General features: G+C 46.9%; 3 protein-coding genes and 1 pseudogene across 4 annotated transcripts in view; all 4 read left to right on the top strand.

Annotated features, from left to right (window-relative positions):
• Nucleotides 1–29,535: 29,535 nt before the first annotated feature.
• Nucleotides 29,536–98,295, top strand: LOC144603085 (zinc-binding protein A33-like). Its single transcript, XM_078416218.1, has 6 exons — nt 29,536–30,097; nt 33,581–33,676; nt 33,766–33,999; nt 38,724–38,746; nt 38,830–38,948; nt 97,541–98,295. The coding sequence occupies exons 1-6, from the start codon at nt 29,687–29,689 to the stop codon at nt 98,113–98,115; spliced, it is 1,458 nt and encodes a 485-aa protein (XP_078272344.1). The 5' UTR covers nt 29,536–29,686; the 3' UTR covers nt 98,116–98,295.
• LOC144603081 (nuclear factor 7, brain-like) lies at nt 74,015–81,618 on the top strand. Its single transcript, XM_078416215.1, has 4 exons — nt 74,015–74,425; nt 79,283–79,378; nt 79,469–79,702; nt 81,560–81,618. The coding sequence occupies exons 1-4, from the start codon at nt 74,015–74,017 to the stop codon at nt 81,584–81,586; spliced, it is 768 nt and encodes a 255-aa protein (XP_078272341.1). The 3' UTR covers nt 81,587–81,618.
• A 9,230-nt stretch (nt 98,296–107,525) lies between the features above and the next one.
• On the top strand, nt 107,526–119,961 carry LOC144602529 (nuclear factor 7, ovary-like; annotated as a pseudogene). Its single transcript, XR_013548463.1, has 6 exons — nt 107,526–107,936; nt 110,667–110,762; nt 110,852–111,085; nt 113,301–113,323; nt 113,407–113,525; nt 119,245–119,961. The product of XR_013548463.1 is annotated as a nuclear factor 7, ovary-like (transcript).
• A 21,263-nt stretch (nt 119,962–141,224) lies between these two features.
• LOC144602528 (zinc-binding protein A33-like) overlaps nt 141,225–144,179 on the top strand; it is a 37,908-nt gene continuing 34,953 nt past the window's right edge. Inside the window, exon 1 of the mRNA XM_078415655.1 lies at nt 141,225–141,243. The gene's annotated coding sequence lies outside the window, so the exon portion shown is untranslated. The remainder of the gene's footprint in view (nt 141,244–144,179) is intronic.

Here is a 144,179-nt window from a genome sequence, read left to right as displayed (position 1 = left end):
GGACAGAGTTGACGTGGGTAGGCTTTTCCCTTTGAGAGTGGGGAAGGTTCCAACAAGGGGACATAGCTTCAGAATTTAGGGACAAAAGTTTAGGGGTAACATGAGGGGTAACTTCTTTACTCAGAGGGTGGTGGCTGTATGGAATGGGCTTCCGGTGGAAGTGGTGGAGGCAGGCTCGATTTTATTATTTAAGAGTAAATTGGATAGGTATATGGATAAGAGGGGATTAGAGGGTTATAGTCTGAGAGCAGGTAGATGAGACTAGGTCAGAGAGAGTCGTCGGCGTGGACTGGTAGGGCCGAACGGGCCTGTTTCCGTGCTGTAGTTGTTATTATGGTTATATGGTTATAAGTCGACGTTCATACCACTGGGCTGCAAACTGCCCAGGCGAAATATGAGGTGCTGTTCGTCCAATTTCCGGTGGGCCCCACTATGGCACTGGAGGAGGCCCATGACAGAAAGGTCAGACTGGGAATGGGAGGGGGAGTTGAAGTGCTCGGCCACCGGGAGATCAGTTTTGTTAATGCGGACCAAGCGCAGGTGTTCAGCGAAGCGATCGCCGAGCCTGCGCTTGGTTTCGCCGATGTAAATAAGTTGACATCTAGAGCAGCGGATGCAATAGATGAGGTTGGAGGAGGTGCAGGTGAACCTTTGTCTCACCTGGAAAGACTGTTTGGGTCCTAGGATGGAGTTGAGGGGGGAGGTAAAGGGACAGGTGTTGCATCTCGTGCGGTTGCAGGGGAAAGTGCCTGGGGTTGGGGTGGTTTGGGTAGGAAGGAACGAGTGGACCAGGGAGTTACGGAGGGAACGGTCTCTGCGGAACGCAGAGAGGGGAGGGGATGGGAAGATATGGCCAGTGGTGGGGTCCCATTGTAGGTGACGGAAATGTTGGTGGATGATATGTTGGATCCGCTGGCTGGTGGGGTGGAAGGTGAGAACGAGGGGGATTCTGTCCTTGTTGCGAGTGGGGGGAGGGGGAGCAAGAGCGGAGCTGCGGGATGTAGAAGAGACCCTAGTGAAAGCCTCATCGATAGTGGAGGAGGGGAAGCCCCGTTTCCTGAAGAACGAGGACATCTCTGATGCCCTAGTGTGAAACACCTCATCCCGGGCGTAGATGCAGCGTAGACGGAGGAATTGGGAGTAGGGGATAGACTTTTTGCAGGGGACCGGGTGGGAAGAAATGTAGTCCAGATAGCTGTGCGAGTCGGTGGGTATATAGTAAATGTCAGTCACTAGTCTGTCTCCTGTGATGGAGATGGTGAGGTCCAGAAACAGGAAGGAGATTTCGGAGATAGTCCAGGTATATTTAAGTGAAGGAGAGATATCGGAGGTCCTTCCTTCCCGCTGCTGTGAGACTGCACAAACAGCACTGCTCCCAACAGACCAGTCAACAGTAACAGTTAAGGAATACACAGTAAACTGATCACAATTTATACGTCTTTATTTTTATTTATAATGAATGTCTCCTGTTATCCACTTTGCTGCTGCAACACTGTAAATTTCCACGGTGTGGGACAATTAAATGAATTTATTTATTATTATTATTATTATTATCATCACAGGCGGCAGTCTAGGAGTTTTATGGTCATTGATTCCCAGAACAGACTTGTTTAACATCTAAAAGAACCGAGGTGATTTAACTATATTCCCGGTGCTGGTGAAGGATTGATAGAATTTCTTAATTACTGACACGGAGCGGAACCGGAGCAGATTCTCAGCCACTGGTTTTCATCCCAGAGCCCGAAGAAAGGATAAAGTTTCTCCGTGAATTTATTCCCGGTGAAGGTGTGGAGATGGGACTTGGTGTCCGCGTCGTAAAATGAAACTGTCCCGGACTCGTAACTGAGATAAACTCCCACCCTCCCGGGGATGGGACGGGCGGGGAGAGGGAATAGAGGGGAGGTGACTGCAACAAACACGTCATCCCCCCGCCAGATGCTCCAGACTCCAGTCTCCGGGGTCAGTGTGACCGGTCCCTTCCTCTCCACAGACTCTGCGGCGACTCCCAGACTCCAGCCCCGACTCCCCACCACCTCCACCTCCCAGTAATGTCTCCCCGATGTAAATCCCTCCGATCCCAGCACACACAGACTGCCTGTAAACCTCTTCCCGGTGTCAGGGAGACTCCTCGGTGTCCCGGTCCGTCTCACCCTCTTCCGATCCTCAGACACCTCGAGCTGCGCATGCGCCGTTTCCACATCCAGGGTGACGGAGACTGGGGGGAGAAGCAGAGAATCAGAGAGTCCCCGGGGGTCGGGGGGAGACTCGGGCAGCGCGGCCCCGGGACCGGGGGAGAGGCCGCTCGGCCTCAGGCACAGGCGGGCGGACAACTGAAACCTTGCCCGGAGTTTTCTTCCCCCTCCCCCTACCACGTAAGATGGACAACAGAAATCCTTCCCGGGTATTTCTCCCGAGGTTGAGGCGAGAGTTGTGGTATGTCGTGGGCAAGCAGATGCAATTGGGAGAGAGGAGGGAGGAGAAATGGTGGGCGGATGGGTGTGCGGACGTGATATTGAGTGAAAATGGAGGCTTGATTGGCGGGACAGTTGAGGAGTTAAATGTCTACTGGAGGTAATTAAAAATGAGGTCGTTATATTTTGGTAATACAGGGGGAAAGATGTGACTGTGCTGGAGAGATTGCAAAGGAGATGCACCGGGAAGTTGCCTCCATTGGTTGCCTCCATGCTGGAATGTCGTGGGCAAGCAGATGGAATTGGGAGAGAGGAGATAGGAGAAATGGTGGGCGGATGGGTGTGCGGGCAAGATATTGAGTGCTTTTGCTTATGGTGGTGAAAATGGGGGCTAGATTGGCGGGGCAGTTGAGGAGTTAAATGTTTACTGGAGGTAATTAAAAATGAGGAAAGATGTGACTGTGCTGGAGAGAGTGCAAAGGAGATTCACCGGGAAGTTGCCTCCATTGAAGGACTTGAATAATGCTGATTTGGAGACCTAGGAGAAGTTTACAAGTTTACGAGACACAGAGAGGGGGTAGTTAGTCAGATTCAGTTCCCCATCTTAATGGTACCAAAAACAAGGTTATTGGTTTAAAGTGAGAGGATGGAGTTTTAAAGAAGACTAGACCAAGTGGGCCCAAACCTCTACTGCATTGGTGCAGCACCCTCTCCTTCCACCCTCCCCGCTCCCCTCCTCTAATCCTCCACCCCCCACCCCACTCCTTCCTCACAACCTCCCCTTCCAGCTTCCCCTCAATCCTACTCCATCCCCTTGAACCCCCCTTATCCTCCCTCCTCCACCCTCCCTCCCTCCCTAGGAGATAGATTTAAACTTTAAAATGTGAATAACTTAAAAAAGATAACACTGATTTCAATGAAACTCCTTCCATTAGCACCAAAGGGACGACGGTGAGTAAGCTGGGCCTAAAATTGTTGTGCTATCGTGAACCGTTTTGGCTGTAGTTCAGGAACAAACAAACAAACAAACATGCGAGAGTTTTAGTATATAGATGTGAGGGATAAATCTCTTGCACAGAGAGTAGTTGATACCTGGAACATGCTCCCATTGGAGGAGGTGGAATCACTAACTTCAAGAGTCATTTAGACAGACACTTGTACATGCGAGGTATATAAGGGCGTTGACGTGTTGTGAACCAATGGGATTGATGTAGATGTGCAAAATGATCGGAATAGAGATAGTGGGTCGAAGGGTCCATTTCCCTGCAGTAGACTGGGACTGAATGAAGTGAATCACTGAGCCTTCACTGCCATCCGATACAGAGAATCCCAAAGGTCTACCATCCTCTGAGTGCAGAACTATCTCCTTATCTCTGTCCTATATAACCTACTGCCTATTCTGAGACGATAACCTCTGTTCTGGACACCTCAGGAAAGGGAAAGATCCTCCCATCATGCTGCCTGTTAAGTCGAGTAGAACTTTGTGTTTCACTGAGATCTCCTCACTTTCTCTTTAATATAGAACATAGACAATAGACACACGAGTAGGCCATTCGGCCCTTCGAGCCACCACCACCATTCAATATGATCATGGCTGATCATTCTCAATCAGTACCCCGTTCCCGCCTTCTCCCCATACCCCCTGACTCCGCTATCCTTAAGAGCTCTATCTAGCTCTCTCTTGAATGCACTCAGAGAATTGGCCTCCACTGACTTCTGAGGCAGAAAACTCCACAGATTTACAACTCTCCAAATGAAAATGTTTTTCCTCATCTCCATTCTAAATGGCCTACCCCTTATTCTTAAACTGTGGCCCCTTGTTCTGGACTCCCCCAAAATTGGGAACATGTTTCCTGCCTCTAACGTGTCCAACCCTTTAATAATCTTATATGTTTCGATAAGATCCCCTCTCATCCTTCTAAATTCCAGTGGAAACAAGCCTAGACACTCCAGTCTTTCAACATACGACAGTCCTGCCATTCCGGGAATTAACCTAGTAAACCTACGCTGCACGCCCTAAATAGCATGTATATTCTTCCCCCAATAGAAACATACAGTACAGGTACACGCCCTTTGGCCCAGCATATCAGCGCCATCCATGATCCCTATGAACATAAACTAATCCCATTTGGTTGCACATGGCCCGTTTTCCTCTTTTCCTTGCCCGTGCCTATCCCACGTACCCTGTATTGGCTGTGTAAATACCTCCCAAACATCGGTGTGATCGCTGCTACTGCAGTGCCCCCTGGAAGCATATTCTTAGAAGTTAGGTGTACTTTTAAAAAGCCTTACAATCCCCGGTTAAATTTTCATTCTGTTTCCTTGAACATATGCCCTCTACGATTTACACCTTCTCATAATTTAAAATAATTCTATCAGTTTCCCTTCAACCTTTGACAGTCCACATAAAACAAGCAAATGTATCCGACCTCTCCTAATAGCTAATGCCCTCTAATCCAGGCAGCATTCTGCTAAACCTCTTCTGCACATTTCCCAAGGCATCCACATTCTTCCTGCAAAGGGACGACCAGAACTGCACAAAATACTCCAAATTATGCCTAAGTCCTGCAAAGCTGAAACATAATTTCCTGACTCTTAGCGTATGTTACTACAGAGTCTGTGGGTTACTCAGTTAAATATATTCACGGTGTCTAATGATTATCAATTCCAGTTTACAGTGGGAACGTATATTGAGGAGGTTGTGCCCACGAACAGGAGTTTTTCCTTGTGAATGTGTTTAAGGGTATCTATGTCAGGCCGATCAAACTGTGCGTGCTTCTCCGAGACTAGATCTTGGGCCGAGATCTATCCGGTCTCGTTCTTACAATGCATCAGTATGGGGTTTGAGAAAGTCTGTGCGGCTCAAGGGTCCAACAGGGGGCAGACCTGAGTCAACCAGAGTCAACGATAGTCACTTACAGGTTAGGCAGGGCCCATGGCACAGATTTCCACAGGACGCCCTCGTATCCCCATGACAATACTGCTCATTCGTTGTTCATTATAATTTAATTCCGTTACTTCCAATTTCCTGACTACCGAGGTACGGGCAGTAGATTCTTTGGCGGATGGCGGGACTCGAGGATGGTCTGTTGCCTCCCTGGTGCCAGGGTTCAAGACATCACGGAGCGGCTTCAGAACATCCTAGCGAGGGAAGGTGATCAACCGGACATAGTTGTGCACGTGGGCACGAACGACGTCAGGAGGAAGAGGAAGGAGATACTGCAACGTGAGTTTAGAGAGTTAGGAAGAAGACTGAGAAGTAGGACGTCAAAGGTGGTTGTCTCTGGACTGCTACCTGTACCTCGTGCTGGTGAGGGCAGGAACAGAGAGATGGGGGATATGAATGTATGGCTGAGGGGCTGGTGCAGGGAGCAGGGATTTAGATTTCTAGACCACTGGGATCTCTTCTGGGGTAGGGGTGACCTGTACAAAAGGGACGGGTTACCCCTTAACAACAGGGGACCAACATTCTGGCAGGTAGGTTTGCTAGTGCTACAAGGCAATACGGGGAGAAAAGATGAGGTACGAGGGTAAACTAACCAATAATATAAAGGAGGATAGCAAAAGTTTTTTTAGGTACGTGAAGAGGAAAAAAATAGTCAAGACAAATGTGGGTCCCTTGAAGACAGAAGCAGGGGAATTTATTATGGGGAACAAAGAAATGGCAGACGAGTTAAACCGTTACTTTGGATCTGTCTTCACTGAGGAAGATACACACAATCTCCCAAATGTTCTAGGGGCCGGAGAACCTAGGGTGATGGAGGAACTGAAGGAAATCCACATTAGGCAGGAAATGGTTTTGGGTAGACTGATGGGACTGAAGGCTGATAAATCCCCAGGGCCTGATGGTCTGCATCCCAGGGTACTTAAGGAGGTGGCTCTAGAAATAGTGGAAGCATTGGAGATCATTTTTCAATGTTCTATAGATTCAGGATCAGTTCCTGTGGATTGGAGGATAGCAAATGTTATCCCACTTTTTAAGAAAGGAGGGAGAGAGAAAACGGGTAATTATAGACCAGTTAGTCTGACATCAGTGGTGGGAAGATACTGGAGTCAATTATAAAAGACGAAATTGCTGAGCATTTGGATAGCAGTAACAGGATCATTCCGAGTCAGCATGGATTTACGAAGGGGAAATCATGCTTGACAAATCTACTGGAATTTTTTGAGGATGTAACTAGGAAAATTGACAGGGGAGAGTCAGTGGATGTGGTGTACCTCGACTTTCAGAAAGCCTTCGACAAGGTCCCACATAGGAGATTAGTGGGCAAAATTAGGGCACATGGTATTGGGGGTAGGGTACTGACATGGATAGAAAATTGGTTGACAGACAGAAAGCAAAGAGTGGGGATAAATGGGTCCCTTTCGGAATGGCAGGCAGTGACCAGTGGGGTACCGCAAGGTTCGGTGCTGGGACCCCAGCTATTTACGATATACATTAATGACTTAGACGAAGGGATTAAAAGTAACATTAGCAAATTTGCAGATGATACTAAGCTGGGGGGTAGTGTGAATTGTGAGGAAGATGCAATAAGGCTGCAGGGTGACTTGGACAGGTTGTGTGAGTGGGCGGATACATGGCAGATGCAGTTTAATGTAGATAAGTGTGAGGTTATTCACTTTGGAAGTAAGAATAGAAAGGCAGATTATTATCTGAATGGTGTCAAGTTAGGAGGAGGGGGAGTTCAACGAGATCTGGGTGTCCTAGTGCATCAGTCAATGAAAGGAAGCATGCAGGTACAGCAGGCAGTGAAGAAAGCCAATGGAATGTTGGCCTTCATAACAAGAGGAGTTGAGTATAGGAGCAAAGAGGTCCTTCTACAGTTGTACCGGGCCCTGGTGAGACCGCACCTGGAGTACTGTGTGCAGTTTTGGTCTCCAAATTTGAGGAAGGATATTCTTGCTATGGAGGGCGTGCAGCGGAGGTTCACTAGGTTAATTCCCGGAATGGCGGGACTGTCGTATGTTGAAAGACTGGAGCGATTGGGCATGTATACACTGGAATTTAGAAGGATGAGGGGGGATCTTATTGAAACGTATAAGATAATTAGGGCATTGGACACATTAGAGGCAGGAAACATGTTCCCAATCTTGGGGGAGTCCAGAACAAGGGGCCACAGTTTAAGAATAAGGGGTAGGCTATTTAGAACGGAGATGAGGAAGAACTTTTTCAGTCAGAGAGTGGTGAAGGTGTGGAATTCTCTGCCTCAGAAGGCAGTGGAGGCCAGTTCGTTGGATGCTTTCAAGAGAGAGTTGGATAGAGCTCTTAAGGATAGCGGAGTGAGGGGGAATGGGGAGAAGGCAGGAACGGGGTACTGATTGAGAGTGATCAGCCATGATCGCATTGAATGGCGGTGCTGGCTCGAAGGGCTGCATGGCCTACTCCTGCACCTATTGTCTATTGTCTGAGTGTGGCTTTAAACTAAGTAGTGGGGGGGAGGGGTTGACAAACTGGGAATATGAAGATGGAGATAACGGGGAAGCGAATAGAGGAGAAATTGCAAAGGAATCTCGAATGAATGGGAAGGAAAGTTCGAGAAGGGGTAAGAGAGTAAGGTCAGGGCCAATTGTGACCGGTGTGAGAGGGGAGGTGAAAACCGAAATTAAAGTGTTGTATTTAAATGCGCGAAGTACAAAAAATGAAGTGGATGAGCCCGAGGCTTATTTAGACATTGGCAAGTATGATGTTGCTTATTTAGACATTGGCAAGTATCAGAGGCCTAGAAGCGGTTGGAGGCGGTTGGAGATAAAAACGTTCCCATACACTTTAAAAGAAGTGTTCTGGAGGAAGCCGCTGATTGGTGGAAGCGGACTAGAGGAAGCAGCTGATTGGGCGTAACCCCGGGGTTGTAATTCTGCTTTTTGTTCGTACTTTTCGTTCAGGGTTCGGTGAGTTCAGGGTTCAATGAGTTAAGGGTTCAGTGAGTTAAGGGTTCAGTGAGTTAAGGGTTCAGTGAGTTAAGGGTTCAGTGAGTTAAGGGTTCAGTGCTTTTTAGTAAAGGTAGAGTTTAAAGGATTAAGAGGGATTTGATTTAATTTGGGGGTAAGACATGTCAGATGAGATCGGCCCCATGGAATGCTCATCCTGCAACATGTGGGAGATCAGGGATATTGTCGGTGTCCCTGATGACTACGTGTGCAGAAAGTGTGTCCAGCTGCAGCTCCTGGCAAACCGCATTGAACGGTTGGAGCTGCGGTTGGACTCATTCTGGAGCATCCACGATGCTGAGAAGGTCGTGAATAGCACGTATAGTGAGTTGGCCACACCACAAGTAAAAGATAAGCGGACAGAAAGGAAACGGGTGGCCACTAGCCAGCGTAGCAGTAGGCAGGTAGTGCAGGAGTCCCCTGCGGTCATCTCCCTCCTAAACAGATATGCCATTTTGGATACTGTTGGGGGAGATGCCTCATCAGGGGAAGGCAGCAGCAGCCAAGTTCATGGCACCGTGGGTGGCTCTGCGGCAAAAGAGGGGAGGAAAAAGAGTGGAAGGGCTATAGTGATAGGGGATTCAATTGTAAGGGGAATAGATAGGCGTTTCTGCGGCCGCAAACGAGACTCCAGGATGGTATGTTGCCTCCCTGGTGCAAGGGTCAGGGATGTCTCTGAGCGGCTGCAGGACATTCTGGAGGGGGAGGGTGAGCAGCCAGTTGTCGTGGTGCACGTTGGCACCAACGATTTAGGTAAAAAACGGGATGAGGTCCTACAAGGTGAATTTAGAGAGCTAGGAGATAAACTAACAAGTAGGACCTCAAAGGTAATAATCTCTGGATTACTACCAGTGCCACGTGCTAGCCAGAGTAGGAATAGGAGGATATTTCAGATGAATACGTGGCTTGAAAAATGGTGCAAGGGGGAGGGATTCAATTTTTTAGGACATTGGAACCAGTTCTGGGAGAGGTGGGAACAGTACAAACAGGACGGTCTGCACCTGAGCCGGAATGGAACCAATGTCCTTCGGGGAATGTTTGCTAGTGCTGTCGGGGAGGATTTAAACTAATGTGGCAGGGGGATGGGAGCATGACCAGAGAGACAGAGGGGTGTAAAATGAGGGTAGAAGCAACAGGTAGCAAGGTGAAATGTAAAAGTGGCAGGCAGACAAATCCAGGGCAAAAATCAAAAAGGGCCACTTTTCAACATAATCGTACAAGGGGTAACAGAGTTGTAAAAACAAGCCTGAAGGCTTTGTGTCTCAATGCAAGGAGTATACGTGATAAGGTGGATGAATTAAATGTGGAGATAGTTATTAATGATTATGATATAGTTGGGATTACGGAGACATGGCTCCAGGATGACCAAGGCTGGGAGCTCAACATCCAGGGATATTCTATATTCAGGCGGGATAGACAGAAAGGAAAAGGAGGTGGGGTAGTGTTACTGGTTAGAGAGGAGATTAAAGCAGTGGAAAGAAAGGACATTAGCTTGGAGGAAGTGCAATCGATATGGGTAGAGCTACGAAACACTAAGGGGCAGAAAACGCTAGTGGGAGTTGTGTACAGGCCATCTAACAGCAATAGGGAGGTTGGGGATGGCATCAAGCAGGAAATTAGAAATGCATGCACTAAAGGCGCAGCAGTTATAATGGGTGACTTCAATCTACATATAGATTGGGTGAACCAAACTGGCAGGGGTGCTGAGGAAGAGGATTTCTTGGAATGTTTGAGAGATGGTTTTCTAAACCAACATGTCAAGGAACCAACGAGAGAACAGGCCATTCTAGACTGGGTATTGAGTAATGAGGAAGGGTTAGTTAGCAGTCTTGTTGTGCGAGGCCCCTTGGGCAAGAGTGATCATAATATGGTAGAGTTCTTCATTTGGATGGAGAGTGACAAAGTCGATACAGAAACAAGTGTTCTGAACTTAAAGAAAGGTAACTTTGAGGGTATGAGGCGTGAATTGTCCAAGATAGACTGGCGATTGATGCTGAAAGGGTTGACGGTGGACATGCAATGGAAGGCATTTAAAGGTCGCATGGATGAACTACAACAAGTATTCATCCCAGTTTGGCAAAAGAACAAACCAGATGAGGTATGTAGGTTAATTGGCTGGGTAAAATGTAAAAATTGTCCCTAGTGTGTGTAGGATAGTGTTAATGTACGGGGATCACTGGGCGGCACGGACTTGGAGTGCCGAAAAAGGCCTGTTTCCGGCTGTATATATATGATATGATATGAAAGGTAGTGCATCCGTGGCTAACAAGGGAAATCAAGGATAGTATTAAAACAAAAGATGAAGCATACAGATTAGCCAGAAAAAGTAGCATACCAGAGGACTGGGAGAAATTCAGAGTCCAGCAGAGGAGGACAAAGGGCTTAATTAGGAAAGGGAAAATAGATTATGAGGGAAAACTGGCAAGGAACATAAAAACAGACTGCAGGTGAATTGATCATAGGGAACAAGGAGATGGCAGACCAATTGAACAAATACTTTGGTTCTGTCTTCACTAAGGAAGACATAAACCGCCTGCCGGAAATAGCAGGGGACCGGAGGTCTAATGAGATGGAGGAACTGAGGGGAAATCCAGGTTAGTCGCGAAGTGGTGTTAGGTAAATTAAATGGATTAAAGGCAGATAAATCCCCAGGGCCAGATAGGCTGCATCCCAGAGTGCTTAAGGAAGTAACCTCAGAAATAGTGGATGCATTAATGATAATTTTTCAAAACTCTTTAGATTCTGGAGTAGTTCCTGAGGACTGGAGGGTAGCTAATGTAACCCCACTTTTTAAAAAGGGAGGGAGAGAGAAAACGGGGAATTATAGACCAGTTAGCCTAACATCGGTAGTGGGGAAAATGCTAGAGTCAGTTATTAAAGATGTGATAGCATTTCATTTGGAAAGTGGTGAAATCATCGGACAAAGTTAGCATGGATTTACCAAAGGCAAATCATGTCTGACAAATCTTATAGAATTTTTGGAGGATGTAACTAGTAGAGTGGATAAGGGAGAACCAGTCGATGTGTTATATCTGGACTTTCAGAAGGCCTTCGACAAGGTCCCACATAGGAGATTGGTGTACAAACTTAAAGCACACGGTATTGAGGGTTCAGTGTTGAGGTGGATAGAAAATTGGTTGGCTGACAGGAAGCAAAGAGTAGGAATAAACGGGTCCTTTTCGGAATGGCAGGCAGTGACTAGTGGGGTACCGCAAGGCTCAGTGCTGGGACCCCAGTTATTTACAGTGTATATTAATGATTTGGACGAGGGAATTGAATGCAGTACCTGCATGCTGTATCTGTAAGTTTGCGGATGACACGAAGCTGGGTGGCAGTGTTAGCTGCGAGGAGGATGCTAGGAGGCTGCAGAGTGACTTGGATAGATTAGGCGAGTGGGCAAATGCATGGCAGATGCAATATAATGTGGATAAATGTGAGGTTATCCACTTTGGCGGCAAGAACAGGAAAGCAGAGTATTACCTGAATGGTGACCGATTGGGAGAAGGGGAGATGCAATGTGACCTGGGTGTCATGGTGCACCAGTCATTGAAAGCAAGCATGCAGGTGCAGCAGGCAGTGAAGAAAGCGAATGGTATGTTGGCATTCATAGCTAGAGGATTTGAGTTTAGGAGCAGGGAGGTTCTGCTGCAGTTGTACAGGGCCTTGGTGAGACCGCACCTGGAGTATTGTGTGCAGTTTTGGTCTCCTAACCTGAGGAAAGACATTCTTGCCTTAGAGGGAGTACAGAGAAGGTTCACCAGATTGATCCCTGGGATGGCGGGACTTACATATGAGGAAAGACTGGATAGACTGGGCTTATACTCACTGGAATTTAGAAGACTGAGGGGGGGATCTTATAGAAACATATAAAATTCTTAAGGGGTTGTAGAGGCTAGATGCGGGAAGATTGTTCCCGATGTTGGGGGAGTCCAGAACCAGGGGTCACAGCTTAAGGATAAGGGGGAAGTCTTTTAGGACCGAGATGAGAAAACATTTCTTCACGCAGAGAGTGGTGAGTCTGTGGAATTCTCTGCCACAGAAGGTAGTTGAGGCCAGTTCATTGGCTATATTTAAGAGGGAGTTAGATGTGGCCCTTTTTGCTAAACGGATCAGGGGGTATGGAGAGAAGGCAGGTACAGGCTACTGAGCTGGATGATCAGCCATGATCATATTGAATGGCGGTGCAGGCTCGAAGGGCCGAAAGGCCTACTCCTGCACCTATTTTCTATGTTTCTATGTTTCGATGTGGGAATCACTGAGACATGGCTACAAGAGGGCCAGGGCTAGGAACTGAATATTCAGGGGTACGCAACATATAGAAAAGACAGACAGGTGGGCAGAGGGGGTGGGGTCGCTCTGTTGGTGAGGAATGATATTCACTCCCTTGCAAGGTGTGACATAGAATCAGGAGATGTAGAATCACTATGGATAGAAATGAGGAATTGTAAGGGTAAAAAGACCCTAATGGGAGTTATCTACAGGCCCCCAAACAGTAGCCTTGACATAGGGTGCAAGTTGAATCAGTAGCTAAAATTGGCATGTCGCAAATGTAATGCTACGGTGGTTATGGGAGATTTCAACATGCAGGTAGACTGGGAAAATCAGGTTGGTAATGGACCCCAGGAAAGAGAGTTTGTGGAGTGTCTCCAAGATGGATTCTTAGAACAGCTTGTACTGGAGCCTACTCGGGAGAAGGCAATTCTGGATTTAGTGTTGTGTAATGAACCTGATCTGATAAGGGGACTCGAGGTAAAAGAGCCATTAGGAGGCAGTGATCACAATATGATAGGTTTTACTCTACAAATTGAGAGGGAGAAGGGAAAATCGGAAGTGTGAGTATTACAGTATAGCATGCAGGTACAGCAGGCAGTGAAGAACGCCAATGGAATGTTGGCCTTCTTAACAAGGGGAGTTGAGTACAAGAGCAAAGAGGTCCTTCTGCAGTTGTACCGCACCTGGAGTACTGTGTGCAGTTTTGTTCTCCAAATTTGAGGAAGGTTATTCTTGCTATTGAGGGCGTGCAGCATAGGTTTACTAGGTTAATTCCCGGAATGGCGGGACTGTCATATGTTGAAAGACTGGAGCGACTAGGCTTGTATACACTGGAATTTAGAAGGATGAGAGGGGTTCTTATCGAAACGTATAAGATTATTAAGGGGTTGGACACGTTAGAGGCAGGAAACATGTTCCCAATGTTGGGGGAGTCCAGAACAAGGGGCCACAGTTTAAGAATAAGGGATAGCCCATTTAGAACTGAGATGAGGAAAAACCTTTTCGGTCAGAGAGTTGTGAATCTGTGGAATTCTCTGCCTCTGAAGGCAGTGGAGGCCAATTGTCTGAATGCATTCAAGAGAGAGCTAGTTAGAACTCTTTAGGATAGCGGAGTCAGGGGAGAAGGCAGGAATGAAGTACTTATTGAGAATGATCAGCCATGATCACATTGAATGGCGGTGCTCGCTCAAAGGGCCGAATGGCCTCCTCCTGCACCTATTGTCTATTGTCTATCGTGCTCCTGTGTTGCATGTGTTCCAGGATCTAACATCTCCAGCTGACCATGTGTGCGTGAGGCTTCTCAGTCAGTGGGTTGGTGCAGGAATTAAACTCCAATTACCATTCAGTGCTTTATCCTGGCCAATCTTTGCACCACATAAAAACATCAATGTGTCCCACAAACCAAGTGAAATAAGTCCATATGTTTTACCTTGTTTAAAGGAGTCAAACGTTTCTATCAACTCCGCCATCAACAAAAAGAGGTGGTTGAATTTTTCAGCCGTTATGGCACCATCTGTCACTGACAATGAATAAATCTCATCACTAATCCTGCAAATATTAAATAGCTGATTACAAATCGTGCATTGAAGTTTATGAGGAAATATGTTACATGTAGAGTTTCAGTGAAGAACATGCCCTACCTTCGCTTGCGAACAGCTTCCTCCTGAAATAAATAAAACGCAAGACTGAATTGACCGAGATGGAACTACTGAGAGCACGAATTTCACCCAGATTATTACGAGGTGTTAAAAATTCCCATTTGTCCACTCTCACACCCAATGACACACAGAGAAGAATAATGATATTGCAGACATAGAACCGATGAAGGAAGTATAAAAATTATTCTAAAAATTACACGATGCTGACAGGATAGTCTGGACCTGGTGTGCGTTTCAGCCGAATAAGAGGTAGACCATTTAGAACGGAGATGAGGAGAAACTTTTTCAGCCAGAGAGTTGTGAATCTGTGGAATTCTCTGCCTCAGAAGGCAGTGGAGGCCATTTCTCTGGATGCTTTCAAGAGAGAGCTAGATAGAGCTCTTAAGGATAGCGGAGTCAGGGGGTATGGGGAGAAGGCAGGAACAGGGTACTGATTGAGAATGATCAGCCATGATCACATTGAATGGAGTTGCTGGCTCGAAGGCCTGAATGGTCTACTCCTGCACCTGTTGTCTATTGTCTATTGAATATGATGTCAGTGATGTGTGGGAAGGAACTGCAGATGCATAGACAATAGACAACATAGTTAAATTTGTTTCAAATATATCAGATGCCATTTTGTGACGGTGCACATTTATAGAAGCAAATTTAAATAGACTTCCTTACCTTTAGAAATTTCATGCTGTCTTTTTGTTCCATCCGTTCCTGTAAACGCAGGAGTTCCTCCTGGATAGAATTTAAATTCTCTTGAATCTCACGAAGATTTTTCTCCATTAGATTTAGAATCCGCTCCTCGTCTTCGCGGATATCTTTGAGGAAGTACTTTTCTTTCTCCGTGATAATCTGGTGCAGTTCAGCAAACTGGGATGTGACATGGGACTGAAGGCTGTGTGACTCTTCCTGTCAAATGAATGCTGAAGATTAACATAATATATTTCTGTATTGTGTTTGCTAACAGAATAAGTGACCATATAGCCCATCAGCGTCCGGTTCTCAGAATTATCTAATCAATCAAATTCTCTCACATTTTCCTGAAACAAAGTTTAATTCTCCTTTAATTCTCCTTCCCATTCCCACACTGACCTTTCTGTCCTAGGTCTCCTCCATTGTCAGAGGGAGGCTAATTGCAAAATTAGAGGAACAGCATCTCATATTTCGCTTGGGCAGCTTTCAGCCCAGTAATATTGACTTCTCTCACTTCAGGTAGCCCCGGCATTCCCTCTCTCTCTATCCGTCCCCCACCCAAGTCGCACTAACTTCTCGCTTTCACCCCATAAACAGCTAACAATGGCCTGTTTCCTTTATCGTCGTTACTTGTTTGCATATCTTTTATTCATTGTTCTTTATTTCTCTGCGTTATCCTCTACTCTATGTCCCTCGTTTCCGTTATCTCTAACCTGTCTAACCAGTTCTGGGAGAGGTGAACAGTAAAAGTGGCAGGCAGACAAATCCAGGGCAAAAATCAAAAAGGACCACTCTGCAACATAATTATGTAAGGGGCAAGAGTGTTATAAAAGCAAGCCTGAAGGCTTTGTGTCTCAATGCAAGGAGTATACGTAATAAGGTGGATGAATTATATGTGGAGATAGTTGTTAATGATTATGATGTAGTTGGGATTACGGAGACATGGCTCCAGGTTGACCAAGACTGGAAGCTCAACATCCAGGGATATTCTATATTCAGGCGGGATAGACAGAAAGGAAAAGGAGGTGGGGTAGCGTTGCTGGTTAGAGAGGAGATTAACGCAGTGGAAAGGAAGGACATTAGATCGGAGGATGTGGAATCGATATGGGTAGAGCTGCGAAACACTAAGGGGCAGAAAACGCTAGTGGGAGTTGTGTACAGGCCACCTAACAGCAGTAGTGAGGTTGGGGATGGCATCAAACAGGAAATTAGAAATGCGTGCACTAAAGGTGCAGCAGTTAGAATGGGTGACTTCAATCTACATATAGATTGGGTGAACCAAATTGGCTGGGGTGCTGAGGAAGAGGATTTCTTGGAATGTTTGCGAGATGGTTTTCTAAACCAACATGTCGAGGAACCAACGAGAGAGCAGGCCATTCTAGACTGGGTATTGAGTAATGAGGAAGGGTTAGTTAGCAGTCTTGTTGTGCGAGGCACCTTGGGCAAAAGTGACCATAATATGGTGGAGTTCTTCATTAGGATGGAGAGTGACAAAGTCAATTCAGAAACAAGTGTTCTGAACTTAAAGAAAGGTAACTTTGAGGGGATGAGGCGTGAATTGTCCAAGATAGACTGGCAATTTATACTTAAAGGGTTGACGGTGGACATGCAATGGAAGTCATTTAAAGATTGCATGGATGAACTACAACAATTGTTCATCCCAGTTTGGCAAAAGAACAAACCAAGAAAGGTAGTGCATCCGTGGCTAACAAGGGAAATCAAGGATAGTATTAAAACAAAAGATGAAGCATATAAATTAGCCAGAGAAAGTATCATACCAGAGGACTGGGAGAAATTCAGAGTCCAGCAGAGGAGGACTTAATTAGGAAAGGGAAAATATATCATGAGAGAAAACTGGCAGGGAACATAAAAACTGACTGCAAAAGCTTTTATAGATATGTGAAGAGAAAAAGACTAGTTAAGACAATTGTAGGTCCCTTGCAGTCGGAAACAGTTGAATTGATCATAGGGAACAAGGAAATGGCAGACCAATTGAACAACTACTTTGGTTCTGTCTTCACTAGGGAAGACATAAACAATCTGCCGGAAATAGCAGGGGACCGGGGGTCTAACGAGATGGAGGAACTGAGGGTAATCCAGGTTAGTCGGGAAGTGGTGTTAGGTAAATTAAATGGATTAAAGGCCGATAAATCCCCAGGGCCAGATAGGCTGCATCCCAGAGTGCTTAAGGAATTAGCCTCAGAAATAGTGGATGCATTAGTGATAATTTTTCAAAACTCTTTAGATTCTGTAGTAGTTCCAGAGGATTGGAGGGTAGCTAATGTAACCCCACTTTTTAAAAAGGGAGGGAGAGAGAAAACGGGGAATTATAGACCAGTTAGCCTAACATCGGTAGTGGGGAAAATGCTAGAGTCAGTTATTAAAGATGTGATAGCATCGCATTTGGAAAGTGGTGAAATCATCGGACAAATTCAGCATGGCTTTATGAAAGGCAAATCATGCCTGACGAATCTTATAGAATTTTTCGAGGATGTAACTAGTAGAGTGGATAAGGGAGAACCAGTCGATGTGTTATATCTGGACTTTCAGAAGGCCTTCGACAAGGTCCCACATAGGAGATTGGGGTACAAACTTGAAGCACACGGTATTGGGGGTTCAGTGTTGAGGTGGATAGAGAATTGGTTGGCGGACAGGAAGCAAAGAGTAGTAATAAACGGGTCCTTTTCAGAATGGCAGGCAGTGACTAGTGGGGTACCGCAAGGCTCAGTGCTGGGACCCCAGTTATTTACAATATATATTAATGATTTGGACGAGGGAATTGAATGCAACATCTCTAAGTTTGCGGATGACATGAAGCTGGGTGGAAGTGTTAGCTGCGAGGAGGATGCTAGGAGGCTGCAGAGTGACTTGGATAGATTAGGAGAGTGGGCAAATGCATGGCAGATGCAACATAATGTGGATAAATGTGAGGTTATCCACTTTGGTGGCAAGAACAGGAAAGCAGAGTATTACCTGAATGGTGGCCAATTAGGAAAAGGGGAGATGCAACGTGTCCTGGGTGTCATGGTGCACCAGTCATTGAAAGCAAGCGTGCAGGTGCAGCAGGCAGTGAAGAAAGCGAATGGTATGTTAGCATTCATAGCAAGAGGATTTGAGTATAGGAGCAGGGAGGTTCTGCTGCAGTTGTACAGGGCCTTGGTGAGACCGCACCTGGAGTATTGTGTACAGTTTTGGTCTCCTAATCTGAGGAAAGACATTCTAGCCTTAGAGGGAATACAGAGAAGGTTCACCAGATTGATCCCTGGGATGGCAGGACTTTCATATGAAGAAAGACTGGATAGACTAGGCTTATACTCGCTGGAATTTAGAAGACTGAGGGGGGATCTTATTGAAACATACAAAATTCTTAAGGGGTTGGAGAGGCTAGATGCGGGAAGATTGTTCCCGATGTTGGGGAAGTCCAGAACCAGGGGTCACAGCTTAAGGATAAGGGGGAAGTCTTTTAGGACCGAGATGAGAAAACATTTCTTCACACAGAGAGTGGTGAGTCTGTGGAATTCTCTGCCACAGAAGGTAGTTGAGGCTATTTCATTGGCTATATTTAAGAGGGAGTTAGATGTGGCCTTGATGGCTAAAGGGATCAGGGGTTATGGAGAGAAGGCAGGTACAGGTTACTGAGCTGGATGATCAGCCATGATCATATTGAATGGCGGTGCAGGCTCAAAGGGCCGAATGGCCTATTCCTGCACCTATTTTCTATGTTTCTATGTTTCTAAGGGTCTCGTCCCGAAACATCACCCATTCATTCTCTCCAGAGATGCTGCCAGTCCCGCTGAGTTACTCCAGCTTTTTGTGTCTATCTTCGGTTTAAACCAGCATCTGCAGTTCCTTCCAACGCACCTAATTTCAGCAGTCAATTGATCCAGAATGTCCACTACACATTAAAATGAGCAACGCTGCATACAAATTCCAGATAGAAAGGCCTCACCCGAACTTTGGAAATCTTTCGTAATTGTTGTTGTTCTATTTCTTCGATATCAGATTTATTTTTTGTGACAGATTCTATGGCCGATTTTACCCGAGCCTGGGATCAAAGAATAAAGGCGTTAGACAACAAATAATCAACAAGGTAAATAAAGATACAAATCTGTTTGCATTGACCTTGTAGATGTCTACAGCTTCTATAATCGGAAGGAAGCTGTGGTTTCTGTGTTCCAGCGCATCTCGACAAACCAGACAGATCAGTTTCTTGTCATTTTCACAAAACAGCTTCTTTTCTTCCTGATGTTCCTCGCAGAAAAGTTTACTTCCCTTCTCTGTCCGATTCAGGCTCAGTGCTCGAGCTTTCTCAGACAGTCTCGCCAAGGCCCGATTGACTTTGAGGGTGCGGTCTGCAATCTCCTCTCTACATTCCGGGCAGGAGTTTCTCTCCTCCCTGCCCCAACTCTGTGTGATACAGGAGCGGCAGAAGTTGTGCCCGCACTCCAGTATAACCGGGTCGGTGAAGAAATCCAGGCAGATGGGACAAACTACCTCTTCGGACCAACTCTCGACCTGGTCTTTCGAAGCCATTTTAATTCCGAGCATTTCCGGGTTCGAAGTTTGTTTGCTTTAGGGAGCGGCTTAATTCTTGAAGTATCGCGTTATCCACTCCGCACCCTCCCACTTCGTATAATGAATCTTAATTGACTGCAATAGACAATAGGCAATAGACGCAGGAGGAGGCCATTCAGCCCTTCGAGCCAGTGCCACCACTCAATGTGATCATGGCTGATCATTCTCAATCAGTACCCCGTCGCTGCCTTCTCCCCATACCCCCCTGACTCCGATATCCTAAAGATCTCTATCTAGCTCTCTCTTGAAATCATTCAGAGATTTGGCCTCCACTGCCTTCTGAGCCAGAGAATTCCACAGATTTACAACTCTCTGAGTGAAAAAGTTTTTCCTCAACTCCGTTCTATATAGCCTCCCCTGTATTCTTAACTGTGGCCCCTGGTTCTGGACTCCCACTACATTGGGAACATGTTTCCTGCCTCTAACGTGACCAATCCCTTAATAAGATCCCCTCTCGTCCTTCTAAATTCCAGTGTATACAAGCCTAATCGCTCCAGTCTTTTAACATACGACAGTCTCGCCATTCCGGGAATTAACCTGGTGAACCTATGCTGCACGCCCTCAATAGCAAGAATATATTTCCTCAAATTTGGAGACCAAAATTGCACATAGTACTCCAGGTGCGGTCTCACTAGGGCCCCGTACGACTGCAGAAAGACCTCTTTGCTCCTATACTCAACTCCTCTTGTTATGAAGGCCAACATTCCATTGGCTTTCTTCACTGCCTGTTGTACCTGCATGCTTCCTTTCAGTGACTGATGCACTAGGACACCCAGATCTCGTTGTACGTCCCCTTTTCCAAACTTGACACCATTCAGATAATACTCTGCCTTCCTATTCTTACCACCAAAGTGGATAAGCTCACATTTATCCACATTAAACTGCAAGGGTTCATTGTGAAGTTGTCCGTGCAAACCTGCAACTAATCTCACAGGAGGGAGGGGCCGTTCGTTCTTGAAAGTGAATATACCAGAGATATGGACCTGGGACAGTGTAAAGCAGAACATAGGCGTCAAGGCCATAATGGTGCCATACGTGGATGGGAAACGATGGTGAAATATATATTTAGAGCGACTGTTAAATGGTAACGTGCGAACACCGGTGAAATGTGGCGTTCCACAGTCTCTCTGTGTAATCTACATGTGTAGGAAGGAACTGCAGATACTGGTTTAAACCGAAGATAGACACTAAAAGCTGGAGTAACTCAACGGGTCTGACAGCACCTCTGGAGAAAAGGAATGGGCGACGTTTCGGGTCGAGACCCTTCTTCAGAGTGAGCGTTAGGGGAAAGAGAAACGATAGATATAGACGAGGATGCAGAGAGATATAGAACACATGAATGAAAAATATGCAAAAAAAAGTTAGGGTGTTAACGGAAATAGGCCATTGTTAGCTGGGTATTTATTCACAAAATTCTGGAGTAACTCAGCAGGTCAGGCAGCATCACCGGGGTGATTGTGACATTCCCGTTGTCTGCCCTTTAGTTTTCCATCGCATGCGGGCACTATTGTGGTACAGCTAAAATGACCTGCCGTCGCACAGTTCCAACTGGTGCTCGCTGTGTGGAGTTTGGACGTTATCGCTCTAACCTCGCGGACCTCTCCTCGATACTCCGGTTTTGTCGCACTAAAAAATAGAGTTGTTTCTGTTCTTTGGTAACGATTGAAGGGATTTAGCGGAACGCGGGGCGAGCTAAATTGGGATTAGTTTAAACGGGTGTTTGAGAGCTTGACGAGAAGCCACACAGATTCACAGAATTACACAACGTGCTGGAGTAACTCGGCGGGTCAGGCACCATCTCTGGAAAACGTATCGGTGATGTTTCGGGCTGGGACCCATCTTCGGTCTGGAGATGGACCCGCACCCGAAACGTCATCTACCCATGTTTTATCCCAAGAAACATCCCGTCCGGAAACCTCGAAAATCCATGTTCTTCAGGGATGCTACCTGGCCGCCGAGTTCTCCAGCATGTTGCGGTTCCTTGTTTCTACTTCGTGAAGTTAAACTCCGAGAACTCTCCGAATCCCACGGACAATGATCGTTTCCATGCGTTCTCGAGGAACAGCACTCCGCCTCAAGAGTATAGGAGCAAAAAGGTCCTTCTGCAGTTGTACAGAACCCTAGTGAGACCGCACCTGGAGTATTGTGTGCAGTTTTGGTCTCCAAAATTGAGGAAGGATATTCTTGTTGTTGAGGGGGTGCAGCGTAGATTTACTAGGTTAATTCCCGGAATGTTGGGACTGTCGTATGTTGAAAGACTGGAGCGACTAGGCTTGCAAACACTGGAATTTAGAAGAATGGTAGGGGATCTTATTGAAACATATAAGATTATTAAGTGGTTGGACACGTTAGAGGCAGGAAACTTGTTCCCAATGTTGGGAGAGTCTAGAACTAAGGGCTACAATTTAAGAATAAGGGGTAGGCCATTTAGAACGGCGATGAGGGAAAACTTTTTCAGTGTGAGAGTTGTACATCTGTGGAATTCTCTGCCTCAGAAGGCAGTGGAGGCCAATTCCCTAAATGCATTCAAGAGAGAGCGAAATAGAGCTCTTACGGATAGCGGAGTCAGGGGGTATGGGGAGAAGGCAAGAACGGGGAACTGGTTTAGAAATGATCAGCCATGATCACATTGAATGGCGGTGCTGGGTCGAAGGGCCGAATGGCCTACTCCTGCACCTATTGTCTATTGTCCATTCTCTATTGAGTCGACGCGTTCGAAACCTGAGCCTCGGCGGCGGAGGGAAGGGGGAACGCGATCGACCCGCGATCAGCGGTCGGAGCGTGAGAGGGGAAGGGGAAGACGATGGTGGGCCCAGCGTGGGGGGAGCGGCATGAGGGACGGTGGGAGACCCGGTATTGGGAAGGGGAGCGGGGTACCGCGGGACTCTAGTTTTAGAATCCTCAGCCCAGGGGAATAGTCTACTTTTTCCCCTCAATTTTAGACAATAGACAATAGGTGCATGAGGAGATCATTCGGTCCTTCGAGCCAGCACCACCATTCAATGTGATCTTGGCTGATCGTTCTCAATCAGTATCCTGTTCCTGCCTTCTCCCCATACCCCCTGACTCCGATATCCTTAACAACTCTATCTAGCTCTCTCTTGAAAGAATTCAGAGAATTTGCCTCCACTGCCTTCTGAGGCAGAGAATTCCACAGATGTACAACTCTCTGACTGAAAAAGTTTTTCCTCATCTCCGTTCTAAATGGCCTACCCTTTATTCGTAAACTGTGGCCTCTGGATCTGGACTCCCCCAACATTGGGAACATGTTTCCTGCCTCTAACGTGTCCACCCCGTAAATAATCTTATGTGTTTCAATAAGATCCCCTCTCAACTTTCTAAATTCCAGTGTATACAAGTCTAGTCGCTCCAGTCATTCAACATACGACAGTCCGACCATTCCGGGAATTAACCTAGTAAACCTACGCTGCACGTCCTCAATAGCAAGAGTATCCTTCCTCAAATTTGGAGACCAAAACTGCACCGAGTACTCCAGGTGTGGTCTCACTTGTGCCCTGTACAACTGCAGACGGACTTCTTTGCTCCTATACCCAACTCCTCGTGCTATGAAGTCCAACATTCCATTGGCTTTCTTCACTGCCTGCTGTACCTGCATGCTTCCTTTCAGTGACTGATGCACTAGGACACCCAGATCTCGTTGTATGTCCCCTTTTCCCCTTTTGCGTGTACGTTGTTGTTTGTCGTGACCAATTGGCAAATACAGATTTATCGTATCGTATCGCTATTGGTAATTGTGCAGTTACCATCTCCTTCTTAAATTGTTCCGAGGCTCACCATTGCCACCTTCTTCCTGCCCACATAAAAACCCCATTCATGTTATTCACACTCCCGTGGGTTGCACCCGTGGCCTGTCTGGTGATCTGAACCTTACCGATAAGTGAAAAAGGCTTGGATAGAATGGATGTGGAGAGGATGTTTCCACTCGTGGGAATCTAGGACCAGAGGTCACAGCCTCAGATTCAATGGATGTTCCTTTCGGCAATTGAGGAGGAATATCTTGAGTCAGAGGGTCGTGAATCTGCGGATTTCTTTACCACAGAGTGCTGTGGAGGCCAAATCAATGGATACTTTTATGGCAGAGATAGACAGATTCTTGATTCGTACGGGTGTCGGGGGTTATGGAGAGAAGGCAGGAGAATGGGGTTCGGTGGGAGAGATAGATAAGCCATGATTGAATGGTGGAGTAGACTTGAAGGGCCGAATGGCTTAATCCTGCTCCTATCACCCATCATTCTGTCCACTTCTAATAAGTTCAACTGCAATGTCAAATTTGTTCAATGCCCAACTTTTCCGTGTCCCGATGAAGATTTCCGACCATTTATGATCCTGATGAGTTCGGGATGCCATGGGTCAAGTATGAGCGGGGAGGCCGAGTGTATCAATCCTTAGATTTTTATAAAAGTTCAGATGACGGGATCCGATAACACGTTTAAAAAAGAGGCGGATCAACACTTCTAAACGCAGTTGCTGTTTATTTCTCTCTTCCCACATTGACATTCCCCCTGGTTTTATTTCGGGACGGGCGGGGAGACGGGATGGAGGGGAAGTGACTGCATTAAGCTCATTACCATCCCGCTCGATGCTCCAGACTCCAGTCTCCGGGTTCAGTTCGGCCTGTCTCTTCCTCTCCACAGACTCTGTGGCAACTCCCAGACTCCAGTACGCACTCGCCGCCACCTCCACCTCCCAGTAATGTCTCCCCGATGTGAATCCCTCCGATCCCAGCGCACACAGAATGTTTGTGAACCTCTTCCGGGATTTCGGGAGACTCCTCCGGGACACGGTCTGTCCCACCCTCTTCCGATCCTCAGACACCTCGAGAAGATGCTGCGCTGTTTCCGCATCCAGGGTGACGGAGACTGGGGGGAGAAGCAGAGAGTCAGAGTCCCTGGGGGATCGGGGGGAGACTCGGGCAGCGCGGCCCCGGGACCGGGGGAGAGGCCGTTCGGCCTCGGGCACAGGCGGGCGGACAACTGAAAGTTTCCCGTGGGGGATTTTCCACAATTGCGCGAGATGGAAAAGAGAAAAGCATTTCCGCTACTTTTCTTCCGGGAAGTGGAAGTGAAATGATTTGGTTGTCGCGGATGGGGAGAGGGAAATGGGAGACGAGGATGGCGAAGTTGCGGCTGGGTACATGTGTGCGTCAGACTGAGTTAATGTAATGGCCGTATTAAATATCAGTGGGTGCATGTATCCTGCGTTGGTGAGTGTGTTCATGGATGGTTGTGTAAGTCATGGCGTGTCCCCACACGTAAGGTGTGTGTTGGTGAGAGTGTGTGCTGTATGTCTGTGGACTCGTCGAATGAATAAATTCACTGGTCGATACAAACTGCTGGAGTAACTCAGCGGGCCAGGCAGCGTCTCTGGAGAGAAGGAATGGGTGACGTTTCGATTCGAGACCCTTCTTCACCCTTCTTCAGACTGATGGCAGGGGAGTGGGTGGGACAGAGATGGAATGTAGTCGGAGACAGAAAGACTGGTGGGAGAACTGGGGAGGAGGAGGGGATAGGGAGGGAAAGCAAGGGCTATTTGAAGTTAGAGAAGTCAATGTTCATACCGCTGGGGTGTAAACTACCCACGCTAAATATGAGGTGCTCTTCCTCCAATTTGCTGTTCCCTCACTCTGACAATGGAGGAGGCCCAGGACAGAAAGGACAGATTGGGAATGGGAGGGGGAGTTGAAGTGCTGAGTCACCGGGAGATGGGTGGCAGTGTGAACTGTGAGGAAGATGCTATGAGGTTGCAGGTTGCCTTGGACAGGTTGTGTGAGTGGGCGGATGCATGGCAGATGCATTTTAATGTGGATAAGTGTGAGGTTATCCACTTTGGTGGTAAGAATAAGAAGGCAGAGTATTATCTGAATGGTGTCAAGGTAGGAACAGGGGATAATATTATTAAGGGGTTGGACACGTTAGAGGCAGGAAACATGTTCCCAATGTTGGGGGAGTCCAGAACAAGGGGCCACAGTTTAAGAATAAGGTGTAGGCCATTTAGAACAGAGATGAGGAAAAACTTTTTCAGTCAGAGAGTTGTGAATCTGTGGAATTCTCAGCCTCAGAAGACAGTGGAGGCCAATTCTCTGAATGCATTCAAGAGAGAGCTAGATAGAGCTCTTAAGGATAGCGGAGTCAGGGAGTATGTGGAGAAGGCAGGAACTGGGTACTGATAAGAGAATGATCAGCCATGATCACATTGAATGGCGGTGCTCGCTCGAAGGGCACCTTCGAAACTAGAAATTTCACACTGTCTTTTTGTTCCATCCGTTCCTGTAAGCGTAGGAGTTCCTCCTGATTAGAATTTAAATTCTCTTCAATCTCCCGAAGATTTTTCTCCATTAGATTTAGAATCCGCTCCTCATCTTCTCGGATATCTTTGAGGAAGTACTTTTCTTTCTCAGTGATAATCTGGTGCAGTTTAGCAAACTGGGATGTGACATGGGACTGAAGGCTGTGTGACTCTTCCTGTCAAATGAATATTGAAGATTAACATAATATATTTCTGTATTGTGTTTGCTTACAGCACATGTGTCAAACACAAGGCCCGCGGGCCGAATGCGGCCCGCCACGTAATTTTATGTGGCCCGCGAGAGCTTAATTGGCATTGGTCGAATATCTTTTAAGTTACAGACATTTTTAACTTTCAAACTCTCATTTCTAAACACATTTTTCAAAGTGCTGTGTGTCTGACGGCACGGCCTCTCCTCACTCTACCTCATCCGGGGGACACTCCCGAGCAGGAGGGAGATGGTCGCACTGATGGTCCTCATCCTTCCCTTCCGTCCCTTCAATCCACGGGCACGGCGTCCTGGAGTCCCCACTCCCGCCCGGACCCAGCGGGACCGGGCAGCTTCTTCTCCTCCTCCTTCAGCGGTCGCTGCCACCGACGGCCCCGTCGCGACCTCAGAAAGATGGCGGCCTCCTCATGCTCTGCCATCTTGTGCGCATCCCCCGCGGCGCCTCTCTCCTCTCACTTCTCTCCCCTCCCCACTCTCCCAGACCCGCGGCCGTCTGCCCCGAGTAGTCCCACCTCCGACGCCCGACTCGAGTAGTCCCACTTGCGCCGCCCAACTCGAGTAGTCCGGGGCTCCCTGCACGTTCGGTAAGTGCCTTTCGCAGCCAACGGCTCCACGGAGGGGAGGGGACGTGGGGGGCGGGTGGGGGTGGAGGAGAGAATGGGGGGGTCGGGGGGAGGAGAGAATGGGGGAAAGGGGTGGTGGGGAAAGGGGGGGAGAGTGGGTGAGGAGAGAGTAGGGGGAGAGTGGGACTGGGGAGGGGGACGGCTGGGGTGGTTGGGGAAAAGAGAGCGGGGGTGGGGGAAGGGGAACAGTGGGGGTCAGGGAAGAGGGGAGAGTTGGGGGGAGGGGGAGGGTGGGAGGAGCAGAGAGTGGGGGTGGGTGGGAGAATGGGACTGGGGAGGGGGGTGGTGGTGGGGGGAAGAGAGAGTGGGGGTGGGGGGAAGGGGAATAGTGGGGGTCAGGGAAGAGTGGGGGGGAAGCAAAGAGGGAGAAGGTGGGTGGGGAAGGGGACAGTGAGAGTGAAAGGGGGAGCAGGGGGTGGAGGAGGTGGGAGGAGAGGGGGTGTGGGGAGGGGGGGTGGTGGTGGGGGGAGGGGGGGTGGTGGTGGGGGGAGGGGGGTGGTGATGGGGGGAAGAGAGAGTGGGGGTGGGAGGGAAGGGGGACTGTCATGGAAGAGGGGAAAGTGGGGGGAGGGAGTGGGGGAGGGAGGGAAAGGTGGATGATGGGGAAGGGGACAATGAGAGTGACAGGAGGGGGAGGGTGGGGGGAGGAGAGCGGGAGTGCGGGGGGAAGGGGGTGGTGGTGGGGGAAGAGAATGGGGGGTAGGGGAAGAGGGACAGTGGGGGTGGGGGAGAGGGGGACGGTGAGAATGCAGGTGGGGCGAGTGGGTGGAGGGGAGGGGTGGGAGGGCGGGTGAGGGGAGGAGAGAGTGGGGGAGGCGGGGGTGGGTGAGGAGGTGGAGGTGATAGTGGGACTGGGGAGAGTGGGGCTGAGGGAGGAGAGAATGTGGGGCGGGGGAGGAGAGAGTGGGGGGGTGGGGGAGGAGAGAGTGGTGGAAAGGGATGTGGTGGGGAATGGGGGGGTGGAGGAGAGTGCGAGTGGGGGTTGGAGGGAGAGTGCTACTGAGGAGGAGGGTGGGGTGGGGAGGAGAGAAGAGTGGGGGTGGGGAGGAGGGGTGGGGGAAGGGGACAGCAGGGGTGGGGGGGAGGAAGGGGTGTTGGTGGGGGGTTGAGAGAGTGGGGTGGGGGAGAAGGGGGACAGTGGGGGTCAGGGAAAATGGGAGAGTGCGGGGCAGGGAGATTGAGAGGGATTGAGTAGGGGGTTGAGGATGCTACACCAATACAGGAGAGGCTTTGGGTCCAAGGCTCCTCGGTCACACCCTCTCCCCTTCCCTGTACCGCCTTTAATTGCGCTCCCCCTCCCCTGGAGGAGCACGGCACCACAGTGAAGGAGAAAGAAGATGGCCGCTGGCAGGACGGTGTCAGAGGATCCCTCTCCCCTTTCCCCATCTCACCCACCCCTCCCCTCTCCACCTCCCCACCCCCCCTTTGAGATTCATTTTATTTTTTTTAAGAGACAATTTATTTTAAAGAAAAAACGCGATTTCCCCGGGTCGAAATGGAAACCCTACGAAGAACGGGCCCAATTTGTCAATGTGCTGACATATATTTTTACATTTATGTTAATGCATGTACAATATTTGTTAATTTCAATAAATAATAATCAAATGCAGACAGTTATTTAACAATATGTTAAGGATTAGTTACATTTATACAGTCTTACAGTTACAACCGGCCCTTTGAGGGCAACTATAATGCTGATGTGGCCCGGGGTGAAAATGAGTTTGACACCCTTGCTTTAAACTGTACCTTTACTAAAAAGCACTGAACCCTGAACTGATTAAACCCCGAACTCACTGAACCCTGAACTCACTGAACCCTGAACTCACTGAACCCTGAACTCACTGAACCCTGAACTCACTGAACCCTGAACTATAAGTACGAACAAAAAGCAGAAATACAACCCTGGGGTTACGTGCAATCAGCTGCTTCATCTAGTCCGCTTCCACCATTCACCTGCTTCCTCAAGTCCGCTTCCTCCAATCAGCGGCTTCCTCCAGACCACTTCTTTTGAAGTGTGAGGGAACGTTTTTAAACCAACGCTGCACCAACCGCTCCTGGGCCCCGCCCACACGCTGCTCCAACCTCTCCTGGGCCCCGCCCACACGCTGCACCAACCGCTCCAACCTCTCGTGGGCCCCGCCCACACGCTGCACCAACCGCCCCTGGGCCCCGCCCACACGCTGCACCAACCGCTTCAGGGCCCCGCCCACACGCTGCACCAACCGCTCTTGGGCCCCGCCCACACGCTGCTCCAACCTCTCCTGGGCCCCGCCCACACGCTGCACCAACCGCCCCTGGGCCCCGCCCACACGCTGCTCCAACCGCTTCTGGGCCCCGCCCATACGCTGCACCAACCGCTCCTGGGCCCGCCCACACGCTGCACCAACCAAGAGATAAAGAACAATGAATGAAAGATATGCAAAAACGTAACGATTATAAAGGAAACAGGCCATTATTAGCTGTTTGTTCAGTGAAAACGAGAAGCTAGTGCAACTTGAGTGGGGGAGATAGAGAGAGAGGGAATGCTGGAGTTACTGGAAATTACAGAAATCAATATTCATACGACTGGGCTGCAAGCTGCCCAATCGAAATATGAGATGCTAGTGGACACAAAATGCTGGAGTAACTCAACGGGTCAGGCAGGGTCTCTGGAGAGAAGGAATGGGTGACGTTTCGGGTCGAGACCCTTCTTCAGGCTTCTTCAGATGCGATGGAGTTTCTTCCCACAGGCCATCGGGACTGTTAACTATTATATCTCCAAAGAATTAAAAAAAATCTGTATTAATTTTAATTTTTATGCTGTAATTGTAATTTTTTTGTACAATCCGCAGGCGTTGCCACTTTCATGTCACTGCACATCTTGTATGTGTATGTGACAAATAAACTTGACTTGACTTGGTGTTGTTTATTAGTATTGTTCAGCCTTTGCTGCCAGCGCACATTTGAACACTCGCGATACTCCAGGGCTCGGCGTGAACCAGGACGTTGTGTGAATTGAAAATGGCTTCGATGGCTCAGTCCGAGTGTTGGACCGAGGACGTGGTTTGTCCCATCTGCCTGGATTTGTTCACCCATCCGGTGTCACTGGAGTGCGGGCACAACTTCTGCCGCTCCTGCATCACGCAGAGTTGGGACAGGGAGGGGAGAAACTCCTGCCCGGAGTGTAGAGAGGAGTTTGCAGACCGCAGCCTCAGGGTGAATCGGGCCCTGGTGAGTATCACCGAGAAAGCTCGAACACTCAGCCCGAAAACGGAAAGCAAGAAAAGTAAACTTCACTGCGAGGAACACCAGGAAGAACTGAAGCTGTTTTGCGAAACAGACAAACAACTAATCTGCCTGATCTGCCGAGACGCGCGGGAACACAGAGAGCACCTCTTCATGCCGATTAAAGAAGCAGTGGAAATCTTCAAGGTAAAAAAAACAAAGAGCATCTGGTGATTTTCCATTTTCGCCTTTTGCAGAGACTGCTGTTTTGCACTCAGTTTCCCACACGAACCACCCCTTCCCCAAGTACCCGCCCCACCTACAGTTAGACATGAGACACCTGTGGCTATACCTTCTCCCTTACAATAGACAATAGCTGCAGGAAGAGGCCATTCGGCCCTTCGAGCCAGCACCGCCATTCAATGTGATCATTCTCAATCAGTACCCCGTTCCTGCCTTCTCCCCATCCCCCCTGACTCCGCTATCCTTAAGAGCTCTATCCAGCTCTCTCTTGAATGCATTCAGAGAATTGGCCTCCACTGCCTTCTGAGGCAGAGAATTCCACAGATTCACAATTCCCTGACTGAAAAAGTTTTTCCTCATTTCAGTTCTAAATGGCCTACCCCTTATTCTTAAACTGTGGCCCCTTGTTCTGGACTCCCCCAACATTGGGAACATGTTTCCTGCCTCTAATGTGTCTAACCCCTTAATAATCTTATACGTTTCGATAAGATCTCCTCTCATCCTTCTAAATTCCAGTGTATACAAGCCTAGTCGCTCCAGTCTTTCAACATATGATAGTCCCGCTATTCCGGGAATTAACCTAGTAAACCTACGCTGCACGCCCTCAATAGCAAGAATATCCTTCCTCAAATTTGGAGACCAAAACTGCACACAGTACTCCAGGTGCGGTCTCACTAGGGCCCTGTACAACTGCAGAAGGACCTCTTTGCTCCTATACGCAACTCCTCTTTTTATGAAGGCCAACATTCCATTGGCTTTCTTCACTGCCTGCTGTACCTGCTTGCTTCCTTTCAGTGACTGACGCACTAGGACACCCAGATCTCGTTGTACGTCCCCTGTTCCTAACTTGACACCATTCAGATCATACTCTGCCTTCCTATTCTTACCACCAAAGTGGATAACCTCACACTTATTGACATTAAACTGCACCTGCCATGCATCCGCCCACTCACACAACCTGTCCAAGTCACCCTGCAACCTCATAGCATCTTCCTCACAGTTCACACTGCCACCCAGCGTTGTATCATCTGCAAATTTGCTAATGGTACTTTTAATCCCTTCATCCAAGTCATTAATGTATATTGTAAATAGCTGCGGTCCCAGCACCGAGCCTTGCGGTTCCCCACTAGTTACTGCCTGCCATTCTGAAAGGGACCCATTTATCCCCACTCTTTGCTTTCTGTCTGTCTTACACTCATCTAGTCAATAGTCGTTTATTTGTTACATACACATAAATGTGTAGTAAAATGAAACATTACCCGCAGTTGAACAATAAGACCAATAAGATTAATCAATAAAAATGCAATAACACATACAATCACAACTAACACCAAACAAAAAGAAACATCCATCACAGTGAGTCTCCTCCAGTCCCTCCTCACTGTGATGGAAGGCCAGAATGTCTTTTTCTCTTCCCTGCCGTCTTGTCCCGCGGTCAGGCTGTTGGAGTTGCCACGTCGGGGCAGTCGGGGCTCCCGATATTGAAGCCCCCGCTGGGCGGTGAAAAAAAATCCCGTGGCCTATTTCAGGCCGCGCCGGATGGTGATTGGTCCGTGGCGGGCCGACCCAAGCCCCGCGATCCGGGGCGGGCGAACACGTTGCCTCTGCCGCTGCCGGAGCTCCCGATGTCGGCCCCCATCCAGGGGCCTGCGGGCTTCCGACGTCCACGCGGCCCTCGCCGGAGCCTCCGGAGACGAGTCGCAGCCGTTCCCGCAGCATTCGCAGGCAGCCAGCGCCACAGGTGGTGAGTCCGGACCGCGGGCTCTGCGAACCAGAGACCCAGGTGGTCCCGGGTGCATGGCCGGTGGTAGGCCGCAACGGGAACGGAGACACGACACAGAACAAAGGTCGCGTCTCCGTTCTGGAGAGAGAATGTTAGTTACAGTTCCCGTTCCCTCCCACCCCCCCCCAAAACATAACATACAACACTACATCATATTAACACTACAATTGAGACAAAAACAACAAAAAACACAAAAGACAGACGGACTGCAGGCAGCGAGAGAGAGAGAGGGGGGGTTTCGTGCACCACCTGTGACCCTCACCCACTGCATCCCGCGTTCCCGGCGAGGCCTCCATTACACCAGCGAGGCGAGAGGGTAGATTGAGCCACCGTTTCCGCGAGTACCCCTGCCAAGCCCCGATGGATCTACCGGTTGCTAACCAGTTCAACTCTCCTTTGCATTCCTAAGCTGACTTTTCTGCCCTGGGCTTGTGGTTTGCTTGATTGCAAACTGAAGGAATAGCGCCTCAAATTCCGCTTGTGAAGCTCGGAATTTCTCGTGTAATTCCTTCAGCATAAACATTAACATTTACAGTTTGTAGGTAACCAAACTACATGCATACATAATACTCCCACACCACCCACAACACTTTAATTCCCAACTATTACTCTATTAATCATTCCTCTATTAATCTTACTTATAACTTTTTTATTTCTCTTATTACTCTTATTATTTGTATTTTCCTACCTTTTCTTGTTCTGTATTTTTATGCTCACTTTGAATTGCCATTGCTGTATGAAATGTGCGATATAAATAAACTTGCCTTGTCTTGCCTGTCTAGACCAAGTTACTGGGCCCAAACCTCTCCTGCATTGGTGCAGCACCCTCTCCTCCATCCCTCGCCCCCTTCCCCCTCTCCTCTCCCCCATCCCTCCCTCCTCCCCTCCCCCTCCCTCCCCCACCTCGCATCCCCCCTACCCTACACACCCCGTCCCCCTCCCCCTTTCCCTCCCCTTCCCTCCCCCTTCCCCTCCCCCACTGCACCCCCCTTATCCTCCATCCTTCTCCCTCCCTCCCTCCACCCGCCCTCCCTCCCTCGAAGATAGATTTAAACTTTAAAATGTGAACAACTTTAAACATATAACGCCGATTTCAATGAAACTTCTTCCATTAGCACCAAAGGGATGTCGTTGAGTAAGATGGGCCTAAAATTGTCGCGCTATCGTGTTCCGCTTTGGCTGTAGTTCAGGAACAAACAAACAAACAAACAAACGAGGGTTTTAGTATAGAGATGCCACACCTGGCAGTGCAACCATTTCCTCCTTCCCATCCCCAACCCCTCCCCATCTATATTCTTTCCTCTGGCTTTACAATTCGCACCTCTTGTTTCCTTACTCCTTACTTCCCTTATTTTTGTCTTTTCATGTATGGCCTTTGACCAACCTGCTGCCAAACACCTACCCCTCCCCCCCCCTTCACTTGTATCCACCTATCACCTGGCAGATGTATTCCTGGCCCATCTTTCCCACCTACTCCAATCAGTCCAAAGAAAGATTCCGACCCAAAATGTCGCCTACGGCTCTCCACCGATACGCTTCCTGACCCGCCAAGTTCCTCAGCAGTCTGTCTTTTTGTAAACGTTCATGTACAGTTCCGTGTCTGCAGTCCATTGGTTCTGTCTGGTCTAATTGTTTTACTCACTGAATTTGAACCTCAATCCCAGGAGAAGATTAAAACATCTTTGGAAACTCTCACAAAAAATAAATCAGCGATGGAGGAAATGGAGCAGCAACAGAAAGAGAAGATTTCTGGAGTCCAGGTAAGGTTTCCAGTTTCCCTTCTCTGATCTTGTGCTATTGTCTTAGATTCCAGGCTCGATAATATTGACCTTCACCTTTCATTTGACAGGAACAGTATCAGAACCTGGTGACCGACATCACTTCGGTATTTGCTGAACTGCGCCAGATTCTCAATGAGAAAGAGCTCCTCTTTCTCAAGGATCTTCTGGAAGAAGAGAACAGCGTTCTAAATCCAATGGAAAAGAATCTCCGAGCGATTCAAGAGGAGATAAACTCTATGCCAGAGAAATGCTTGAAGCTACAGGATCAGCTGAACCTAACGGACAGTTTGATGTTTCTGAAGGTATGGGGTTACATTTTCAGTTTGGTTTAGAGTAAGTTTCGGGTCGAGACCCTTCTTCAGACCTGCTAAGTTGCTCCAGCATTTTGTGATACCTTCGATTTGTACCGGCATCTGCAGTTATTTTCCAACATCAAAAAAGAGTGGGCGACTTTTGAAATAAATTCAGCAACAAATTTAAACAAATCACATACAATACAATACAATACAATATATCTTTATTGTCATTGTACAGGGGTACAACGAGATTGGGAATGCACCTCCCCTACGATGGAATAAATTAATTAGCTAGTCAGTATTAATTTAAACAACCCAATGAAACAAATTAGAATAGTTGTAGGGAAGTAAAATACCTCATATTCTAAATAGCAAACACGCCAAAAGCCTGTACCCTGAAGAGACACAAAATGCTGGAGTAACTCAGCGGGACAGGCAGCATCTCTGGATAGAAGGAAGTGATGACGTTTCGGGTCGCGATCCTTCTTCAGACTCGTGTACACTGAATTGTCCTATTATAGGTCAATCTAATCCCCTTCAAGTCTTCCCTGTTCCCCACAACCCTCCATATTTCTTTTCACCCCTAGGCCCCGCCATGACGTTTATACCCCCTGCTCCATCCGATGATCTCCTAAACCTTTCTGTTTAGCTCCCAGCACGTTCTCTCCTGTTGACATCGAACCCTCCCCTTCCATTAAATTCACCATCTTTCCTTTTTTTAACTCAATTTTAACATTTATTCAACACCATAGTACAGAATACATACAACATGAAGGAGAAACATATTCGGTTACACCTGTTTTCACGTATATTCTCTTCTGTTCATATCTGTTATGAACATGGTTAATAACTACTTCCTCATTGGTAATAATAATTCACAAATACCTAAACAAGGGTATCACTCATCATATACCTTATCTCGCATTCCACCTATGAATTGACTACTGTAACTGTGGTATAAGAAAATAACTGCAGATGCTGGTGCAAATCGAAGGTATTTATTCACAAAATGCTGGAGTAACTCAGCAGGTCAGGCAGCATCTCGGGAGAGAAGGAATGGGTGACGTTTCGGGTCGAGACCCTTCTTCAGACTGTGGTATTAACCCAACGATGAACAGGTGTAATATAAGTAAAAATAAATACGAATAAGTTTTTTTAAAAAAATTATTAAATAAAATTAAAATAAATGTGAAAGGTGACTAGAGTTCTGGCATCGCCTGTATTAATGGTGGCCATCTTTTAACAAACTTGTCTGTTTTCAACTGTATTTTTGCTGTGATTTTCTCCATGACAAAGACATTTTTTACCCTATCTCTCCATTGCGTTATGCTGGGGGGTTGTGGCTTCTACCAGAAAACTGTCATCATTTTTTTTGCTCTCAAAAGTAGAATTCTCAGTAGATAAATTAACTCTCCATCTTTCATATTGTCAGGGAGTATAGCCAGTACACAGAGTGCTGGATCTAAAGTGAAATTAATGGCCAACATCTGTTCAATCTCCTTTTGAACACTCTTCCAGAACTCCAAGAGCTTTGGGCAATCCCAAAATATATGTGTGAAGACCCCCACCATCCCACAGTCCCTCCAACATAGCTCAGATGTGTTACTATATTTTGATGTTATAGATGGAGTGTTAAAATACCGCATTTTCACCTTCCAATCAAATTCCCTCCATGTTGGACTGTTGGTTAATTTATGTCCTCCTTTGAATGATTCCTCCCATTTTTCATCTGTTATTATAATATTTGTTTCCAGCTCCCATTTTTCTTTGACATCCATATTGTTATCATTTGATTCATGTTGTATTATTTTATACATTTTTGATATAACTCCTTTTTTTTGTCTCTTCCTCTGAAAATGACATTAACAGTTCCTCTTCCCACCCGGTCCCCTGCATAAAGTCTATCCCCTACTCCCAATTCCTCCGTCTACGCCGCATCTGCGCCCGGGATGAGGTGTTTCACAATAGGGTATCAGAGATGTCCTCATTCTTCAGGAAACGGGGCTTCCCCTCTTCCATTATAGATGAGGCTCTCACTAGGGTCTCTTCTACATCCCGCAGCTCCGCACTTGCTCCCCCTCCCCCAACTCACAACAAGGACAGAATCCCCCTCGTCCTCACCTTCCACCCCACCAGCCAGCGGATCTAACAAATCATCCGCCAACATTTCCGTCACTTACAACGGGACCCCACCACTGGCCATATCTTCCCATCCCCTCCCCTTTCTGCGTTCCGCAGAGACCGTTCCCTCCGTAACTCCCTGGTCCACTCGTCCCTTCCTAACCAAACCACCTCGTCCCCGGGCACTTTCCCCTGCAACTGCAGGAGATGCAACACTTGTCCCTTTACCTCCCCCCATAACTCCATCCAAGGCCCCAAACAGTCTTTCCAGGTGAGACAAAGGTTCACCTGCACCTCCTCCAACCTCATCTATTGCTTCCGCTGCTCAAGATGTCAACTTATTCACATCGGCGAAACCAAGCGCAGGCTCGGCGATCGCTTCGCTCAACACCTGTGCTCGGTCCGCATTGACCAAATTGATCTCCCGGTGGCCAAGCATTTCAACTCCCCGTCCCATTCCCAGTCTGACCTTTCTGTCATGTGCCTCCTCCAGTGCCATAGTAAGGCCCACCGGAAATTGGAGGAACAGCACCTCATATTTCACCTGGGCAGCTTGCAGCCCAGTTGTATGAACATCGACTTCTCCAACTTTAGATAGTTCCTCTGTCCCTCCCTTCCCCTCCTCCTTCCCAGATCTCCCTCTATCTTCCTGTCTCCACCTATATCCTTCCTTTGTCCCGCCCCCCTGACATCAGTCTCGTTGTACGCCTGGGTACAATGACAATAAAGATATATTGTATTGTATTGTATTGTAAGAAAGGTCTCGACCCGAAACGTCACCCATTCCTTCTCTCCTGAGATGCTGCCTGACCTGCTGAGTTACTGCAACATTTTGTGAATAAATACCTTCGATTTGTACCGGCATCTGCAGTTATTTTCTTATACTTAACAGTTCCTCTAATTTGGATGTTTTTTTACAAATATTCTCCCATTCCTTATGTTTCTGAAGGTAATGTCGTAGTTGTAGGAATTTATAAAAAGTCATGAGCTGGTAGATTAAATTCCTGTGCAAGTTGTTCGAATGACTTCGTGATCTGTCCATTAAACACTTGTGCGATATATATTAACCCCTTGTTTGACCAATTGTTATACCCTGAGTCCATAGTAGAAGGTAAAAAATCTGGGTTTATCACTATTTTAGTGGCCGTACGAATGGAATTCGACAGTTTTAATTTCTTTTGTACTTCTGACCATATTTTCAATGTTCCTTTGACACAGTCATTACCTACCCTAAGCCTCTGTGCCATTTCAGTCAAGAATGGGAGTGATTCCAACGGTACATTTTGACAAGCATTTTGTTCCATTCACCATCTTTCATCCTGAACATATTCCAATCCTGAGGCCATCTTTGTCCCTATCTCCATCGGCGGTGGATATCTCCGCCCATCTCATCAACGTCCTTCCTCAGCCGAATCCACCTGTCAATTGCCAATACTTGCCCTGAGTCCTTCTCCTTGCCCCTCTTTACCAGCTCTACCCCCTCTACTCCACAAGACACAAGAAGGCTCCGGTACCGAAGCATCATCGGTACATGCCTGCTCCCGAATCCGCCATGTCTTGTGTCTCTGAATAAATGGTGCATTTGTTCCAGGGCCATAGTTAGTGCTTTCCTTACACAAGCACAGCTGCACTCTACTCTGGATCAGCAGTTATGACACTGAGCTAGTAATATCTTTCCATGTTAACTGGGCCTAATTCTCACGCAGACTCACGTAATATCTCCTCACAAGCTGGCGAAATAACTTTTGCAAGCATAGAAACATGGAAAATAGGTGCAGGAGGAGGCCATTCAGCCTTTCGAGCCAGCACCGCCATTCATTGTGATCATGGCTGATCGTCCACAATCAATAACCCGTGCCTACCTTCTCCCCATATCCCTTGATTCCACTAGCTCCCAGAGCTCTATCAAACTCTCTCTTAAATGCATCCAGTGATTTGGCTTCCACTGCCCTCGATCAAGTCAAGTCAAGTCAATTCAATTTTATTTGTATAGCACATTTAAAAACAACCCACATTGACCAAAGTGCCGCACATCAGTTGAGGTACTAAGAAACGAACATACAATGGCACACAAACATAGCAGCACATACATAAACAGTTCACAGCGCCCCCTCAGAGGGCCTCAAACGCTAGGGAGTAGAAATAGGTTTTGAGCCTGGACTTAAAGGAGTCGATGGAGGGGGCAGTTCTGATGGGGAGAGGGATGCTGTTCCATAGTCTAGGAGCTGCAACCGCAAAAACAGAGAATTCCACAAATTCACAACTCTCTGGGTGAAAAAGTTTCTTCTCACCTCAGTATTAAATGGCCTCCCCTTTATTCTGAGACTGTGGCCCCTGGTTCTGGACTCGCCCAACATTGGGAACATTTTTCCTGCATCTAGCTTGTCCAGTCCTTTTATAATTTTACATGTTTCTATAAGATCCCCTCTCATTCTTCTAAACTCCAGTGAATACAAAGAGGTGGGGGTAAAGGTTGGTAGATGTTCTGGGTCGAGAAGCTACACCAGCAGTGGAAGCCAGGATCTGTTGGCAAATTGTAACAATTTGGCTGAACTTCCTGCTGTCACGATGTGGAAATTAACTGGTCTTTCTGTTGTTATGTATTTCAGGAGGAAACTCTTCGGAAGAGGAGGTGAGGCTCGCTGTGTTGTTTTTGGAATATAACTCAGGAAACGTTGGACGTTGGTCTTCTAACTAGTTGTTTAATTAATGCAGGGTGAGTGATGAAGCCCTGACGCTGTCAGTAGCAGAGGGTGCCCTGGCCGTTGAAAAGTTCGATCACCCATTTTTGTTGAACACGGTGTTCACGGAAGTGCCCGATGGCATTACAAGAGGTAATACCTAAAAAAAAAACCCCATTGGAGATATTGAAGTATCAGTTATATGTAAAGGGTCTATTTACTACCGGAATCGAAGGTATTTATTCACAAAATGCAGGAGTAACTCAGCGTGTCAGGCAGCATCTCAGGAGAGAAGGAATGGGTGACGTTTCGGGTCAAGACCCATCTTCAGACATGATGTCAGGGGGGGCGGGACAAAGGAAGGATAAAGTTGGAGACAGGAAGATAGAGGGAGAACTGGGAAGGGGGAGGGGAAGAGAGGGACAGAGGAACTGTCTAAAGTTGGAGAAGTCAATGTTCATACCGCTGGGCTGCAAGCTGCCCATGCGAAATATGAGGTGCTGTTCCTCCAATTTCCGGTGGGCCTCACTATGGCACTGGAGGAGGCCCATGACAGAAAGGTCAGACTGGGAGTGGAAGGGGGTGTTGATGTGCTCAGCCACCAGGAGATCAGGTTGGTTATGGCGGACTGAGCGAAGGTGTTGAGCGAAACGATTGCCGAGCTTGCGTTTGGTTTCGCCGATGTAAAGAAGTTGACATCTAGAGCAGCGGATACAATAGATGAGATTGGAGGAGGTGCAGGTGAACCTCTGTCTCACCTGGAAAAACTGTTTGTGTCCTTGGATGGAGTTGAGGGGGGAGGTAAAGAGACAGGTGTTGCATCTCCTGTGGTTGCAGGGGAAAGGAATCATTAGTCTGAAGAAGGGTTTCGACCCGAAACGTCACCCATTCCTTCTCTCCAGAGATGCTGCCTGACCCGGTGAGTTACTCCAGCATTTTGTGATACCTTTAATACCGGACTGGTGAGGCACTTCAGACACGAATTACTTCCTTTGTCCAACAGCTGTTACCCTCTCTCCATTGATACCCTCTTGATTCAACGTATGTATAACACACTTTCGAATTGTCTTCAGCCCTACTCGCCAAGGAACCTTGTAGGTCAGCAAGGGGGAGATTGAGGACAATGTGGAGAGTGGATCAAATGCATTTGAAAGTACGGACACGCAAGGCCGGTTTCATGAATGGGGTTGATGTGCTAAAAGCTACTGATTTCAATGCAGTGAAGCGGGTGAATGTATGGTCACGATTACTAAAGGGATCTCTGATGTTGAAGGCATTGCAAAGACATTGTTGATAAGAGGCGAAGGACAGATAGCTCAACGAATCAGGATCCAGGTGTTTCCGATGTGATAGGGAAGGATGTTAAAGAACTGTGCCACTGATGATAGAAAATGTCGCAACTGCACTGAGAGAGATTATCCTAGACTGACGAGGCAATAGAGTACGGATAGAGTACGGTGGTAACAAAGGTTCAATATCTGAACTGATGTGGAGGAAGGAACTACAGATGCTGCTTTAAACCGAAGATATACACACAATGCTGGAGTAACTCAGCGGGACAGGCAGCGTCACTGGACAGAAGGAATGTCTGACATTTCGGGTCGAGACCCTTCTTCAGTCCGCCTCTGCCTACCTGATCTCCCAGTTGCTAAACACTTTAGCTCCCCCTCCCATTCCTACTCTGACCTTTCTGTCCTGGGCCTCCTCCACTGTCAGAGTGAGGGTTTGGAGGAACAGCACTTCCTATTTCGCTTGGGCAGCTTTCACCCCAGCGGTATGAATATTGACTTCGCTAAATTCAAGTAACCCTTGCTTTCCCTCTCTCTCGAACCCTCCCCCTTCCCAGTTCTCCAACCAGTCTGACTGTCTCCGATTACATTTTGTCTCTGTTTGCTTTGATTCCACATATTCCTTGATCTCCAACCCCTTTGTCTCGTTTTCACACCTTACACAACCTTATATCTATCTCCCTCTCCCCTGACTTCAGTCTGAAGAAGGGTCTAGACCCGAATCCTCACCCATTTCTTCTATCCAGAGAGGCCGCCTGTCCCGCTGAGCTAATCCAATATTTTCTGTCTATCTTCGGTTTAAACCAGCATCTGCAGTTCCTTCCTACGCAAGGGTTACTTGAAGTTATTGAGATTAATATTCATACCGCTGAGTTGTAAGATGCCCAAGTGGTATTTCGCCATGTCTGTTGCAACATATTCCAGGATATTGGGCGTGGCAAGCGAAGAGATTGCGGCAGCGTTGACTGCATTTTTGAAACCTGTTTAACAACAGTGAGTGAATCGGTGACCAGAGGACATAGGGTTAAGATGATGGGGGAAGGACAATAGGAATCTGAGTTAGAAAAAGGGGTCTTCCAACGATATCTGTGTGTCCTAGTGCATCAGTCACTGAAAGGAAGCATGCAGGTACAGCAGGCAGTGAAGAAAGCCAATGGAATGTTGGCCTTCATAACAAGAGGAGTTGAGTATAGGAGCAAAGAGGTCCTTCTGCAGTTGTACAGGGCCCTAGTGAGACCGCACCTGGAGTACTGTGCAGTTTTGGTCTCCAAATTTGAGGAAGGATATTCTTGCTATGGAGGGCGTGCAGCGTAGGTTTACTACGTTAATTCCCGGAATGGCGAGACAGTCATATATTGAAAGACTGGAGCGACTAGGCTTGTATACACTGGAATTTAGAAGGATGAGAGGAGATCTTATCGAAACGTATAAGATTATTAAGGGGTTGGACACGTTAGAGGCAGGAAACATGTTCCCAATGTTGGGGGAGTCCAGAACAAGGGGCCACAGTTTAAGAATAAGGGGTAAGCCATTTAGAACTGAGAGGAGGAAAAACTTTTTCAGTCAGAGAGTTGTGAATCTGTGGAATTCTCTGCCTCAGAAGGCAGTGGAGGCCAATTCTCTGAATGCATTCAAGAGAGAGCTAGAGAGAGCTCTTGAGGATAGCGGAGTCAGGCGGTATGGGGAGAAGGCAGGAACGGGGTACTGATTGAGAATGATCAGCCATGATCACATTGAATGGCGATGCTGGCTCGAAGGGCCGAATGTACTCCTCCGGGACCTATTGTCTATTGTCTATTAGCAGCTCATTGAATTAGGAGACGTCACAAGTGAGTCATTGCTCCATCAGGAAGGGCCATTTGCTTCTTGGCGGATGGTAAGAAGAAGATAAACACAGAAGTAAGTACATCATGGTTTATTGTGGGGTTTTTTACAGGGTAATATATCAACATATCTGTTGGCCTGCTGCAAGTATTTATTCCGTCGCTAGACACATGACAATAAAACTCTTGAAACTTTGCGACAATGAAGAAATAATTGCTCGATTATAGAAACATAGAAAATAGGTGCAGGAGTAGGTCATTCGGCCCTTCGAGCCAGCACCACCATTCAATATGATCATGGCTGATCATCCAAAATCAGTACTCTGGATTTTTCCCCATATCCCTTATTTCCCTTAACCCTAAGAGCTAAATCTAACTCTCTCTTGAAAACATCTAGTGAACTGGCCTCCACTGCCTTCTGTGGCAGAGAATTCCACAGATTCACAACTCTCTGGGTGAAAAGGTTTTTCCTCATCTCAGTACTAAATGGCCGACCCCTTATTCTCAAACTTTGACCCCTGGTTCTGGACTCCTCCAACATCGGGAACATTTTTCCTGCATCTACCCTGTCCAATCCTCTAAGAATTTTATATGTTTCTACAAGATCCCCTCTCATTCTTCTAAATTCCAGCGAATACAAGCCCAGCCGACCCAGTCTTTCTTTTTTTTATAATTCTATTTTGATTTTGATTTTCCAGTTCCATACATTCCACAATGATACACATTTTCATTCACCTTAAACCCTCCGTAGTTAACAAATACTGCATATCCCAAAATAAATCATACCACAGGTATTGGAAGTACTACAAGGATGGGTAATGACTTACTGGACATTTGATCATATCCAAAACTTAACTACATACACAAACAAAAACAAAAACAACTAAAACCAACATTTGGGGTATACCTCTATAATATTTCATCACTACTTCTGGAGCGGTATGAAATCAAGGAAAATGAGATAGGACACGGAAGTAGGATACAAAGATCCGCTTTAAACAAATGATGGCCGTACGGGCATAATGTACAACATCCATTTTTCCCACCTTTTCAAAAATATTCCCTGTTGCAATCTTAAAGCAAAGGTTATCCTTTCCATTATAAAAATATCATATACAATGTTAATCCAGTCATCCACATTAGGTTTTCCAGGTTTCAACCACTTCCTAGTAATAGCTTTCCTGCTGGCAGCACTTAAGATCTGGAAAAGATACTTATCTTTAATAGAAGCTTTTTGTACTGGTAAAGCACCAAAATATAAAAACTCAAATTTAAATGGAATATCCATATAAAAAACATTTTGTAAAACTTTACGAATCTCCTGCCAAAATGGGATCACTGATACACAAGACCAAAATATGTGAAAATGGTTTGCCTCAAGGCACCCACATTGTCGCCAGCATGAAGAAGAATTTGTGTAATGCCTTTTTTGAACTGGTGTAATAAAAAACCTAATAAGGGTTTTCCAGCAAAACACCCGCCAAACATTTGAACTTGAAGTTTTCCATTGTATCTCACATAAGCTCTCCCAGGTTTCTTCCGTTAGAACCAGATTACCTTCCCTTTCCCATTTCTGTTTTACATACAGTGAGTTGCCTTTTCTCTGCCGTAAACCCTTGTATAATTTTGAGATGGTTTTCTGTTTTGAGCCTCCATGGTAAGCATCAATAAATACATTTAACAAAATATTATCCCATTTTACTTCTGCACATTCCTTTTGTATTTGATCTATATAATGGCGAATTTGAAGGTATCTATAGAAATCATCATTATTCAAACCAAATTGCCTCTTCAGATTCTCAAAGCTGTTCATAGACCCCTTATGTAAAAATGTGCAATATGATGTCAAACCTTAAGAACTCCATCTTTTAAAACTAGTGTCCTGTCTTTTTGGTACAAAATTTGGATCAAACGTGCACCATCTCAAAACCTTCACAGCATCCCTCAGATGATTTTGGGTAACGACCTTATTCCATACCTTAAGTGATAATCGAATCCATGAGTTTCCCAAATTAATTAACTTATTTGTTAACTCCTTATCTCCGATTGCAGCCTGAATCGGAAATTCCTCTGTTATAGCAATCTCAATCTCCTTCCATCTAGCACAATAGTCGGGGTTGCACCAATAAATTAATGTTCTCAGCTGAGCAGCTGCATAATAGTCTTTCAAGCACGGGAGTGCAACCCCACCTTTATTTTTGGTCAGTTGTAAACCCTGGTATCTGATTCTTGGTCTTTGTCCCTGCCAAATATACCTCGAGATTTGTTTATCCCATTCTTGAAATTGTTGGTCTGATATATCTAATGGAAGTGATTGAAAGCGATACAACAGCCTCGGAACATAACCATTTTGACCGATTCAATACGAGATCCAAAATTAAGATAAGGTATTAGGTCCCACCTCCTAATGTCTTCCCTGATCTTATTGTTCAATGGGAGGTAGTTAAGCAAGTGCAGTTTAGTCAGATCTATTGGAATGTTTATTCCCAGATATCTCATGGATTCAGCATCCCACATCGTTCCAAAACATAAAATAACTGTAACAAAGACTGTTCAGGGTCTGACAAATACACCAATACGTCATCGGCAAATAAAGAAATCTTTTGTTCCCCTCCTTTCATTACTATTCCTTTGATATTATTATTCTGGATAATCCACTGACTCAAAGGTTCGATAAAAACCGCAAATAAAAGGGGGCTGATTGGACATCCCTGTCTTGTTCCTCTTTCTAGCAAAAATGGTTTTGAAACTACTCCGTTAATTTTAATTCTTGCACTTGGGCTATCATAAAGAGCCTGTATTGTTTTAATAAAAGTATTGTGAAATCCAAATCTATCTAAAGCTCTAAGCAAAAAAGACCAATTTACACAATCAAAAGCTTTTTCAGCATCTAACCCCACTGGGACTGCTTCTAAGTTAAATTTTGTTATGTGGTCAATTATGTGCAATGTCCTTCTAATGTTGTCTTGGGTTTGTCTCCCTCGAACAAACCCTGTCTGATCCAGGCTAATAATTTGTGGTAGCAAACACTCTAATCGTTTGGCTAGTATGTGAGTAAAGATTTTGTAATCCTGATTGAGTACGCTCACTGGCCTAAAATTACTGCATACAGATTTATCTTTTCCCTCTTTTGGAATCAATGAGATTACTGCCTCCTTCCAGGAGGGGGGTATTACGTTCTCTTTGAGAACCCAATTGAAAGTGCGTTGTAACGTAGGGACCAATGAGTCCACCATTACCCGGTACCATTCTGAAGGGAACCCGTCTGGGCCCGGGGCCTTATTTGGTTTAAGATGTACTATAGCAGACCTAACTTATTTCTCTGTTATTTCAGCTACAAGGGACTTACTCTGTTCACTGGTCAATTTTGGCAAATGAATCTCATTAAAGAAATCCTCCATTTTCTCCCCACTGATTTGAGGTTGTAAATATAATCTTTTGAAATATATATCAAAACAATTTTGTATTTCCTTCAATTTATAGTGTGTAAAATTAGTTACAGGGTGTTTTATTTTATGAATTGTGTTCTCTGCCTGTTGTTTTTTTAGTTTATTGGCTAATAATTTACTGGCTTTTCCTCCCCCATCATAATATTTCTGTTTTACAAAAATCAACTTTTTTTCTATATCTTTTGTATAAATATCATTTATTTCATTCTTCTTCTTCACAAGTAGTTCTCGGATTTTTTGATCATTTGTATCCTTATGGTTTTGTTCCAGTTGTTTCAGTTCCACTTGCAGCCGATCTAACTTTTCATGTCTAGCTTTCTTTATGTGAGCACTGTATCCTATTATCTTGCCCCGAAGCACCGCTTTACATGCATCCCACAGTATCAGAGATGAAACTTCGTCATTGTCATTTAGTTCCAGATACTCTGTAATATCATTCTTAATCTGTTCTTTCATATGAGTCAGTACATATGTATTTAATCTCCATAAAATGTCTCTTTGATACCGATCAAGAAGTAGTTTTAAATACACAGGACTATGATCTGAAAGGTCCATGCTCCCCACCTCGCAGCTTACAACCCTATGAAGGTCTTTTCCAAAGGTAAGAAAATAACCAATCCGAGAATATGCCAAATGTGGATTAGAAAAATATGTGTAGTCTCGTTTTGACAAATTTAGTTCTCTCCATACATCAATTAATCCAATATCCTTCATTGCCAAATTAATTATTTTATTTATCAATTTCGGCTGAGCTATATGAACATTTGAAGAGTCCAGTTTAGGATTTAATCTAACATTAAGATCCCCCCCACAGATTAATACACCCTGGGTTTCAGATATTATCAAATCAAACACTTGTTTAAAAAATTTCCAATCCGAGTTGGGAGGAGCGTAAATATTTAACAGAGTAACCAATGAGCTGCCTAAATTACCCCTCATGAAGATATATCTCCCCTCTGGATCTCTGTTTTCAAAGGTGGGATCAAAACTTATATTGCTAGAGATTAATATTGCCACCCCCCTCCTATGACCAGCACTATATGATGAGGAGTACTGATGTTTAAAGCCCAGTCGTTTTAGTTTAGCATGCTCTGTTTCAGACAGGTGTGTTTCTTGTAGAAAGGCCACCTCGACTCTATCTCTCTTTATTTTGGTTAATATCTTGCTTCTCTTAATAGGATTGATAAGGCCATTCACATTATAAGTTACTAATTTAACCACTTGCATTTAGTGTCCAATAAGTAGAAAAAATAAAAGTATATAAACCATACCAGCTCCAGTATCCATGCACGAAACAGCTCCCAAAAAACAACTACAGAACAAAAACACAATAATAACACTAAAGTAAATAAACGGACTTCCAACTGTGGGGTCCTGATTTTGACCCTATTAAAGCCCTGATGGTGAGAGGGCTTTGAGATGTTGCCTCTCCCCCTGACAGGTGGGAGAGGGCCGTCTTCTAACGGTGGCTCTTCCGTTCCAAAGCTGTCCATCTATCCGGCTATCCGGTTAGAAGAGTCCACCCGACATATACGTAATATCCGTGTTCATAGCCTATACCATGCTCGTTTAATGTAACGAGTAAAAACAAGGCCTTAAAGTCTGTCCTCCGATGGGAGACGGGTCCTGAAACTCCCCAACATCAAAACTCGACTCACCCGCTTCCTTTGGTCACCTCTGCCGTTCGAACCTTTCGGTTCAGTCATTATCCCGAGTCCTGGCGTCTAAAAGCCTGTAACTTTTCCTTGAAATCCACTTTCCTGACCGTTCTCTCCCGGTTCCCCGGTCTCCCGGCACTACGCCACGTGAGATGCTGGATCCGCTCCAAAAGGGACTCCGGGTGTTTGATGACCGACACTGAGAGTCCCCTCTTCGCCATATCCTCCGTCGCCTCCTCCGCCGATCCATATACCACTGTTCCCTCCTGGTAGAAAACTCTTAACTTGGCCGGAAATGGAGTTTGAAATCTGATTTTCTTCTCTTTCAGGACTCTTTTCGCTTCGGTGTATTCCCTCCGTTTTTTTAACACATCTGGCGCATAATCGTGATCCAGGTTAACTCTCTTCTCGAGGTATTGAAATCCTCTATTCTGCCAGGCCGAGGTCCATGGTGGCCAAGTTGTCAAGTTACAGGATGAAAGAGGAGCTGCTTAGACTGGCCTGGCAGAATAGAGGATTTCAATACCTCGAGAAGAGAGTTAACCTGGATCACGATTATGCGCCAGATGTGTTGATCCAGGTTAACTCTCTTCTCGAGGTATTGAAATCCTCTATTCTGCCAGGCCAGTCTAAGCAGCTCCTCTTTCATCCTGTAACTTGACAACTTGGCCACCATGGACCTCGGTCGGGCATCCCCGGGCGGCTTCGACATCAGAGCTCGGTGCGCTCTCTCTACCCGTAGTTTAAAGGCGGCCGGAAGCCCCAGTCCTTTCCTCAACAAACTTTCCACAAAATCCACCATTGACGGGGAGTTCTCCTCTGCTCCCTCTTTACCTCCATGAATTCGGATATTTTCACGTCTGGAGCGGCTCTCTATATCCGTCAATATGGCATCTAGGTATATTTGGAGTTGCAGCAACTCCGTCACCACGTCCTCTGCCACCTGTAGCCTGTTTTCAGCCGCGTCAATCCTCTCTTCCGCCTCCCCGATTCTGGTGTTCGTCTTAGTAATTTCTTCCCGAATTCCGTTCAGCTGCTCACTATTGTCCTTTCTAAACTCTCTCAACTCTTTCAATATGAGGCTGATGTCCGCTCTCTCTCGTTCCTTATCTGGGTGCATTTGCTTATCATCGTCCTCCCTTGCACTGCTAGCTGAGGAGGCTCGGCTAGGGCCCCCTCCCCCTCACCGTCGAAAAACTCCATTTGCGTCGACTTTTTACTCTTTCCTCTAGACATAATCCTGACCCACAATATTTACGAAACTGCCACAAAAGTTTTGGAAATATTCGAGTTGTAGTGGGTAAATATTAACTCAAAATGTCGGGAGCTCTTACCCTAATCTGCCATCTCGTGGCTCGTTCAACCGGAAGTCCCAGTCTTTCATCATAAGTCCCAGTCTTTCATCATACGTCTGTCCCGCCATCCCGGAAATTAACCTGGTGAACCTACGCAGCACTCTGGCAATAGCAATAATGTCCTTCCTCAAATTAGGAGACCAAACTTGCACACAATACTCCTCCAGGTGTGGTCTCGCCAGGGCCCTGTACAACTGCAGCAGGACCTCCTTGCTCAACTCAAATCCTCTCGTAATGAAGGCAACATCCCATTGCCTTTCTTATTGGTTGTTGGACAGTTACCGGGGCGTAGCGGGGTGAGGGGGAGGGGTCGTGGTCGGGGGCTTAGGTCGAGAGAACGAGCAGATTTGGACACCGTCCAGAGAGCAGCGCCGGTGACAATAACGCAATCTAGGAGGACGAGGAAAAGGCGGAGAACAAGGGGGCGGACAAGCTGAAGAAGGGTCCCAATCTGAAACCTCGTCTCTCCAGTTCCCTCTACAGACGCTGTCTGACTCACTGAGTTACTCCAGCACTTTGTCTTTTGTTGAAGATTCCAGCATCTGCAGTCTCTTGTGACTACAAAGACACCGAGCTCCGATTTCCTCTTTAACTTGGGATAATAAATGCTTTTGATATTAGCGTTAATTATCCTTTCAGATCGAAAGCCGCGCTGAACTACTGCCCTATCTCATTGGTGACGCTCGGACGATCCTTGATCGGACTTGATCCAATCTGAAGAAGGGTCTCGACCCGAAACGTCACCCATTCCTTCTCTCCCGAGATGCTGCCTGACCCGCTGAGTTACTCTAGCATTTTGTGTTTACATTCGATTTAAAACAGCATCTGCAGTTTTTATTTTCTACACTTGATCGGACTTTGTTGGCTTTAACTTGGACTAAATGGTTATTCCATTATCATGTTCATCTGCAACTGAACCAGCCTCTCACCAACTGGAAAGCGGCCCTGAATGACCATTTGCCTCTTTGGAGACCCTCGGACTATCTTTAATCGGACTTTACTGGACTTTATCTTCCCCTAAACGTTATTCCGTTTATCGTTTACGTGTGCACTGTGAATTGCTCGATTGTAATCATGTGCAGTCTTTACCTAAGAACACTGAGGACGTCTGGTCTACCCCAACAGCTGCTGACGACATTCTACCGCTGCACCATAGAGAGCATCCTAACACATGGCATCCCTGTGTGGTACCTCAGCTGCACGGAGGCAGAAAGGAAAGCTCTTCAGCGAGTAGTCCATAGTGCTCAGAGGACCATCGGAACACAGCTACCAGCCTTGGAGGGCATCTACAACATACGATGCCTCAGAAAAGCCACCAGCATCCACAAAGACTCTTCACACCCCTGCAAAAGTCTGTTCGAACTTCTACCATCGGGCAGACGATACAAGGCCTTCTACGCCCGCACCTCCAGACTCAGGAACAGCTTCATCCCCAGGGCCAGAGCTGCTATGAACCGGCCCTGCTGAGCCGGATGGTCACATCGCACAGTGAACCGGCACAGATCTACTTGCACTTTATTCTGTTTTAAAACTGTTACAATTTGTCTCGTTGGGCGGTTGTTGTTTAAATTAATTAAATTATTTCATCGTATGAGAGGCGCATTCCCAATCTCGTTGTACCCCTGTACAATGACTGCAAAGATATATTGTATTGTATTGCAAGATAATATAAGAAAATAACTGCAGATGCTGGTACAAATCGATTTTTTCACAATATACTGGAGTAACTCAGCAGGTCAGGCAGCATCTCGGGAGAGAAGGAATGGGTGACGTTTCAGGTCGAGACCCTTCTTCAGACTGATGTCAGGGGGGCGGGACAAATGAAGGATATAGGTGGAGACAGGAAGATAGAGGGAGATCTGGGAAGGGGGAGGGGAAGTGAGGGACAGAGGGACTATCTAAAGTTGGAGATGTAATGTTAAAATTGTACAGGGCATTGGTGATGCCGAATCTGGAGTATGGTGCGCAGTTCTGGTGTCCAAATTATAGGAAGGATGTCGACAAAATGGAGAGGGTACAGAGGAGATTTACTAGAATGTTGCCTGGGTTTCAGCACTTAAGCTACAGAGAGAGGTTGAACAGGTTGGGCCTTTATTCTTTGGAGCGTAGGTTGAGGGGGGGACTTGATAGAGGTTTTTAAAATTTTAAGAGGGACGGACAGAGTTGACGTGGGTAGGCTTTTCCCTTTGAGAGTGGGGAAGATTCCAACAAGGGGACATAGCTTCAGAATTGAGGGACAAAAGTTTAGGGGTAACATGAGGGGTAACTTCTTTACTCAGAGGGTGGTGGCTGTATGGAATGGGCTTCCGGTGGAAGTGGTGGAGGCAGGCTCGATTTTATTATTTAAGAGTAAATTGGATAGGTATGTGGATAAGAGGGGATTAGAGGGTTATAGTCTGAGAGCAGGTAGATGAGACTAGGTCAGAGAGAGTGGTCGGCGTGGACTGGTAGGGCCGAACGGGCCTGTTTCCGTGCTGTAGTTGTTATTATGGTGATATGGTTATAAGTCGACGTTCATACCACTGGGCTGCAAACTGCCCAGGCGAAATATGAGGTGCTGTTCGTCCAATTTCCGGTGGGCCCCACTATGGCACTGGAGGAGGCCCATGACAGAAAGGTCAGACTGGGAATGGGAGTGGGAGTTGAAGTGCTCGGCCACCGGGAGATCAGTTTTGTTAATGCGGACCAAGCGCAGGTGTTCAGCGAAGCGATCGCCGAGCCTGCGCTTGATTTCGCCGATGTAAATAAGTTGACATCTAGAGCAGCGGATGAAATAGATGAGGTTGGAGGAGGTGCAGGTGAACCTTTGTCTCACCTGGAAAGACTGTTTGGGTCCTAGGATGGAGTTGAGGGGGGAGGTAAAGGGACAGGTGTTGCATCTCGTGCAGTTGCAGGGGAAAGTGCCCGGGGTTGGGGTGGTTTGGGTAGGAAGGGACGAGTGGACCAGGGAGTTACGGAGGGAACGGTCTCTGCGGAACGCAGAGAGGGGAGGGGATGGGAAGATATGGCCAGTGGTGGGGTCCCATTGTAGGTGACGGAAATGTTGGTGGATGATATGTTGGATCCGCTGGCTGTGGGGTGGAAGGTGAGAACGAGGGGGATTCTGTCCTTGTTGTGAGTGGGGGGAGGGGGAGCAAGAGCGGAGCTGCGGGATGTAGAAGAGACCCTAGTGAAAGCCTCATCGATAGTGGAGGAGGGGAAGCCCCGTTTCCTGAAGAACGAGGACATCTCTGATGCCCTAGTGTGAAACACCTCATCCCGGGCGTAGATGCGGCGTAGACGGAGGAATTGGGAGTAGGGGATAGACTTTTTGCAGGGGACCGGGTGGGAAGAAATGTAGTCCAGATAGCTGTGCGAGTCGGTGGGTATATAGTAAATGTCAGTCACTAGTCTGTCTCCTGTGATGGAGATGGTGAGGTCCAGAAACAGGAGGGAGATGTCGGAGATAGTCCAGGTATATTTAAGTGAAGGAGAGATATCGGAGGTCCTTCCTTCCCGCTGCTGTGAGACTGCACAAACAGCACTGCTCCCAACAGACCAGTCAACAATAACAGTTAAGGAATACACAGTAAACTGATCACAATTTATACGTCTTTATTTTTATTTATAATGAATGTCTCCTGTTATCCACTTTGCTGCTGCAACACTGTAAATTTCCACGGTGTGGGGCAATTAAATGAATTTATTTATTATCATTATTATTATTATTATTATTATCATCACAGGCGGCAGTCTAGGAGTTTTATGGTCATCGATTCCCAGAACAGACTTGTTTAACATCTAAAAGAACCGAGGTGATTTAACTATATTCCCGGTGCTGGTGAAGGATTGATAGAATTTGTTAATTACTGACACGGAGCGGAACCGGAGCAGATTCTCAGCCACTGATCTGCAACCCAGAGCGCGAAGAAAGGATAAAGTTTCTCCGTGAATTTATGCCCAGTGAAGGTGTGGAGATGGGACTTGGTGTCCGCGTCGTAAAATGAAACTGTCCCGGACTCGTAACTGAGATAAACTCCCACCCTCCCGGGGATGGGACGGGCGGGGAGACGGGATCGAGGGGAGGTGAGTGCAACAAACGCGTCACCCAACCGCCAGATGCTCCAGACTCCAGTCTCCGGGGTCAGTGTGAGCGTTCTCTTCCTCTCCACAGACTCTGCGGCAACTCCCAGTCCCCAGCTCTCACTCCCCGCCACCTCCACCTCCCAGTAATGTCTCCCCGATGTGAATCCCTGCGATCCCAGCACACACAGACTGCCTGTAAACCTCTTCCCGGTGTCAGGGAGACTCCTCCGGGTCCCGGTCCGTCTCACACTCTTCCGATCCTCAGACACCTCGAGCTGCGCATGCGCTGTTTCCACATCCAGGGTGACGGAGACTGGGGGGAGAAGCAGAGAATCAGAGAGTCCCCGGGGGTCGGGGGGAGACTCGGGCAGCGCGGCCCCGGGACCGGGGGAGAGGCCGCTCGGCCTCAGGCACAGACGGGCGGACAACTGAAACCTTGCCCGGAGTTTTCTTTCCCCCTCCCCCTACCACGTAAGATGGACAACAGAAATCCTTCCCGGATCATTTCTCCCGAGGTAGAGGCGAGAGTTGTGGTATGTCGTGGGCAAGCAGATGCAATTGGGAGAGAGGAGGTAGGAGAAATGGTGGGCGGATGGGTGTGCCGGCGTGATATTGAGTGAAAATGGGGGCTTGATTGGCGGGACAGTTGAGGAGTTAAATGTCTACTGGAGGTAATTAAAAATGAGGTCGTTATATTTTGGTAATACAGGGGGAAAGATGTGACTGTGCTGGAGAGATTGCAAAGGAGATTCACCGGGAAGTTGCCTCCATTGGTTGCCTCCATGCTGATATGTCGTGGGCAAGCAGATGGAATTGGGAGAGAGGAGATAGGAGAAATGGTGGGCGGATGGGTGTGCGGGCGTGATATTGAGTGATTTTGCTTATGGTGGTGAAAATGGGGGCTAGATTGGCGGGGCAGTTGAGGAGTTAAATGTTTACTGGAGGTTATTAAAAATGAGGAAAGATGTGACTGTGCTGGAGAGAGTCCAAAGGAGATTCACCGGGAAGTTGCCTCCATTGAAGGACTTGAATAATGCTGATTTGGAGACCTAGGAGAAGTTTACAAGTTTACGAGACACAGAGAGGGGGTAGTTAGTCAGATTCAGTTCCCCATCTTAATGGTACCAAAAACAAGGTTATTGGTTTAAAGTGAGAGGATGGAGTTTTAAAGAAGACAAGACCAAGTGGGCCCAAACCTCTACTGCATTGGTGCAGCACCCTCTCCTTCCACCCTCCCCCCTCCCCCTCACCCTACCCGCTCCCCTCCTCCATCCCCCCACCCCACTCCTTCCACACAACCTCCCCTTCCAGCTTCCCCTCAACCCTACTCCATCCCCTTGAACCCCCCTTATCCTCCCTCCTCCACCCTCCCTCCCTCCCTAGGAGATAGATTTAAACTTTAAAATGTGAATAACTTTAACAATATAACACTGATTTCAATGAAACTCCTTCCATTAGCACCAAAGGGACGACGGTGAGTAAGCTGGGCCTAAAATTGTTGTGCTATCGTGAACCATTTTAGCTGTAGTTCAGGAACAAACAAACAAACAAACAAACAGGCGAGAGTTTTAGTATATAGATGTGAGGGATAAATCTCTTGCACAGAGAGTGGTTGATACCTGGAACATGCTCCCATTGGAGGAGGTGGAATCACTAACTTCAAGAGTCATTTAGACAGACAGTTGTACACGCGAGGTATATAAGGGCGTTGACGTGTTGTGAACCAATGGGATTGATGTAGATGTGCAAAATGATCGGAATAGAGATAGTGGGTCGAAGGGTCCATTTCCCTGCAGTAGATTGGGACTGAATGAAGTGAATCACTGAGCCTTCACTGCCATCCGATGCGGAGAATCCCAAAGGTCTACCATCCTCTGAGTGCAGAAATATCTCCTTATCTCTGTCCTATAAAACATACTCCCTATTCTGAGATGATAACCTCTGTTCTGGACACCTCAGGAAAGGGAAAGGTCCTCCCATCATGCTGCCTGTTAAGTCGAGTAGAACTTTGTGTTTCACTGAGATCTCCTCACTTTCTCTTTAATATAGAACATAGACAATAGACACACGAGTAGGCCATTCGGCCCTTCGAGCCACCACCACCATTCAATATGATCATGGCTGATCATTCTCAATCAGTACCCCGTTCCTGCCTTCTCCCCATACCCCCTGACTCCGCTATCCTTAAGAGCTCTATCTAGCTCTCTCTTGAATGCACTCAGAGAATTGGCCTCCACTGACTTCTGAGGCAGAAAACTCCACAGATTTCCAACTCTCCGACTGAAAATGTTTTTCCTTATCTCCATTCTAAATGGCCTACCCCTTATTCTTAAACTGTGGCCCCTCGTTCTGGACTCCCCCAAAATTGGGAACATGTTTCGTGCCTCTAACGTGTCCAACCCTTTAATAATCTTATATGTTTCGATAAGATCCCCTCTCATCCTTCTAAATTCCAGTGTATACAAGCCTAGACACTCCAGTCTTTCAACATACGACAGTCCTGCCATTCCGGGAATTAACCTAGTAAACCTACGCTGCATGCCCTCAATAGCATGAATATCCTTCCCCCAATAGAAACATACAGAACAGGTACACGCCCTTTGGCCCAGCATATCAGCGCCATCCATGATGCCCATGAACATAAATTAATCCCATTTGGTTGCACATGGCCCGTTTTCCTCTTTTCCTTGCCCGTGCCTATCCCACATACCCTGTATTGGCTGTGTAAATACCTCTTAAACATTGGTGTGATCGCTGCTACTGCAGTGCCCCCTGGAAGCATATTCTTAGAAGTTAGGTGTACTTTTAAAAAGCCTTACAATCCTCCGTTAAATTTTCATTCTGTTTCCTTGAACATATGCCCTCTACGATTTACACCTTCTCATAATTTAAAATAATTCTATCAGTTTCCCTTCAGCCTTTGACAGTCCACATAAAACAAGCAAATGTATCCGACCTCTCCTAATAGCTAATTCCCTCTAATCCAGGCAGCATTCTGGTAAACCTCTTCTGCAAATTTCCCAAGGCATCCACATTCTTCCTGCAAAGGGACGACCAGAACTGCACAAAATACTCCAAATTATGCCTAAGTCCTGCAAAGCTGAAATATAATTTCCTGACTCAGCGTATGTTACTACAGAGTCTGTGGGTTACTCAGGTAAATATATTCACGGTGTCTAAAGATTATCAATTCCAGTTTACAGTGGGAACGTATATTGAGGAGGTTGTGCCCACGAACAGGAGTTTTTCTTTGTGAATGTGTTTAAGGGTATCTATGTCAGGACGATGAAACTGTGCGTGCTTTTCCGAGACTAGATCTTGGGCCGAGATCTATCCGGTCTCGTTCTTACAATGCATCAGTATGGGGTTTGAGAAAGTCTGTGCGGCTCAAGGGTCCATCAGGGGGCTGACCTGAGTCAACCAGAGTCAACGATAGTCACTTACAGGTTAGGCAGGGCCCATGGCACAGATCTCCACAGGACGCCCTCGTATCCCCATGACAATACTGCTAATTCGTTGTTCATTATAATTTAATTCCGTTACTTCCAATTTCCTGACTACCGAGGTACGGGCAGTAGATTCTTTGGCGGATGGCGGGACTCGAGGATGGTCTGTTGCCTCCCTGGTGCCAGGGTTCAAGACATCACGGAGCGGCTTCAGAACATCCTAGCGAGGGAAGGTGATCAACCGGACATAGTTGTGCACGTGGGCACGAACGACGTCAGGAGGAAGAGGAAGGAGATACTGCAACGTGAGTTTAGAGAGTTAGGAAGAAGACTGAGAAGTAGGAAGTCAAAGGTGGTTGTCTCTGGACTGCTACCTGTACCTCGTGCTGGTGAGGGCAGGAACAGAGAGATCGGGGATATGAATGTATAGCTGAGGGGCTGGCGCAGGGAGCAGGGATTTAGATTTCTAGACCACTGGGATCTCTTCTGGGGTAGGGGTGACCTGTACAAAAGGGACGGGTTACCCCTTAACAACAGGGGACCAACATTCTGGCAGGCAGGTTTGCTAGTGCTACAAGTGTGGCTTTAAACTAAGTAGTGGGGGGGGAGGGGTTGACAAACTGGGAATATGAAAGTGGAGTTAACGGGGAAGCGAATACAGGAGAAATTGCAAAGGAATCTCGAATGAATGGGAAGGGAAGTTCGAGAAGGGATAAGATAGTATGGTCAGGGCCAATTGTGACCGGTGTGAGAGGGGAGGTGAATACCGAAATTAAAGTGTTGTATTTAAATGCGCGAAGTACAAAAAATGAAGTGGATGAGCCCGAGGCTTATTTAGACATTGGCAAGTATGATGTTGTGGGAATCACTGAGACATGTCTACAAGAGGGCCAGGGCTAGGAACTGAATATTCAGGGGTACGCAACAAATAGAAAAGACAGACAGGTGGGCAGAGGGGGTGGGGTCGCTCTGTTGGTGAGGAATGATATTCACTCCCTTGCAAGGGGTGACATAGAATCAGGAGATGTAGAATCAGTATGGATAGAAATGAGGAATTGTAAGGGTAAAAAGACCCTAATGGGAGTTATCTACAGGCCCCCAAACAGTAGCCTCGACATAGGGTGCAAGTTGAATCAGTAGCTAAAATTGGCATGTCGCAAATGTAATGCTACGGTGGTTATGGGCGATTTCAACATGCAGGGAGACTGGGAAAATCAGGTTGGTAATGGACCCCAGGAAAGAGAGTTTGTGGAGTGTCTCCAAGATGGATTCTTAGAACAGCTTGTACTGGAGCCTACTCGGGAGAAGGCAATTCTGGATTTAGTGTTGTGTAATGAACCTGATCTGATAAGGGGACTCAAGGTAAAAGAGCCATTAGGAGGCAGTGATCACAATATGATAGGTTTTACTCTACAAATTGAGAGGGAGAAGGGAAAATCGGAAGTGTGAGTATTACAGTATAGCAAAGGGGATTACAGAGGCATGAGGCAGGAGCTGGCCAGAAGTGACTGGAAGGAGGCCAAAGCAGGGAAGACGGTGGAACAGCAATGGCAGGTATTCCTGGGAATAATTCAGAAGTTGCAGGATCAATTTATCCCAAAGAGGAGGTAAGATTCTAAGGGGAGTAAGAGGCACCCGTGGCTGTCAAGGGAAGTCAAGGACAGCATAAAAATAAAAGAGAAGTAGTACAACCATGCAAAGAAGAGTGGGAAGCCAGAGGATTGGGACTCTTTTAAAGAGCAACAGAAGATGACTAAGAAGGCAATACGGGGAGAAAAGATGAGGTACGAGGGTAAAGTAGCCAATAATATAAAGGAGGATAGTAAAAGCTTTTTTAGGTATGTAAAGAGGAAGAAAATAGTCAAGGCAAATGTGGGTCCCTTGAAGACAGAAGCGGGGAAATTTATTATGGGGAACAAGGAAATGGCAGACGAGTTGAACCGGTACTTTGGATCTGTCTTCACTAAGGAAGATACAAGCAATCTCCCAGATGTTCTAGTGGCCAGAGATCCTAGGGTGATGGAGGAACTGAAGGAAATCCACATTAGGCAGGAAATGGTGTTGGGTAGACTGATGGGACTGAAGGCTGATAAATCCCCAGGGCCTGATGGTCTGCATCCCAGAGTACTTAAGAAGGTGGCGCTAGAAATTGTAGATGCATTGGTGAACATTTACCAATGTTCTATAGATTCAGTATCAGTTCCTGTGCATTGAAGGGTAGCTAATATTGTCCCACTTATTAAGAAAGGAGGGAGAGAGAAAACGGGAAATTATAGACCAGTTCGTCTTACATCAGTGGTGGGGAAGATGCTGGAGTAAATTATAAAAGACAAAATTGCAGAGCATTTGGATGGCAGTAACAGGATCGTTCCGAGTCACCATGGATTTACGAAGGGGAAATCATGTTTGACTAATCTGCTGGAATTCTTTGAGGATGTAACTAGGAAAATAGACAGGAGAGAGCCGGTGGATGTAGTGTACCTTGACTTTCAGAAAGCCTTCGACAAGGTTCCACATAGGAGATTAGTGGGCAAGATTAGAGCACAAGGTATTGGAGGTAGGGTACTGACATGGATAGAAAATTGGTTGACTGGAAGAAAGCAAAGAGTGGGGATAAATGGGTCCCTTTCAGAATGGCAGGCAGTGACTAGTGTGGTACCGCAAGGCTCGGTGCTGGGACCGCAGCTATTTACAATATACATTAATGACTTGGATGAAGGGATTAAAAGCACTATTAGCAAATTTGCAGATGATACAAAGCTGGGTGGTAGAGTGAACTGTGCGGAAGATGCTATGATGTTGCAGGGTGAATTGGACAGGTTGTGTGAGTGGGCGCATGCATGGCAGATGCAGTTTAATGTGGATACGTGTGAGGTTATCCACTTTGGTGGTAAGAATAGGAAGGCAGAGTATTATCTGAATGGTGTCATGTTATAAAAAGGGGACGTACAACGAGATCTGGGTGTCCTAGTGCATCATTCACTGAAAGGAAACATGCAGGTACAGCAGGCAGTGAAGAAGGCCAATGGAATGTTGGCCTTAATAAGGATGAGAGGGGATCTTATTGAAACTTTTAAGATTATTAAGGGGTTGGACACGTTAGAGGCAGGAAACAATAGACAATAGACAATAGGTGCAGGAGTAGGCCATTCAGCCCTTCGAGCCAGCACCGCCATTCAATGTGATCATGGCTGATCACTCTCAATCAGTACCCCGTTCCTGCCTTCTCCCCATACCCCCTCACTCCGCTATCCTTAAGAGCTCTATCCAGCTCTCTCTTGAAAGCATCCAACGAACTGGCCTCCACTGCCTTCTGAGGCAGAGAATTCCACACCTTCACCACCCTCTGACTGAAAAAGTTCTTCCTCATCTCCGTTCTAAATGGCCTACCCCTTATTCTTAAACTGTGGCCCCTTGTTCTGGACTCCCCCAACATTGGGAACATGTTATCTGCCTCTAATGTGTCCAATCCCCTAATTATCTTATATGTTTCAATAAGATCCCCCTCATCCTTCTAAATTCCAGTGTATACAAGCCCAATCGCTCCAGCCTTTCAACATACGACAGTCCCGCCATTCCGGGAATTAACCTAGTGAACCTACGCTGCACGCCCTCCATAGCAAGAATATCCTTCCTCAAATTTGGAGACCAAAACTGCACACAGTACTCCAGGTGCGGTCTCACCAGGGCCCGGTACAACTGTAGAAGGAGCTCTTTGCTCCTATACTCAACTCCTCTTGTTACGAAGGCCAACATTCCATTGGCTTTCTTCACTGCCTGCTGTACCTGCATGCTTCCTTTCATTGACTGATGCACGAGGACACCCAGATCTCGTTGAACTCCCCCTCCTCCTAACTTGACACCATTCAGATAATAATCTGCCTTTCTATTCTTACTTCCAATGTGAATAACCTCACACTTATCTACATTAAACTGCATCTGCCATGTATCCGCCCACTCACACAACCTGTCCAAGTCACCCTGCAGCCTTATTGCATCTTCCTCACAATTCACACTACCCCCCAACTTAGTATCATCTGCAAATTTGCTAATGGTACTTTTAATCCCTTCGTCTAAGTCATTAATGTATATCGTATATAGCTGGGGTCCCAGCACCGAACCTTGCGGTACCCCACTGGTCACTGCCTGCCATTCCGAAAGGGACCCATTTATCCCCACTCTTTGCTTTCTGTCTGTCAACCAATTTTCTATCCATGTCAGTACCCTACCCCCAATACCATGTGCCCTAATTTTGCCCACTAATCTCCTATGTGGGACCTTGTCGAAGGCTTTCTGAAAGTCGAGGTACACCACATCCACTGACTCTCCCTTGTCAATTTTCCTAGTTACATCCTGAAAAAATTCCAGTAGATTTGTCAAGCATGATTTCCCCTTCGTAAATCCATGCTGACTCGGAATGATCCCGTTACTGCTATCCAAATGCTCAGCAATTTCGTCTTTTATAATTGACTCCAGCATCTTCCCCACCACTGATGTCAGACTAACTGGTCTATAATTACCCGTTTTCCGAAACATGTTCCCAATGTTGGGGGAGTCCAGAACAAGGGGCCACAGTTTAAGAATAAGGGGTAGGCCATTTCGAACTGAGATGAGGAAAAACTTTTTCAGTCAGAGAGTTGTGAATCTGTGGAATTCTCTGCCTCAGAATACAGTGGAGGCCAATTCTCTGAATGCATTCAAGAGAGAGCTAGATAGAGCTCTTAAGAATAGCGGAGTCAGGGGGTATGGGGAGAGGGCAGGAACAGGGTATTGATTGAGAATGATCAGCCATGATCACATTGAATGGCGGTACTGGCTTGAAGGGCCAAATGGCCTCCTCCTGCACCTATTGTCTATCGTGCTCCTGTGTTACCTGTGTTTCAGGACCTAACATCTCCAGCTGACCATGTGTGCGTGAGGCTTCTCAGTCAGTGGGTTGGTGCATGAATGAAACTCCAATTACCATTCAGTGCTTTATCCTGGCCAATCTTTGCATCACATAAAAACATCAATGTGTCCCACAAACCAAGTGAAATAAGTCCATATGTTTTACCTTGTTTAATGGAGTCAAACGTTTCTATCAGCGCTGCCTTCAACAAGAAGAGGTGGTTGAATTTTTCAGCCGTTATGGCACCATCTGTCACTGACAATGAATGGATCTCATCACTAATCCTGCAAATATTAAATAGCTGATTACAAATTGTGCATTGATGTTTATGAGGAAATATGTTACATGCAGAGTTTCAGTGAAGAACATGCCCTACCTTCGCTTGCGAACAGCTTCCTCCTGAAATAAATAAAACACAAGACTGAATTGATCGAGGCAGAACTACTGAGAGCACGAATTTCACCCAGATTATTACGAGGTGTTAAAAATTCCCATTTGTCCACTCTCACCCCCAATGACACACAGAGAAGAATAATGATATTGCAGACATAGAACCGATGGAGGAAGTATAAAAATTATTCTGAAAATTACACGATGCTGACAGGATAGTCTGGACAGGTTGTGTGTTTCAGCCGAATAAGGGGTAGACCATTTAGAGCGGAGATGAGGAAAAACTTTTTCAGCCAGAGAGTTGTGAATCTGTGGAATTCTGTGCCTCAGAAGGCAGTGGAGGCCAATTCTCTGGATGCTTTCAAGAGAGAGTTAGATAGAGCTCTTAATGAAAGTGGAGTCATGGGGTATGGGGAGAAGGCAGGAACGGGGTACTGATTGTGAATGATCAGCCATGATCACATTGAATGGAGTTGCTGGCTCGAAGGGCTGAATGGTCTACTTCTGCACTTGTTGTCTCTTGTCTATTGAATATGATGTTAGTGATGTGTAGGAAGGAACTGCAGATGCATAGACAATAGACAACATGGTTGAATTTGTTTCAAATATATCAGGCGCCATTTTGTGATGGTGCCCATTTATAGAAGCAAATTTAAATAGACTTCCTTACCTCTAGAAATTTCACGCTGTCTTTTTGTTCCATCCGTTCCTGTAAACGCAGGAGTTCCTCCTGGGTAGAATTTAAATTCTCTTGAATCTCCCGAAGATTTTTCTCCATTAGATTTAGAATCCGCTCCTCGTCTTCGCGGATATCTTTGAGGAAGTACTTTTCTTTCTCCGTGATAATCTGGTGCAGTTCAGCAAACTGGGATGTAACATGGGACTGAAGGCTGTGTGACTCTTCCTGTCAAATGAATGCTGAAGATTAACATAATATATTTCTGTATTGTGTTTGCTAACAGAATAAGTGACTATATAGCCCATCAGCATCCGGTTCTCAGAATTATCTATCCAATCAAATTCTCTCACACTTTCCTGAAACAAAGAAGTGTAATTCTCCTTCCCATTCCCACACTGACCTTTCCGTCCTAGGTCTCCTCCATTGTCAGAGGGAGGCTAATTGCAAAATTGGAGGAACAGCATCTCATATTTCGCTTAGGCAGCTTTCAGCCCAGTAATATTGACTTCTCTCACTTCCGATAACCCCGGCATTCCCTCTCTGTTTCTCTCCCTCCCCCACGCAAGTCGCACTAACTTCTCGCTTTCACCCCATCAACAGCTAACAATGGCCTGTTTCCTTTATCGTCATTACTTGTTTGCCTATCTTTTATTCATTGTTCTTTATTTCTCTGCATCAACGTCTACTCTATGGCCCTCGTTTCCCTTATCTCTAACCAGTCTGAAGAAGGGTCTCGTCCCGAAACATCACCCATTCATTCTCTCCAGAGATGCTGCCAGCCCCGCGGAGTTACTCCAGCTTTTTGTGTCTATCTTCCGTTTAAACCAGCATCTGCAGTTCCTTCCTACGCGCCTCATTTCAGCAGTCAATTGATCCAACATGTCCACTACACATTAAAATGAGCAACGCTGCATAACAATTCCAGACATAAAGGCCTCACCCGAACTTTGGAAATCTTTCGTAGTTGTTGCTGTTCTCTTTCTTCGATATCAGATTTATTTTTCGTGACAGATTCTATGGCTGATTTTACCCGAGCCTGGGATCAAAGAATAAAGGCGTTAGACAACAAAGACTCAACAAGGTAAATAAAGATACAAATCTGTTTGCATTGACCTTGTAGATGTCAACAGCTTCTTTAATCGGCTGGAAGCTGTGGTTTCTGTGTTCCAGCGCATCTCGACAAACCAGACAGATCAGCTTCTTGTCATTTTCGCAAAACAGCTTCATTTCTTCTTGATGTTCCTCGCAGAAAAGTTTACTTCCCTTCTCTGTCCGTTTCAGGCTCAGTGCTCGAGTTTTCTCAGACAGTCTCGCCAAGGCCCGATTTACTTTGAGGGTGCGGTCTATAAACTCCTCTCTACATTCCGGGCAGGAGTTTCTCTCATCGCTGTCCCAACTCTGTGTGATACAGGAGCGGCAGAAGTTGTGCCCGCACTCCAGTATAACGGGGTCGGTGAAGAAATCCAGGCAGATGGGACAAACTACCTCCTCGGACCAACTCTCGACCTTGTCTTTCGAAGCCATTTTAATTTCCGGTTTGAAGCCTATTTGCTTTTGGGTGCGGCTGAATTCCTGCGGTATCGCGTTATCCACTCCGCACCCTCCCACTTCGTATAATGAATGGTAATTGACTGCAATAGACGCAGCATGAGTCCATTCAGCCCTTCGAGCCAGCACCAACATTCAATGTGATCATGGCTGATCATTCTCAAACCGTACCCCGTTCCTGCCTTTTCCCCGTACCCCCTGACTCCGCTATCCTTATGAGCTCTATCTAGCTCTCTCTTGAATGCATCCAGAGAATTGGCCTCCACTGCCTTCTGAGACATAGAATTCCACAGATTTACAACTCTCTGACTGAAAAACGTTTTCCTGATCTCCGTTCTAAATGGCCTACCCTTTAGTCTTAAACTGTGGCCCCTGGTTCTGGACTCCCCCAACATTGGGAACATGTTTCCTGCCTCCAACGTGTCCAATCCCTTAATAATCTTATATATTTCAATAAGATCCCCTCTCATCCTTCTAAATTCCAGTGTATACAAGTCAATTCGCTCCTGTCCTTCAACATACAACAGTCCCAGAATTCCGGGAATTAACCTAGTGAACCTAAGCTGCACGCCCTCAATAGCAAGAATATCCCTCCTCAAATTTGGAGACCAAAACTGCACACAGCACTCCAGGTGCGTTCTCACTAGGGCAATGAACAACTGCAGAAGGACCTCTTTGCTCCTATACTCAACTCCCCTTGTTACGATGGCCAACATGCCATTGGCTTTCTTCACTGCCTGCTGTACACGCATGCTTCCTTTCAGTGACTGATGCACTCGGACACCCAGATCTCATTGTACGTCCCCTTTTCCTAACTTGACACCATTCAGATAACAATCTGCCTTCCTGTTCTTATCACCAAAGTGGATACGCTCACATTTCTCTACATTAAACTGCAAGGGTTCATTGTGTAGTTGTCCGAGCAAACCTGCAACTAATCTCACAGGAGGGAGCTGCCGTTAGTTCTTGAAAGTGAATATACCAGAGATATGGACCTGGGACAGTGTAAAGCAGAACATAGGCGGCAAGGCCAAAATGGTGCCATACGTGGATGGGAAACGATGGTGAAATATAAATTTAGACCAACTGTTAAATGGTAACGTGCGAACACCGGTGAAATGTGGCGTTCCACAGTCTCTCGGTGTAATCTACACGTGTAGGAAGGAACTGCAGATACTGGTTTAAACCGAAGATAGACACTAAAAGCTGGAGTAACTGAACGGGTCTGACAGCACCTCTGGAGAAAAGGAATGGGCGACGTTTCTGGTCGAGACCCTTCTTCAGAGTGAGCGTTAGGGGAAAGAGAAACGATAGATATAGACGAGGATGCAGAGAGATGTAGAACACATGAATGAAAAATATGCAAAAAAAAGTTAGGGTGATAACGGAAACAGGCCATTGTTAGCTGGGTATTTATTCACAAAATGCTGGAGTAACTCAGCAGGTCAGGCAGCATCACCGGGGGTGACTGTGACATTCCCGTTGACTGCCCTTTAGTTTTCCATCGCATGCGGGCACTATTGTGGTACAGCTAAAATGACCTGCTGTCGCACAGATACAACTGGTGCTCACTGTGTGGAGTTTGGACGTTCTCGCTCTAACCTCGCGGACCTCTCCTCGATACTCCTGTTTAGCCGCACTAAAAAATAGAGTTGCTTCTGTTCTTTGGTAACGATTGAAGGGATTTAGCGGAACGCGGGGCGAGCTAAACTGGGATTAGTTTAAACGGGTGTTTGAGAGCTTGACGAGAAGCCACACAGATTCACAGAATTACGCAACGTGCTGGAGTAACCTGGCGGGTCAGGCACCATCTCTGGAAAACGTATCGGTGATGTTTCGGGCTGGGACCCATCTTCGGTCTGGAGATGGACCCGCACCCGAAACGTCATCTACCCTTGTTTTATCCCAAGAAACATCCCGTCCGGAAACCTCGAAAATCCATGTTTTTCAGGGATGCTACCTGGCCGACGAGTTCTCCAGCATGTTGCGGTTCCTTGTTTCTACTTCGTGAAGTTAAACTCCGAGAACTCTCCGAATCCCACGGACAGTGATCGTTTCCATGCGTTCTCGAGGAACAGCACTTCGCCTCAAGAGTATAGGAGCAAAAAGGTCCTTCTGCAGTTGTACAGAACCCTAGTGAGACCGCACCTGGAGTATTGTGTGCAGTTTTGGTCTCCAAAATTGAGGAAGGATATTCTTGTTGTTGAGGGGGTGCAGCGTAGATTTACTAGGTTAATTCCCGGAATGGCGGGACTGTCGTATGTTGAAAGACTGGAGCGACTAGGCTTGCATACACTGGAATTTAGAAGAATGGTAGGGGATCTTATTGAAACATATAAGATTATTAAGTGGTTGGACACGTTAGAGGCGGGAAACTTGTTCCCAATGTTGGGAGTGTCCAGAACTAGGGGCTACAATTTAATAATAAGGGGTAGGCCATTTAGAACGGCGATGAGGGAAAACTTTTTCAGTCAGAGAGTTGTAAATCTGTGGAATTCTCTGCCTCAGAAGGCAGTGGAGGCCAATTCTCTGAATGCATTCAAGAGAGAGCGAGATAGTGCTCGTTATAATAGCGGATTCAGAGTGGATGGGGAGAAGGCAGGAACGGGGTAATGATTGAGAATGATCAGCCATGATCACACTGAATGGTGGTGCTGGGTCGAAAGACCGAATGGCCTCCTCCTGCACCTATTGTCTATTGTCCATTGTCTATAGAGTAGGCGCGTTAGAAACCTGAGCCTCCGCGGCGGAGGGAAGGGGGATCCCGATCGACCCGCGATCGGCGGTCGGAGCGTGAGACGGGAAGGGGAAGACTATGGTGGACTCAGCGTGGGGGGAGCGGCGTGAGGGACGGTGGGAGACCCGGTGTTGGGAAGGGGTGCGGGGTACCGCGGGACTCTAGTTCTAGAATCCTCAGCTGAGGGGAATAGTCTACTTTTCCCCCTCAATTTTAGACAATAGACAATAGGTGCAGGAGAAGGCTATTCGACCCTTCGAGCCAGCACCACCATTCAATGTGATCATGGCTGATCATTCTCAATCAGTATCCCGTTCCTGCCTTCTCCCCATACCCCCTGACTCCGCTATCCTTAAGAGCTATATCTAGCTCTGTCTTGAATGCATCCACAGAATTGGCCACCACTGCCTTCTGATGCAGAGAATTCCACAGATTTACAACTCTCTGACTGAAAAGGTTCTTCCTCATCTCCGTTCTAAATGGCCTACCCCTTATTCTTAAACTGTGGCCTCTGGTTCTGGACTCCCCCAACATTGGGAACATGTTTCCTGCCTCTAACGTGTCCAACCCCTTAATAATCTTATATGTTTCGATAAGATCCCCTCTCATCCTTCTAAATTCCAGTGTGTACAAGCCTAGTCGCTCCAGTCTTTCAACATACGAGAGTCCCGCCATTCCGCGAATTAACCTAGTAAACCTACGCTGCACGCCCTCAATAGCAAGAGTATCTATCCTCAAATTGGGAGACCAAAACTGCACACAGTATTCCAGGTGTGGTCTCATTAGGGCCCTGTACAACTGCAGAAGGACCGCTTTGCTCCTATACTCAACTCCTCTTGCTATGAAGTCCAACATTCCATTGGCTTTCTTCACTGCCTGCTTGTACCTGCATGCTTCCTTTCAGTGACTGATGCACTAGGACACCCAGATCTCGTTGTCCGTCCCCTTTTCCCCTTTAAAATTTTTAATTTTAACTTCATGTTTTTCGTGTACCTTGTTTTTTGTCGTGACCAATTGGCAGACCAATTTCCCCCCGGGGATAAATACAGATTTATCGTATCGTATCGCTATTGATAATTATGCCGTTCCCATCTCCTTCTTAAATTGTGCCCAGGCTCACCATTGCCACCTTCTTCCTGCCCACATAAAACCCCATTCGTGTTATTCACATTCCCGTGGGTTGCACCCGTGACCTGCCCGGCGATCTGAAACTTACCGATAAGTGAAAAAGGCTTGGATAGAGTGGATGTGGAGAGGATGTTTCTACTCGTGGGAATCTAGGACCAGAGGTCACAGCCTCAGATTTAAAGGATGTTCCTTTAGGCAATTGAGGAGGAATATCTTTAGTCAGAGGGTGGTGAATCTGTGGATTTCTTTCCCACAGAGTGCTGTGGAGGCCAAGTCAATGGATACTTTTATGGCAGAGATAGACATTCTTGATTCGTACGGGTTTAGGGGTTATGGGGAGAAGGCAGGAGCATGGGGTGAGGAGGGGGAGATAGATCAGCCATGATTGAATGTCGGAGTAGACTTGAAGGGCCAAATCGCTTAATCCTGCTCCTTTCACCTCTGATTCTCTTCACTTCTAATAAGTTCAACTGCAATGTCAAATTTGTTCAATGTCCAACTGTTCCGTGTCCCGATGAAGATTTCCGACCATTTATGATCCTGATGAGATCGAGATCCCATGGGTCAAATATGAGCGGGGAGGCCGAGTGCATCAATCCTTAGATTTTTTATAAAAGTTCAGTTGACGGGATCCGATAACACGTTTAAAAAAGAGGCGGATCAACACTTCTAAACGCAGTAGCTGTTTATTTCACTCTTCCCACATTTACATTCCCCCTGGTTTTATATCCGCGCTCACTGGGGGTTTACGACGCGGAATTTGGGGATTAAATGGGAGCCGTTCAGCGCCGACCTGTTGTCCACCGGGTTTCTGCCCCACAGCCCCTGAGCCCCGCTCCTGACGCCGGTCCCGGGACCCGACCCTTTCACACACCCGGAGAGGAACCGGAGCAGATTCTCAGCCACTGGGTTTCTTGCCAAGGCCCAAAGAAAGGATAACGTTTCTCCGTGAATTTATTCCCAGTGAAGGTGTGGAGATGGGACTTGGTGCCCGCGTCGTAAAAGGAAACTGTCCTGGACTCGTAACTGAGATAAACTCCCACCCTCCCGGGGATGGGACGGGCGGGGAGACGGGATGGAGGGGAGGTGACTGCATTAAGTTCATTACTATCCAGCTCGATGCTCCAGACTCCAGTCTCCGGGGTCAGTTCGGCCTGTCTCTTCCTCTCCACACACTCTGTGGCGACTCCCAGACTCCAGTACGTACTCCCCGCCACATCCACCTCCCAGTAATGTCTCCCCGATGTGAATCCCTCCGATCCCAGCACACACAGCCAGTTTATGAACCTCTTCCCGGTGTCAGGGAGACTCCTCCGAGACTCGGTCTGTCCCACCCTCTTCCGATCCTCAGACACCTCGAGCAGCGGATGCGCTGTTTCCACATCCAGGGTGACGGAGACTGGGGGGAGAAGCAGAGAATCAGAGAGTCCCCGGGGGTCGGGGGGAGACTCGGGCAGCGCGGCCCCGGGACCGGGGGAGAGGCCGCTCGGCCTCGGGCACAGGCGGGCGGACAATGAAAGTTTCCCGTGGGGGATTTTCCACAATTGCGTGAGATGGAAAAGAGAAATGCATTTCCGCTAATTTTCTTCCGGGAAGTGGAAGTGAAATGTTTTGGTTGTCGCGGACGGGGAGAGCGAAATGGGAGACGAGGATGGCGAAGTTGCGGCTGGGTACGTGTGTGCGTCAGACTGAGTTAATGTAATGGCCGTATTAAATATCAGTGGGTGCATGTATCCTGCGTTGGTGAGTGTGTTCATGGATGGTTGTGTAAGTCATGGTGTGTCCCCACATGTAAGGTGTGTGTTGGTGAGAGTGTGTGCTGTATGCCTGTGGACTAGTCGAATGAATAAATTCACTGGTCGACACAAAATGCTGGAGTAACTCAGCGGGCCAGGCAGCATCTCTGGAGAGAAGGAATGGGTGACGTTTCGAGTCGAGACCCTTCTTCACCCTTCTTCAGACTGTTGGCAGGGGAGTGGGTGGGACAGAGATGGAATGTAGTCGGAGACAGAAAGACTGGTGGGAGAACTGGGGAGGAGGAGGGGATAGGGAGGGAAAGCAAGGGCTATTTGAAGTTAGAGAAGTCAATGTTCATACCGTTGGGGTGTAAACTACCCACGCTAAATATGAGGTGCTCTTCCTCCAATTTGCTGTTCCTTCACTCTGACAATGGAGGAGGCCCAGGACAGAAAGGACAGATTGGGAATGGGAGGGGGAGTTGAAGTGCTGAGTCACCGGGAGATGGGTAGCAGTGTGAACTGTGAGGAAGATGCTATGAGGTTGCAGGTTGCCTTGGACAGGTTTTGTGAGTGGGCGGATGCATGGCAGATGCAGTTTAATGTGGATAAGTGTGAGGTTATCCACTTTGGTGGTAAGAATAGGAAGGCAGAGTATTATCTGAATGGTGTCAAGTTAGGAACAGGGGACGACAACGAGATCTGGGTGTCCTAGTGCATCAGTCACTGAAAGGAAGCATGCAGGAAGAGCAGGCAGTGAAGAAAGCCAATGGAATGTTGGCCTTCATAACAAGAGGAGTTGAGTATAGGAGGAAAGAGGCCCTTCTGCAGTTGTACAGGGCTCTAGTAAGTCCGCAACTGGAGTACTGTGTGCAGTTTTGGTCTCCAAATTTGAGGAATGATATTCTTGCTATTGAGGACGTGCAGCGTAGGTTTACTAGGTGAATTCCCGGTATGGTGGGACCGTCATATGTTGAAAGACTGGAGCGACTCGGATTGTATACATTGGAATTTAGAAGGATGAAAGGAGATCTTATCGGAACGTATAAGATTATTAAGGGGCTGGAAACGTTAGAGGCAGGAAACATGTTCCCAATGTTGGGGGAGTCCAGAACAAGGGGCCACAGTTTAAAAATAAGGTGTAGGCCAATTAGAACAGAGGTGAGGAAAAACGTTTTCAGTCAGAGAGTTGTGAATCTGTGGAATTCTCAGCCTCAGAAGACAGTGGAGGCCAATTCTCTGAATGCATTCAAGAGAGAGCTAGATAGAGCTCTTAAGGATAGCAGAGTAAGGCAGGAACGGGGTACTGATAGAGAATGATCAACCATGATCACATTGAATGGCGGTGCTCGCTCGAAGGGCACCTTCGAAATTAGAAATTTCACGCTGTCTTTTTGTTCCATCCGTTCCTGTAAACGCAGGAGTTCCTCCTGATTAGAATTTAAATTCTCTTGAATCTCCCGAATATTTTTCTCCATTAGATTTAGAATCCGCTCCTCATCTTCTCGGATATCTTTGAGGAAGTACTTTACTTTCTCAGTGATAATCGGGTGCAGTTTAGCAAACTGGGATGTGACATGGGACTGAAGGCTGTGTGACTCTTCCTGTCAAATGAATGTTGAAGATTAACATAATATATTTCTGTATTGTGTTTGCTTACAGCACATGTGTCAAACACAAGGCCCGCGGGCCGAATGCGGCCCGCCACGTCATTTTATGTGGCCCGCGAGAGCTTAATTGTCATTGGTCGAATATCTTTTAAGTTACAGACATTTTTAACTTTCAAACTCTCATTTCTAAACACATTTTTCAAAGTGCTGTGCGTCTGACGGCACGGCCTCTCCTCAGTCTACCTCATCCGGAGGACACTCCCGAGCAGGAGGGAGATGGTCGGACTGATGGTCCTCATCCTTCCCTTCCGTCCATTCAATCCACGGGCCTCTCTCCTCTCACTTCTCTCCCCTCCCCACTCTCCCAGACCCGCGGCCGTCCGCCCCGAGTAGGCCCACCTCCGCCGCCCGACTCGAGTAGTCCGGGGCTCCCTCCTCCTCCCTGCACGTTCGGTAAGTGCCTTTCGCCGCCAACGGCTCCACGGAGGGGAGGGGACGCGGGTGGGGGTAGGAGGGGGGGGGTGGAAATGGGGGGGGGTGGGGGGAGGAGAGAGTGGGGGAAAGGGGTGGTGGGGAAAGGGGGGGAGAGTGGGTGAGGAGAGAGTAGGGGGAGAGTGGGGGTGGGGGGAAGGGGAACGGTAGGGGTCAGGGAAGAGGGGAGAGTTGGGGGGAGGGGAGGGTGGGAGGAGCTGAGAGTGGGGGTGGGTGGGAGAGTGGGACTGGGGAGGGGGTGGTGGTGGGGGGAAGAGAGAGTGGGGTAGGGGGAAGGGGGATGGTGGGGGTCAGGGTAGAGTGGGGGGGAAGCAAAGAGGGAGGAGGGGGTGGAGGAGGTGGGAGGGGTTGGGAGGAGAGGGGGTGGGGAGGGGTGGGGGGGTGGGAGGAAAGGGGGGCTGAGGGTCAGGAAGAGGGGAGAGTGGGGGGAGGGAGTGGGGGAGGGAGGGAAAGGTGGATGATGGGGAAGGGGACAGTGAGAGTGAAAGGAGGGGGAGGGTGGGGAGAGGAGAGAGGGAGTGCGGGGGAGGGAAGGGGGGTAGGGGGAAGGGGGACAGTGAGAATGCAGGTGGGGCGAGTGGGTGGAGGGGAGGGGTGGGAGGGGGATGAGGGGAGGAGAGAGTGGGGAGTGCGGGGGTGGGTGAGGAGGGGTGGAGGAGATAGTGGGGCTGGGGAGAGTGGGGCTGGGGGAGGACAGAATGTGGGGGGAGGGGAGAGTGGGGGAAAAGGGGGATGGGGTTGAGAGAGTGGGGGAAAGGGGGGATGGGGAGAGTGAGAGTGGGGCAGGGGGAGGAGAGAGTGGGGGGGGTGGGGTGAGGAGAGAGTGGTGGAAAGGGAGGTGGTGGGGAATGGGGGGTGGAGGAGAGTGCGAGTGGGGGTTGGAGGGAGATTGCTACTGGGGAGGAGGGTGGGGTGGGGAGGAGAGAAGAGTGGGGGTGGGGGGAAGGGGACAGTGGGGGTGGGGGCGAGGAGGGGTGTTGGTGGGGGGATGAGAGAGTGGGGTGGGGGAGAAGGGGGACAGTGGGGGTCAGGGAAAATGGGAGAGTGCGGGGTAGGGAGAGGAGGGATAAGGGGGATTGAGTAGGGGGTTGAGGATGCTACACCAATACAGGTGAGGCCTTGGGTCCAAGGCTCCTCGGTCACACCCTCTCCCCTTCCCTGTACCGCCTTTAATTGCGCTCCCCCTCCCCTGGAGGAGCACGGCACCACAGTGAAGGAGATAGAAGATGGCCGCTGGCAGGACGGTGTCAGAGGATCCCTCTCCCCTTTCCCCATCTCACCCACCCCTCCCCTCTCCACCTCCCCACCCCCCCTTTGAGATTTTTTTTTTTTTTTAAGAGACAATTTATTTTAAAGAAAAAACGCGATTTCCCCAGGTCGAAATGGAAACCCTACGAAGAACGGGCCCAATTTGTCAATGTGCTTACATATATTTTTACATTTATGTTAATGCATGTACAATATTTGTTCATTTCAATAAATAATAATCAAATGCAGACAGTTATTTAACAATATGTTAAGGATTAGTTACATTTATACAGTCTTACAGTTACAAACGGCCCTTTGAGGGCAACCATAATGCTGATGTGGCCCGGGTGAAAATGAGTTTGACACCCTTGCTTTAAACTGTATCTTTACTAAAAAGCACTGAACCCTGAACTCACTGAACCCTGAACTCACTGAACCCTGAACTCACTGAACCCTGAACTCACTGAACCCTGAACCCACTGAATCCTGAACTAAAAGTACGAACAAAAAGCAGAAAAACAACCCTGGGGTTACGCCCAATCAGCTGCTTCCTCTAGTCTGCTTCCACCAATCAGCTGCTTCCTCTAGTCCGCTTCCACCAATCAGCTGCTTCCTCTAGTCCGCTTCCACCAATCAGCGGCTTCCTCCAGACCACTTCTTTTGAAGTGTGAGGGAACGTTTTTAAACCAACGCTGCACCAACTGCTCCTGAGCCCCGCCCACACGCTGCACCAACCGCTCCTGGGCCCCGCCCACACGCTGCACCAACCGCCCCTGGGACCCGCCCACACGCATCTCCAACCGCTCCTCGGCCCCGCCCATACGCTGCATCAACCGCTCCAGGGCCCCGCCCACACGCTTCTCCAACCGCTCCTGGGTCCCGCCCACACGCTGCTCCAACCGCTCCTGGGCCCCGCCCACACGCTGCACCAACCGCTCCTGGGCCCCGCCCACACGCTGCTCCAACCGTTCCAGGGCCCCGCCCACACGCTGCACCAACCGCTCCAGGGCCCCGCCCACACGCTGCTCCAACCGCTCCTGGGCCCCGCCCACACGCTGCTCCAACCAAGAGATAAAGAACAATGAATGAAAGATATGCAAAAACGTAACGATTATAAAGGAAACAGGCCATTATTAGCTGTTTGTTGAGTGAAAACGAGAAGCTAGTGCAACTTGAGTGGGGGAGATAGAGAGAGAGGGAATGCTGGAGTTACTGGAAATAACAGAAATCAATATTCATACGACTGGGCTGCAAGTTGCCCAAGCGAAATATGAGATGCTAGTGGACACAAAATGCTGGAGTAACTCAATGGGTCAGGCAGCATCTCTGGCGAGAAGGAATGGGTGACGTTTCGGGTCGAGACCCTTCTTCAGGCTTCTTCAGATGCGATGGAGTTTCTTCCCACAGGCCATCGGGACTGTTAACTATTATATCTCCAAAGAATTTTTAAAAAGCTGTATTAATTTTAATTTTTATGCTGTAATTGTAATTTTTTGGTACAATCCGCAGGCGTTGACACTTTCATGTCACTGCACATCTTGTATGTGTATGTGACAAATAAACTTGACTTGACTTGGTGTTGTTTATTAGTATTGTTCAGCCTTTGCTGCCAGCGCACATTTGAACACTCGCGATACTCCAGGGCTCGGCGTGAACCAGGAAGTTGTGTGAATTGAAAATGGCTTCGATGGCTCAGTCCGAGTGTTGGACCGAGGACGCGGTTTGTCCCATCTGCCTGGATTTCTTCACCGATCCGGTCATGCTGGAGTGCGGGCACAACTTCTGCCGCTCCTGCATCACGCAGAGTTGGGACAGGGAGGGGAGAAACTCCTGCCCGGAGTGCAGAGAGGAGTTTGCAGACCGCAGCTTCAGGATGAATCGGGCCCTGGTGAGTATCACCGAGAAAGCTCGAACACTCAGCCCGAAAACGGAAAGCAAGAAAAGTAAACTTCACTGCGAGGAACACCAGGAAGAACTGAAGCTGTTTTGCGAAACAGACAAACAACTAATCTGCCTGATCTGCCGAGACGCGCGGGAACACAGAGAGCACCTCTTCATGCCGATTAAAGAAGCAGTGGAAATCTTCAAGGTAAAAAAAACAAAGAGCATCTGGTGATTTTCCATTTCCGCCTTTCGCAGAGACCGCACCCTCGGCGACTGCTGTTTTGCACTCAGTTTCCCACACGAACCACCCCTTCCCCATGTACCCGCCCCACCTACAGTAAGACATGAGACACCTGTGGCTATACCTTCTCCCTTACAATAGACAATAGGTGCAGGAGGAGGCCATTCGGCCCTTCGAGCCAGCACCGCCATTCAATGTGATCATGGCTGATCATTCTCAATCAGTACCCCGTTCCTGCCTTCTCCCCATACCCCCTGACTCCGCTATCCTTAAGAGCTCTATCCAGCTCTCTCTTGAATGCATTCAGAGAATTGGCCTCCACTGCCTTCTGAGGCAGAGAATTCCACAGATTCACAACTCTCTGACTGAATTTTTTTTTCCTCATTTCAGTTCTAAATGGCCTACCCCTTATTCTTAAACTGTGGCCCCTTGTTCTGGACTCCCCCAACATTAGGAACATGTTTCCTGCCTCTAACGTGTCTAACCCCTTAATAATCTTATACGTTTCGATAAGATCTCCTCTCATCCTTCTAAATTTCAGTGTATACAAGCCTAGTCGCTCCAGTCTTTCAACATATGATAGTCCCGCCATTCCGTGAATTAACCTAGTAAACCTAAGCTGCACGCCCTCAATAGCAAGAATATCCTTCCTCAAATTTGGAGACCAAAACTGCACACAGTACTCCAGGTGCGGTCTCACTAGGGCCCTGTACAACTGCAGAAGGACCTCTTTGCTCCTATACTCAACTTCTCTTGTTATGAAGGCCAACATTCCATTGGCGTTCTTCACTGCCTGCTGTACCTGCTTGCTTCCTTTCAGTGACTGACGCACTAGGACACCCAGATCTCGTTGTACGTCCCCTGTTCCTAACTTGACACCATTCAGATAATACTCTGCCTTCCTATTCTTACCACCAAAGTGTATAACCTCACACTTATTCACATTAAACTGCATCTGCCATGCATCCGCCCACTGACACAACCTGTCCAAGGCACCCTGCAACCTCATAGCATCTTCCTCACAGTTCACACTGCCACCCAGCTTTGTATCATCTGCAAATTTGCTAATGGTACTTTTAATCCCTTCATCCAAGTCATTAATGTATATTGTAAATAGCTGCGGTCCCAGCACTGAGCCTTGCGGTACCCCACTAGTCACTGCCTGCCATTCTGAAAGGGACCCATTTATCCCCACTCTTTGCTTTCTGTCTGTCTTACACCCATCAAGGGACCCCTGACAGTGAGAGAGAGAGAGAGGGGTTTTCGTGCACCACCTGTGACCCTCACCCACTGCATCCCGTGTTCCCGGCGAGGCCTCCATTACACCGGCGAGGCGAGAGGGTAGATTGAGCCAACGGTTCCGCGAGTACCCCTGCCAAGCCCCGATGGATCTACCGGTTGCTAACCAGTTCAACTCTCCTTTGCATTCCTACGCTGACTTTTCTGCCCTGGGCTTCTGTTTTGCTTGATTGCAAACTGAAGGAATAGCGCCTCAAATTCCGCTTGTGAAGCTCAGAATTTCTCGTGTAATTCCTTCAGCATAAACATTAACATTTACAGTTTGTAGGTAACCAAACTACATCCATACATAACAAACCCACACCACCCACAACACTTTAATTCCCAACTATTACTCTATTAATCATTCCTCTATTAATCTTACTTATAACTTATTTATTTATCTTATTACTCTTATTATCTGTGTTTTCCTACCTTTTCTCCTTGTTCTGTATTTTTATGCTCACTTTGAATTACCATTGCAGTATTACAGTATAGCAAAGGGGATTACAGAGGCATGAGGCAGGAGCTGGCCAAAAGTGACTGGAAGGAGGCCCTAGCAGGGAAGACGGTAGAACAGCAATGGCAGGTATTCCTGGGAATAATGCAGAGGTTGCAGGATCAATTTATCCCAAAGAAGCGGAAAGACTCTAAGGGGAGTAAGAGACACCTGTGGCTGACAAGGGAAGTCAAGGACAGCATAAAAATTAAGGAGAGGAAGTATAACATAGCAAAGAAGAGTGGGAAGACAGAGGATTGGGACTCTTTTAAAGAGCAACAAAAGTTAACTAAAAAGGCAATACGGGGAGAAAAGATGAGGTACGAGGGTAAACTAGCCAATAATATAAAGGAGGATAGCAAAAGTTTTTTTAGGTACGTGAAGAGGAAAAAAATAGTCAAAGCAAATGTGGGTCCCTTGAAGACAGAAGCAGGGGAATTTATTATGGGGAACAAAGAAATGGCAGACGAGTTAAACCGTTACTTTGGATCTGTCTTCACTGAGGAAGATACACACAATCTCCCAAATGTTCTAGGGGCCGGAGAACCTAGGGTGATGGAGGAACTGAAGGAAATCCACATTAGGCAGGAAATGGTTTTGGGTAGACTGATGGGACTGAAGGCTGATAAATCCCCAGGGCCTGATGGTCTGCATCCCAGGGTACTTAAGGAGGTGGCTCTAGAAATAGTGGAAGCATTGGAGATCATTTTTCAATGTTCTTTCGATTCAGGATCAGTTCCTGTGGATTGGAGGATAGCAAATGTTATCCCACTTTTTAAGAAAGGAGGGAGAGAGAAAACGGGTAATTATAGACCAGTTAGTCTGACATCAGTGGTGGGGAAGATGCTGGAGTCAATTATAAAAGACGAAATTGCTGAGCATTTGGATAGCAGTAACAGGATCATTCCGAGTCAGCATGGATTTACGAAGGGGAAATCATGCTTGACAAATCTACTGGAATTTTTTGAGGATGTAACTAGGAAAATTGACAGGGGAGAGTCAGTGGATGTGGTGTACCTCGACTTTCAGAAAGCCTTCGACAAGGTCCCACACAGGAGATTAGTGGGCAAAATTAGAGCACATGGTATTGGGGGTAGGGTACTGACATGGATAGAAAATTGGTTGACAGACAGAAAGCAAAGAGTGGGGATAAATGGGTCCCTTTCGGAATGGCAGGCAGTGACCAGTGGGGTACCGCAAGGTTCGGTGCTGGGACCCCAGCTATTTACGATATACATTAATGACTTAGATCAAGGGATTAAAAGTACCATTAGCCAATTTGCAGATGATACTAAGCTGGGGAGTAGTGTGAATTGTGAGGAAGATGCAATAAGGCTGCAGGGTGACTTGGACAGGTTGTGTGAGTGGGCGGATACACGGCAGATGCAGTTTAATGTAGATAAGTGTGAGGTTATTAACTTTGGAAGTAAGAATAGAAAGGCAGATTATTATTAGGAGCAAAGAGGTCCTCCTGCAGTTGTACAGGGCCATCATGAGACCGCACCTGGAGTACTGTGTGCAGTTTTGGTCTCCAAATTTGAGGAAGGATATTTTTGCTATTGAGGGCGTGCAGCGTAGGTTCACTAGGTTAATTCCCGGAATGGCGGGACTGTCGTATGTTGAAAGGCTGGAGCAATTAGGCTTGTATACACTGGAATTTAGAAGGATGAGGGGGGATCTTATTGAAATATATAAGATAATTAGGGGATTGGACACATTAGAGGCAGGAAACATGTTCCCAATGTTGGGGGAGTCCAGAACAAGGAGCCACAGTTTAAGAATAAGGGGTAGGCCATTTAGAACGGAGATGAGGAAGAACTTTTTCAGTCAGAGAGTGGTGAAGGTGTGGAATTCTCTGCCTCAGATGGCAGTGGAGGCCAGTTCGTTGGATGCTTTCAAGAGAGAGCTGGATAGAGCTCTTAAGGATAGCGGAGTGAGGGGGTATGGGGAGAAGGCAGGAACGGGGTACTGATTGAGAGTGATCAGCCATGATCGCATTGAATGGCGGTGCTGGCTCGAAGGGCTGAATGGCCTACTCCTGCACCTATTGTCTATTGAAATGTGCTATATAAATAAACTTGCCTTGCCTTGCCTTACTAGACCAAGTTACTGGGCCCAAACCTCTCCTGCATTGGTGCAGCACCCTCTCCTCCATCCCTCGCCCCCTTCCCCCTCTCCTCTCCCCCATCCCCCTATTCCCCCTCCCCCCCGCCTCCCCTCCCTCCCTCCTCCCCTCCCCCTCCCTCCACCTCGCATCCTCCCCTTCCCCCAACACACCCCCTCCTCCCCTCCCCCTTCCCCTCCCCCATCCCCCCTTATCCTCCATCCTTCTCCCTCCCTCCACCCCCCTCCCTCCCTCCGAGATAGATTGAAACTTTAAAATGTGAATAACTTTAAAAACATAACACCGATTTCAATGAAACTTCTTCCATTAGCACCAAAGGGACGACGTTGAGTAAGATGGGCCTAAAATTGTCGCGCTATCGTGTTCCGCTTTGGCTGTAGTTCAGGAACAAACAAACAAACAAACAAATGAGGATTTTAGTATAGCGATGCCACACCTGGCAGTGCAACCATTTCCTCCTTCCCATCCCCAACCTCTCCCCATCTATATTCTTTCCTCTGGCTTTACAATTCGCACCTCTTGTTTCCTTACTCCTTACTTCCCTTATTTTTGTCTTTTCATGTATGGCCTTTGACCAACCTGCTGCCAAACCCCTACCCCTCCCCCCCCCCCCCCCCCAGGGGGGAGGAAAGATGGGCCAGGAATGCATCTGCTAGGTGATAGGTGGATACAAGTGATGGGGGCATCACTTGGCCAGATGTATTCCTGGCCCATCTTTCCCACCTACTCCAATCAGTCCAAAGAAAGATTCTGACCCAAAATGTCGCCTACAGCTCTCCACCGATACGCTTCCTGACCCGCCAAATTCCCCAGCAGTCTGTGTCTTTTTGTAAACGTTCATGTACAGTTCCGTGTCTACAGTTCATTGGTTCCGTCTGGTCTAATTCTTTTACTCACTGAATCTGAACCTCAATCCCAGGAGAAGATTAAAACATCTTTGGAAACTCTCACAAAAAATAAATCAGCGATGGAGGAAATGGAGCAGCAACAGAAAGAGAAGATTTCTGGAGTCCAGGTAAGGTTTCCAGTTTCCACTCTCTGATCTTGTGCTATTTGACTTAGATTCCAGGCTCGATAATATTGACCTTCACCTTTCATTTGACAGGAACAGTATCAGAACCTGGTGACCTACATCACATCGGTATTTGCTGAACTGCGCCAGATTCTCAATGAGAAAGAGCTGCTCTTTCTCAAGGATCTTCTGGAAGAAGAGAACAGCGTTCTAAATCCAATGGAAAAGAATCTCCGAGCGATTCAAGAGGAGATAAACTCTATGCCAGAGAAATGCTTGAAGCTACAGGATCAGCTGAACCTAACGGACAGTTTGATGTTTCTGAAGGTAAGGGGTTACATTTTCAGTTTGGTTTAGAGTAAGTTTCGGGTCAAGACCCTTTTTCAGACCTGCTGAGTTACTCCAGCATTTTGTGAATAAATACCTTCGATTTGTACCGGCATCTGCAGTTATTTTCTTATACTTAACAGTTCCTCTAATTTGGATGTTTTTTTTACAAATATTCTCCCATTCCTTGTGTTTCTGAAGGTAATGTCGTAGTTGTAGGAATTTATAAAAAGTCATGAGCTGGTAGATTAAATTCCTGTGCAAGTTGTTCGAATGACTTCGTGATCTGTCCATTAAACACTTGTGCGATATATATTAACCCCTTGTTTGACCAATTGTTATACCCTGAGTCCATAGTAGAAGGTAAAAAATCTGGGTTTATCACTATTTTAGTGGCCGTACAAATGGAATTCGACAGTTTTAATTTCTTTCGTACTTCTGACCATATTTTCAATGTTCCCTTGATACAGTCATTACCCACCCTCAGCCTCCTCTGTGCCATTTCAGTCAAGAATGGGAGTGATTCCAACGGTAAATTTTGACAAGCATTTTGTTCTATTCACCATCTTTCATCCTGAACATATTCCAATCCTGAGGCCTTTTTTGTCCCCATCTCCACGGCGGTGGATATCTCCGCCCATCTCACCAACGTCCTTCCTCAGCCGAATCCACCTGTCAATTGCCAAGACTTGCCCTGAGTCCTTCCCCTTGCCCCTCTTTTCCAGCTCTACCCCCTCTACTCCACAAGACACAAGAAGGCTCCGGTACCGAAGCATCATCGGTACATGCCTGCTCCCGAATCCGCCATGTCTTGTGTCTCTGAATAAATGGTGCGTTTGTTCCAGGGCCATAGTTACTGCTTTCCTTACACAAGCACAGCTGCACTCTACTCTGGATCAGCAGTTATGACACTGAGCTAGTAATATTTTTCCATGTTAACTGGGCCTAATTCTCACGCAGACTCACGTAATATCTCCTCACAAGCTGGCGAAATAACTTTTGCAAGCATAGAAACATGGAAAATATGTGCAGGAGGAGGCCATTCAGCCTTTCGAGCCAGCACCGCCATTCATTGTGATCATGGCTGATTGTCCACAATCAATAACCCGTGCCTACCTTCTCCCCATATCCCTTGATTTCACTAGCCCCCAGAGCTCTATCAAACTCTCTCTTAAATCCATCCAGTGATTTGGCTTCTACTGCCCTCGGTCAAGTCAAGTCAAGTCAATTTTATTTGTATAGCACATTTAAAAAGAACCCACATTGACCAAAGTGCCGCACATCAGTTCAGGTACTAAGAAACGAACATACAATGGCACACAAAGATAACAGCACATACATAAACAGTTCACAGCGCCCCCTCAGAGGGCCTCAAACGCTAGGGAGTAGAAATAGGTTTTGAGCCTGGACTTAAAGGAGTCGATGGAGGGGGACATTTCTAATGGGGAGAGGGATGCTGTTCCACAGTCCAGGAACTGCAACTGCAAAAGCAGAGAATTCCACAAATTCACAACTCTCTGGGTGAAAAAGTGTCTTCTCACCTCAGTATTAAATGGCCTCCCCTTTATTCTAAGACTGTGGCCCCTGGTTCTGGACTCCCAACATTGGGAACATTTTTCCTGCATCTAGCTTGTCCAGTCCTTTTATAATTTTATATGTTTCTATAAGATCCCCTCTCATTCTTCTAAACTCCAGTGAATACAAAGAGGTGGGGGTAAAGGTTGGTAGATGTTCTGGGTCGAGAAGCTACACCAGCAGTGGAAGCCGGGATCTGTTGGCAAATTGTAACAATTTGGCTGAACTTCCTGCTGTCACGATGTGGAAATTAATTGGCCTTTCTGTTGTTATGTATTTCAGGAGGAAACTCTTCGGAAGAGGAGATGAGGCTCGCTGTGTTGTTTTTGGAATATAACTCAGGAAACATTGGACGTTGGTCTTCTAACTAGTTGTTTAATTAATGCAGGGTGAGTGATGAAGCCCTGACGCTGTCAGTAGCAGAGGGTGCCCTGGCCGTTGAAAGGTTCGATCACCCATTTTTGTTGAACACGGTGTTCACGGAAGTGCCCGATGGCATTACAAGAGGTAAAACCTAAAAAAAAACCCCATTGGAGATATTGAAGTATCAGTTATATGTAAAGGGTCTATTTACTACCAGAATCGAAGGTATTTATTCACAAAATGCAGGAGTAACTCAGCGTGTCAGGCAGCATCTCAGGAGAGAAGGAATGGGTGACGTTTCGGGTCAAGACCCTTCTTCAGACAGATGTCGGGGGCACGGGACAAAGGAAGTTAGAGGGAGAACTGGGAAGGGAAGGGGGAGGGGAAGAGAGGGACAGAGGAACTGTCTAAAGTTGGAGAAGTCAATGTTCATACCGCTGGGCTGCAAGCAGCCCATGCGAAATATGAGGTGCTGTTCCTCCAATTTCCGGTGGGCCTCACTATGGCACTGGAGGAGGCCCATGACAGAAAGGTCAGACTGGGAGTGGGAGGGGGTGTTGAAGTGCTCAGCCACCGGGAGATCAGGTTGGTTATGGCGGACTGAGCGAAGGTGTTGTGCGAAACGATTGCCGAGCCTGCGTTTGGTTTCGCCGATGTAAAGAAGTTGACATCTAGAGCAGCGGATACAATAGATGAGATTGGAGGAGGTGCAGGTGAACCTCTGTCTCACCCGGAAAGACCGTTTGGGTCCTTGGATGGAGATGAGACGGGGAGGTAAAGGGACAGGTGTTGCATCTCCTGCGTTTGCAGGGGAAAGGAATCATCAATCTGAAGAAGGGACTCGACCCGAAACGTCACCCATTCCTTCTCTCCAGAGATGCTGCCTGACCCGCTGAGTTACTCCAGCATTTTGTGATACCTTTAATACCGGACTGGTGAGGCACTTCAGACACGAATTACCTCCTTTGTCCAACAGGTGTTACCCTCTCTCCATTGTTACCCTCTTGATTTCAACGTATATGTAACACGCTTTCGAATTGTCTTCAGCCCTACTCGCCAAGGAACCTTGTAGGTCAGCAAGGGGGAGATTGAGGACAATGTGGAGAGTGGATCAAATGCATTTGAAAGTATGGACACGCAAGGCCGGTTTCATGAACACAATGGGGTTGATGTGCTAAAAGCTACTGGTTTCAATGCAGTGAAGCGGGTGAATGTATGGTCACGATTACTAAATGGATCTCTGATGTTGAAGACTGCAAAGACGTGGTTGATAAGAGGCGAAGGACAGATAGCACAACGAATCAGGATCCAGGTGTTTCCAATGTAATAGGGAGGGATGTTAAAGATGTGGTCGAACTGTGCCACTGATGATAGAAAATGTTGCAACTGCATTGAGAGAGATTATCCTAGACTGACGAGGCAATAGAGTACTGATAGAGTACGGTGGTAATAAAGGTTCAATATCCGAACTGATGTGGAGGAAGGAACTACAGATGCTGCTTTAAACCGAAGATATACACACAATGCTGGAGTAACTCAGCGGGACAGGCAGCGTCACTGGACAGAAGGAATGTCTGACGTTTCGGGTCAAGACCCTTCTTGAGTCCGCCTCAGCCTACCTGACCTCCCAGTTGCTAAACATTTTAGCTCCCCCTCCCATTCCCACTCTGACCTTTCTGTCCTGGGCTTCCTCCACTGTCAGAGTGAGGGTTTGGAGAAACAGCACTTCCTATTTCGCTTGGGCAGCTTTCACCCCAGCGGTATGAATATTGACTTCGCTTAATTCAAGTAACCCTTGCTTTCCCTCTCTCTCGAACCCTCCCCCTTCCCAGTTCTCCAACCAGTCTGACTGTCTCCGATTACATTTTGTCTCTATTTGCGTTGATGTTACCTGCTGCTGGTAACAATGATCTATTCCACATATTCCTTGATCTCCACCCCCTTTGTCTTGTTTTCACACCTTACACTACCTTATATCTGTATCTCCCTCTCCCCTGACTTCAGTCTGAAGAAGGGTCTCGACCCGAATCCTCACCCATTTCTTCTATCCAGAGAGGCCGCCTGTCCCGCTGAGCTAATCCAATATTTTCTGTCTATCTTCGGTTTAAACCAGCATCTGCAGTTCCTTCCTACGCAAGGGTTACTTGAAGTTATTGAGATTAATATTCATACCGCTGAGTTGTAAGATGCCCAAGTGGTATTTCGCCATGTCTGTTGCAACATATTCTAGGATATTGGGCGTGGCAAGCGAAGAGATTGCGGCAGCGTTGACTGCATTTTTGAAACCTGTTTAACAACAAACAAAGTGAGTGAATCGGCGACCAGAGGACATCGGGTTAAGATGAGGGAGTAAGGACTTAATAGGAATCTGAGTTAGGAAAAGGGGATGTACAATGATATCTAGGTGTCCTAGTGCATCAGTCACTGAAAGGAAGCATGCAGGTACAGCAGGCAGTGAAGAAAGCCAATGGAATGTTGGCCTTCATAACAAGGGGAGTTGAATATAGGAGCAAAAGTTCCTTCTGCAGTTGTACAGGCCCCTAGTGAGACCGCACCTGGAGTACTGTGTGCAGTTTTGGTCTCCATATTTGAGGAAGGATATTCTTGCTATTGAGGGCGTGCAGCGTAGGTTTACTAGGTTAAATCCCGGAATGGCGGGACTGTCATATGTTGAAAGACTGGAGCGACTAGGCTTGTGTACACTGGAATTTAGAAGGATGAGTGGGGATCTTATCGAAACGTATAAGATTATTAAGGGGTTGGACACATTAGAGGCAGGAAACATGTTCCCAATGTTGGGGGAGTCCAGAACCAGGGGCCACAGTTTAAGAATAAGGGGTAGGCCATTTAGAAACGGAGATGAGGAAAAACTTTTTCAGTCATAGAATTGTGAACCTGTGGAATTCTCTGCCCCAGAAAGCAGTGGAGGCCAATTCTCTGAATGCATTCAAGAGAGAGCTAGATATAGCTCTTAAGAATAGCGGAGTCAGGGGGTATGGGGAGAAGGCAGGAACGGGGTACTGATTGAGAATGATCAGCCATGATCACATTGAATGGCGGTGCTGGCTTGAAGGACCAAATGGCCTACTCCTGCACCTATTGTCTATTGAGTCCTAACAAAGAGTGGTGGGTGTATGGAACGGGTTGCCAGAGGAGGTAGTTGGTGCAGGGACTATCCTAACGTTCAAGAAAGTTAGACAGGTAGATGGATAGGACAGGTTTGGAAGGATATGGGTCAAACGCAGGCAGGTGGGACTGGTGTAGCTGGGACATGGCGGATGCTATGGGCAAGTTGAGCCGAAGGTCCTTTTTCCACGCCTTATCAGGACCACGTTACTAATCAAGACTTTGTCGTTCTCTGCCTTAAAAATATCCATCGATTTGGCCTCCACAGCTTTTTGCTTCCATGAATTCCACAGATTCGCCACCCTGTGACTGAAGACATTAGAAAAGTTTGTCCTTTTATTCCGAAGTTTTCGGCTCTAATCCCAGACTGTCCTGCTAGGTAAACATCCACTCCACATCCGCTCTATCTGAATGCTGGTTTGATGTTGTTGGAGTTCTTGATGCCAATTTGTAGTCAACGCAGTCCATCATTCCCATCCCCGATTCTCCTTCCCGCAATCCCGAAACACCTCCTCCTCGTCTTTCTATCCCACTCAGATCCTTCCTCTTCATTCGAAACGCATAAGATTATTAAGGGGTTGGACACGTTAGAGGCAGGAAACATGTTCCCAATGTTGGAGGAGTCCAGAACAAGGGGCCACAGTTTAAGAGTAAGGGGTAGGCCATTTAGAACTGAGATGAGGAAAAACTTTTTCAGTCAGAGAGTTGTGAATCTATGGAATTCTCTGCCTCAGAAGGCAGTGGAGGCCAATTCTCTGAATGTATTCAAGAAAGAGCTAGATAGAGCTGTTAAGGATAGCGGAGTCAGGGGGTATGGGGAGAAGGCAGGAACGGGGTACTGATTGAGAATGATCAGCCATGATCACATTGAATGGTGGTGCTGGCTCGAAGGGCCGAATGGCCTCCTCCTGCACTTATTGTCTATTGTCTATAGGTGTCTCGACCCGGAAGCGTCACCTATGCATGTTCTCCGGAGATGTTGCCTGACCCGACGAGTTGCTCCAGCACTTTGTGCCGATCTTTGGTATAAACCCGCATCTGCAGTTCTTTTTATTTTACAATATATCTTCATGACAATCCTGCTTACGACTTTGAAAGCAGCCTTCATTCATTATAATTTCATTATTTTTAATCTTAGCTTCCTGACTAGTTTGATAAAATCCAAGCTCATTTTCTCAGCGCGATTGTGCGTTGTGGATGGGCCACGATCTATTGATTCATCTAACAGGCTGAGTATTTATTGTGTAGGAAGAAACTGCAAATGCTGGTTTAAACCGAAGATAGACACATACATTTGGAGTAACTCAGCGGGTCAGACAGCATCTCCGGAGAAAAGGAATAGTTGACGTTTCGGGTCGAGACCTTTCTTCAGACTGAGAGTGAGCGGAGAGGGAGACACAGAGAATACGGAAGGGTAAGGTGTGAAAACGAGACATCAAATGAGATGCTCCTCAAGTAAAATGTAGAATAGATCATTGTTAGCTAGGAGACGGTGACAACGAAGCAAACCAGAGGTACAATTTAACCAGGGGGACAGTCATACTGGTGGTAGAACAAGGATGAGAGAGGGATGGAGAAAGAGGGAGAGCAAGGGTTACTGGAAGTTAGAGAAATCAATAATCCTACCGCTGTGGTGTAAGCTCCCAAAGTGAGATATGACGTGCTGTTCCTCCAATTTGCGCTGGGCCTCACTCTGACAGTGGAGGAGGCCCAGGACAGAAAGATTAGTATGGGATTTGAAGTGTTTAGCAACCGGGAGATCAGGCAGGTTTGGGCGGTCTGAGCGAAGGTGTTCAGCCAAACGGAATTGATTGTACTCTCGAGTTGCATGTGGTCGGGGATCCGACCTTTTCATCTGACCGTGCGACGGTGATGCTTCGCAGAAGGTGAGGTTATAGACAATAGACAATAGACAATAGACAATAGGTGCAGGAGTAGGCCATTCGGCCCTTCGAGCCAGCACCGCCATTCTATGTGATCATGGCTGATCATTCTCAATCAGTACCCCGTTGTGCCGCGATTAAAAAACATCACCTGACATTCACTTGATACTACTTAAACGAGTCTCACAAAGAAAGTTGAAGGAATCTATATATTCTACCTGGCTTAATGGAGTCAAACATTCCCCTCAACGCTGTGCTCAACAAAACGAGGTGGTCGATTTTTTGACCCGGCACGGCACCATCTGCCACTGACAATAACTGGCCATCATCACTGATATCCTGCAAATATTCTACAGCATTCACCGTTGGCACTAAGGAAGTTCAGTTCCACACAGAGTTTAACTGAAGAATATGTCCTAGCTTCTCTTGCGACCAGCTTCATCTTGAAATAAATACTGCAAAACACAAAAGCTGAAGTTGAATGAGACGGAGTGTTCACTGGAGTTCAGAAGGATGAGAGGGGATCTTATAGAAACATATAAAATTATAAAAGGACTGGACAAGCTAGATGCAGGAAAAATGTTCCCAATGTTGGGCGAGTCCAGAACCATGGGTCACAGTCTTAGAATAAAGGGCAGGCCATTAAAAACTGAGGTGAGAAGGAACTCCCTCACATCCACCCCTCTCTTCTGCAGAAGGAGCAGTTGCTGGAAATCTATCTGGAGTTGACACAATTCCCTCTTACTCTGTCTTGCTCTCTGAACACCTTTGGAGACGAAGAACTTCTTGATGTTCTCCTTGGTTGCTTCCCACCAGAGTGTCGGGGAGTCAAAGAGGGGCCTCACAGTTCTCCAACATGCGTAGTCCCTCTTTAGGTCCTCAATGTTTCACAGCTCCCCATTTAACTTCCACGTCCCACTGCCCGCCTTCCGGTCCTCTTGCTAGGTGACAGGAGGCCTGGAGGAGGCAGTGGTCAGAGAAGATGGTTCCAGAGATGGTGCCTGACCCGCCGAGTTACTCCAGCACATTGTGTAATTCTGTGAATCTGTGTGGCTTCTCGTCAAGCTCTCAAACACCCGTTTAAACTAATCCCAGTTTAGCTCGCCCCGTGTTCCGCTAAATCCCTTCAACCGTTACCAAACAACAGAAGCAACTCTATTTTTTAGTGCGACTAAACCGGAGTATCAAATAGAGGTCCGCGAGGTTAGAGCGAGAACGTGCAGACTCCACAAATTGAGCACCAGGTCAAAACCAACACTGGGTCATTTTAGCTGTAAAACAATAGTGCCCGCATGGAATGGAAAACCGGACTACACTTCTTCCCACTCTGTCTCCTGCAAAAAGTCTATCCCCCACTCCCAATTCCTCCGTCTACGCCGCATCTGCGCCCGGAATGAGGTGTTTCACACTAGGGCATCAGAGATGTCCTCATTCTTCAGGAAACTGGGCTTCCCCTCTTCCACTATAGATGAGGCTCTCACTAGGGTCTCTTCTACATCCTGCAGCTCCGCACTTGCTCCCCCTCCCCCCATTCGCAGCAAGGACAGAAACCCCCTCGTTCTCACCTTCCACACCACCAGCCAGCGTATCCAACAAATCATCCGCCAACAATTCCGTCACCTACAATGGGACCCCACCACTGGCCATATCTTCCCATTCCCTCCCCTTTCTGCATTCCACAGAGACCGTTCCCTCCGTAACCCCCTGGTCCACTCGTCCCTTCCCACCCAAACCACCCCATACCCGGGCACTTTCCCCTGCAACCGCACGAGTTGCAACATCTGTCCCTTTACCTCCCCCCTCAACCCCATCCAAGGACTCAAGCAGTCTTTCCAGGTGAGACAGAGGTTCACCTGCCCCTCCTCCAACCTCATCTATTGCATCTGCTGCTCTAGATGTCAACTTCTTTACATCGGCGAAATCAAACGCAGGCTCGGTGATCGCTTCGCTCAACACCTTCGCTCAGTCCGCCTTAACCAACCTGATCTCCCAGTGGCTGAGCACTTCAACTCCCCCTCCCATTCCCAGTCTCACCTTTCTGTCATTGGCCTCCTCCAGTGCCATAGTGAGGCCCACCGGAAATTGGAGGAACAGCACCTCATATTTCGCCTGCGCAGCTTGCAGCCCAGTGGTATGAACATTGACTTCTCCAACTTTAGATAGTTCCTCTGTCCCTCTCTTCCCCAGCCCCTTCCCAGATCTCCCTCTATCTTCCTGTGTCAACCTATATCCTTCCTTTGTCCCGCCCCCCCTGACATCAGTCTGAAGAATGGTCTCGACCCGAAACGTCACCCATTCCTTCTCTCCTGAGATGCTGCCTGACCTGCTGAGTTACTCCAGCATTTTGTGAATAAATACCCAGCTAACAATGGCCTGTTTCCGTTATCACCCTAACTTTTTTTTCCATATTTTTCATTCATGTGTTCTACATCTCTCTGCATCCTTGTCTATATCTCTCGTTTCTCTTTCCCCGAACGCTCACTCTGAAGACGGGTCTCGACCCGAAACATCGCCCATTCCTATTTTCCAGAGGTGCTGTCAGACCCGTTGAGTTACTCCAGCTTTTAGTGTCTATCTTCGGTTTAAACCAGTATCTGCAGTTCTTTCCTGCACGTGTAGATTACACCGAGAGAGTGTGGAACGCCACATTTCACCGGTGTTCGCACGTTACCATTGAACAGTTGCTCTAAATTTAAATTTCACCATCGTTTCCCATTCCACGTATGGCACCATTTTGACCTTGGTCCCCTTTGTTCTTCTTTACACTGACCTAGGGCTATATCTCTGGTATATTGACTTTCAAGAACTCCTGTGAGATTACTTGGAGGTTTGTTCGGACAACTTCCCAATGAACCCTTGCAGTTTAATGCGGATAAATGTGAGCTTATCCACTTTGGGGGTATGAATAGGAAGACAGATTATTATCTGAATGGTGTCAAGTTAGGAAAAGGGGACATACAACGAGATCTGGGTGTCCTAGTGCATCAGTCACTGAAAGGAAGCATGCAGGTACAGCAGGCAGTGAAGAAAGCCAATGGAATGTTGGCCTTCATAACAAGAGGAGTTGAGTATAGGAGCAAAGAGGTCCTTCTGCAGTTGTACAGGGCCCCAGTGAGACCGCACCTGGAGTACTGTGAGCAGTTTTCGGCTCCAAATTTGAGGAAGGGTATTCTTGCTATTGAGGGCGTGCAGCGTAGGTTTACTAGGTTAATTCCCAGAATAGCGGGACTGTCATATGTTGAAAGACTGGAGTGACTAGGCTTGCATACACTGGAATTTAGAAGGATGAGAGCGGATCTTATTGAAACATATACGATTATTAAGGGGTTGGACACGTTAGAGACAGGAAACATGTTCCCAATGTTGGGGGAGTCCAGAACCAGGGGCCACAGTTTAAGAATAAGGGATAGGCCATTTAGAACAGAGATGAGGAAAAGCTTTTTCACTCAGAGAGTTGTAAATCTGTGGAATTCTCTGCCTCAGAAGGCAGTGGAGGCCAATTCGCTGAATGCTTTCAAGAGAGAGCTAGATAGAGCTCTTAAAGATAGCGGAGTCAGGGGGTATGGGGAGAAGGTAGGAACGGGGTACTGTTTGAGAATGATCAGCCATGATCACATTGAATGGTGGTGCTGGCTCGAAGGGCTGAATGGCCTGCTCCTGGGTCTATTGTTTATTGTCTATTGCAGTCAATTAACATATATGCTACGAAGTGGGAGGGTGTGGAGTGGACAATGCGATACTGCAAGAATTCAGCCGCTCCCAAAAGTGTAGATGGGCTATTGCATGCTAGCCAATCATAGTGTTTGTTAGTAGTAGTGCCGCCTAGTATGTGCTTTATAATATTAAGTACTCGCCTACGTCAGGCAGTAGGTGCAGCAGCTCTGAGCTGTAATGTGCTGCAGGTCCTGTGATGTAAGTGATTCAATAAAATGATGCGTTGTATCTTAGCGTGGATTTAACAACTTTATTACAAAAGCAAATAGACTTCGAATCCGAAAGCACCTGGAATTAAAATGGCTTCGAAAGACAAGGTCGAGAGTTGGTCCGAGGAGGTAGTTTGTCCCATCTGCCTGGATTTCTTCACCGACCCGGTTATACTGGAGTGCGGCCACAACTACTGCCGCTCCTGTATCACACAGAGTTGGGGCAGGGAGTGGAGAAACTCTTGCCCGGAATGTAGAGCGGAGATTACAGACCGCACCCTCAAAGTAAATCGGGCCTTGGCGAATATCGCTGAGAAAGCTCGAGCACTGAGCCTGAATACAGAAGAGAAGGGAAGTAATCTTTTCTGCGAGGAACATCAGGAAGAAAAGTAGCAGTTTTGTGAAAATTACAAGAAACTGGTCTGTCTGGTTTGTCGAGATGCGGTGGAACACAGAAACCACAGCTTGCAGCCGATTAAAGAACCTGTTGACATCTACAAGGTTAATGCAAACAGATTTGTATCTTTATTTACCTTGTTGAGTCTTTGTTGTCTAACGCCTTTATTCTTTGATCTTAGGCTCGGGTAAAATCGGCCATAGAATCTGTCACGAAAAATAAATCTGATATCGAAGAAATAGAACAGCAACAACTACGAAAGATTTCCAAAGTTCAGGTGAGGCCTTTCTGTCTGGAATTTTTATGCAGCGTTGCTCATTTTAATGTGTAGTGGACATGCTGGATCAATTGACTGCTGAAATTAGGTGCGTAGGGAGGAACTGCAGATGTTGGTTTAAACCGAAGATAGGCACAAAAAGCTGGAGTAACTCAGCGGGGCAGGCAGCATCTCTGGAGAGAATGAATGGGTGATGTTTCGAGACAAGACCCTTCTTCAGACTGGTTAGAGATAAGGGAAATGAGGGACAGGGAGTAGATGATGACGCAGAGAAATAAAGAACAATGAATAAAAGATATGGAAACAAGTAACGACGATAAAGGAAACATGCCATTGGGATGGGGTGAAAGTGAGAAGTTAGTGCGACTTGGGTGGGGGAGGGAGAGAGAGAGGGAATGCCGGGGCTACCTGAAGTGAGAAAAGTCAATATTACTGGGCTGAAAGCTGCCCAGGTGAAATATAAGATGCTGTTCCTCCAATTTTGCAATTAGCCTCCCTCTGACAATGGAGGAGACCTAGGACGGAAAGGTCAGTGTGGGAATGGGAAGGAGAATTAAACTTCTTTGTTTCAGGAAAGTGTGAGAGAATTTGATTGATTAGATAATTCTGAGAACCGGACGCTGATGGGCTAACTGGTCACTTATTCTGTTAGCAAACACAATACAGAAATATATTATGTTAATCTTCAGCATTCATTTGACAGGAAGAGTCACACAGCCTTCAGTCCCATGTCACATCCCAGTTTGCTGAACTGCACCAGATTATCACTGAGAAAGAAAAGGACTTCCACAAAGATATCCGAGAAGACGAGGAGCGGGTTCTAAATCCAATGGAGAAAAATCATCGGGAGATTCAAGGGAATTTAAATTATATTCAGGAGGAACTCCTGCGTTTACAGAAACGGATGGGACAAAAAGACAGCGTGAAATTTCTAGAGGTAAGGAAGTCTATTTAAATTTGCTTCTTTAAATGGGCACCATCACAAAATGGCGTCTAATATATTTGAAACAAATTCAACTATGTTGTCTATTGTCTATACATCTGCAGTTCCTTCCTACACATCACTAACATCATATTCAATAGACAAGAGACAACAAGTGCAGAAGTAGACCATGCAGCCCTTCGAGCCAGCAACTCCATTCAATGTGATCATGGCTGATCATTCTCAATCAGTACCCCGTTCCTGCCTTCTCCCCATACCCCCTGACTCCGCTATCCTTAAGAGCTCTATCTAGCTCTCTCTTGAAAGCATCCAGAGAATTGGCCTTCACTGCCATCTGAGGCAGAGAATTCCACAGATTCACAACTCTCTGACTGAAAAAGTTTTTCCTCATCTCCGTTCTAAATGGCCTATCCCTTATTCAGCCGAAACGCACAGCCTGTCAATCAATCGTCGTTTATTTGTCACATACACATAAATGTGTAGTGAAATGAAACATTACCCGCAGTTGAACAACAAGACCAATAAGAATAATCAATAAAAATGCAATAACAAATACAATCACAAACTAACACCAAACAAAAAGAAACATCCATCACAGTGAGTCTCCTCCAGTCCCTCCTCACTGTGATGGAAGGCCACAATGTATTTTCTCTTCCCCTGCCGTCTTCTCCCGCGGTCAGGCTGTTGGAGTTGCCACGTCGGGGCGGTCGTGGCTCCCGACATTGAAGCCCCCGCTGGGCGGTGAAAATCCCGCGGCCTATTCCAGGCCGCGCTGGACGGTAAAAGGTCCGCGGCGGGCCAACCCAAGCCCCGCGATTCGGGCGGGCGAACACGTTGCCTCTGCCGCTGCCGGAGCTCCCGATGTCTGCCCCCATCCAGGGGCCTGCGGGCTTCCGACGTCCAGGCGGCCCGCGCCGGAGCCTCCGGAGACGAGTCGCAGCCGCTCTCGCAGCATCCGAAGGCGGCCAGCGCCGCAGGTGGTGAGTCCAGGCCATGGGCTCTGCGAACCAGAGCCCCAGGTGGTCCCAGGTGCATGGCCGCTGGTAGGCCGCAGCGGGAACGGAGACACGACACAGAAACAAAGGTCGCGTCTCCGTTCGGGAGAGAGAATTTTACAGTTCCCGTTCCCTCCCACCCCCCCCCCCAAACATAACATACAAACCCTACACCATATTAAAACTACAATTCAGACAAAAACAAAAAACACAAAAGACAGACGGACTGCAGGCAAGCCGCAGCTGCGACAGCAGCGCTGACTCCTCCCTGTTCGCATCGTGTCCAGACTATCCCGTCAGCATCGTGTAATTTTCAGAATAATTTTTATACTTCCTCCATCGGTTCTATGTCTGCAATATCATTATTCTTCTCTGTGTGTCAATGGGGGTGAGAGTGGAGAAATGGGAATTTTTGACACCTCGTAATAATCTGGGTGAAATTCGTGCTCTCAGCAGTTCTGCCTCGGTCAATTCAGTCTTGTGTTTTATTTATTTCAGGAGGAAGCTGTTCGCAAGCGAAGGTAGGGCATGTTCTTCACTGAAACTCTGCATGTAACTTATTTCGTCATAAACATCAATGCACAATTTGTAATCAGCTATTTAATATTTGCAGGATTAGTGATGAGGTGAATTCATTGTCAGTGACAGATGGTGCCATAACAGCTGAAAAATGCAACCACCTCTCTTTGTTGAAGGCAGCGTTGATAAAAATGTTTGACCCCTTTAAACAAGGTAAAACATATGGACTTATTTCACTTGGTTTGTGGGACACATTGATGTTTTATGTGATGCAAAGGTTGGCCAGGATAAAGCTCTGAATGGTAATTGGAGTTTCATTTCTGCACCAACCCACGGGCTGAGAAGCCTCACGCACACATGGTCAGCTGGAGATGTTAGATCCTGGATCACATGCAACCCAGGAGCACGATACAACAAATATCCAGGCTGTTGGATGAACCAATGCAACCCAACCCACCCACACCGCAAAAACACTCTGACCTATGAGTTTGAATTCTACCACGGTAGTCAGGAAATTGGAAGTAACGGAATTAAATTATAATGAACAACGGTAGCAGTAATCAGTGTGCGTGTGTGTGTGTGAGAGAGAGCAGAGACCGTAGTATTGTGTGGGGATAGTAAGGAGTAAGACCTGTGTGATCTCCCGGACAAGTTTCGATCGCCTAGCTTGGGGTCGGAGAGGAATTTCACAAATTGGCCTGGGTTTTTAATCCGGTTTTTCGCCTCTCCCAGGAGATCACTCGGTTCTTTTGGGTGGGCGGCTGGAGTGGTTGGAGTAGCGTCCGGGCGGTAGTTTTTGGAAACCGAGCACGGGGCTTTGTTCTTACAGAGGCCCAGGAGCGGTTGGAGCGGATTTGCAGGATTAGTGATCAGGTGAAATCATTGTCAGAAGGTAGTTGAGGCCAGTTCATTGGCTATATTTAAGAGGGAGTTAGATGTGGCCCTTTTTGCTAAAGGGATCAGGGGGTATGGAGAGAAGGCAGGTACAGGCTACTGAGCTGGATGATCAGCCATGATCATATTGAATGGCGGTGCAGGCTCGAAGGGCCGAATGGCCTACTCCTGCACCTATTTTCTATGTTTCTATGTTTCCATAACGGCTGAAAAATTCAACCACCTCTTTTTGTTGAAGGCAGCGTTGATAGAAACGTTTGACTCCATTAAACAAGGTAAAACATATGGACTTATTTCACTTGGTTTGCGGGACACATTGATGTTTTTGCGTGATGCAAAGATTGGCCAGGATAAAGCACTGAATTGTAAGATCCTGGAACACATGCAACACAGGAGAACGATACAACATTGATACACGAGTCAGGAAATTATGTTTCAGCTTTACAGGACTTAGGGATAATTTGTAGTATTTTGTGCAGTTCTGGTCATCCCTTTGCAGGAAGAATGTGGATGCCTTGGGAAATGTGCAGAAGAGGTTTACCAGAATGCTGCCTGGATTAGAGGGCATTAGCTATTAGGAGAGGTGGGATACATTTGCTTGTTTTATGTGGAGTGTCAAAAGCTGAGGGGAAACTGATAGAATTATTTTAAATTATGAGAAGGTGTAAATCGTAGAGGGCATATGTTCAAGGAAACAGTACGAAAATTTAACGGAGGATTGTAAGGATTTTTAACAATACACGTAACTTCTAAGAATATGCTTCCAGGGGTCACTGCAGTAGCAGCGATCACACCGATGTCTAAGAGGTATTTACACAGCCGTGTCAGGGAACATGGGATAGGCATGGGCAAGGAAAAGAGGGAAACGGGCCATGTGCAACCAAATGGGATTAGTTTATGTTCATAGGCATCATGGATGGCGCTGATATGCTGGGCCAAAGGGCGTGTACCTGTTCTGTATGTTTCTATTGGGGGAAGGATATTGAGGGCGTGCAGCGTAGGTTTACTAGGTTAATTCCCGGAATGGCAGGACTGTCATATGTTGAAAGACTGGAGCGTCTACGCTTGTATACACTGGAATTTAGAAGGATGAGAGGGGATCTTATTGAAACATATAAGATTATTAAGGGGTTGGACACGTTAGAGGCAGGAAACATGTTCCCAATTTTGGGGGAGTCCAGAACCAGGGGCCACAGTTTAAGAATAAAGGGTAGGCCATTTAGAACGGAGATGAGGAAAAACTTTCTCAGTCAGAGAGTTGTAAATCTGTGGAATTCTCTGCCTCAGAAGGCAGTGGAGGCCAATTCTCTGAGTGCATTCAAGAGAGAGCTAGATAGAGGTCTTAAGGATAGCGGAGTCAGGGGTTATGGGGAGAAGGCAGGAATGGGGTACTGATTGAGAATGATTAGCCATGATCACATTGAATGGTGGTGCTGGCTCGAAGGACCGAATGGCCTACTCCTGCGTCTATTGTCTATGTTCTATGTTAAAGAGAAAGTGAGGAGATCTCAGTGAAACACAAAGTTCTACTCGACTTAACAGGCAGCATGATGGGAGGATCTTTCCCTTTCCTGAGGTGTCCAGAACAGAGGTTATCATCTCAGAATAGGCAGTAGGTTATATAGGACAGAGATAAGGAGATATTTCCGCTCTCAGAGGATGGTAGACCTTTGGGATTCTCCGTATCGGATGGCAGTGAAGGCTCAGTGGTTCACTTCATTCAGTCCCAGTCTACTGCAGGGAAATGGACCCATCGACCCACTATCTCTATTCCGATCATTTTGCACATCTACATCAATCCCATTGGTTCACAACATGTCAACGCCCTTATATACCTCGCACGTACAAGTGTCTGTCTATATGACTCTTGAAGTTAGTGATTCCACTTCCTCCAACGGGAGCACGTTCCAGGTATCAACTACTCTCTGTGCAAGAGATTTATCCCTCACATCCATATACTAAAACTCGCTTGTTTGTTTGTTTGTTCCTGAACTATAGCCAAAACGGTACATGATAGCGCGACAATTTTAGGCCCAACTTACTCACCGTCGTCCCTTTGGTGCTAATGGAAGGAGTTTCATTGAAATCAGTGTTATATTTTTTAAGTTATTCACATTTTAAAGTTTAAATTTATGTCCTAGGGAGGGGGGGAGGAGGGAGGATAAGGGGGTGGAGGGGGATGGAGTAGGGGGGAAGGGGGAGAGGGGAGGGTGGGAGGAGGGAGTGGGGTGGGGGGATGGAGGGGTGGAGGAGGGGAGCGGGAAGGGGGAGGGTGGAATGAGAGGGTGCTACACCAATGCAGTAGAGGTTTGGGCCCAACGGGTCCACTTGATCTAGTCTTCTTTAAAACTCCATCCTCTCACTTTAAACCAATAACCTTGTTTTCGATACCATTAAGATGGGGAACTGAATCTGACTAACAACCCCCTCTCTGTCTCGTAAACTTGTAAAGTTCTCCCAGGTCTCCAAATCAGCATTATTCAAGTCCTCCAATGGAGGCAACATCCTGGTGAATCTCCTTTGCACTCTCTCCAGCACAGTCACATCTTTCCTCATTTTTAATTACCTCCAGTAAACATTTAACTGCTCAACTGTCCCGCCAATCTAGCCCCAATTTCCACCACCAGAAGTGCAAAAAAACTCAATATCACGCCCGCACACCCATCCACCCACCATTTCTCCTACCTCCTCTCTCCCAATTGCATCTGCTTGCCCACGACATATCACAACTCTCGCCTCGACCGCGGGAGAAAATATCCGGGAGGGATTTCTGTTGTCCATCTTACGTGGTAGGGGGAGGGGGAAGAAAACCCCGGGCAGGGTTTCAGTTGTCCGCCCGCCTGTGCCTAAGGCCGAGCGGCCTCTCCCCCGGTCCCGGGGCCGCGCTGCCCGAGTCTCCCCCCAACCCCCGGGAACTCTCTGATTCTCTGCTTCTCTCCCCAGTCTCCGTCACCCTGGATGTGGAAACAGCGAATGTGCAGCTCGAGGTGTCTGAGGATCGGAAGAGGGTGAGATGGACCGGGACCCAGAGGAGTCTCCCTGACACCGGGAGGAGGTTTGCAGTCTACGGGTGGGTGCTGGGATCGGAGGGATTCACAACGGGGAGACATTACTGGGAGGTGGAGGTGGCGGGGAGTCGGCGCTGGAGTCTGGGAGTCGCCGCAGAGTCTGTGGAGAGGAAGAGACTGGCCGGACTGTCCCAGAAGAATGGAGTCTGGATGATCGGGCGGTGGGATGACGTGTTTGCTGCAGTCACCTCCCCTCCATCCCGTCTCCCCGCCCGTCCCATCCCCGGGAGGGTGGGAGTTTATCTCAGTTACAAGTCCGGGACAGTTTCATTTTACGACGAGGACACCAAGTCCCATCTCCACACCTTCACCGGGAATAAATTCACGGAGAAACTTTATCCTTTCTTCGGGACCTGGGATATAAACCAGTGGCTGAGAATCTGCTCCGGTTCCGCTCCGTGTCAGTATTTAACAAATTCTATCAATCGTTCACCAGCACCTGGAATATAGTTAAATCACCTCTTTATTTTAGATGTTAAACAAGTCTGTTCCGGGAATCGATGACCATAAAACTCCTGGACTGCCGTCTGTAATAATAATAATAATGATAATAATAATAATAATAATAATAAATTCATTTAATTGTCCCACACCGTGGAAATTTACAGTGTTACAGCAGCAAAGTGGATAACAGGAGACATTCATTATAAATAAAAATAAAGACAAGGATAAATTGTCACCAGTTTACTGTGTATTCCTTAACTGTTACTGTTGACTCCTCTGTTGGGAGCAGTGCTGGTTGAGCAGTCTCACAGCAGCGGGCAGGAAGGACCTCCGATATCTCTCCTTCACGCACTTGGCGTGAGGCAGTCTGTCACTGAAGGAGCTACCTTCGATTTTTCGCTATAATGAAGTGATCAAACCAACGCTGTAATACAACACATGGCTTTTAATGCAACACTTACATCACAGGAGGGTTTTTTTTAATATCAAAAAAATACTTTATTCAAATAATAAATATCATTCACAAAACATATTTTTAAACAAGCCCATCCGACATTTCCAGAGGTTACATTTGATACAGACATTCACTTAGACATTTACTTACATTTAGACATTTACCCAGTATCCCTTATTTGGAGGGGCGTCTCTCTCCGCCATACCCTGCCCCCCATGTCCAGCAGCGGAAGGACCCTAGACTGTGCTCCTCCCCCACAGGGCCTTAGCGTTGGCTGCACCAAGCTTCAGCACGTACTCCTGCAGTCTGCATCACAGGAGGTACAGTACATTCCAGCTCCGAGCTGCTGCACCTACTGACTGACGCAGGCAAGTTGTTAATATATACAGCACATTATGGGCGGGACTACTACTAACAAACACTACGATTGGCTAGCATGCAATAGCTCATCTACATCACTAATAACAAACACTACGATTGGCTAGCATGCAATAGCTCATCTACATCTCTTCTCGTCGAAATAAAGAAACAACGGTAGCTTAAACAATGAACAACAAATGTAAAGAACATACTAGCAAAGTTACACAAAATCAACGGTACACAAAATCGCCATATCCAACGGGTGGCCTACAAACCCGTCCGGTCCTCGTGCGGTACGAGACCGCCTCACCTCCTTTCGTGGGAGAACAAGGGGAGGAGAGTGGGGACACAACAGGCGACTTGACAGGACTAGTGGGAGATAACACGGGCGCATCAGGCACCGACGGACGCGGGGAACCCGCGGCAGGAACAACGGTTGGTGGTGAATCAACGGTGGGAGCAAACACGAGATGCGGGGCGTCACGACTCGGAGACGCAGGACGCGGTTCCTTCACCGGAAGGATGTGTTGACGGTTGCGTCTGTAGATGGCCCCATCCCACTTCTGACACCATGTAATGAAGTGATCATACCAACGCTGTAATACAACACATGGCTTTTAATGCAACACTTACATCACAGGAGGTGCACTACATTCCAGCTCCGAGCTGCTGCACCTACTGACTGACGCAGGCAAGTTCTTAATATATACAGCACATAATGGGCGGGACTACTACTAACAAACACTACGATTTTTATACGCGTAGTATAAAAAATAAAATGGATGAGCTTGAGGCTCAGTTAGTCATGGGCAAGTATGATGTTGTAGGGATCACTGAGACATGGCTACAAGAGGACCAGGCCTGGGAACTGAATATTCAGGGGTACACAACGTATAGTAAAGACAGACAGGTGGGCAGAGGGGGTGGGGTTGCTCTGCTGGTAAGGAATGATATTCATTCCCTTGCAAGGGGTGACATAGAATCAGGAGATGTTGAATCAGTATGGATAGAAATGAGGAATTGTAAGGGTAAAAAGACCCTAATGGGAGTTATCTATAGGCCCCCAAACAGTAGCCTCGACATAGGGTGCAAGTTGAATCAGGAGATAAAATTGGCGTGTCACAAATGTAATGCTACGGTGGTTATGGGAGATTTCAACATGCAGGTAGACTGGATCAGGTTGGAAATGGACCCCAGTAAAGAGAGTTTGTAGAGTGCTTTCGAGATGGATTCTTAGAACAGCTTGTACTGGAGCCTACCAGGGAGAAGGCAATTCTGGATTTAGTGTTGTGTAATGATCCTGATCTGATAAGGGGACTAGAGGTAAAAGAGCCATTAGGAGGCAGTGATCACAACATGATAAGTTTTACTCTGCAAATGGAAAGGCAGAAGGGAAAATCGGAAGTGTCGGTATTACGGTATAGCAAAGGGAATTACAGAGGCATGAGGCGGGAGCTGGCCAAAATTGACTGGAAGGAGGCCCTAGCAGGGAAGACGGTAGAACAGCAATGGCAGGTATTCCTGGGAATAATGCAGAGGTTGCAGGATCAATTTATCCCAAAGAGGCGGAAAGACTCTAAGGGGAGTAAGAGACACCTGTGGCTGACGAGGGAAGTCAAGGACAGCATAAAAATTAAGGAGAGGAAGTATAACATAGCAAAGAAGAGTGGGAAGACAGAGGATTGGGGCTCTTTTAAAGAGCAACAAAAGTTAACTAAAAAGGCAATACGGGGAGAAAAGATGAGGTACGAGGGGAAACTAGCCAATAATATAAAGGAGGATAGCAAAAGTTTTTTTAGGTACGTGAAGAGGAAAAAAATAGTCAAGGCAAATGTGGGTCCCTTGAAGACAGAAGCAGGGGAATTTATTATGGGGAACAAAGAAATGGCAGACGAGTTAAACCGTTACTTTGGATCTGTGTTTACTGAGGAGGATACACACAATCTCCCAAATGTTCTAGGGGCCGGAGAACCTAGGGTGATGGAGGAACTGAAGGAAATCCACATTAGGCAGGAAATGGTTTTAGGTAGACTGATGGGACTGAAGGCTGATAAATCCCCAGGGCCTGATGGTCTGCATCCCAGGGTACTTAAGGAGGTGGCTCTAGAAATAGTGGAAGCATTGGAGATCATTTTTCAATGTTCTATAGATTCAGGATCAGTTCCTGTGGATTGGAGGATAGCAAATGTTATCCCACTTTTTAAGAAAGGAGGAAGAGAGAAAACGGGTAACTATAGACCAGTTAGTCTGACATCAGTGGTGGGGAAGATGCTGGAGTCAATTATAAAAGACGAAATTGCTGAGCATTTGGATAGCAGTAACGGGATCATTCCGAGTCAGCATGGATTTACGAAGGGGAAATCATGCTTGACAAATCTACTGGAATTTTTTGAGGATGTAACTAGGAAAATTGACAGGGGAGAGTCAGTGGATGTGGTGTACCTCGACTTTCAGAAAGCCTTCGACAAGGTCCCACATAGGAGATTAGTGGGCAAAATTAGGGCACATGGTATTGGGGGTAGGGTACTGACATGGATAGAAAATTGGTTGACAGACAGAAAGCAAAGAGTGGGGATAAATGGGTCCCTTTCGGAATGGCAGGCAGTGACCAGTGGGGTACCGCAAGGTTCGGTGCTGGGACCCCAGCTATTTACGATATACATTAATGACTTAGACGAAGGGATTAAAAGTACCATTAGCAAATTTGCAGATGATACTAAGCTGGGGGGTAGTGTGAATTGTGAGGAAGATGCAATAAGGCTGCAGGGTGACTTGGACAGGTTGTGTGAGTGGGCGGATACATGGCAGATGCAGTTTAATGTAGATAAGTGTGAGGTTATTCACTTTGGAAGTAAGAATAGAAAGGCAGATTATTATCTGAATGGTGTCAAGTTAGGAAGAGGGGATGTTCAACGAGATCTGGGTGTCCTAGTGCATCAGTCACTGAAAGGAAGCATGCAGGTACAGCAGGCAGTGAAGAAAGCCAATGGAATGTTGGCCTTCATAACAAGAGGAGTTGAGTATAGGAGCAAAGAGGTCCTTCTACAGTTGTACTGGGGCCCTGGTGAGACCGCACCTGGAGTACTGTGTGCAGTTTTGGTCTCCAAATTTGAGGAAGGATATTCTTGCTATTGAGGGCGTGCAGCGTAGGTTCACTAGGTTGATTCCCGGAATGGTGGGACTGTCATATGTTGAAAGGCTGGTGCAATTAGGCTTGTATACACTGGAATTTAGAAGGATGAGGGGGGATCTTATTGAAACATATAAGATAATTAGGGGATTGGACACATTGGAGGCAGGAAACATGTTCCCAATGTTGGGGGAGTCCAGAACAAGGGGCCACAGTTTAAGAATAAGGGGTAGGCCATTTAGAACGGAGATGAGGAAGAACTTTTTCAGTCAGAGAGTGGTGAAGGTGTGGAATTCTCTGCCTCAGAAGGCAGTGGAGGCCAGTTCGTTGGATGCTTTCAAGAGAGAGCTGGATAGAGCTCTTAAGGATAGCGGAGTGATGGGGTATGGGGAGAAGGCAGGAACGGGGTACTGATTGAGAGTGATCAGCCATGATCGCATTGAATGGCGGTGCTGGCTCGAAGGGCTGAATGGCCTACACCTGCACCTATTGTCTATTGTCTATTGATTGGCTAGCATGCAATAGCCCATCTACATCACTACTAATAAACACTAGGATTGGCTAGCATGCAATAGCTACAGTCGCGATTGTCATATGTTGAAAGACTGGAGCGACTAGGCCTGTATATACTGGAATTTAGAAGGATGAGAAGGGATCTTATCGAAACATATAAGATTATTAAGGGGTTGGACACGTTAGAGACAGGAAGCATGTTCCCAATGTTGGGGGAGTCCAGAACCAGGGGCCACAGTTTAAGAATAAGGGGTAGGCCATTTAGAACAGAGACGAGGAAAAACTTTTTCAGTCAGAGAGTTGTAAATCTGTGGAACTCTGCCACAGAAGGCAGTGGAGGCCAATTCTCTGAATGCATTCAAGAGAGAGCTAGATAGAGCTCTTAAGGATAACGGAATCAGGGGGTACGGGGAGAAGGCAGGAACAGGGTACTGATTGAGAATGATCAGCCATGATCACATTGAATGGTGGTGCTGGTTCGAAGGGCCGAATGGCCTCCTCCTGCAGTCTCTCCGAACTCCATTTATTCCATCATTAATCTATTGTCTATTGTACCAGCATCTGCAGTTATTTTCCTACACATCAGTAAAGGCGATTTCGAGTGGTTCATCTTGCTCCTCTAGCATCTTTGGTTTGTACGTTCTCCCCGTGAACTGCGTGTTTTTTTTCTATGGGGTGCCTCAGTTACCTCCCGCGCTCCAAAGACGACCTTGGCTCCTGTAAATTGTCCTGTAAAGTGTGTTGCATGGTGTTAGTGCGCGGCGATCACTGGTCAGCGCAGACGAGTGCACGTTGACGAATAAATGAAGCAATGCTGCCACCTGCTGGCTGCGCAGAGACATTCATAGTCCTCTCAGCGGCCTCCCGGAGTTGAAGATGTCTCGCTTGCACTCCGACGAGGCCGACGTTGGAGTCACAGTGCAGAGGCGGTGTAAGTGGGGAGATAATAGATAGCCAGGTCTCGGAGCCTGTGCCATGCCGCAGTATGACTCCTGACACTGACACCCCCTGAAACAGGAGACGGGAAATTGAGGCGGGCGGGTCAAATGTGCCCTGTTTTTGAGATAGTGGTAGAAATATTGTATTGGGCTGCAGTCTCGGCCGACCCAACAGCTCATGCCCTCTGCAATGTCTCCGCGTTGTGGAGATGGCGGTGGAAGGGGAGTTAGTTGTGCGGGGGTTGCAGGGGAGTAGAGGGACGGGTAGCGGAGATGAAAGGGATTATTGGGAAGGGGAGGTAGAAGAAAATAACTGCAGATGCTGGTACAAATCGAAGGTATTTATTCACAAAATGCTGGAGTAACTCAGCAGGTCAGGCAGCATCTCAGGAGAGAAGGAATGGGTGACGTTTCGGGTCAGTCTGAAGAAGGGTCTCGACCCGAAACGTCACCCATTCCTTCTCTCCTGAGATGCTGCCTGACCTGCTGAGTTACTCCAGCATTTTGTGAATAAATACCTTCAATTGGGAAGAGGAGAGTCATGCAGACGGTAGGTCACCGGGAGGGCGAGATGCCGATGGAATAAAGTTCGGAGAGAACTTTGTGGAGAAACACGTGATTGAGCGGCATGATAAAGAGATCAGATGGTGCTGCCAGACAGACGATGGGCGAGTCTGGAAGGGTTAGAAACTGTTCTCTGGCCAGACATCAGATGTCTCGGGGAAACGTAGAAACAGAGAAACATGGAAAATAGGCGCAGGAGGAGGCCATTCGGCCCTTCGAGCCAGCACCGCCATTCATTGTGACCATGGCTGATCGTCCACAATCAATAACCCGTGCCTGCCTTCTCCCCATATCCCTTGATTCCACTAGCCCCTAGAGCTCTATCTAACTCTCTCTTAAATCCATCCAGTGATTTGGCCTCCACTGCCCTCTGTGGCAGAGAATTCCACAAATTCACAACTCTGGGTGAAAAAGTTCCTTCACATCTCAGTTTTTAATGGCCTCCCCTTTATTCTTAGACTGTGTGGCTCCTGGTTCTGGACTCCCCCAACATTGGGAACATATGTCCTGCATCTAGCTTCTCTAGTCTTTTCATAATTTGCTACGTCTCTATAAGATCCCCCTCTCATCCTTCTAAACTCCAGTGAATACAAGCCTAGTCTTTTCAATCTTTCTTCTAGTGAACAGATTGGAACAAATTGCAGGAGTAACTCTACGGGACAGGAAGTATCTCTTGAGAAGAAGGAATGGGTGATGTTTCGGGTTGGAACCCTTCTTCACACTGAGAGTCAATAGACAATAGACAATAGGTGCAGGAGTAGGCCATTCGGCCCTTTGAGCCAGCACTGCCATTCATTGTGATCATGGCTGATCATTCACAATTGGTACCCTGTTCCTGTCCTCTCCCCATACCCCCTAACTCCGCTATCATTAAGAGCTCTATCTAACTCTCTCAGGGGAGAGGGTGACCCGGAGGGTAAATTGTGAAAACGAGGGGCCAAAGGGGTCGGAGATCCAGGAAAATGGGAAATAGATCGTTGTTAGCTTGTGGAAGGTGATAACGAGGCATACAAAGATAAAATGTAATCAAGACGACAGACAGATTAGGAGAACTAGGGTGGAGAGATGGGGTAAGCGCGGGTTACTAGAAGTTAGAGAAATCAATATTCATACCGAAGGAAGACACAAAATGCTGGATTAACTCAGCGGGACAGACGTTTCGGTTCAAGACCCTTCTTCAGACAATATTCATACCGCTGCCCAAGCAAAATATGAGGTGCTGTTCCTCCAATTTGCGGTGGGCCTCACTCTGACAATGGAGGCCCTAGGGCAGAAATGGGAATGGGAGGGGGAGTTAAAGAGTTTGGCAAAGGAGAGCTCATGTAGGTCGAGGCCTCTCCACGTCCACACTATCCAGGCCTTTCACTATTTTGCTCGACCTCCCATCTCTCTCCCTTCCAATTCCTGTCATACACCGACTCGCTTAATGTGTTTCCAGCCTTTTGCTGGTGCGAAATCAGTGGGAGATTGCCTGGGACTCTTCGCCCCGAACACTTGCAACGAAACAACATCATTTAGTATTGTGTAGATAGGAACTGCAGATGTTGGTTTAAACCGAAGACAGACACAAAATGCTGCAGTAATTCAGCGGGACAGGCAGCATCTCTGGAGAGAAGGAATGGGTGACGTTTCGGGTCGAGACCCTTTGTAAGGGTTAAAACTGTGGAAACCATTTTGTGCTAACTATGGCAGACATTTTAAGCTGAATATGCTCCCATGGGAAGTCGGCCTTCACGGTACCAGACACCTGCAGATATCGACTTCTCCCACTTTAGATAGTTCCTCTGTCCCTCTCTTCCCCTCCCCCTTCCCAGATCTCCCTCTATCTTCTTGTCTCCACCTATATACTTCCTTTGTCCCGCCCCCCTTGACATCAGTCTGAAGAAGGGTCTCGACCCGAAACGTCACTCATTCCTTCTCTCCTGAGATGCTGCCTGACCTGCTGAGTTACTCCAGCATTTTGTGAATAAATACCTTCGATTTGTACCAGCATCTGCAGTTATTTTCTTATACTACCTGCAGATAACAAGTTGTTTCTCATGGTTTAGAAGTTGTTTTTCATGGTTTGTTGAGGACTGGACATTCCAATGTTCTGAACTAGATCCTTATCGCAAAACGGTGCCCCTCTAATCATCTTAGCTATGCAACTTCTCTTTACTCCTGCTTGAGTCCCGAACACAATTAAAGGAACTATACTATGGGAACTCTACTATGTTATTGTTAACACTGGCTGATGTCATGTAACTGTGGAAAATTACTGAACTGTGGAAAATTACTGGGTGTGCTTTTTGTTCTACTTTGTGCTGTTCCAGAACAAGGAGTCACAGTTGAAGGATAAGGGGGAAGTCTTTTAGGACCGAGATGAGAAAGGTTTTTTTCACACACAGAGTGGTGAATCTGTGGAATTCTCTGCCACAGAAGGTAGTTGAGGCCAGTTCATTGGCTATATTTAAGAGGGAGTTCGATGTGGCCCTTGTGGCTAAAGGGATCAGGGGGTATGGAGAGAAGGCAGGTACAGGATACTGAGTTGGATGATCAGCCATGATCATATTGAATGGCTGTGCAGGCTCGAAGGGCCGAATAGCCTACTCCTGCACCTACTTTCTATGTTTCTATGTATAAATATTGCCTGTATTCTGGGCATTCTTTGAGAGGACAGACGCAGGTGCTTGAGTGAACAACAGTACTCAGGTCTCTGTGTCTTCTCCCACCTTGGTGTTAAAGTAAAAAGTTTTAACTGAGTCTTGTGTTCTTTGAATTATTTCATAGATAAGTCTAAGCGACTATCACACCTTCTTCAGACTGGATAGGGATGAGGGAAACGAGAGATATAGACGATGATGTAGAGATAAAGAACAATGAATGAAAGATATGCAAAAAAACGTAACGATTATAAAGGAAACAGGCCATTATTAGCTGTTTGTTGAGTGAAAACGAGAAGCTAGTGCTACTTGAGTGGGGGAGATAGAGAGAGAGGGAATGCTGGAGTTACTGGAAATTACAGAAATCAATATTCATACGACTGGGCTGCAAGCTGCCCAAGCAAAATATGAGATGGTAGTGGACACAAAATGCTGGAGTAACTCAACGGGTCAGGCAGGATCTCTGGCGAGAAGGAATGGGTGACGTTTCGGGTCGAGACCCTTCTTCAGGCTTCTTCAGATGCGATGGAGTTTCTTCCCACAGGCCATCGGGACTGTTAACTATTATATCTCCAAAGAATTTTTAAAAACCTGTATTAATTTTAATTTTTATGCTGTAATTGTAATTTTTTTGTACAATCCGCAGGCGTTGACACTTTCATGTCACTGCACATCTTGCATGTATATGTGACAAATAAACATGACTTGACTTGGTGTTGTTTATTAGTATTGTTCAGCCTTTGCTGCCAGCGCACATTTGAACACTCGCGATACTCCAGGGCTCGGCGTGAACCAGGAATTTGTGTGAATTGAAAATGGCTTCGATGGCTCAGTCCGAGTGTTGGACCGAGGACGTGGTTTGTCCCATCTGCCTGGATTTCTTCACCCATCCGGTGTCACTGGAGTGCGGGCACAACTTCTGCCGCTCCTGCATCACGCAGAGTTGGGACAGGGAGGGGAGAAACTCCTGCCCGGAGTGCAGAGAGGAGTTTGCAGACCGCAGCCTCAGGATGAATCGGGCCCTGGTGAGTATCACCGAGAAAGCTCGAACACTCAGCCCGAAAACGGAAAGCAAGCAAAGTAAACTTCACTGCGAGGAACACCAGGAAGAACTGAAGCTGTTTTGCGAAACAGACAAGCAACTAATCTGCCTGATCTGCCGAGACGCGCGGGAACACAGAGAGCACCTCTTCATGCCGATTAAAGAAGCAGTGGAAATCTTCAAGGTAAAAAAAACAAAGAGGATCTGGTGATTTTCCATTTCCGCCTTTCGCTGAGACTGCTGTTTTGCACTCAGTTTCCCACACGAACCACCCCTTCCCCATGTAACCGCCCCACCTACAGTAAGACATGAGACACCAGTGGCTATACCTTCTCCCTTACAACAGACAATAGGTGCAGGAGGAGGCCATTCGGCCCTTCGAGCCAACACCGCCATTCAATGTGATCATGGCTGATCATTCTCAATCAGTACCCCGTTCCTGCCTTCTCCCCGTCCCCCCTGACTCCGCTATCCTTAAGAGCTCTATCCAGCTCTCTCTTGAATGCATTCAGAGAATTGGCCTCCACTGCCTTCTGAGGCAGAGAATTCCACGGATTCACAACTCTCTGACTGAAAAAGCTTTTCCTCATTTCAGTTCTAAATGGCCTACCCCTTATTCTGAAACTGTGGCCCCTTGTTCTGGACTCCCCCAACATTGGGAACATGTTTCCTGCCTCTAACGTGTCTAACCCCTTAATAATCTTATACGTTTCGATAAGATCTCCTCTCATCCTTCTAAATCCCAGTGTATACAAGCCTAGTCGCTCCAGTCTTTCAACATATGATAATCCCGCCATTCCGGGAATTAACCTAGTAAACCTACGCTGCACGCCCTCAATAGCAAGAATATCCTTCCTCAAATTTGGAGACCAAAACTGCACACAGTACTCCAGGTGCAGTCTCACTGGGGCCCTGTACAACTGCAGAAGGACCTCTTTGCTCCGATACGCAACTCCTCTTGTTATGAAGGCCAACATTCCATTGGCTTTCTTCACTGCCTGCTGTACCTGCATGCTTCCTTTCAGTGACTGATGCACTAGGACACCCAGATCTCGTTGTACGTTCCCTGTTCCTAACTTGACACCATTCAGATAATACTCTGCCTTCCTATTCTTACCACCAAAGTGGATAACCTCACACTTATTCACATTAAACTGCATCTGCCATGCATCCGCCCACTCACACAGCCTGTCCAAGTCACCCTGCAACCTCATAGTTTCTTCCTCACAGTTCACACTACCACCCAGCTTTGTATCATCTGCAAATTTGCTAATGGTACTTTTAATCCCTTCATCCAAGTGATTAGTATATATTGTAAATAGCTGCGGTCCCAGCACCGAGCCTTGCGATACCCCATTAGTCACTGCCTGCCATTCTGAAAGGGACCCATTTATCCCCACTCTTTGCTTTCTGTCTGTCTTACACCCATCAAGGGACCCCTGACAGCGAGAGAGAGAGAGAGAGAGGGGGGTTTTCGTGCACCACCTGTGACCCTCACCCACTGCATCCCGTGTTCCCGGCAAGGCCTCCATTACACCGGCGAGGCGAGAGGGTAGATTGAGCCACCGTTTCCGCGAGTATCCCTGCCAAGCCCCGATGGATCTACCGGTTGCTAACCAGTTCAACTCTCCTTTGCATTCCTACACTGACTTTTCTGCCCTGGGCTTCTGTTTTGCTTGATTGCAAACTGAAGGAATAGCGCCTCAAATTCCGCTTGTGAAGCTCGGAATTTCTCGTGTAATTCCTTCAGCATAAACATTAACATTTACAGTAACCAAACTACATACATACATAACAAACCCACACCACCCACAACACTTTAATTCCCAACTATTACTCTATTAATCATTCCTCTATTAATCTTACTTATAACTTTTTTATTTATCTTATTACTCTTATTATTTGTATTTTCCTACCTTTTCTTGTTCTGTATTTTTATGCTCACTTTGAATTGCCATTGCTGTATGAAATGTGCGATATAAATAAACTTGCCTTGCCTTGCCTTGCCTGTCTAGACCAAGTTACTAGGCCCAAACCTCTCCTGCATTGGTGCAGCACCCTCTCCTCCATCCCTCGCCCCCTTCCCCCTCTCCTCTCCTCCCTCCCTCCTCCCCTCCCTCCCTCCCCCCTCCCTCCCCCACCTCGCATCCCCCCTCCCCTACACACCCCTTCCTCCCTTCCCTTCCCCGTCCCCTTCCCCTCCCCCCTTTCCCTCCCCCTTCCCCTCCCCCACTGCATCCCCCTTATCCTCCATCCTTCTCCCTCCCTCCCTCCACCCGCCCTCCCTCCCTCGGAGATAGATTTAAACTTTAAAATGTGAATAACTTTAAACATATAACGCCGATTTCAATGAAACTTCTTCCATTAGCACCAAAGGGACGACGTTGAGTAAGATGGGCCCAAAATTGTCACGCTATCGTGTTCCGCTTTGGCTGTAGTTCAGGAACAAACAAACAAACAAACGAGGGTTTTAGTATAGAGATGCCACACCTGGCAGTGCAACCATTTCCTCCTTCCCATCCCCAACCCCTCCCCATCTATATTCTTTCCTCTGGCTTTACAATTCGCACCTCTTGTTTCCTTACTCCTTACTTCCCTTATTTTTGTCTTTTCATGTATGGCCTTTGACCAACCTGCTGCCAAACCCCTACCCCTCCCCCCCCTTCACTTGTATCCACCTATCACCTGGCAGATGTATTCCTGGCCCATATTTCTCACCTACTCCAATCAGTCCAAAGAAAGATTCTGACCCAAAATGTCGCCTACGGCTGTCCGCGGATACGCTTCCTGACCCGCCAAGTTCCTCAGCAGTCTGTGTCTTTTTGTAAACGTTCATGTACAGTTCCGTGTCTGCAGTCCATTGGTTTCGTCTGGTGTAATTCTTTTACTCACTGAATCTGAACTTCAATCCCAGGAGAAGATTAAAACATCTTTGGAAACTCTCACAAAAAATAAATCAGCGATGGAGGAAATGGAGCAGCAACAGAAAGAGAAGATTTCTGGAGTCCAGGTAAGGTTTCCAGATTCCCTTCACTGATCTTGTGCTATTGTCTTAGATTCCAGGCTCGATAATATTGACCTTCACCTTTCATTTGACAGGAACAGTATCAGAACCTGGTGACCTACATCACATCGGTATTTGCTGAACTGCGCCAGATTCTCAATGAGAAAGAGCTCCTCTTTCTCAAGGATCTTCTGGAAGAAGAGAACAGCGTTCTAAATCCAATGGAAAAGAATCTCCGAGCGATTCAAGAGGAGATAAACTCTATGCCAGAGAAATGCTTGAAGCTACAGGATCAGCTGAACCTAACGGACAGTTTGATGTTTCTGAAGGTAAGGGGTTACATTTTCAGTTTGGTTTAGAGTAAGTTTCGGGTCGAGACCCTTCTTCAGACCTGCTGAGTTACTCCAGCATTTTGTGATACCTTCGATTTGTACCAGCATCTGCAGTTATTTTCCAACATCACAAAATAGTGGGCGACTTTTGAAATAAATTCAGCATTGTGCTTTAATTCGGGGCTGATTTAAACAAATCACATACAATACAATACAATATATCTTTATTGTCATTGTACAGGGGTACAACGAGATTGGGAAGGCACCTCCCCTACGATGGAATAAATTAATTAGCTAGTCAGTATTAATTTAAACAACCCAATGAACAAATTAGAATAGTTGTAGGGAAGTAAATTACCTCATATTCTAAATAGCAAACACACCAAAAGCCTGTACCCTGAAGAGACACAAAATGCTGGAGTAACTCAGCGGGACAGGCAGCATCTCTGGATAGAAGGAAGTGATGACGTTTCGGGTCGAGACCCTTCCTCAGACTCGTGTGCACTGAATTGTCCTATTATAGGTCAATCTAATCCCCATCAAGTCTCCCTGTTCCCCACAACCCTCCATATTTCTTTTCACCCCTAGGCCCCGCCATCACGTTTATACCCCCTGCTCCATCCGATGATCTCCTAAACCTTTCTGTTTAGCTCCCAGCACGTTCTCTCCTGCAGACATCCAACCCTCCCCTTCCATTAAATTCACCATCTTGAGCTGGTAGATTAAATTCCTGTGCAAGTTGTTCGAATGACTTCATGATCTGTCCATTAAACACTTGTGCGATATATATTAACCCCTTGTTTGACCAATTGTTATACCCTGAGTCCATAGTAGATGGTAAAAAATCTGGGTTTATCGCTATTTTAGGGGCCGTACAAATGGAATTCGACAGTTTTAATTTATTTCGCACTTCTGACAATATTTTCAATGTTCCCTTGATCCAGTCATTACCCACCCTCAGTCTCCTCTGTGCCATTTCAGTCACGAATGGGAGTGATTCCAACGGTACATTTTGACAAGCATTTTGTTCTATTCACCACCTTTCATCCTGATCATATTCCAATCCTGAGGCCATCTTTGTCCCCATCTCCACGGCGGTGGATATCTCCGCCCATCTCACCAACGTCCTTCCTCAGCCGAATCCACCTGTCAATTGCTAATACTTGCCCTGAGTCCTTCCCCTTCCCCCTCTTTTCCAGCTCTACCCCCTCTACTCCACAAGACACAAGAAGGCTCCAGTACCGAAGCATCATCGGTACATGCCTGCTCCCAAATCCGCCATGTCTTGTGTCTCTGAATAAATGGTGCGTTTGTTCCAGGGCCATAGTTACTGCTTTCCTTACACAAGCACAGCTGCACTCTACTCTAGATCAGCAGTTATGACACTGAGCTAGTAATATTTTTCCATGTTAACTGGGCCTAATTCTCACGCAGACTCACGTAATATCTCCTCACAAGCTGGCGAAATAACTTTTGCAAGCATAGAAACATGGAAAATATGTGCAGGAGGAGGCCATTCAGCCTTTCGAGCCAGTGATTTGGCTTCTACTGCCCTCGGTCAAGTCAAGTCAAGTCAATTCAAATTTATTTGTATAGCACATTTAAAAAGAACCCACATTGACCAAAGTGCCGCACATCAGTTCAGGTACTAAGAAACGAACATACAATGGCACACAAAGATAACAGCACATACATAAACAGTTCACAGCGCCCCCTCAGAGGGCCTCAAACGCTAGGGAGTAGAAATAGGTTTTGAGCCTGGACTTAAAGGAGTCGATGGAGGGGGACAGTTCTGATGGGGAGGGGGATGCTGTTCCACAGTCCTGGAGCTGCAACTGCAAAAGCAGAGAATTCCACAAATTCACAACTCTCTGGGTGAAAAAGTTCTTCTCACCTCAGTATTAAATGGCCTCCCCTTTATTCTGAGACTCTGGCCCCTGGTTCTGGACTCACCCAACATTGGGAACATTTTTCCTGCATCTAGCTTGTCCAGTCCTTTTATAATTTTACATGTTTCTATAAGATCCCCTCTCATTCTTCTAAACTCCAGTGAATACAAAGAGGTGGGGGTAAAGGTTGGTAGATGTTCTGGGTCAAGAACCTACACCAGCAGTGGAAGCCGGGATCTGTTGGCAAATTGTAACAATTTGGCTGAACTTCCTGCTGTCACGATGTTGAAATTAATTGGTCTTTCTGTTGTTATGTATTTCAGGAGGAAACTCTTCGGAAGAGGAGGTGAGGCTCGCTGTGTTGTTTTTGTAATATAACTCAGGAAACATTGGACGTTGGTCTTCTAACTGGTTGTTTAATTAATGCAGTGTGAGTGATGAAGCCCTGACGCTGTCAGTAGCAGAGGGTGCCCTGGCCGTTGAAAGGTTTGATCACCCATTTTTGTTGAACACGGTGTTCACGGAAGTGCCCGATGGCATTACAAGAGGTAAAACCTAAAAATAAAGCCCATTGGAGATATTGAAGTATCAGTTATATGTAAAGGGTCTATTTACTACCGGAATCAAAGGTATTTGTTCACAAAATGCAGGAGTAACTCAGCGGGTCAGGCAGCATCTCAGGAGAGAAGGAATGGGTGACGTTTCGGGTCAAGACCCTTCTTCAGACTGATGTCAGGGGCGGCGGGACAAAGGAAGGATAATGGTGGAGACAGGAAGTTAGAGGGAGAACTGGGAAGGGGGAGGGGAAGAGAGGGACAGAGGGACAGCGGTCAATGTTCATACCGCTGGGCTGCAAGCTGCCCATGCGAAATATGAGGTGCTGTTCCTCCAATTTCAGGTGGGCCTCACTATTGCACTGGAGGAGGCCCATGACAGAAAGGTCAGACTGAGAGTGGGAAGGGGTGTTGAAGTGCTCAGCCACCGGGACATCAGGTTGGTTATGGCGGACTGAGCGAAGGTGTTGAGCGAAACGATTGCCGAGCCTGCGTTTGGTTTCGCCGATGTAAAGAAGTTGACATCTAAAGCAGCGGATACAATAGATGCGATTGGAGGAGGTGCAGGTGAACCTCTCTCTCACCTGGAAAGACTGTTTGGGTCCTTGGATGGAGTTGAGGGGGGAGGTAAAGGGACAGGTGTTGCATCTCCTGCGGTTGCAGGGGAAAGGAATCATCAGTCTGAAGAAGGGTCTCGACCCGAAACGTCACCCATTCCTTCTCTCCAGAGATGCTGCCTGACCCGCTGAGTTACTCCAGCATTTTGTGATACCTTTAATACCGGACTGGTGAGGCACTTCAGACACGAATTACTTCCTTTGTCCAACAAGTGTCACCCTCTCTCCATTGATACCCTCTTGATTCAACGTATGTATAACACACTTTCGAATTGTCTTCAGCCGTACTCGCCAAGGAACCTTGTAGGTCAGCAAGGGGGAGATTGAGGAAAATGTGGAGAGTGGATCAAATGCATTTGAAAGTACGGACACGCAAGGCCGGTTTCATGAACACAATGGGGTTGATGTGCTAAAAGCTACTGATTTCAATGCAGTGAAGCGGGTGAATGTATGGTCACGATTACTAAAGGGATCTCTGATGTTGAAGGCATTGCAAAGACATGGTTGATAAGAGGCGAAGGACAGATAGCTCAAAGAATCATGATCCAGGTGTTTCCGATGTGATAGGGAGGGATGTTAAAGAACTGTGCCACTGATGATAGAAAATGTCGCAACTGCATTGAGAGAGATTATCCTAGACTGACGAGGCAATAGAGTACGGATAGTGTACGGTGGTAACAAAGGTTCAATATCTGAACTGATGTGGAGGAAGGAACTACAGATGCTGCTTTAAACCGAAGATATACACACAATGCTGGAGTAACTCAGCGGGACAGGCAGCATCACTGGACAGAAGGAATGTCTGACGTTTCGGGTCGAGACCCTTCTTCAGTCCGCCTCTGCCTACCTGATCTCCCAGTTGCTAAACACTTTAGCTCCCCCTCCCATTCCTACTCTGACCTTTCTGTCCTGGGCCTCCTCCACTGTCAGAGTGAGGGTTTGGAGAAACAGCACATCCTATTTCATACCCCAGCGGTATGAATATTGACTTCGCTAAATTCAAGTAACCCTTGCTTTCCCTCTCTCTCGAACCCTCCCCCTTCCCAGTTCTCCAACCAGTCTGACTGTCTCCGATTACATTTTGTCTCTGTTTGCTTTGATTCCACATATTCCTTGATCTCCAACCCCTTTGTCTCGTTTTCACACCTTACACGACCTTATATCAGTATCTCCCTCTCCCTTGACTTCAGTCTGAAGAAGGGTCTAGACCCGAATCCTCACCCATTTCTTCTATCCAGAGAGGCTGCCAGTCCCGCTGAGTTAATCCAATATTTTCTGTCTATCTTCGGTTTAAACCAGCATCTGCAGTTCCTTCCTACGCAAGGGTTACTTGAAGTTATTGAGATTAATATTCATACCGCTGAGTTGTAAGATGCCCAAGTGGTATTTCGCCATGTCTGTTGCAACATATTCCAGGATATTGGGCGTGGCAAGCGAAGAGATTGCGGCAGCGTTGACTGCATTTTTGAAACCTGTTTAACAACAAACAAAGTGAGTGAATCGGCGACCAGAGGACATCGGGTTAAGATGAGGGAGTAAGGACTTAATAGGAATCTGAGTTAGGAAAAGGGGATGTACAACGATATCTAGGTGTCCTAGTGCATCAGTCACTGAAAGGAAGCATGCAGGTACAGCAGGCAGTGAAGAAAGCCAATGGAATGTTGGCCTTCATAACAAGGGGAGTTGAATATAGGAGCAAAAGGTGCTTCTGCAGTTGTACAGGGCCCTAGTGAGACCGCACCTGGAGCACTGTGTGCAGTATCCATATTTGAGGAAGGATATTCTTGCTATTGAGGGCGTGCAGCGTAGGTTTACTAGGTTAAATCCCGGAATGGCGGGACTGTCATATGTTGAAAGACTGGGCGACTAGGCTTGTATACACTGGAATTTAGAAGGATGAGTGGGGATCTTATCGAAACGTATAAGATTATTAAGGGGTTGGACACATTAGAGGCAGGAAACATGTTCCCAATGTTGGGGGAGTCCAGAACCAGGGGCCACAGTTTAAGAATAAGGGGTAGGCCCTTTAGAAACGGAGATGAGGAAAAACTTTTTCAGTCATAGAGTTGTGAACCTGTGGAATAGCGGAGTCAGGGGGTATGGGGAGAACGCAGGAACGGGGTACTGATTGAGAATGATCAGCCATGATCACATTGAATGGCGGTGCTGGCTTGAAGGACCAAATGGCCTACTCCTGCACCTATTGTCTATTGAGTCCTAACAAAGAGAGGTGGGTGAATGGAACGGGTTGCCAGAGGAGGTAGTTGGGGCAGGGACTATCCTAACGTTCAAGACAGTTAGACAGGTAGATGGATAGGACAGGTTTGGAAGGATATGGGCCAAATGCAGGCAGGTGGGACTGGTGTAGCTGGGACACGGCGGATGCTATGGGCAAGTTGAGCAGAAGGTCCTTTTTCCACGCCTTATCAGGACCACGTTACTAATCAAGACTTTGTCGTTCTCTGCCTTAAAAATATCCATCGATTTGGCCCCCACAGCTTTTTGCTTCCATGAATTCCACAGATTCGCCACCCTGTGACTGAAGACATTAGAAAAGTTTGTCCTTTTATTCCGAAGTTTTCGGCTCTAATCCCAGACTGTCCTGCTAGGTAAACATCCACTCCACATCCGCTCTATCTGAATGCTGGTTTGATGTTGTTGGAGTTCTTGATGCCAATTTGTAGTCAACGCAGTCCATCATTCCCATCACCGATTCTCCTTCCCGCAATCCCGAAACTCCTCCTCCTCATCTTTCTATCCCACTCAGTTCCCTCCTCTTCATCCTAACACGGCTCATTGTCCCCCATCACCGGGCTCACCGAGGTACAATGAAAAGCTAATGTTGCGTGCCAACCAGTCGGCAGAAAGACAATACACGATTACAATCGAGCCACCCATAGTGAACAGATGCGTGATAAAGGGAACAACGCGAATAGCATGGGACCCATACACAAATAAAAACATTTCATCCATCGAACGTGTCCAAAGGTAGAGGCAGCTCGTTTTGTTACAAATACCTATGAGAGAGAAGCGAGTGTTACCGAACTTCTAAATTCATTTGGTCTACAAATTTGAGGAAGGATATTCTTGCTATTGAGGGCGTGCGGGACAATAGACAATCACTAGGTTGATTCCCGGAATGGCGGGACTGTCGTATGTTGAAAGGCTGGAGCAATTAGGCTTTTATACACTGGAATTTAGAAGGATGAGGGGGGATCTTATTGAAACATATAAGATAATTAGGGGATTGGACACATTAGGGGCAGGAAACATGTTCCCAATGTTGGGGGAGTCCAGAACAAGGGGCCACAGTTTATGAATAAGGGGTAGGCCATTTAGAACGGAGATGAGGAAGAACTTTTTCAGTCAGAGAGTGGTGAAGGTGTGGAATTCTCTGCCTCAGAAGGCAGTGGAGGCCAGTTCGTTGGATGCTTCAAGAGAGAGGTGGATAGAGCTCTTAAGGATAGCGGAGTCAGGGGGTATGGGGAGAAGGCAGGAACGGGGTACTGATTGAGAGTGATCAGCAATGATCGCATTGAATGGCGGTGCTGGCTCGAAGGGCTGAATGGCCTACTCCTGCACCTATTGTCTATTGTCTATTGTCTATTGGGGGGGAACACTCTCCAAGACAGACGTAAAGCCCACTGTTTGACCTGTTTTTACAAAATGTTAAATAATAATAATAATAATATAATATAATATAATATTCATTTATTGTCGTTGCAACAAGTACAACGAAATTTAAAAAATAGCAATCCTGACAGTGCGTAAAAACATATATGCAATAAATGCAAAACAAATAAATACCAATATATTAAATACAAAAGTTTTAACAGTGTGACCTATTGCAGAAAGTAGTGTTCAGTTCTCGTATGGCCCTGGGGTAAAAACTTCTTGAGTCTGTTTGTTCGGGATGGTCGGCTCGACGTAGATTACCACATTTACACCAAACACAAACCCATCAGGAGTAGACGAGGGCATTCGATTCAATAGACAATAGACAATAGGTGCAGGAGTAGGCCTTTTGGCCCTTCGAGCCAACACCGCCATTCAATGTGATCATGGCTGATCATTCTCAACCAGTACCCCATTCCTGCCTTCTCCCCATAACCCCTGACTCTGCCATCCTTAAGAGCTCTATCTAGCTCTCTCTTGAATGCATTCAGAGAATTCCTCCACTGCCTTCTGAGGCAGAGAATTCCACAGATTTACAACTCTATGACTGAAAAAGTTTTTCTTCATCTCCGTTCTAAATGGCCTACCCCTTATTCTGAAACTGTGGCCCCTGTTTCTGGACCCCCCCCCCCAACATTGGGAACATGTTTCCTGCCTCTAACGTGTCCAACCCCTTAATAATCTTATATGTTTCGATAAGATCCCCTCTCATCCTTTTAAATTCCAGTGTATACAAGCCTAGTCGCTCCAGTCTTTCAACATTGGACAGTCTCTCCATTCCGGGAATTAACCTAATAAAACTACGCTGCACGCTCTCAATAGCAAGAATATCCTTCCTCAAATTTGGAGACCAAAACTGCACATAGTACCCCAGGTGCGGTCTCACGAGGGCCCTGTACAAATGCAGGAGGACCTCTTTGCTCCTATACTTAACTCCCCTTGTTATGAAGGCCAACATTCCATTGGCTTTCTTCAATTTGAGATGCCAGCTACCAAAACAGATGAGTATAGCAATTCATTCTTCCCTCGCACAATTAAAGCATGGAATAGTCTTCTCCCTACTGTAGTTACTCAACCAGACGCAACTAAATTTAAGGCAGCTTTTCTTCTCCAAGAAACCCTTCTTGCTTAAGTCCATACCCCGCCACCTCCAGTTTAAATTCCCTTTGGAATATTTCGGAGGAACCGGGCTCTGTTGCTCTGAGGGCGTCACCACATCTCGCTGTCCCCATCGTCTTCTCTCACCTCTGCACAAATGCAACTCCACCACGTCGGAAAAGGGCTTTCTTCTCCACTCGACGTTAAAACCCCGCGCAATCTTTCAGTTGATCGACCGTTTGTGCCCGAGGCCGAGTCTCCCCCCCCCCCCCCCCGACCCCCCCCCCCCCGGGGACTCTCTGATTCTCTGCTTCTCCCCCCAGTCTCCGTCGCACTGGATGTGGAAACAGCGCATCGGCAGCTCCACGTGTCTGATGATCGCAAGAGCATGCAATTTGTCGGTGGCAGGCGAAGTCTCCCTGACACCGGGAAGAGGTTTATGCAAAATATGTGCGTCCTGTGATCGGAAGGATTCACATCGGGGAGATATTACTGGGAGGTGGGGATCGGGGCAAATCAGGGCTGGAGTCTAGGAGTCGCCGCAGAGTCTGTAGACAGGAAGGGTGCGGGCGTCCTGACCCCAGAGACTGGAGTCTGGAGCATCAGGCGAGATGGTAACGATGTTAACGTAGGCACCTCTCCTCCATCCCGTCTCCCCGTCCAGCCCATCCCCGGGAGGGTGGGAGTTTATCTCAGTTACGAGTCCGGGACAGTTTCATTTTACGACGCGGACGCCAAGTCCCATCTCCACACCTTCACTGGGAATAAATTCACGGAGAAACTGTATCCTTTTTTCTGGACGTGGGTTGGAAACCAGTGCCTGAGAATCTGCTCCGGTTCCGCTCCGGGTGTGTGAAGGGGGTCGGGTCCCGTGACCGGCGTCAGGAGCGGGGCTCAGGGGCTGTGGGGCAGAAACCCGGTGGGCAACAGGTCGGCGCTGAACGGCTCCCATTTAATCCCCAAATTCCGCGTCGTAAAAACCCCCAGTGAGCGCGGAAATAAAACCAGGGGGAATGTAAAGGTGGGAAGAGAGAAATAAAGTGCTACTGAAATCAGAGCTGTTGATCCGTTCATTTTAACGCGTTCACCGCGTCCGGCAACGGAACAGAAATTACTTTTGTGAAAATATAAAGATTGAAACAATCGCCCTTCCCGCGGGTTCGGCAGTGGCCGCGGGCGGCGGGTCCTGAGCTCCGGGCTCCCCCTGATTCTAATGCCTGTCTGTGGTATAATGAAGTGGCGCTGATTTTATCCGGGAGAGGGCGGTATATGTCCGACTGACCAGGTGTAAATAGGAAAATAACTGCAGATGCTGATACAAATCGAAGGTGTCACAAAATGCTGGAGTAACTCAGCAGGTCAGGCAGCATCTCAGGAGAGAAGGAATGGGTGACCTTTCGGGTCGAGACCCTTCTTCAGTCTGAAGAGGGGTCTCGACCCGAAACGTCACCCATTCCTTCTCTCCTGAGATGCTGCCTGACCTGCTGAGTTACTCCAGCATTTTGCGATACAATCGAGGTGTAAATAGGAAGGACGAATGGAGCGAGAAATTACATGGAGTGAGAAGAATAAAGATGAACGCTGGGAATGGGAAGGTACAGAAAATATTTGAAGTTGTGGCGCGTCGATAAGCCCGAAATGAAGGCGAGGAGCCAGGTGTTTCGGGAGGGACTTCATTAGCTGTTGTTCTCTTGTCCAGTCGGGTCTGCAAGGGAACAATCGCGCCCTAAACCCCCTGGCCTTTATCCCTGTCGGTAAGGGCCGCTCCCGGACTGGTCCATTCCCGTACCGAGGTGTTCAATAGTGATATGGTCCGACCCTTGGGAGCCCCCCCCCCCCCCCCACCGAACAGGAGGCACGAAACGCACCGGCGGGCGCATATCCCGACCGGACCGCGTACGGATGTCGGCCGGCGAGGCACAGGTTGAGGGAGCCGCGAAGGGGGGGCCGAGGCTGGGCAATCAGCCCAGGCTGGTCAATGTCCAAATGTGCCGGCTTTACACGCTCAGTCGACACGACCCCCCCCCCCCCCCCCCCCATGCCCAGCACAAAGGTTGTCTGCCCGTGCTCCAGCACCCGGTACGGGCCCCGATACGGCCTCTGGAGTGGCGCCCTGTGGGCGTCACGGCGCTGGAAAGCATAGGGGCAAACCTGGAGGGCCGATAGCCCGTGCGGGCGGAATGCCCCGTGGCGGGATGTCGGCACGGGTGTGAGCTTGCCAACTCGCGAAGGCGCTGTAGGGCGGACGAGGGCGGTCCCTGCTGCCCCTGCGCTGAGGGCACCAACTCCCCGGGCACCGTGAGCAGCGACCCGTACACGAGCTCCGCCGAAGATGAGGCCAGGTCCTCCGGATGCCCAGCCAGGCCCACGGCAGTGCGTCCATCCAGTCCGGGCCGGAGAGTCGCGCCTTCAGCGCTGCATTCAGCTGCCGGTGGAACCTCTCCACCATGCCGTTTGCCTGTGGGTGATAGGCCGTGGCGTGGTGCAGCCGCACGCCCAACAGGTGAGCCATGGACGCCCACAGCTCGCCACAAAGTCAGTGTTAAAGTCCAGAGGAAGTAACGTGTCCAGTTCAATAGACTGTTCAGATGTTCCTCGGGCTATTGGCTGAGAAAGTGCGGGAAACTAAATGCAGAATTCAGCCTGAGAGAGGAATGGGGAATCACAGTGGCGGCGGCCGGAGACTCAGGGTCTCCTGCGAGCAGCGGATGGGAGAGAACACAAAGCGGTCCCACAATCTGTGATTGGTGTCGACGTGGAGAGCGGACCACAGTGTGAGAGGCAAAGGCAGCAAAACAGCAAATTTGAGGAAGGATATTCTTGTCATTGAGGGCGTACAGCGTAGGTTTACTGGGTTAATTCCCGGAATGGCGGGACTGTCATATGTTGAAAGACTGGAGCGACTAGGCTTGTATACACTGGAATTTAGAAGGATGAGAGGAGATCTTATCGAAACGTATAAGATTATTAAGGGGTTGGACACGTTAGAGGCAGGAAACATGTTCCCAATGTTGGGGGAGTCCAGAACCAGGGGGCACAGTTTAAGAATAAGGAGTAGGCCATTTAGAACTGAGACGAGGAAAAACATTTTCGGTCAGAGAGTTGTGAATCTGTGGAATTCTCTGCCTCAGAAGGCAGTGGAGGCCAATTCTCTGAATGCATTCAAGAGAGAGCTAGAGAGAGCTCTTGAGGATAGCGGAGTCAGGCGGTATGGGGAGAAGGCAGGAACGGGGTACTGATTGAGAATGATCAGCCATGATCACATTGAATGACGGTGCTGGCTCGAAGGGCCGAATGTACTCCTCCGAGACCTATTGTCTATTGTCTATTGGCAGCTCATTGAATTAGGAGACGTCACAAGTGAGTCATTGCTCCATCAGGAAGGGCCATTTGCTTCTTGGCGGATGGTAAGAAGAAGATAAACACAGAAGTAAGTACATCATGGTTTATTATGTTTTTTTTTACAGGGTAATATATCAACATATCTGTTGGCCTGCTGCAAGTATTTATTCCGTCGCTAGACACATTACAATAAAACTCTTGAAACTTTGCGACAATGAAGATATAATTGCTCGATTATAGAAACATAGAAAATAGGTGCGGGAGTAGGTCATTCGGCCCTTCGAGCCAGCACCACCATTCAATATGATCATGGCTGATCATCCAAAATCAGTACTCTGGATTTTTCCCCATATCCCTTATTTCCCTTAGCCCTAAGAGCTAAATCTAACTCTCTCTTGAAAACATCTAGTGAACTGGCCTCCACGGTCTTCTGTGGCAGAGAATTCCACAGATTCACATCTCTCTGGGTGAAAAGGTTTTTCCTCATCTCAGTACTAAATGGCCGACCCCTTATTCTCAAACTTTGACCCCTGGTTCTGGACTCCTCCAACATCGGGAACATTTTTCCTGCATCTACCCTGTCCAATCCTCTAAGAATTTTGTATGTTTCTACAAGATCCCCTCTCATTCTTCTAAATTCCAGCGAATACAAGCCCAGCCGACCCAGTCTTTCTTTTTTTTATAATTCTATTTTGATTTTGAATTTCCAGTTCCATACATTCCACAATGATACACATTCTCATTCACCTTAAACCCTCGGTAGTTAACAAATACTGCATATCCCAAAATAAATCATACCACAGGTATTGGAAGCACTACAAGGATGGGTAATGACTTACTGGACATTTGATCATATCCAAAACTTAACTACATACACAAACAAAAACAACTAAAACCAACATTTGGGGTATACCTCTATAATATTTCATCACTACTTCTGGAGCGGTATGAAATCAAGGAAAATGAGATAGGACACGGAAGTAGGATACAAAGATCCGCTTTAAACAAATGATGGCCGTACGGGCATAATGTACAACATCCATTTTTCCCACCTTTTCAAAAATATTCCCTGTTGCAATCTTAAAGCAAAAGTTATCCTTTCCATTATAAAAATATCATATACAATGTTAATCCAGTCATCCACATTAGGTTTTCCAGGTTTCAACCACTTCCTAGTAATAGCTTTCCTGCTGGCAGCACTTAAGATCTGGAAAAGATACTTATCTTTAATAGAAGCTTTTTGTACTGGTAAAGCACCAAAATATAAAAACTCAAATTTAAATGGAATATCCATATAAAAAACTTTTTGTAAAACTTTATGAATCTCCTGCCAAAATGGGATTCCTGATACACAAGACCAAAATATGTGAAAATGGTTTGCCTCAAGGCACCCACATTGTCGCCAGCATGAAGAAGAATTTGTGTAATGCCTTTTTTGAACTGGTGTAATAAAAAACCTAATAAGGGTTTTCCAGCAAAACACCCGCCAAACATTTGAACTTGAAGTTTTCCATTGTATCTCACATAAGCTCTCCCAGGTTTCTTCCGTTAGAACCAGATTACCTTCCCTTTCCCATTTCGGTTTTACATACAGTGAGTTGCCTTTTCTCTGCCGTAAACCCTTGTATAATTTTGAGATGGTTTTCTGTTTTGAGCCTCCATGGTAAGCATCAATAAATACATTTAACAAAATATTATCCCATTTTACTTCTGCACATTCCTTTTGTATTTGATCTATATAATGGCGAATTTGAAGGTATATATAGAAATCATCATTATCCAAACCAAATTGCCTCTTCAGATTCTCAAAGCTGTTCATCGACCCCTTATGTAAAAATGTGCAATATGATGTCAAACCTTGAGAACTCCATCTTTTAAAACTAGTGTCCTGTCTTTTTGGTACAAAATCTGGATCAAACGTGCACCATCTCAAAACCTTCACAGCATCCCTCAGATGATTTTGGGTAACGACCTTATTCCATACCTTAAGTGATAATCGAATCCATGAGTTTCCCAAATTAATTAACTTATTTGTTAACTCCTTATCTCCGATTGCAGCCTGAATCGGAAATTCCTCTGTTATAGCAATCTCAATCTCCTTCCATCTAGCACAATAGTCGGGGTTGCACCAATAAATTAATGTTCTCAGCTGAGCAGCTGCATAATAGTCTTTCAAGCACGGGAGTGCAACCCCACCTTTATTTTTGGTCAGTTGTAACCCCTGGTATCTGATTCTTGGTCTTTGTCCCTGCCAAATATACCTCGAGATATGTTTATCCCATTCTTGACATTGTTGGTCTGATATATCTAGTGGAAGTGATTGAAAGAGATACAACAGCCTCGGTAACATAACCATTTTGACCGATTCAATACGAGATCCAAAATTAAGATAAGGTATTAGGTCCCACCTCCTAATGTCTTCCCTGATCTTATTGTTCAATGGGAGGTAGTTAAGCAAGTGCAGTTTAGTCAGATCTATTGGAATGTTTATTCCCAGATATCTCATGGATTCAGCATCCCACCTCAAATTAAACTTTTCCCTTACTTTTACTGAGGGGCTATATTTGAAACTAAGTATTTGTGTTTTGATAACATTTAACTTATAGCCAGAGAAGGATCCATATTGTTCCAAAACGTAAAATAACTGTAACAAAGACTGTTCAGGGTCTGACAAATACACCAATACGTCATCGGCAAATAAAGAAATCTTTTGTTCCCCTCCTTTCATTACTATTCCTTTGATATTATTATTCTGGATAATCCACTGACTCAAAGGTTCGATAAAAACCGCAAATAAAAGGGGGCTGATTGGACATCCCTGTCTTGTTCCTCTTTCTAGCAAAAATGGTTTTGAAACTACTCCGTTAATTTTAATTCTTGCACTTGGGCTATCATAAAGAGCCTGTATTGTTTTAATAAAAGTATTGTGAAATCCAAATCTATCTAAAACTCTAAGCAAAAAAGACCAATTTACACAATCAAAAGCTTTTTCAGCATCTAACCCCACTAGGACTGCTTCTAAGTTAAATTTTGTTATGTGGTCAATTATGTGCAATGTCCTTCTAATGTTGTCTTGGGTTTGTCTCCCTCGAACAAACCCTGTCTGATCCAGGCTAATAATTTGTGGTAGCAAACACTCTAATCGTTTGGCTAGTATGTGAGTAAAAATTTTGTAATCCTGATTGAGTACGCTCACTGGCCTAAAATTACTGCATACAGATTTATCTTTTCCCTCTTTCGGAATCAATGAGATTACTGCCTCCTTCCAGGAGGGGGGTATTACGTTCTCTTTGAGAACCCAATTGAAAGTACGTTGTAATGTAGGGACCAATGAGTCCACCATTACCCAGTACCATTCTGAAGGGAACCCGTCTGGGCCCGGGGCCTTATTTGGTTTAAGATGTACTATAGCAGACCTAACTTATTTCTCTGTTATTTCAGCTACAAGGGACTTACTCTGTTCACTGGTCAATTTTGGCAAATGAATCTCATTAAAGAAATCCTCCATTTTCTCCCCACTGATTTGAGGTTGTAAATATAATCTTTTGAAATATATATCAAAACAATTTTGTATTTCCTTCAATTTATAGTGTGTAAAATTAGTTACAGGGTGTTTTATTTTATGAATTGTGTTCTCTGCCTGTTGTTTTTTTAGTTTATTGGCTAATAATTTACTGGCTTTTCCTCCCCCATCATAATATTTCTGTTTTACAAAAATCAACTTTTTTTCTATATCTTTTGTATAAATATCATTTATTTCATTCTTCTTCTTCACAAGTAGTTCACGGATTTTTTGATCATTTGTATCCTTATGGTTTTGTTCCAGTTGTTTCAGTTCCACTTGCAGCCGATCTAACTTTTCATGTCTAGCTTTCTGTATGTGAGCACTGTATCCTATTATCTTGCCCCGAAGCACCGCTTTACATGCATCCCACAGTATCAGAGGTGAAACTTCGTCATTGTCATTTAGTTCCAGATACTCTGTAATATCATTCTTAATCTGTTCTTTCATATGAGTCAGTACATATGTATTTAATCTCCATAAAGTGTCTCTTTGATACCGATCAAGAAGTAGTTTTAAATAGTTTAGGACAATGATCTGAAAGGTCCATGCTCCCCACCTCGCAGCTTACAACCCTATGAAGGTCTTTTCCAAAGGTAAGAAAATAACCAATCCGAGAATATGCCAAATGTGGATTAGAAAAATATGTGTAGTCTCGTTTTGACAAATTTAGTTCTCTCCATACATCAATTAATCCAATATCATTCATTGCCAAATTAATTTTTTAATTTATCAATTTCGGCTGAGCTATATGAACATTTGAAGAGTCCAGTTTAGGATTTAATCTAACATTAAGATCCCCCCCACAGATTAATACTCCCTGGGTTTCAGATATTATCAAATCAAACACTTGTTTAAAAAATTTCCAATCCGAGTTGGGAGGAGCGTAAATATTTAACAGAGTAACCAATGAGCCGCCTAAATTATCTCTCATGAAGATATATCTCCCCTCTGGATCTCTTTTCAAAGGTGGGGTCAAAACTTATATTGCTAGAGATTAATATTGCCACCCCCCTCCTATGACCAGCACTATATGATGAGGAGTACTGATGTTTAAAGCCCAGTCGTTTTAGTTTAGCATGCTCTGTTTCAGACAGGTGTGTTTCTTGTAGAAAGGCCACCTCGACTCTATCTCTCTTTATTTTGGTTAATATCTTGTTTCTCTTAATAGGATTGATAAGGCCATTCACATTATAAGTTACTAATTTAACTGCTTGCATTTAGTGTCCAATAAGTAGAAAAAATAAAAGTATATAAACCATACCAGCTCCAGTATCCATGCACGAAACAGCTCCCAAAAAACAACCACAGAACAAAAACACAATAATAACACTAAAGTAAATAAACGGACTTCCAACTGTGGGGTCCTGATTTTGACCCTATTAAAGCCCTGATGGTGAGAGGGCTTTGAGATGTTGCCTCTCCCCCTGACAGGTGGGAGAGGGCCGTCTTCTAACGGTGGCTCTTCCGTTCCAAAGCTGTCCATCTATCCGGCTACCCGGTTAGAAGAGTCCACCCGACATATACGTAATATCCGTGTTCATAGCCTAAACCATGCTCGTTTAATGTAACGAGTAAAAACAAGGCCTTAAAGTCTGTCCTCCGATGGGAGATGGGTCCTGAAACTCCCCAACATCAAAACTCGACTCACCCGCTTCCTTTGGTCACCTCTGCCGTTCGAACCTTTCGGTTCAGTCATTATCCCGAGTCCTGGCGTCTAAAAGCCTGTAACTTTTCCTTGAAATCCACTTTTCTGACCGTTCTCTCCCGGTTCCCCGGTCTCCCGGCACTACGCCAAGTGAGATGCTTGATCCGCTCCAGAAGGGACTCAGGGTGTTTGATGACCGACACTGGGAGTCCCCTCTTCGCCATATCCTCCGTCGCCTCCTCCGCCGATCCATATACCACTGTTCCCTCCTGGTAGAAAACTCTTAACTTGGCCGGAAATGGAGTTTGAAATCTGATTTTCTTCTCCTTCAGGATTCTTTTCGCTTCGGTGTATTCCCTCCGTTTTTTTAACACATCTGGCGCATAATCGTGATCCAGGTTAACTCTCTTCTCGAGGTATTGAAATCCTCTATTCTGCCAGGCCAGTCTAAGCAGCTCCTCTTTCATCCTGTAACTTGACAACTTGGCCACCATGGACCTCGGTCGGGCATCCCCGGGCGGCTTCGACATCAGAGCTCGGTGCGCTCTCTCTACCCGTAGTTTAAAGGCGGCCGGAAGCCCCAGTCCTTCCCTCAACAAACTTTCCACAAAATCCACCATTGACGGGGAGTTCTCCTCTGCTCCCTCTTTAACTCCATGAATTCGGATATTTTCACGTCTGGAGCAGCTCTCTATATCCGTCAATTTGGCATCTAGGTATATTTGGAGTTGCAGCAGCTCCGTCACTACGTCCTCTGCCACCTGTAGCCTGTTTTCAGCCGCGTCAATCCTCTCTTCCGCCTCCCCAATTCTGGTGTTCGTCTTAGTAATTTCTTCCCGAATTCCGTTCAGCTGCTCACTATTGTCCTTTCTAAACTCTCTCAACTCTTTCAATATGAGGCTGATGTCCGCTCTCTCTCGTTCCTTATCTGGGTGCATTTGCTTATCATCGTCCTCCCTTGCACTGCTACCTGAGGAGGCTCGGCTAGACCCTTCCCCCTCACCGTCGAAAAACTCCATCTGCGTCGACTTTTTACTCTTTCCTCTGGGCATAATCCTGACCCACAATATTTACGAAACTGCCACAAAAGTTTTGGAAATATTCGAATTGTAGTGGGTAAATATTAACTCAAAATGTCGGGAGCTCTTACCCTAATCTGCCATCTCGTGGCTCGTTCAACCGGAAGTCCCAGTCTTTCATCATAAGTCCCAGTCTTTCATCATACGTCTGTCCCGCCATCCCGGAAATTAACCTGGTGAACCTACGCTGCACTCTGGCAATAGCAATAATGTCCTTCCTCAAATTAGGAGAACAAACTTGCACACAATACTCCTCCAGGTGTGGTCTCGCCAGGGCCCTGTACAACTGCTGCAGGACCTCCTTGCTCAACTCAAATCCTCTCGCAATGAAGGCAACATCCCATTGCCTTTCTTATTGGTTGTTGGACAGTTACCGGGGCGTAGCGGGGTGAGGGGGAGGGGTCGTGGTCGGGGGCTTAGGTCGAGAGAACGAGCAGATTTGGACACCGTCCAGAGAGCAGCGCCGGTGACAATAACGCAATCTAGGAGGACGAGGAAAAGGCGGAGAACAAGGGGGCGGACAAGCTGAAGAAGGGTCCCAATCTGAAACCTCGTCTGTCCAGTTCCCCCCACAGACGCTGTCCGACTCACTGAGTTACTCCAGCACTTTGTCTTTTGTTGAAGATTCCAGCATCTGCAGTCTCTTGTGACTACAGAGACAGCAAGCTCCGATTTCCTCTTTAACTTGGGATAATAAATGCTTTTGATATTAGCGTTAATTATCCTTTCAGATCGAAAGCCGCGCTGAACTACTGCCCTATCTCATTGGTGACGCTCGGACGATCCTTGATCGGACTTGATCCAGTCTGAAGAAGGGTCTCGACCTGAAACATCACCCATTCCTTCTCTCCCGAGATGCTGCCTGACCCGCTGAGTTACTCCAGCATTTTCTGTTTACATTCGATTTAAACCAGCATCTGCAGTTTTTATTTCCTACACTTGATCGGACTTTGTTGGCTTTAACTTGGACTAAATGGTTATTCCCTTATCATGTTCATCTGCAACTGAACCAGCCTCTCACCAAATGGAAAGCGGCCCTGAACGACCATTTGCCTCTTTGGAGACCCTCGGACTATCTTTAATCGAACTTTACTGGACTTTATCTTGCACTAAACGTTATTCTCTTTATCGTTTACGTGTGCACAGTGAATTGCTCGATTGAAATCATGTGCAGTCTTTACCTAAGAACACTGAGGACGTCTGGTCTACCCCAACAGCTGCTGACGACATTCTACTGCTGCACCATAGAGAGCATCCTAACACAAGGCATCCCTGTGTGGTACCTCAGCTGCACGGCGGCAGAAAGGAAAGCTCTTCAGCGAGTAGTCCATAGTGCTCAGAGGACCACCGGAACACAGCTACCAGCCTTGGAGGGCATCTACAACATACGATGCCTCAGAAAAGCCACCAGCATCCACAAAGGCTCTTCACTCCCCTGCAACAGTCTGTTCGAACTTCTACCATCGGGCAGACGATACAAGGCCTTCTACGCCAGCACCTCCAGATTCAGGAACAGCTTCATCCCCAGGGCCAGAGCTGCTATGAACCGGCCCTGCTGAGCCAGATGGTCACATCGCACAGTGAACCGGCACAGATCTACTTGCACTTTATTCTGTTTTAAAACTGTTACAATTTGTCTCGTTGGGCGGTTGTTGTTTAAATTAATTAAATTATTTCATCGTATGAGAGACGCATTCCCAATCTCGTTGTACCCCTGTACGATGACTGCAAAGATATATTGTATTGTATTGCAAGATAATATAAGAAAAAAACTGCAGATGCTGGTACAAATCGATTTTTTCACAAAATGCTGGAGTAACTCAGCAGGTCAGGCAGCATCTCGGGAGAGAAGGAATGGGTGACGTTTCGGGTCGAGACCCTTCTTCAGACTGATGTCAGGGGGGGCGGGACAAATGAAGGATATAGGTGGAGACAGGAAGATAGAGGGAGATCTGGGAAAGGGGAGGGGAAGTGAGGGACAGACGGACTATCTAAAGTCGGAGATGTAATGTTAAAATTGTACAGGGCATTGGTGAGGCCGAATATGGAGTATGGTGTGCAGTTCTGGTCGCCAAATTATAGGAAGGATGTCGACAAAATGGAGAGGGTACAGAGGAGATTTACTAGAATGTTGCCTGGGTTTCAGCACTTAAGCTACAGAGAGAGGTTGAACAGGTTGGGTCTTTATTCTTTGGAGCGTAGAAGGTTGAGGGGGGACTTGATAGAGGTTTTTTAAATTTTAAGAGGGACGGACAGAGTTGACGTGGGTAGGCTTTTCCCTTTGAGAGTGGGGAAGATTCCAACAAGGGGACATAGCTTCAGAATTGAGGGACAAAAGTTTAGGGGTAACATGAGGGGTAACTTCTTTACTCAGAGGGTGGTGGCTGTATGGAATGGGCTTCCGGTGGAAGTGGTGGAGGCAGGCTCGATTTTATTATTTAAGAGTAAATTGGATAGGTATATGGATAAGAGGGGATTAGAGGGTTATAGTCTGAGAGCAGGTAGATGAGACTAGGTCAGAGAGAGTGGTCGGCGTGGACTGGTAAGTCCGAACGGGCCTGTTTCCTTGCTGTAGTTGTTATTATGGTTATATGGTTATAAGTCGACGTTCATACCACTGGGCTGCAAACTGCCCAGGCGAAATATGAGGTGCTGTTCGTCCAATTTCCGGTGGGCCCCACTATGGCACTGGAGGAGGCCCATGACAGAAAGGTCAGACTGGGAATGGGAGGGGGAGTTGAAGTGCTCGGCCACCGGTAGATCAGTTTTGTTAATGCGGACCAAGCGCAGGTGTTCAGCTGATGTGCTTGGTTTCGCCGATGTAAATAAGTTGACATCTAGAGCAGCTGATGCAATAGATGAGGTTGGAGGAGGTGCAGGTGAACCTTTGTCTCACCTGGAAAGACTGTTTGGGTCCTAGGATGGAGTTGAGGGGGGAGGTAAAGGGACAGGTGTTGCATCTCGTGCGGTTGCAGGGGAAAGTGCCTGGGGTTGGGATGGTTTGGGTTGGAAGGGACGAGTGGACCAGGGAGTTACGGAGGGATCGGTCTCTGCGGAACGCAGAGAGGGGAGGGGATGGGAAGATATGGCCAGTGGTGTGGTCCCATTGTAGGTGACGGAAATGTTGGTGGATGATATGTTGGATCCGCTGGCTGGTGGGGTGGAAGGTGAGAACGAGGGGGATTCTGTCCTTGTTGCGAGTGGGGGGAGGGGGAGCAAGAGCGGAGCTGCGGGATGTAGAAGAGACCCTAGTGAAAGCCTCATCGATAGTGGAGGAGGGGAAGCCCCGTTTCCTGAAGAACGAGGACATCTCTGATGCCCTAGTGTGAAACACCTCATCCCGGGCGTAGATGCGGCGTAGATGGAGGAATTGGGAGTAGGGGATAGACTTTTTGCAGGGGACCGGGTGGGAAGAAATGTAGTCCAGATAGCTGTGCGAGTCGGTGGGTATATAGTAAATGTCAGTCACTAGTCTGTCTCCTGTGATGGAGATGGTGAGGTCCAGAAACAGGAGGGAGATGTCGGAGATAGTCCAGGTATATTTAAGTGAAGGAGAGATATCGGAGGTCCTTCCTTCCCGCTGCTGTGAGACTGCACAAACAGCACTGCTCCCAACAGGCCAGTCAACAATAACAGTTAAGGAATACACAGTAAACTGATCACAATTTATACTTGTCTTTATTTTTATTTATAATGAATGTCTCCTGTTATCCACTTTGCTGCTGCAACACTGTAAATTTCCACGGTGTGGGACAATTAAATGAATTTATTTATTATCATTATTATTATTATTATTATCATCACAGGCGGCAGTCTAGGAGTTTTATGGTCATCGATTCCCGGAACAGACTTGTTTAACCTCTGAAAGAACCGAGGTGATTTAACTATATTCCAGGTGCTGGTGAAGGATTGATAGAATTTGTTCATTGCTGACACGGAGCGGAACCGGAGCAGATTCTCAGCCACTGGTTTACATCCCAGGTCTCGAAGAAAGGATAAAGTTTCTCCGTGAATTTATTCCCGGTGAAGGTGTGGAGATGGGACTTGGTGCCCGCGTCGTAAAATGAAACTGTCCCGGACTCGTAACTGAGATAAACTCCCACCCTCCCGGGGATGGGACGGGCGGGGAGACGGGATGGAGGGGAGGTGACTGCAACAAACACGTCACCCCGCCGCCTGATGCTCCAGACTCCAGTCTCCGGGGTCAGTATGACCCGTCCCTTCCTCTCCACAGACTCTGCGGCGACTCCCAGAAACCAGCGCCGAATCCCCGCCACCTCCCAGTAATGTCTCCCCGATGTGAATCCCTCCGATCCCAGCACACACTCACTGCCTGTAAACCTCTTCCCGGTGTCAGGGAGACTCCTCCGGGTCCCGGTCCATCTCACCCTCTTCCGATCCTCAGACACCTCGAGCTGCGCATGCGCTGTTTCCACATCCAGGGTGACGGAGACTGGGGGGAGAAGCAGAGAATCAGAGAGTCCCCGGGGGTCGGGGGGAGACTCGGGCAGCGCGGCCCCGGGACCGGGGGACAGGCGGGCGGACAACTGAAACCCTGCCCGGAGTTTTCTTTCCCCTCCCCCTACCACGTAAGATGGACAACAGAAATCCTTCCCGGGTATTTCCTTCCGAGGTTGAGGCGAGAGTTGTGGTATGTCGTGGGCAAGCAGATGCAATTGTGAGAGAGGAGGTCGGAGAAATGGTGGGCGGATGGGTGTGCGGGCGTGATATTGAGTGAAATGGGGGGCTTGATTGGCGGGACAGTTGAGGAGTTAAATGTCTACTGGAGGTAATTAAAAATGAGGTCGTTATATTTTGGTGATACAGGGGGAAAGATGTGACTGTGCTGGAGAGATTGCAAAGGAGATTCACCGGGAAGTTGCCTCCATTGGTTGCCTCCATGCTGATATGTCGTGGGCAAGCAGATGGAATTGGGAGAGAGGAGATAGGAGAAATGGTGGGTGGATGGGTGTGCAGGCATGATATTGAGTGCTTTTGCTTATGGTGGTGAAAATGGGGGCTAGATTGGTGGGACAGTTGAGGAGTTAAATGTTTACTGGAGGTAATTAAAAATGAGGAAAGATGTGACTGTGCTTGAGAGAGTGCAAAGGAGATTCACCGGGATGTTGCCTCCATTGGAGGACTTGAATAATGCTGATTTGGAGAACTGGGAAAACTTTACAAGTTTACGAGAGACAGAGAGGGGGTAGTTAGTCAGATTCAGTTCCCCATCTTAATGGTATCAAAAACAAGGTTATTGGTTTATAGTGAGAGGATGGAGTTTTAAAGAAGACTAGACCAAGTGGACCCATTGGGCCCAAACCTCTACTGCATTGGTGCAGCACCCTCTCCTCCCCCTCCCCTCCCCTCCAACCCCCATCCAACCCCCCTCCAACCCTCCATCCCCGCACCCCACTCCCTCCACCCACTCTCCCCTCTCCCCGCTTCCCCTCCCCCCTACTCCATCCCCCTCAACCCCCCTTATCCTCCCTGCTCCCCCTCGCTCCCTCCCTAGGACATAGATTTAAACTTTAAAATGTGAATAACAAAAAATATAACACTAATTTCAATGAAACTCCTTCCATTAGCACCAAAGGGACGATGGTGAGTAAGGTGGCGCTATCGTGTACCGTTTTGGCTGTATTTCAGTAACAAAACAAACAAACAAGCAACAGTTTTAGTATGTAGATGTGAGGGATAAATCTCTTGCACAGAGACTAGTTGATACCTGGAACATGCTCCCGTTGTAGGAGGTGGCACCTATTGTCTATACAATTCCACTCTGCGAAAAGAGTTCTGACTGTCAACCCTGTCTATGCCTCTCATAATTTAAAATAATTCTATCAGTTTCCCCTCAGCCTTTGACACTGAGGCTTTGAAACAAGCAAATGTATCCGACCTCTCCTAATAGCTAATGCCCTCTAATCCAGGCAGAATTCTGGTAAACCTCTTCTGCACATTTCCCAAGGCATCCACATTCATCCTGCAAAGGGACGACCAGAACTGCACAAAATACTCCAAATTATGCCTAAGTCCTGCAAAGCTTAAACATAATTTCCTGACTCTTAGTGTATGTTACTACAGAGTCTGTGGGTTACTCAGGTAAATATATTCACTGTGCCTAAAGATTATCAAATCCAGTTTACAGTGGGAACGTAAATTGAGGAGGTTGTGCCCACAAACGGGAGTTTTTTCTTGTGAATGTGTTTAAGGGTCTGTGCGGCTCAAGGGTCCAACAGGGGGCAGACATGAGTCAAACAGAGTCAACGATAGTCACTCACAGGTTAGGCAGGGCCTATGGCACAGATCTCCACAGGACGCCCTCGTATCCTCATGACAATACAGCTCGTTCGTTGTTCATTATAATTTAATTCTATTACTTCCAATTTCCTGACTACCCTGGTAGAATTCAAACTCATAGATCAGCATGTTTTTGCAGTGTGGGTGGGTCGGGATGCATTGGTTCATCCAACAGCCTGGGTACTTGTTGTATCTGCCTAACCTGTGATCTAGAAGTGGGTGACTCCATTGTCCGAGGTATGGACAGTAGATTCTGTGGCGGCAGGCGGGACTCGAGGATGGTCTGTTGCCTCCCTGGTGCCAGGGTTCAAGACATCACGGAACGGCTTCAGAACATCCTAGCGAGGAAAGGCGATCAACCGGACGTAGTTGTGCACGTGGGCACGAACAACGTGGGGAGGAAGAGGAGGGAGATACTCCAACGTGAGTTTAGAGAGTTAGGAAGAAGACTGAGAAGTAGGACGTCGAAGGTGGTTGTCTCTGGACTGCTACTTGTACCTCGTGCTGGTGAGGGCAGGAACAGATAGATCGGGGAAATGAATGTATGGCTGAGGGGCTGGTGCAGGGAGCAGGGATTTAGATTTCTAGACCACTGGGATCTCTTCTGGGGTAGGGGTGACCTGTACAAAAGGGACGGGTTACACCTTAACAGCAGGGGGACCAACATTCTGGCAGGCAGGTTTGCTAGTGCTACAAGTGTGACTTTCAACTAAGTAGTGGGGGGAGGGGTTGACGAACTGGGAATATGAAGATGGAGTTAAAGGGGAAGCGAATAGAGGAGACATTGCAAAGGACACTCGAATGAATGGGAAGGGAAGTTCGAGAAGGGATAAGAGAGTAAGGTCAGGGCCAATTGTGAGTGAGAGGGGAGGTGAATACCAAAATTAAAGTGTTGTATTTAAATGCACGAAGTATAAAAAATAAAGTGGATGAGCTTGAGGCGCAGTTAGACATTGGCAAGTATGATGTTGTGGGAATCACTGAGACAAGGCTACAAGAGGGCCAGGGCTGGGAACTGAATATTCAGGGGTACGCAACATATAGAAAAGACAGACAGGTGGGCAGAGGGGGTGGGGTCGCTCTGTTGGTGAGGAATGATATTCACTCCCTTGCAAGAGGTGACATAAAATCAGGAGATGTAGAATCAGTATGGATAGAAATGAGGAATTGTAAGGGTAAAAAGACCCTAATGGGAGTTATCTACAGGCTCCCAAACAGTAGCCCCGACTTAGGGTGCAAGTTGAATCAGTAGCTAAAATTGGCATGTCGCAAATGTAATGCTACAGTGGTTATGGGAGATTTCAACATGCAGGTAGACTGGGAAAATCAGGTTGGTAATGGACCCCAGGAAAGAGAGTTTGTGGAGTGTCTCCGAGATGGATTCTTAGAACAGCTTGTACTGGAGCCTACTAGGGAGAAGGCAATTCTGGATTTAGTGTTGTGTAATGAACCTGATCTGATAAGGGGACTCGAGGTAAAAGAGCCATTAGGAGGCAGTGATCACAATATGATAGGTTTTCCTCCACAAATTGAGAGGGAGAAGGGAAAATCGGAAGTGTGAGTATTACAGTATAGCAAAAGGGATTACAGAGGCATGAGGCAGGAGCTGGCCAGAATTGACTGGAAGGAGGATCTAGCAGGGAAGATGGTGGAACAGCAATGGCAGGTATTCCTGGGAATAATGCAGAAGTTGCAGGATCAATTTATCCCAAAGAGGAGGTAAGATTCTAAGGGGAGTAAGAGGCACCGGTGGCTGACAAGGGAAGTCAAGGACAGCATAAAAATAAAAGAGAAGAAGTACAACCATGCAAAGAAGAGTGGGAAGCCAGAGGATTGGGACTCTTTTAAAGAGCAACAGAAGATGACTAAGAAGGCAATACGGGGAGAAAAGATGAGGTATGAGGGTAAACTAGCCAATAATATAAAGGAGGATAGTAAAAGCTTATTTATGTATGTAAAGAGGAAAAAAATAGTCAAGGCAAATGTGGGTCCCTTGAAGACAGAAGCGGGGGAATTTATTATGGGGAACAAGGAAATGGCAGACGAGTTGACCCGGTACTTTGGATCTGTCTTCACTAAGGAAGATACAAGCAATCTCCCAGATGTTCTAGTGGCCAGAGATCCTAGGGTGATGGAGGAACTGAAGGAAATCCACATAAGGCAGGAAATGGTGTTGGGTAGACTGATGGGACTGAAGGCTGATAAATCCCCAGGGCCTGATGATCTGCATCCCAGAGTACTTAAGGAGGTGGCGCTAGAAATTGTAGATGCATTGGTGATCATTTTCCAATGTTCTATGGATTCAGCATTAGTTCCTGTGGATTGGAGGGTAGCTAATGTTGTCCAAATTTTAAGAAAGGAGGGAGAGAGAAAACAGATAATTATAGACCAGTTCGTCTTACATCAGTAGATGCTGGAGCAAATTATAAAATACAAAATTGGATAGCAGTAACAGGATCGTTCTGAGTCACCATGAATTTACGAAGGGGAAATCATGCTTGACTAATCTTCTGGAATTCTTTGAGGATGTAACTAGGAAAATTGACTGGGGAGAGCTGGTGGATGTGGTGTACCTTGACCTTCAGAAAGCCTTTGACAACGTTCCACATAGGAGATTAGTGGGCAAAATTAGAGCACATGGTATTGGAGGTCGGGTACTGACATGGATAGAAAATTGGTTGACAGAAAGAAAGCAAAGAGTGGGGATAAATGGGTCCATTTCAGAATGGCAGGCAGTAACTAGTGGGGTACCGCAAGGCTCGGTGCTGGGACCGCATCTAATTACAATATACATTAATGACTTGGATGAAGGGATTAAAAGTACTATTAGCAAATTTCCAGATGATAAAAAACTGGGTGGTAGTGTGAACTGTGAGGAACATGCTATGAGGTTGCAGGGTGACTTGGACAGGTTGTGTGAATGGGCGGATGCATGGCAGATGCAGTTTAATGTGGATAAGTGTGAGGATAGGAAGGCACAGTTTTATCTGAATCGTGTCATGTTCGAAAAAGGGAACGTACAACGAGATCTGGGTGTCCTAGTGCATCATTCACTGAAAGGAAGCATGCAGGTACAGCAGGCAGTGAAGAAAGCCAATTGAATGTTGGCCTTCATAACAAGGGGAGATGAGTATAGGAGAAAAGAGGACCTTCTGCAGTTGTACATGGCCCTAGTGAGACCGCACCTGGAGTACTGTGTGCAGTTTTGGTCTCCAAATTTGAGGAAGGATATTCTTGCCATTGAGGGCGTGCAGCGTAGGTTTACTAGGTTAATTCCCGTAATGGCGGGACTGTCATATGTTGAAAGACTGGAGCGACTAGGCTTGTATACACTGGAATTTAGAAGGACGAGAGGGGATCGTATCGAAACGTATAAGATTATTAAGGGGTTGGACACGTTAGAGGCAGGAAACATGTTCCCAATGTTGGGGGAGTCCAGAACAAGGGGCCACAGTTTAAGAATAAGGGGTAGGCCATTTAGAACTGAGATGAGGAAAAACCTTTTCAGTCAGAGAGTTGTGAATCTGTGGGATTCTCTGCCTCAGAAGGCAGTGGAGGCCAATTCTCTGAATGGATTCAAGAGTGAGCTAGATAGAGCTCTTAACGATAGCGGAGTCAGGGGAGAAGGCAGGGACGGGGTACTTGATGGGGTAATTGAATGGCGGTGCTCGCTCGAAGGGCCGAATGGCCTCCTCCTGCGCCTATTGTCTATTGTCTATCTTGCTCCTGTGTTGCATTTGTTCCAGGACCTAACATCTCCAGCTGACCATGTGTGCGTGAGGCTTCTCAGTCAGTGGGTTGGTGCAGGAATGAAACTCCAATTACCATTCAGTGCTTTATCCTGGCCAATCTTTGCATCACATGAAAACATCAATGTTTCCCACAAACCAAGTGAAATAAGTCCATATGTTTTACCTTGTTTAAAGGAGTCAAACGTTTCTATCAACTCTGCCTTCAACAAAAAGAGGTGGTTGAATTTTTCAGCCGTTATGGCACCATCTGTCACTGACAATGATTTCACCTCATCACTAATCCTGCAAATATTAAATAGCTGATTACAAATTGTGCATTGATGTTTATGAGGAAATATGTTACATGCAGAGTTTCAGTGAAGAACATGCCCTACCTTCGCTTGCAAACAGCTTCCTCCTGAAATAAATAAAACACAAGACTGAATTGACCGAGAAGGAACTACTGAGAGCACGAATTTCACCCAGATTATTACGAAGTGTTAAAAATTCCCATTTCTCCACTCTCACCTCCACTGACACACAGAGAAGAATAATGATATTGCAGACATAGAACCGATGGAGGAAGTATAAAAATTATTCTAAAAATTACACGATGCTGATAGGATAGTCTGGACAGGGTGTGCGTTTCAGCCGAATAAGGGGTTGACCATTTAGAACGGAGATGAGGAGAAACATTTTCAGCCAGAGAGTTGTGAATCTGTGGAATTCTCTGCCTCAGAAGGCAGTGGAGGCCATTTCTCTGGATGCTTTCAAGAGAGAGCAAGATAGAGCTCTTAAGGATAGCGGAGTCAGGGGGTATGGGGAGAAGGCAGGAACGGGGTACTGATTGAGAATGATCAGCCATGATCACATTGAATGGAGTTGCTGGCTCGAAGGGCTGAATCGTCTACTTCTGCACTTGTTGTCTCTTGTCTATTGAATATGATGTTAGTGATATGTAGGAAGGAACTGCGGATGCATAGACAATAGACAACATAGTTGAATTTGTTTCAAATATATTAGACGCCATTTTGTGATAGTGCACATTAATAGAAGCAAATTTAAATAGACTTCCTTACCTCTAGAAATTTCACGCTGTCTTTTTGTTCCAACCTTTCCTGTAAACGCAGGAGTTCCTCCTGAATAGAATTTAAATTCTCTTGAATCGAACGAAGATTTTTCTCCATTGGATTTAGAATCCGCTCCTCATCTTCGCGGATATCTTTGAGGAAGTACTTTTCTTTCTCCGTGATAATCTGGTGCAGTTCAGCAAACTGGGATGTGACATGGGACTGAAGGCTGTGTGACTCTTCCTGTCAAATGAATGCTGAAGATTAACATAATATATTTCTGTATTGTGTTTGTTTACAGAATAAGTGACCATATAGCCCATCAGCGTCCGGTTCTCGGAATTATCTAATCAATCAAATTCTCTCACATTTTCCTGAAACAAAGTTTAATTCTCCTTTAATTCTCCTTCCCATTCCTACACTGACCTTTCCGTCCTAGGTCTCCTCCATTGTCAGAGGGAGGCTAATTGCAAAATTGGAGAAACAGCATCTCATATTTCGCTTGGGCAGCTTTCAGCCCAGTAATATTGACTTCTCTCACTTCATGTAGCCCCGGCATTCCCTCTCTCTCTATCCCCCCCCCACCCAAGTCGCACTAACTTCTCGCTTTCACCCCATAAACAGCTAACAATGGCCTGTATCCTTTATCGTCGTTACTTGTTGGAATATCTTTTATTCATTGTTCTTTATTACTACTTTATGTCCCTCGTTCCCCTTATCTCTAACCAGTCTAACCAGTTCTGGGAGAGGTGGGACCTGTACAAACAGGACGGTCTGCACCTGAGCTGGAATGGAACCAATGTCCTTGGGGGAGTGTTTGCTAGTGCTGTCAGGGAGGATTTAAACTAATATGGCAGGGGGATGGGAACAAGAGCAGAGAGACAGAGGGGTATAAAATGAGGGTAGAAACAATAGGTAACAAGGTGAAAAGTAAAAGTGGAAGGCAGACAAATCCAGGGCAAAAATCAAAGAGGACCACTCTGCAACATAATTATATAAGGGGCAAGAGTGTTATAAAAGCAAGCCTGAAGGCTTTGTGTCTCAATGCAAGGAGTATACGTAATAAGGTGGATGAATTAAATGTGGAGATAGTTGTTAATGATTATGATGCAGTTGGGATTACGGAGACATGGCTCCAGGTTGACCAAGGCTGGGAGCTCAACATCCAGGGATATTCTATATTCAGGCGGGATAGACAGAAAGGAAAATGAGGTGGGGTAGCGTTGCTGGTTAGAGAGGAGATTAACGCAGTGGAAAGGAAGGACATTAGCTCGGAGGATGTGGAATGGATATGGGTAGAGCTGCGAAACACTAAGGGGCAGAAAACGCTAGTGGGAGTTGTGTACAGGCCACCTAACAGCAGTAGTGAGGTTGGGGATGGCATCAAACAGGAAATTAGGAATGCGTGCACTAAAGGTGCAACAGTTATAATGGGTGACTTCAATCTACATATAGATTGGGTGAACCAAATTGGCAGGGGTGCTGAGGAAGAGGATTTCTTGGAATGTTTGCGAGATGGTTTTCTAAACCAACATGTCGAGGAACCAACGAGAGAGCAGGCCATTCTAGACTGGGTATTGAGTAATGAGGGTTAGTTAGCAGTCTTGTTGTGCAAGGCCCCTTGGGCAAAAGTGACCATAATATGGTGAAGTTCTTCATTAGGATGGAGAGTGACAAAGTCAATTCAGAAACAAGTGTTCTGAACTTAAAGAAAGGTAACTTTGAGGGTATGAGGCGTGAATTGTCCAAGATAGACTGGCAATTTATACTTAAAGGGTTGACGGTGGACATGCAATGGAAGGCATTTAAAGATTGCATGGATGAACTACAACAATTGTTCATCCTTGTTTGGCAAAAGAACAAACCAGGAATGGTAGTGCATCCATGGCTAACAAGGGAAATCAAGGACAGTATTAAAACAAAAGATGAAGCATAGAAATTAGCCAGAAAAAGTATCATACCAGAGGACTGGGAGAAATTCGGAGTCCAGCAGAGGAGGGCTTAATTAGGAAAGGGAGAATAAATTTTGAGAGAAAACTGGCAGGGAACATAAAAACTGACTGCAAAAGCTTTTATAGATATGTGAAGAGAAAAAGACTAGTTAAGACAAATGTAGGTCCCTTGCAGTCGGAAACAGGTGAATTGATCATAGGGAACAAGGAGATGGCAGACCAATTGAACAACTACTTTGGTTCTGTCTTCACTAGGGAAGACATAAACAATCTGCCGGAAATAGCAGGGGACCGGGGGTCTAACGAGATGGAGGAACTGAGGGTAATCCAGGTTAGTCGGGAAGTGGTGTTAGGTAAATTAAATGGATTAAAGGTCGATAAATCCCCAGGGCCAGATAAGCTGCATCCCAGAGTGTTTAAGGAAGTAGCCTCAGAAATAGTGGATGCATTAGTGATAATTTTTCAAAACTCTTTAGATTCTGGAGTAGTTCCTGAGGATTGGAGGGTAGCTAATGTAACCCCACTTTTTAAAAAGGGAGGGAGAGAGAAAACGGGGAATTATAGATCAGTTAGCCTAACATCGGTAGTGGGGAAAATGCTAGAGTCAGTTATTAAAGATGTGATAGCATCACATTTGGAAAGTGGTGAAATCATCAGACAAAGTCAGCATGGATTTATGAAAGGCAAATCATGCCTGACGAATCTTATAGAATTTTTTGAGGATGTAACTAGTAGAGTGGATAAGGGAGAACCAGTCGATGTGTTATATCTGGACTTTCAGAAGGCCTTCGACAAGGTCCCACATAGGAGATTGGGGTACAAACTTAAAGCACACGGTATTGGGGGTTCAGTGTTGAGGTGGATAGAGAATTGGTTGGCGGACAGGAAGCAAAGAGTAGGAATAAACGGGTCCTTTTCGGAATGGCAGGCAGTGACTAGTGGGGTACCGCAAGGCTCAGTGCTGGGACCCCAGTTATTTACAATATATATTAATGATTTGGACGAGGGAATTGAATGCAACATCTCTAAGTTTGCGGATGACACGAAGCTGGGTGGCAGTATTAGCTGCGAGGAGGATGCTAGGAGGCTGCAGAGTGACTTGGATAGATTAGGTTATCCACTTAGAAGAGGTTATCCACTTTGGCGGCAAGAATAGGAAAGCAGAGTATTACCTGAATGGTGGCCAATTAGGAAAAGGGGAGATGCAATGTGACCTGGGTGTCATGGTGCACCAGTCATTGAAAGCAAGCGTGCGGGTGCAGCAGGCAGTGAAGAAAGCGAATGGTATGTTAGCATTCATAGCAAGAGGATTTGAGTATAGGAGCAGGGAGGTTCTGCTGCAGTTGTACAGGGACTTGGTGAGACCGCACCTGGAGTATTGTGTACAGTTTTGGTCTCCTAATCTGAGGAAAGACATTCTAGCCTGAGAGGGAGTACAGAGGTTCACCAGATTGATCCCTGGGATGGCAGGACTTTCATATGAAGAAAGACTGGATAGACTAGGCCTATACTCGCTGGAATTTAGAAGACTGAGGGGGGATCTTATTGAAACATATAAAATTCTTAAGGGGTTGGAGAGGCTAGATGCGGGAAGATTGTTCCCGATGTTGGGGAAGTCCAGAACCAGGGGTCACAGCTTAAGGATAAGGGGGAAGTCTTTTAGGACCGAGATGAGAAAACATTTCTTCACACAGAGAGTGGTGAGTCTGTGGAATTCTCTGCCACCGAAGGTAGTTGAGGCCAGTTCATTGTCTATATTTAAGAGGGAGTTAGATGTGGCCCTTATGGCTAAAGGGATCAGGGGGTATGGAGAGAAGGCAGGTACAGGTTACTGAGCTGGATGATCAGCCATGATCATATTGAATGGCAGTGCAGGCTCGAAGGGCCGAATGGCCTATTCCTGCACCTATTTTCTATGTTTCTAAGGGTCTCGTCCCGAAACATCACCCATTCATTCTCTCCAGAGATGCTGCCAGTCCCGCTGAGTTACTCCAGCTTTTTGTGCCTATCTTCGGTTTAAACCAGCATCTGCAGTTCCTTCCTACGCACCTCATTTCAGCAGTCAATTGATCCAGCATGTCCACTACACATTAAAATGAGCAACGCTGCATACAAATTCCAGATAGAAAGGCCTCACGTCAATGCACGCCCCAATCTGGCATAACCACACTTTCCCCCCCATCATTTACAGACACAGCGTTCAGAGAATGGAGCTGTTACAATAAAAGATCTTTACATAAATAGACACTTTGCATCATTTGATCAGCTACAATCCAAGTTCTCATTGCCCAAAACTCAATTCTTCAGGTACTTACAGCTGAGAAATTATGTTCGACAAAACAATTCGATTTTTGAGTCCCTGCCCGAAGACAATTCATTGTCCAAAGTTTTGCTGGGTCCCCCGGAAGCAAAGAACCTAATCTCATCTTTTGTAGGTATCTTTTCAAACAAACTAGATAAATCTACTTTAAAAATAAAACAAACCTGGGAAGAAGACCTTAACATTGAAATTGATGAGGATGTCTGGAAGGTAGTACTGAAAAGTATAAAATCCTGTTCTATTAATTCTAGGCA

Source organism: Rhinoraja longicauda, chromosome 19, assembly GCF_053455715.1.
Source record: "Rhinoraja longicauda isolate Sanriku21f chromosome 19, sRhiLon1.1, whole genome shotgun sequence".
NCBI classification, from domain to species: domain Eukaryota; kingdom Metazoa; phylum Chordata; class Chondrichthyes; order Rajiformes; family Arhynchobatidae; genus Rhinoraja; species Rhinoraja longicauda.
This window is presented reverse-complemented; position numbering and strand designations above follow the sequence as displayed.

What these genes read in the sequence shown, in the direction of transcription:
- LOC144603085 (XM_078416218.1), top strand. Translation starts at nt 29,687, where the DNA reads ATGGCTTCGATGGCTCAGTCCGAGTGTTGGACCGAGGACGTGGTTTGT. An exon ending in AAGCAGTGGAAATCTTCAAG is followed by an intron (nt 30,098 to 33,580) that starts GTAAAAAAAACA and finishes CCTCAATCCCAG; the next exon opens with GAGAAGATTAAAACATCTTT. An exon ending in ACAGTTTGATGTTTCTGAAG is followed by an intron (nt 34,000 to 38,723) that starts GTATGGGGTTAC and finishes TATGTATTTCAG; the next exon opens with GAGGAAACTCTTCGGAAGAG.
- LOC144603081 (XM_078416215.1), top strand. Translation starts at nt 74,015, where the DNA reads ATGGCTTCGATGGCTCAGTCCGAGTGTTGGACCGAGGACGCGGTTTGT. An exon ending in AAGCAGTGGAAATCTTCAAG is followed by an intron (nt 74,426 to 79,282) that starts GTAAAAAAAACA and finishes CCTCAATCCCAG; the next exon opens with GAGAAGATTAAAACATCTTT. An exon ending in ACAGTTTGATGTTTCTGAAG is followed by an intron (nt 79,703 to 81,559) that starts GTAAGGGGTTAC and finishes TATGTATTTCAG; the next exon opens with GAGGAAACTCTTCGGAAGAG.